The sequence below is a fragment of the Mus caroli genome, unplaced genomic scaffold (assembly GCF_978045245.1).
Source record: "Mus caroli unplaced genomic scaffold, Mus_caroli_1 scaffold_5, whole genome shotgun sequence".
Classification (NCBI taxonomy): Eukaryota; Metazoa; Chordata; class Mammalia; order Rodentia; family Muridae; genus Mus; species Mus caroli.
In genome coordinates this window covers 63,202,577-63,346,755 of record NW_028227260.1, presented here as the reverse complement: position 1 = coordinate 63,346,755, position 144,179 = coordinate 63,202,577, and the positions used below count along the sequence as shown (strand labels likewise).

General features: G+C 40.5%; 1 protein-coding gene across 2 annotated transcripts; it reads left to right on the top strand.

Moving 5' to 3' along the window:
• Positions 1-138,686: 138,686 nt before the first annotated feature.
• On the top strand, positions 138,687-139,539 carry LOC115030103 (cysteine-rich perinuclear theca protein 1-like). Of its 2 annotated transcripts, none has more exons than XM_029473555.1 (2): positions 138,687-139,000; positions 139,172-139,539. In XM_029473555.1, the coding sequence occupies exons 1-2, from the start codon at positions 138,719-138,721 to the stop codon at positions 139,412-139,414; spliced, it is 525 nt and encodes a 174-aa protein (XP_029329415.1). In that variant the 5' UTR covers positions 138,687-138,718; the 3' UTR covers positions 139,415-139,539. The 2 variants fall into 2 exon arrangements, with proteins under 2 accessions (XP_029329415.1, XP_029329414.1); XM_029473554.1 differs by having other exon boundaries at positions 139,163-139,539.
• Positions 139,540-144,179: the final 4,640 nt, after the last annotated feature.

The window sequence follows — 144,179 nt, the reverse complement described above, 5'->3', positions numbered from 1 at the left end:
TGCCTGAGGACCCATTATTCTGTTTCTGCCTCTCCAGCTGGGGTCACAGGTGTGCACACCACACACTACTTTTTGCATGGGGCCTGGGGAGCCTAATTCTAGTTCCCATACTTGTGTATAAGTGCTTCAGTGACTGAGCCATCTCCTCAACCCTCAATGCATTTTCCAAGCCACCTCTGGAGCTGCTAATGCTTTTACTTCAAAGAACAGGTTGCTTAAACTTGCAGGAAAACTAAATGCCTAACCATGGACACTAAAGAAAACGTTTCATGATCCATATTTTTAATTAAAAAATATTAGCAGATATATTTGTTCAATACAGGGCAACATCTACTTCTTTAAATTTGACTGAGGGAATGATGTTTGTGGTGAATACTTGCTGAATAATATCAATGTGTTGGTTGTGCAATTGCAAAATTAAAAACAATCTTCAGAACTTGCAGTTCTCAAAATGTGACCTTGGGGTCACTGGAATCGTTTTGGAAAATGTACAAGTTCACCCTATTTTCATAAGAATGCTGCATTTTTGTGGGTTTTGCTAAGCTGAGCATACACTGATGCTGTAGTGTCGGTGGTGGTAAAACCATGGGGCCTTACCTAGAGTCCAGATGGAGAACCAAAAGGCATTAGTAAGCAACTAGGCAATGTCTCATCTTGTAAAAAGGTTGAGATAATTTATGATGTAATTGAAGTACTTTTTAAAAATCACAAAATGTACGTTTGTCGGGCATGGTGGTGCACGCCTTTAATCCCAACCAACACTCAGGAGGCAGAGGCAGGAGGATTTCTGAGTTTGAGGCCAGCCTGGTCTACAAGGTGAGCTCCAGGACAGCCAGGGCTATACAGAGAAATCCTGTCTCGAAAAACCGAAAACAAAACAAAACAAAACAAATCACAGCTTTTTTTTTTTTTTTTTTTTTTTTGCCTTGGCCTACAAGGGGGCTCCTTCAGAGTACTTCAGAATGCCATTTTGTATACAGATTATACAGATGCCCCCCCATCCACCCACCTGAGAGGATTGCTGTTCTTGTTGCTATGGAACCATTCTCTTTTCTCCATTAGACATTCCACAGACTTTATCGTTCAGTGCTCCTCCTTCATCTGTGCTCAAGGTTGGCAAATAGTCCCAGAACCTGCACTACAACAGCATTCTTGCAGAAAAGATGCCATCTCCTTCAGCCACTCTTCAGATGATATTAACACCAACTTACATTTCCAGGGCACTTGCAGGCTCCATAGTGAGAGACTTCATCTAGGGACATAGGTGATGAAAGGAAAAAAGTCACCCTTCAATGCCAAACAAAAAACTGCTAAATTCCACTAGTAATTGTCACTTCTGCACAGTCACATCTTTGCTCTTCCTCTTCTAAAGGCTATAAATGGCTTTGGTCTATTTCTTCTCAGGGTCAAGAGCTAAGTGTCCTTCAAACACAGTACACAGCTCAAATCCCACCCATACTGCAGCCTCCCCACTGAACCTAGGGGTTGTTTCCTTCTCTTTCACGTCCCCTCAGAGAACCTATGTCCTGGCTCTTCCTCATTTCCATCATCCTCAGTTACAGTTCTAATGTACCTTCTCCTGCACACCCATCTTTTGCCTCTAATACCATAGTTGCACATAAAGTAGCCTCCCTAGGAGCAGTCTTTCTTTCTATACTACAGGTTTCATTATTATACTGCCAAAGGCAGGTTTCTAAAATGTAGAGCACTACTCTGATTAAAAGCTTCTTTGTAGAAAACTGCAAACTTAGTAGCACAATCAACTACAGCAACTCCGTGAACTCAACAGATCAGAATTGTGGGCCAGGAAGAGATGGAAGAGTAATATGTTTAGAAACGTAGATTCCCAACAAGATTTGGTTTCCTGAAAATCTGTAATTTGAAAAGCTTCACAGATCAGCCAAGGATGGCAAGTATGTTTCACCTCATGAATCAATTCAACTTGGCTGCAAGTAGCCATTTGGAGTACTGTGGCATGCTGTGTTGAGGATTGTAAGTCCCATCTAGGCTAAGTGGGAAAGAACATCATGTCTGATTAACAGTTGCTGCCAAGGGCAAGGTAGTAACTAAGAGTGGTGATTGTGCCAGACATTCACCACATCTACCCTAGAGAAAGAACAACACCTTTGTGCACTGTTCCATTTGTCATCTGGACTCACCCCCGACTCACTCCCAGCCCTGAAGTCCCTAGAAAACTCTGAGTCATCCACCAAGTTCAATCCAGTGTCTTCTAGTCTGGGAAGCTTTGGCTGACTTTCCACATCATTCCTTCTCTTCTGGCTTCTCATAACAATTTGTTCATAAGCAGAACGTACTACATTTGCCATTTCAAACCTCTTTTTTTAATAAGGGTAGTAGGAATAAATAAAAAAATTTTGAGACGGGTGTTTCTCTGTAATCCAGACTAGTTTTCTGCTTATAATTCTGTCTCAGCCTTGTAGGTGCTCAAGTTACAGGTGTGTCCCACCATGCCTGGCCAATAAACACATTTAAAAATAGTAACTTATATTACAAATCTTTGTGTATTACTGTCCTATGTAATACTGGTGTAGCAAAGTCAAATGTATTCTGCTCTTATTTTATACTAAGCCCTTAACTCAGTGTCTGGTATCCTCGACCCCCATGTATGGGTATCAGTGGAAGAGGACCCAAAGAGACTGTCATTATGTCAAAAACATCTTTCCTATAGAAGTAGGGAATCAGGTCCATGGGTGTAAGTAGCCACTTGTGAATGAAGGAACACACATTATCAGGAAAATTATTGTCTGAAATAGATGCAATGGCCTATTCTTTCCCCTGTAACACATTCTGCTTTAGCTTTAGTGTCTACCCACTATTGTTAACCACCACTTGTTGTCTATACTTCATAATTTGGCACCCATTTGTCTCAGGAATGTGAGTCTTGCCTCCACTCCTAGACTACTCTTTTTAAAAAGAATATGCTTTTCTCTGTGTGTATGTGCACACACTAGGCTTCATACAAATGCTCTAACACTCTTGTGGAAGTCAGAGAACAACTTTGCAGGAATGGGTTCTCTTCTTCCACTGTGTAGGTTCTAGGGATTGAATGTAAGTCATCATGCTTGGTGGTAGGTACCTTTACCCTCTGAAACATTTTGCCAGCCCCCTAGAGCACCCTTAAAGAACCAGCAATAAAATCTTAAAGTACCGCAAGCATGTAGCACAGGTCTAGTCTCCCAAAATATACTCATTATACAGAATGAAAAACAGGCTATGAATTTGAAGGAGAATATTAATGGTAAAAAGGGACAAATGGGGAAGGGGAAATGATGTCATTATATTATAATCTTAAAAAATAAAAGAAATAAAGGCCATCCAGAGACTCCACCAAATGAGGATCTATCCCATATACTGTCACCAAACCTGGACACTATTGTGGATGCTGGGAAGTGCTTGCTGACAGGAGTCTGATATAGCTGTCTCCTGAGAGGCTCTGCCAATGCCTGACAAATACAGAGGCAAATGCTTGCAGCCAATCATTGAACTGAGCATGAGGTCCCCAATGGAGGAGTTGGAGAAGGAACTGAAGGAGCTGAGGGGGTTTGCAGCCCCATAGGAGGAACAACAGCATCAACCAGCCAGACACCCCCACCCCCACCCCCACCCCAGTACTCCCGGGGACTGGATCACCAACCAAAGAGTACACATTGAGGGACCCATGGCGCTGGCCACATATGTGGCAGAGAATTGTTGGACATCAGTGGGAGGAGCGGCCCTTGGGCCTGAGGGTGTTTGATGCCTCAGTGTAGGGGAATGTCAGGGCATTAAGACAGGAGTGGTGTGTGCATGGGGGAGCACCCTCATAGAGGCAGGGGAAGGGGGATGGGATAGGGAGTTTTGAAGGGGAGACCTGGAAAGGGGAAAACAATTGAAATGTAAATAAAGAAAATATCAAATAAAAAATTAAAAAAATAACTTTAAATGGTGTTATTTATAGTATAACAGACCAAGTGGTTATGAAATACTTGCTTCAGGAAGGCATGAGCATGGATGCTTGAATCTCAGAAGCGGGAATAAAATAGTCAGAAGAGGCAGTTGGAGGGAGGGAACTGGATGGGAGAGGGGATGGGGAGGCATGAGGGAGGTTCAGGATTTAGTGTGGGGAGGGACAGGAAGGATGACCCGATGGCCATCGAGTGAATGGAAATCTGCAAATGACAGGGGTGAAGAGGTAGGGGGCATCTCCAGGAAGAGACAGAGATCTGGGATAAGGAAGGTACTCAAGAATCAATGGGGTGACCTTAGCTGTGACTCACAGCATTGGGGATATGGAACCTGAAGAGACCAATTCCTGTAGCTAGGCAGGAACCCCAGTGGAGCAATAGGGACACTAGCCCACCCACAAAACTTTCAACCCAGAATTTATCCTGTCTACAAGAATACAGTGGAGCAATAGGGACACTAGCCCACCCACAAAACTTTCAATCCAGAATTTATCCTGTCTACAAGAATACAGGGCTAAGGGGTCAAACAGAGACTGAAGGAACAGCCAAACAATAACCAGTCTAACTCGAGGCCCATGCCATGGGCAAGCACCAATCCATGACACTATTAATAATACTCTGTTATACTTGCAAGACAGGAGTCTAGCATGACTGTCCTCTAAGAGGCTCTACCCAGCAGCTGACTCAGACAGATACAGACACCCAGAGCCAAACAGTGGATGGAGCTTGGGGACTCTCATGGAAGGAGGAGGAAGGATTGTGTCCCCTAAGGGGATAAGAACTCCATAGGAAGACAAACAGAATCAACTAACCTGGACCCTGGGGACTCTCAGAGACTGAACTGTCAACCAAAGAACATACATGAGCTGGACCTAGGTCTCCCTGTACATATTATTTTGTCTACTGTGTAGCACTCTTCTGAAATCTGGGACTGTAGGACTAAATAAAAACAAGATCCTAATTCTCTAATTCCTGGCATTCCAACTAGGGGGAGATGAATTATAATCAAACAAAGTTATACTGTGCCAGTGAGTGCAATGGAAAAGAACATATGCAATCAAGGAAGGCCATCTTATAAAGTAATATTTTATTAAAGACATAAAAGAAGTAAGAGATCCAGCAGTGTACATGTTGGAGGGACAGTAATTCCAGGATGGTAAACAAAAAGTAAGAAGTCCTGTGAAAGTTTGTGTTAGAAGTGGCCAGAGGCTGCTTGGCCTGGGCAGAATAAGAGCACAATCTAACAGGAGGCAGAGGCAGTGGGGACATAGAAGACCTGTGTAGGACATCATAAGACTGGATTTTATTCAGGGTGAGTCAGAGGACCACTGCAAGGCTGCTCACAGGAAGTGATATGGCATAACTTGTATTTTGAAAGCAATACTAGGTCCTGTCTTGAGACTACTGTGTAAAAAGGGAAAGCAGGAATTAACAAGAAAACCAGTTAGAATGCTATGTTAAAAGCATGCTAGCTGTCTGGGTATGGTGCCACATGCCTTTAATCCCACCACTTGGGAGGCAGAGTCAGGTAGATCTTTGTGGGTTCAAATCCAGCCTGGTCTACAGAGTGAGTTCTGCTACAATAAGGGCTATGTAGAGAGACCTTGTCTCAAACAAACAAACAAACAAACAAACAAAAACAGGGCGGGGGATAGTTGATTGAAAAAACACAGATATCTATACATGAATTAATGATAGACTCCAACAATGATGACAAGATTACAGATAGAAGAAAGTTCAAGTACTGTGATGTTGAGCAGGACCAAGTGTGTGAAGTTATCTTTCATAGACCGACAAAGACTCCAGCTGGTTCTAAAAGGTGAAGAGGGAAGATCTATATTGAAGATAAAATGAGGGTACTAGAACCCAGGAGAGAAGATCCAGTTACAACCCAAATTCATACCCTACACCTAATTGTCCTAACTCTCTGCCACGTGCCCTTCCTGCTATAATTCAGATGCCTGCTGCTCAAAGACATCGGTTAGATTTTCCCATCACTTTTCAAGGACTATTTCCACATCAGAAAGCCTGGTCTGAATGGGCTAAGTTTTGTTTATCTTTGTTATGATATACAAATAGGATATGAGTCCTATTTTGTTAGGCTCAAAATCATGTTTTCTCTACTACTCCTTTATCCTTTGTCTCCTTAGTATTTCTTGCTCCATCATGCCTGTCACACTCTCCAGACATAAGCACTATGCTGGTAAGTAGTGGCATTTTGGTTACTGCCCTTTCCACAGTACCTCCAAGGCTGCTCCTCAGATGTTATTCACCCAGTAAACATTGGATGAACTGAGTGGTGCCAATACTATTGAGAACACAAGTTCCAGTTTCGTTCTGTCACTTGCAGCATGTAGCTTCTCATTCATGGTCCTACGTGGGTACAGAGAAAAGAAATGGGAAAGTGACAAAACATATCCCCAAAATTATACCCAGCCCTTGGTCAAATTTCAGTCAAACATCATATATAGCTTCCAGAGAGGCTTGAAAATACTCTTGAGCTACATAGCCTTGTATCTAGCTTAAAATACTCTTTAGTGCAAAAGAGGAGAAATAATATTGAACAATCAAATAGGCTATAGTTCAGAAAGTAAATAATTTTGATATCTGTGAACATTTTATAAGCCTAATTGTTCTATTATCTAACCCTTAATATACTAAAAAATTTCAGAGAGAGATTCTTTCTTCAGAAAAATATCAATCTCAGTAACATTATATGCTGCAATTTATGCTATGATTTTAGTAATTGGGGAATTTGTAAGTTTCCCATTCTATATTACCTGGTCCAAATAACATGGCATCTTTAAAAACCTGATTTGTTGTCTAGCAAATAGTAAAGTTCTAAGTTTCATCTTCAGTAAGAGATAGAAAGGTACCCTATAAATTGTTGCAATGTGCCATGCAACCTAGAAGCATTATTAAAACATCAGTGAACCTAATTCTAAGCATGCTGTCATTGGAACAGCCCCAAACTATTCTTTTCAGCTGACTCTCCCCCAGAAAACAGGGCTTGAATTTGCTATTTCTGGATACCAGCTTTTCTCTTTATTGACCCTTACAAACTTCCATCCTAGCTACTGAAGAAAATGTATCCTACTCTTGGGGACTCCAGTTACTCAGGAAATAATTCCAAAATTACCAAAAGGAACCTCATTAATTAAAAGTGTAGGGATACTCTGTGGAAGTATCACCTGTCAATAAAAATCTGATGACCAATAGAGTGAAGCAGTATTAGAAGGTGGGACATCTGGCAGAGAGTATCTCTGAGATACAGTCAGAGATAGGAAGGATTTGCCAGTTGGAGGAAGTTGGGCATATGAAAGTAAGGAGAGATAACCAGCCACGTGGCAGAGATAGAATAGTATAAATGGATTAATTAAGTTACGAGCTAGTTCGAAACGTACCTAGCTTAAGGTCTAGGCATTTGTTGATAAATAGTAAGCCTGCAAGTCATTATTCAGGAACTAGGGCACAGTTGGAAAGGCCAAGTGGTTACATCAAAGCTTTTCTGCACAAGAAAGTAAACAATCAAATGAAGAGAGACAGAATCTTTACTAGCTACACATATGACAGGAGGCATATCTAGAATATTGTGATGGCTATTCTTGGTTGTCACCTTGACTACATCTGAAATTAACTAAAACCCATGTGACTGGATACACCTGTGAGTGTTTTTTTCTTAATTAAATCATTTGCGCTACAACAACCCACTTTTAATCCAGATCTCAAAGTCAGAAATCCACCTTTAATCTGAGCCCTACTTTCTACTAGCAGACTATATAAAGGACATGGAAGAAGGAAGCTTGTTCTTTTTGCTTGCTTGCCCTCACCCTTGCTGATAAGTTTATTCCTTCATTGGTATTAGAGTCCACTTCTTTGGGATTCTGACATAAACTGAAGACCAGCTGAGATATCCAGATGTGAGGACTGAACAACTAACTACTGGTTTCTTAGATCTTCAATTGTTTGACTAGCTGAGCCACAGCCTGTAAGCAACTGAGAGAGAGAGAGAGAGAGAGAGAGAGAGAGAGAGTGTTCATTCAATCAGTTTTAGTTCTGTTCCTTTAAGGAATCCTAATATAAGTATACAAAAAATAAAAACCAACAAGAAATAAAAAAAAACCAATCAATACAGATGGCCAATAAAAATATATAAAAGGTTGACCTCACTAGCCATAAAAATTAAATAAATTAAATCAATAAAAATTAAAACAATATTGACATTTAATGTCACGCCAGTCAGAATAGCAATCATTAGGAAAATAACAAGAAATGCTGACAAGTGGTAGATATATGGGAACCTTTATACACTGATGATAGGAATAAAAGCTATCCACTATGAAAATCAGTATAGTGCTTCTTCAAAGCACTAATAATAGATCTACTGTATGACCATGCTATACCACTCCTGCATACTTATCCAAAGGCTCCATGTCAACATGTCACAGAGATATCTGCACATCAATGCTTATCAAAGCACTGTTCACAATAGCTAAGTTGTAAATCCAGCATAGTTACCCAATAACAGAAGAACTGATGGAGAAAATGTGGTAGATAAACAACGGAATTTCTCAGAAACAACGATTGATGCTTACAGAAAAAAATGGATGCACCTGTAAGCAATCAGAGCAAGCAAATTAAGTCAGTCTCAGGATGAAAAGTATTGTGTATTTTCTCTCATTTTTGGTCCATACATTTTCTTTAGATATATAAAATCATGTATGTTTTTATGGCAAAGTAAGTGGGAACAAAATTGTCTAGCAGAACAAAGGATGCCAATGAGAAAGGAGAACATGAAGAAAGATGAGGGTAGAGAGTATTGGGGAATATGCTCAGTCTACAGTGTGTACTGGTGTGTACATACCCTTATGTAACACAATTCCATGTACAACAAATACAGTGAAAATGTTTTCAAATTGTTCTATTCTGGAAGTTCCTAAAAACCTATTAACTTTTTCATTTATAACATCCATTTTAAAAACGTACACAAAATCTGTTCTTGTGTACCTCATAATGTGGAGAATCAACATCCTATTTTCAGGTATCTATGGTCTGAGTCAATGCCACATAACAGGTATATTTTGTAGTCATTTAACTTAGGTTCAAATTCCAGCTCCACCATTAAGAGATTGTGAGCTTTTGGTGAAGTGACTTTGTCTCTCTGATCTTCCATTTCCAAATCCATAAGGACAATAATATTTTCTACTGGCATGGAGTTTATATACAAGATAAAACTAATGAAGGAACAAATTAATGAATGCATTTGGAGACAGATTGCTAGGCAGCATACTTGGTGTACAGCAGATGCTAGGACCCCTCCTCTGAGATTAAGGTCCTATGCTAGATGTCATGGCACATGATGTAATTCCAACACTTGGGAAGCAGAAACTAGAGCATAATGAGTTAGAGCCTAGCCTTAGTCTGGGGCTGCATAACAAGACCCTGTGTAAAATATACATCCACATCTACATCACTAGATATAGTGATCCTGTAATAATGCCCTAAAGTTTCACTCACATGGTAACCTGAAAGCTATTAATATGACTATGCTTGTATTCAAATACATGTTATTCTCAAATAGCAAGATCACTGGGCTGCAAGGGAAATGATCCAGGTCACATCACCTATTTTTCCATCCATCTACCTATCCATCCATCCATCCAACTAAACAAGAAATATCTGTAAACAGCCATTATGTGCCAAGTTCTGTGTGTTAGGTGTTGGTTTAGTTCTTGATCTTAAGGAACCAGGAATCTCATGGAAAAGACAAACAAATGGTTATAATATGGGTAGTAACAGCTATATTAACAGAGAAGACATAGGTGTCATGGAAATTTGGAAGAAAAGGGAACTTAACCCAATTTGGTTTAAGAGAAAGGTCAAGGGAACACTTCACTGAGGCACTGTTAGAACTGGAGCTAAAAGAAGTTGGACTTTGCCACATGGAGTTCAGAATGGAGTAGAGAGGTCAAAGGGAAGAGCCTGCGCACATCTCTGAAGCAATACAACAATCTCCAAAGACTAGACATTGTTCAGTTATTAAAGACGGTAAAATGCAAGGAAAAAGAAGGAAGACACATGCTAGAGAGCTGAGCTGAACAGAGCATATGGAGCTGTGTATGTCAGCTTCAAGTGCCTGTCATTGAGCCTAAGGAGCAGTTATGAGTTTTAAACTGGAGCATGCCACATTTGGCTTTATACATTGGAAAAACCACTGAGATTATAAAGTAGAAGATGCACTGGAAGTCTGGGGCTACCATGAGAATGATGGTGGAGATAAGTGACTGAGAATGAAGAAGGGATGAGAATCATCCACAATTGATAGTTAACAATCAGTAGAGAGGAGTGAAGCACGCTGTCCAGGTTTTTCTCTGTTAGCTGACTAACTAGGGGCACGTGCCCATCACTTTGCTTCGTTGATCCTCGGTTTTTGCATGTCAGAAGACTACAAGAACATTTGTCATGATTCCTACCGTGCTAGGAAGACTCAAGGGGAAAAAATGGCTATGAATACTCTTTCCAAGGGGTTATGAAACAAGGATCACCCAAGGGTTTAAGCTCATTGCAAAGAAACTTAAGAAGGATTAGCACAAGTCCAGGGTGCAAGTGGAAAATATGCCCCTGATACTCTCTGCTTCCTGCCACCCAGATGGCATTTCTGACCTCAACATCTTGTTTCCCTATATCTACCAGACAACTTTGCTTCCAGTTGGTTGTCAATATCTCTGGGACCAGACTTTAGAGTCTCTCCACTTTCATATCAAGTTATACTGCTTATGCTGTGACTTTCCCCTTGCCTCAGAAGGGGAAAATCCTACATGACAACAGAAAGGAAGAGTTACTGTGTCTGGGGAGAGATGGTGTGGTGGTTAGAAATGACCCCCACAGGCTCATTTTTTAATGCCTGGACTACTTGTGATATTTTTGTTTTGTTTTGTTTAATGCCTTGAAGTTTCAAAAGCCTATGTCAGGCCCAGTCTCTCTCTGTCTCTCTTGTCTGTCTCTGTCTCTGTCTCTCTCTCTCTCTCCCTCTTTCTCTCCCTCTCTCTCTCTCTGCCTGTGACTTGCAGATCAGGGTGTAAGCTCTAAGCTACAGCACCTTGCTAGCCTGTTTGTCTGCCTGCCTGCTGCCATGCTCCCCACCATGACAGTCATGGACTCCTTCTCTGCAACTCTAAGCAAGCCCCCAGTTAAATGCTTTCTTTTAAGTGTTGGCTTGGTCATGGTGACTTTTTATAATAGTAGAAAAGTAGCTAAGACAGATGTAATATAAACCATCATTCCTTCATTTCTGTTAGCACAATCATCAAGTCACCTATCTTCTTCTTACATCACAGATGTGAACAACAGATTTCAGGAACTCCACTGTAAATGGAAGAAGTTAAGATGCAAAGAAGTAATAACTGATTCGCCTAAATGCACAGTGCATATTAGTAGCAGATTTAGAACTAAACACAGGTCTTCTGTCCCCACCCCCTGCCTACCAGCTAAGGGAACATGCTTCTTCATTAGAAGATACCTCTTCCCGTTGGAAGCTGGTCAATGAAAGAAATGCAACCAGCTGCAAGCAAGGATCCACCCAGCAGCAGCTGGTTCTATGAATTCCTCTCCCCCACCCCACCCCCACCCCAACCCCAGAGGCTCAATTCTAGGCCTGAAAAAAAAAACCCGCAAACATCAGCCAGGCTGTGGGGGTGCAGTACAGAATCTGGTCCCCTCCCCCTCCTCTTCCCTTCTAGATCCCCAGAGCTTGAGCCTTGGAAAAGACACACGTTTCAGGGAGGAGGCCTCCCCGTGACAGCTGCAAGCAGGTTATTCCAGAGGACGTTGAGATGGCAGGAATATTTTCCAGTTGAAATCAGCCCAATTCCCTTTGCGTTTGAGTCTCAGGAACATTCATGATGAAAATCTAGACAGCATGACATTGTATGAACTCTGAAAGGCGGGCTGATGCTACTTTGCCTGATGTTGTCTTTGGCTCACACTGAAGACATAGTCAGAGTTCTGGAAAGGTTTGGCTAAAGCAGCTTCAGCCAAGGACCCTATGCCATCCATATTTTAAAGGTTGTAGTGCTGACCCAGCCTCAGAGAAAATGATTGCCTTTTTGTACTTTTGTCCCAGGAAGATCTGGAGCTGTGGGTATTACCACTTGGGGTAGCACAAGAGGAAGTTATTAGCTGCATCTTTGTTCTAGCTACCTAAGGTAAGAGAAAAGGATGACAAAAGAAAACCCAAGAAGCTGAGGATAAGTGGTGACTCATTCTTTCCCAGAGTGCCACTGGTATCAACCATAACCAAGGGATTTCCCACCAAGTTTAGAGCTGGGGGACAGCATCATATTAAAGGAGCAACTCTGGTCTAAACTGAAATATGGTCTCCTGATTTTCTCCTTCCATACTCCAGCCTGGGCCCTCTCTGAAATATGAGATTCTCAGTATGCTCATAAAGTAGCTGCCCTTGGGAATGGAGAGTTGGAGATTGTCAGTAGTTAGAAGCACATCAATTTGCAGTTCTCACATGGATGGGGGGATAGCTCACAACTGCCTATAACTCCAGCTTCAGAGACTCTGACACCCTTTTCTGGCCTCTGCATGCTCCTGCGCTTGTGTGTGTGTGCAGGCACACAGTCCAAATGTTTCCTTAAAAAATTAAATGACCAGGCTTATACTAGCTGCATAAGTGACAGCAATGGACTATTGCCCAGAAACTAGTAGAAGCAAGCTATGCCACTCACTGGATATCTGAAAATTTCCTTCCCCTATACTGGTCTTCACTTTTCTCACATTAATCTACAAGGATAATAAACTCTTCCTATTTCATAAAGCATATCAGCTGCTTTATTTATTTATTGCTGTGATAAAACACCATAACTAACCGGGTGTGGTGGCGCATACCTTTAATCCCAGCACTCGGGAGGCAGAGGCAGGCGGATTTCTGAGTTCGAGGCCAGCCTGGTGTACAAAGTGAGTTTCAGAACAGCCAGGGCTATATACAGAGAAACCCTGTCTCAAAAAAACCAAACCAAACCAAACCAAAACAAAACAAAAAAATAAACACCATAACTATAAGCAACTTGTAGAAGGTTTCCTTGGGCTCACAGTTTTAGAGTCAGTCACCATCACTGCAGGAATGTGCTGCAGAGGAGCACTAGGTATGATGGCAGAACAGATGACAGCTTACATCTCTGATCACAACCAGCAAGCAGAGAGCATGTACTGAAAGTGACTATTGAAACCCTAAAACCCAGCCACAGTGCCATACTTCCTCTTGCAAGGCCACACCTCCTAAACTTACTCAAACGCTGTCACCAACTGAGAAGCAAATGAGATAGTGGGTACAAGTTGTAAACTACAGGACCCTTTAACTTTTTTTGTAGATTTTATTATTTAATTTAAATTATTTTATTTATTTACATTCCAGTCATTCCCCCCCCCCACCACAGTTCCTCATCCCATTCCTCCTCCCCTTTGCCTCTGAGAGGGTGCTCTCTTCCCCACCAGGCCTCCCCCTTTCCTGGGGCCTCAAGTCTCTCTGGGATTAAGTGCACCTTCTCCAACTGAGGCCAGATTAGGTAGAGCTCTGCTATATACTTGCCAGCAGCCTTAGACCAGCCCATGTATGGTCCTGGTTGGTGGCTCAGTCCCTGGGAGCTCCCTGGGGTCTGGATTAGTTGATCTTCTGCTCTCCCTTTCAGCTTCTTCAATCCTTCCCCTAACTCAAACATAGGGGTCCCCAACTTCAGTCCGATGGTTGGTGTAAGCATCTGCATCTGTCTCAGTCAGCTGCTGGTAGGGCCTCGCTGAGGACAGCCACTCCAGACTCCTGTCTGTAAGTACATCACAGCATAGTAGTGTCAGGCCTTGGTGTAGGGCCCTTTCTTATGGCTAGGGTCTTAGGAGCAGATTAGGTGATACAGTTGACATGGAGGACATTTGCCAGGAGTCTCCCTAGAGCTGGGGCTTTGTGAGAGGAGAGGAAGGAAGAGCCAAGATCTGTGTAAACTGTGGATCCTAGGACAGAAGAAATGCAGATATTGAAGAATACCACAGGGCCTTCCCTAGGACTTCTCTGAGAGGAGTCCCCATTGAGCTTTGCCATGTCCCGGGGCCAGAATTGCTCCAGTTCCCAAATCATCACTAATGGCTGAAATCCCAGAGGAAATGCTAGGTTGTTAAGCTAAGTCACCTCTTCTGTTATAAAACACAGGTGTACTTTCAGCATGGGAAGAAGGGTGGGCTTGTCACTTGCACCCTAATTTAAGGGTTTCTTCTTTGTGTTTTGCTCCCTGCAAGACTATCCCACCAGGAATCACTGCACTGTCCTACTACAGTAGCCTACTAAATTGCAAACGGTGACACAACTTAGGTCCAGAACCTTCAGCAGCATCCCATTCCCAACAGGAACAAAAGCTTCACCCTGGTGTTCAGAATTCTGAACCATCTTGCTCTAGCCTGCTTCCAGCTGTGCCTTAAATGAATGCCATCTGTGTTTTGGCTAAACATCTCTGTTCCAGAAGCCACAGAGAAAACATGCATTACATGAAGAACACACTGCACTAGGAGTCCAGAGAACTGGTTCCAGTCCCAACTCTTAAATTAATACTCTCTTTGTTCTATCTATCTATCTATCTATCTATCTATCTATCTATCTATCTATCTATCTATCTATCTATCTATAACTCCAGATTTTATTCTCCTCCCAGTCCTCCAACTGTTCCACATCCCCTACCTCCTCCCCGCCCCCTGTCTCCACGAGGATGTCCCCACCCCCCACCCCCTACCAGATCTCTAAACTCCCTAGGGCCTCCAGTCTCTTGAGGGTTAGGTGCATCTTCTCTGACTAAACCCAGTTCCAGCAGTCCTCTGCTGTATATGTGTTGGGGGCCTCATATCAACTGGTGTAGGCTGCCTGGTTGGTGATACAGTGTCTGAGAGATATCGGGGGTCCAGGTTAATTGAGACTGCAGTCCATCCTACAAGGTTGCCCTTCTCCTCAGGTTCTTTCAGCCTTCTCCTAATTCAACCACAGAGGTCAGCTGCTTCTGTCCATTGGTTGGGTGCAAATATCTGCATCTGACTCTTTCAGCTGCTTGTTGGGTCTTTTGGAGGGCAGCCATGATTAAGACTCTTTTTGTGAGTGCTCCATAGCCTCAGTAATAGTGTCAGGCCTTGGGACCTCCCCTTGATCTGGATCCCACTTTGGGCCTGTTACTGGACATTCTTTTCCTCGGGGTCCTCTCCATTTCCATTTCTGCAGTTCTTTCAGACAAAAATAATTATGGATCAGAGTTTTGACTGTGGGATGGCAATCCCATCCCTCACTTGATGCCCTGTCTTTCTTCTGGAGGTGGGCTCTACAAATTCCCTCTCTCCAATGTAGGGCATTTAATCTAAGGTCCCTCTCTTTGAGTCCTGAGAGTCTCTCACCTCCCAGGTCTCTGGTACATTCTGGAGGGTCCCCCTAACCTACCTCCCGAGGTTGCATGTCCCCAATCTTTCTGCTGGCCCTCAGGGATTTCAGTCCTTTTCTCTCACCCAATACCAGATCATGTTCCTCTCTTCACCCCCCATTCCCATTCTCTCCAAGGTCCCTCCCTCTCCACTTGTGATTGTTTCTTCTCTCTCCCAAGTGGGACTGAGACATCCTCCCTTGGGCCCTTCAGCTTGTTGACCTTTTTTGAGTTCTAAGAGCTATATCTTGGGTATTCAGTACTTTGTTGTTGTTGTTGTTGTTGGCTAATATCCACTTATTAGAGAGTATATACCATGCATATCCTTGATGATTTTATCTAAGACATGTATTCATTTCACATAATCTCTACAATGGTGTGATTGCTTTTAAAGTATATCAAATCTATTTGCAAGTAAATTGAAGTATAGATATTTTAAATCTGTGTTTGTACATGTGAGTAAAAGACAATGTTGAATATAAGCCCTCCTTCCAATTCTTTCCATATCCCTCTCACTCCTTGTCAATTTTACAGCTTCTTTATGATTCATAATAGTTGCATGCACAAGCTTATAAATACTGGAACACAGTCTAGCCCCTCTTTATATTACCACCCATGCTTGCTTGCTTTCTTTTATGCTTTCCAAAGTGGGAGAAACATTACTTAAGTTATAGCCAGCATCTATAGAATCATCCAGAATCACAGATAAGTGAAAATTTCTCCAATTTTAATGCTATGCAATCTAAAGTCACATGCTAATTATTCTGCTTTTGTCTTTTCCTTCACATTCATGTTTCTTACAGTCTTTTTACCCTACCTTACACCCTACCACCATACACACACACACACACACACACACACACACACACACGTCTAAGTCCCCTCTATTTAAGAAATCATCACACTCTAACATTAGGAATGCTTTCCACTGGAAGATTAGACCTCAACCCCCTGGCCTAGTGCGCTTTCCTTCATGCTGCTATCTGTAATAATGGCTGTGCCTAGCCTTCGGTTCTTTATAAGAGTCACCTTGTGATTACTCTGTCAGCCATAAAGAACAGTGTGCCTTACCTAACTTACCTACTGATAGTGAGTGCATAAGTTCCTGAGGCTGTCCATTTGTCTTCCAGGCTTTGACAGAAATTTTATAGGTGATGATAGGTGAAGGATTTACTGGATGATAGATCCAGTAAAACATCATCTTATCATTATCGACACTTCCACAACCATCCCTGAAATATATATCTAGAACACCACTTGGAATATGTTCTCTACCCATTATCACATATAATCAGAGACTCAAATCTGGAAGGTCTTTAGATGATTCCCATCCAATGATTCCTTTTGCCTGGAAGGCTTCTCAAAGGCCCTGACTCCCCCTCACACACACACCCCACACACAATGCCTGGTTTGCTGCATCTAGGATGATACCTGAAAATTGACATTTCTGAATTTCCAGGTAATATTGCTGATGATCTGAACATCATATTTCAGGATTCGCCCACCTCGTCTGATCATACCACTCTGTAAATGAAGAAAATAAAGCCTAGCAAGAAGAGAGACTTATCAAAGATGACCCTAGGAGTCAGTGACCAAGCTGTGGCTCCTGAGTCCTAAGCCATATAGCACTTTCTTCCCCATCACAGGTAAAACTGATCCCCTCCTTTCTTCCTTCCCAAGAGTACAGTGAAGATGAATTAAATGTTGCCTGGAAAAGCCCTTTGGGACTTGCACAGTTAAGATGTTCATGACCAGGTGGAGTGTTATTGCTCTGCAGAGACATCTGATCCCAATTAGGGCTCTCCCCCTCACTGCCTGGTCTCATGTTTAGATGATCCTCTTCGCCCCCACCCTCTCTCCCAGCTGTGTATGCAACAAAGAGCCACCCTTCTTGGCCCAGAGCCAGCCGTGGTGGTCACTGTTACTAGCTGTGCCTTCCTTGACGCTGTATGCTGATGGGAAGGCTGAGTATCGCCAAGGGGGGTTGATGAGGTGCCTAGTGTGCTTCAAGCAGAGCTCCAGATGGGACTAAGACTCAGGTGCCACCTCTGACCTGTACATACCCCCAACCCAGAGAATCTTGTTGGAAACAGAAGATGCCCTGTATGCACTTGTCTTACTTATCATGCACCAGATCACATTGTGCAAGATGTTTATGTAGTAGCCACACTGTAGATTACACAGGGTTTATCAACCTGTGAATGATGGGAAGAATGTGTTGTTTCTGTGCTTCAGGTGGTCTGAGAAAAGTCTTTTGGCACATTTAAGGGGACTTCAGGAACAAAAGGGGAAGGTGATGATGGCACTGGCAACAAAAACCTCAAAGTAGCCCACGAAGCACACTATACTATCTTCTTTGTTATAGAAAATGCATGTTGACCCTTGGACTTTAGAATTCTTAGTGTCCCAAATAACGGAATAAAAGGGACTTTGGGAGATCAAATTGCATTTCTTAATGTCCTGGGTATCTAGAAGTGGCTCAACTATTGTCTCTGAGGTAACTGTATCTATACTGCTTTCCCCTTACTAGATAAGAGAAATCTTTCATTTCTAAAAGCAGTTGCTTTGCTTTCGAAAATATTTTTAAAAATTCAGCGGCAGAATGAACCAGATTCCCCACATATGATATGTGAAAATTGAGGAGCAGATTAGAGAAAAGGCATATTCCACAAATTACTCAGAGAGAGCCTGATAGGAAAGTAATGTGCTGACTCACTAGCTGTAGTAGAGCTCTGTCCTCCCACTATGACATAGCAATTGAAGTCCTGAAACCATACAGATCAAGAATGATTTTCTGAGAGGGAAAGAAGAAGGCAAAAATTGGGCCCACTGACACTCCCTCACGGAGGGGAGGGAGGGGTCAAGAGACAAAACATGATCAGCCATAAGTCAACCCATGAGACACACACAAGGTCCTCTCTGTCCCATAGGGTTTCTGGGCTGAGGGACATTTTTAGGGATGGTATACCCACTTTTAACCCATGTTCGTGCAAGCAATGCCAACTGAACTTGTTGTGTCAGCAAGTTCGTCTTAGGTGGAAACAATTCTTTGAACTTTTATTGAGGTCCTATCTAGAGTACATGTATGGAATTTGTTTCTTTCCTCTCCAGGAAAAGTGAACACTGCACAAGAATGTGAGAGTTTACATGTCAACATTGTACAAAGTAGATAAAGTTGGTGTTAACCATAATAATAGCAATTATCATCTACATAGAGTTTTTTACTTCACAAAGAGTGTTTGCATACCTGTCATCATCCCTAACAGCACATACTAGTAGGACTTTGTCAGTTCCACTAATACAAATTATTTAAGTTGAAGCATGCCAGAATTTAATATTATCCCATCTAGCTCTTCTCATTATATAGAAAAAAACTCTGACCCATACATGTGGATGACTTCATCTATAGTATGTAATGAACCAATGGCCTAACTTGTTGCAATATACCACGCTTGGTGATAGAATGCCAATCCAGGGTTGGGGAGGTAGAAATCCGGCCTCAGTAGGGCCACAGGCCTCTCCGGTCAGAAAAGCACCGGGGTAGCTAGGGCGCAGGGTCAGCTGACACTCGCCAACTACCCACAACACCTGCCACAGGATCTTAAGACTTCTGGTGAGTGGAACACAGCTTCTGCTCCAATCCAATTGCGCGCGGGACCTAAGACTGCATTAGTTAGGGAAGCAGAAAACCGGCCAGAGTAGGACCATAGGCCTCTTCCGGCCGGACCAGCACCGGGATAGCTAGAGCGCAGGGTCGGCTGACACCCGCCAGCTACCCACGACCCCCGCCACAGGATTTTGAGACTGCTGGTGAGTGGAACACAGCTTCTGCTCCAATCTTTAAACAGTGACAACAACAACAACTAACCCCAGAGATTACCAGATGGCGAAAGGTAAACGTAATAATCTTACTAACAGAAACCAAGACCACTCACCATCATCAGAACCCAGCACTCCCACTTCGCCCAGTCCAGGGCACCCCAACACACCGGAAAAGCTAGACACGGATCTAAAAGCATATCTCATGATGATGGTAGAGGACTTCAAGAAGGACTTTAATAACACACTTAAAGAAATACAAAGGAACACTGGTAAACAGGTAGAAGACAGTAAAGAGGGAGCACAAAAATCCCTTAAAGAATTGCAGGAGAACACTGCTAAAGAGTTACAAATCCTTAAAGAAAAACAGGATAACATAATCAAACGGGTAGAAGTCCTTACAGAAAAACAGGAAAACACATCCAAACAGATGATGGAATTGAACAAAACCATACTAGACCTAAAAAGGGAAGTAGACACAATAAAGAAAACCCAAAATGAGGCAACACTGGAGATAGAAACCCTAGGAAAGAAATCTGGAACCATAGATACGAGCATCAGCAACAGAATACAAGAGATGGAAGAGAGAATCTCAGGTGCAGAAGATTCCATAGAGAACATCGGCACAACAATCAAGGAAAATGTAAAATGCAAAAAGACCCTAACTCAAAACATACAAGAAATACAGGACACAATGAGAAGACCAAACCTACGGATAATAGGAGTGGATGAGAATGAAGATTTTCAACTCAAAGGACCAGCAAACATCTTCAACAAAATTATAGAAGAAAACTTCCCAAATCTAAAGAAAGAGATGCCCATGAACATACAAGAAGCCTACAGAACTCCAAATAGACTGGACCAGAAAAGAAATACCTCCCGACACATAATAATCAGAACAACAAATGCTCTAAATAAAGACAGAATACGAAAAGCAGTAAGAGAAAAAGGCCAAGTAACATATAAAGGCAAGCCTATCAGAATTACACCTGATTTCTCACCAGAGACTATGAAAGCCAGAAGATCCTGGACGGATGTTATACAGACGCTAAAAGAACACAAACTCCAGCCCAGGCTACTATACCCAGCCAAATTCTCAATTAACATAGATGGAGAAACCAAAGTATTCCACGACAAAACCAAATTCACACATTATCTCTCCACGAATCCAGCCCTTCAAAGGATAATAACAGAAAAAAACCAATACAAGGACAGGAACCACACCCTAGAAACAACAAGAAGGTAATCCCTCAACAAACCTAAAAGAAGACAGCCACAAGAACAGAATGCCAACTTTAACAACAAAAATAACAGGAAACAACAATTACTTTTCCTTAATATCTCTTAATATCAATGGACTCAACTCCCCGATAAAAAGACATAGACTAACAAACTGGCTACACAAACAAGACCCAACATTTTGCTGCTTACAGGAAACTCATCTCAGAGAAAAAGATAGACACTACCTCAGAATGAAAGGCTGGAAAACAATTTTCCAAGCAAATGGTATGAAGAAACAAGCTGGAGTAGCCATTCTAATATCTGATAAGATTGACTTCCAACCCAAAGTCATTAAAAAAGACAGGGAGGGACACTTCATACACATCAAAGGTAAAATCCTCCAAGAGGAACTATCAATCCTGAATATCTATGCTCCAAATACAAAGGCAGCCACATTCATTAAAGAAACTTTAGTAAATCTCAAAGCACACATTGCACCTCATACAATAATAGTGGGAGACTTCAACACACCACTTTCACCAATGGACAGATCATGGAAACAGAAACTAAACAGGGACACAGAGAAACTAAGAGAAATTATGAATCAAATGGATCTGGCAGATATCTACAGAACATTCTATCCTAAAACAAAAGGATATACCTTCTTTTCAGCACCTCATGGTACCTTCTCCAAAATTGACCACATAATTGGTCACAAAACAGGCCTCAACAGATACAAAAATATTGAAATTGTCCCATGCATCCTATCAGATCACCATGGACTAAGGCTGATCTTCAATAACAAAATAAATAATAGAAAGCCAACCTTCACGTGGAAACTGAACAACACTCTTCTCAATGATACCTTGGTCAAGGAAGGAATAAAGAAAGAAATTAAGGACTTTTTAGAGTTCAATGAAAATGAAGCCACAACATACCCAAACTTATGGGACGCAATGAAAGCATTTCTAAGAGGAAAACTCATAGCTCTGAGTGCCTCCAAAAGGAAACTAGAGAGAGCACACATTAGCAGCTTGACAACATACCTAAAAGCACTAGAACAAAAGGAAGCAAATTCACCCAAGAGGAGTAGACGGCAGGAAATAATCAAACTCAGGGGTGAAATCAACCAAGTGGAAACAAGAAGAACTATTCAAAGAATCAACCAATCAAGGAGCTGGTTCTTTGAGAAAATCAACAAGATAGATAAACCCTTAGCCAGACACACTAGAGGGCACAGGGAAAGCATCCTAATTAACAAAATCAGAAATGAAAAAGGAGACATAACAACAGATCCTGAAGACATCCAAAACACCATCAGATCCTTCTACCAAAGGCTATACTCAACAAAACTGGAGAACCTGGATGAAATGGAGAAGTTCCTAGACAGATACCAGGTACCAAAGTTGAATTGAGATCAGGTTAATGATCTAAACAGCCCTATATCCCCCAAAGAAATAGAAGCAGTCATTAATAGTCTCCCAACTAAAAAAAGCCCAGGACCAGATGGGTTTAGTGCAGAGTTCTATCAGACCTTCAAAGAAGATCTAATCCCAGTTCTTCACAAACTATTCCACAAAATAGAAACAGAAGGTACTCTACCCAACTCATTCTATGAAGCCACAATTACTCTGATACCTAAACCACAAAAAGACCCAACAAAGATAGAAAACTTCAGACCAATATCCCTTATGAATATTGATGCAAAAATCCTCAATAAAGTTCTTGCTAACCGAATCCAAGAACACATCAAAACAATCATCCATCCTGACCAAGTAGGTTTCATCCCAGGGATGCAGGGATGGTTCAATATACGGAAATCCATCAACGTAATCCAGTATATAAACAAACTCAAAGACAAAAAACACATGGTCATCTCGTTAGATGCGGAAAAAGCATTTGACAAGATCCAACACCCATTCATGATAAAAGTCTTGGAAAGATCAGGAATTCAAGGCCCATACCTAAACATGATAAAAGCAATCTACAGCAAACCAGTAGCCAACATCAAAGTAAATGGTGAGAAGCTTGAAGCAATCCCTCTAAAATCAGGGACTAGACAAGGCTGTCCACTTTCTCCATACCTATTCAACATTGTACTTGAAGTCCTAGCCAGAGCAATTCGACAACAAAAGGAGATCAAAGGGATACAAATTGGAAAAGATGAAGTCAAAATATCACTTTTTGCAGATGATATGATAGTATATATAAGTGACCCTAAAAATTCCACCAGAGAACTCCTAAGCCTGATAAACAGCTTCAGTGAAGTAGCTGGATATAAAATTAACTCAAACAAATCAATGGCCTTTCTCTACACAAAGAATAAACAGGCTGAGAAAGAAATTAGGGAAACAACACCCTTCTCAATAGTCACAAATAATATAAAATATCTTGGCATGACTCTAACTAAGGAAGTGAAAGATCTGTATAATAAAAACTTCAAGTCTCTGAAGAAAGAAATTATATAAGATCTCAGAAGATAAAAAGACCTCCCATGCTCATGGATTGGCAGGATCAACATTGTAAAAATGAATATCTTGCCAAAAGCAATCTACAGATTCAATGCAATCCCCATCAAAATTCCAAATCAATTCTTCAACGAATTAGAAAGTGCAATCTGCAAATTCATCTGGAATAACAAAAAACCTAGGATAGCAAAAACTCTTCTCAAGGATAAAAGAACCTCTGGTGGAATCTCCATGCCAGACCTAAAGCTTTACTACAGAGCAATTCTGATAAAAACTGCATGGTACTGGTATAGTGACAGACAAATAGACCAATGGAATAGAATTGAAGACCCAGAAATGAACACACACACCTAAGGTCACTTGATCTTCGACAAGGGAGCTAAAACCATCCAGTGGAAGAAAGACAGCATTTTCAACAAATGGTGCTGGCACAACTGGTTGTTAACATGTAGAAGAATGCGAATCGATCCATTCCTATCTCCTTGTACTAAGGTCAAGTCTAAGTGGATCAAGGAACTACACATAAAACCAGAGACACTGAAACTTATAGTGGAGAAAGTGGGGAAAAGCCTTGAAGATATGGGCACAGGGGAAAAATTCCTGAATAGAACAGTAATGGCTTGTGCTGTAAGATCGAGAATTGACAAGTGGGACCTCATGAAACTGCAAAGCTTCTGCAAGGCTAAAGACACCATCAATAAGACAAAAAAACCACCAACAGATTGGGAAAGGATCTTCACCTATCCTAAATCAGATAAGGGACTAATATCCAATATATATAAAGAACTCAAGAAGGTGGACTCCAGAAAGTCAAATAACCCCATTAAATAATGGGGCTCAGAACTGAACAAAGAATTCTCACCTGAGGAATACCGAATGGCAGAGAAGCACCTGAAAAAATGTTCAACATCCTTAATCATCAGGGAAATGCAAATCAAAACAACCCTGAGATTCCACCTCACACCAGTCAGAATGGCTAAGATCAAAAATTCATGTGACAGCAGATGCTGGCGAGGATGTGGAGAAAGAGGAACACTCCTCCATTGTTGGTGGGATTGCAAGCTTGTACAACCACTCTGGAAATCAGTCTGGTGGTTCCTCAGAAAATTGGACATAGTACTACCGGAGGATCCAGCAATACCTCTCCTGGGCATATATTCAGAAGATGTCCCAACCGGTAAGAAGGACACATGCTCCACTATGTTCATAGCAGCCCTATTTATAATAGCCAGAAGCTGGAAAGAACCCAGATGTCCCTCAACAGAGGAATGGATACAGAAATTATGGTACATTTACACAATGGAGTACTACTCAGCTATTAAAAAGAATGAATTTATGAAATTCCTAGCCAAATGGATGGACCTGGATGGCATCTTCTTGGGTGAAGTAACACTATCACAAAAGAACTCACACAATATGTATTCACTGATAAGTGGATATTAGCCCTAAACTTAGGATACCCAAGATATAAGATACAATTTACTAAACGCATGAAACTCAAGAAGAATGAAGACCAAAGTGTGGACACTGTGCCCCTTCTTAGAATTGGGAACAAAACACCCAGGGAAGGAGTTACAGAGACAAAGTTCGCAGCTGTGATGAAAGGATGGACCATTTAGAGACTGCTGTATCCAGGGATCCTTCCCATAAGCAGCTTCTAAACGCTGACACCATTGCATACACTAGCAAGATTTTGCTGAAAGGATCCAAATTTAGCTGTCTCTTGTGAGATGATGCCGGGGCCTAGCAAACACAGGAGTGGATGTTCACAGTCAGCTATTGGATGTATCACAGGGCTCCCTATGCAGAAGCTAGAGAAAGTACCCAAGGAGCTAAAGGGATCTGCAACCCTATTGTCGGAACAACATGATGTACTAACCAGAACCCCGGAGCTCTTGTCTCTAGCTGCATATGTATCGAAAGATGGCCTAGTCGGCCATCATTGGAAAGAGAGGCCCATTGGACTTGCAAACTTTATATGCCCCAATATAGGGGAATGCCAAGGCCAAAAGAATGTGAATGGGTGGGTAGGGAAGTGGGGGGCGCTATGGGGGACTTTTGGGATAGCATTGAAAATGTAACTGAGCAAAATATGTAATAAAAATATTAAAAATTAAAAAAAAACTCAGCCATAATCAGGGCCTTCATTCCTCCCAAGCCAACTCAACTCGCTCTCCCAGATCACCAGTCTCTACAATTCACACATGGCCTGGGTCTCCAAAAAAAAAAAAAAAAAGAATGCCAATCCAGCAGTGGGAGGGAGGGGATTGCAAAACTGTTTCTTCTTGGAAGATGAATCCAGTCTCCACTGTTTCCCAGCTCCTTGGGAATCTAGGGCCGGAGAAGTTTCCCACACCCCTCTCCCCTCTCCATGTAGTACTGCATTTATCTCATCAGCTCCAATGGCTTCAAATGCCATCTCTTTGCCAAAGGCTCCCAAATTATACTTCCAGCCACAGCATTTCTCAAGTTCCAAACTAATATATCGAATTACCCTATTTAACAAGTCCACTCAGTTGTCAAATGGCATTCTCGAACTCATCATATCAAAAGCTAAACTCCAGTCTTCTCTCTCTTTCAAATCCCTACAGGGAAGAGACAGCAACTGCTTGGAGACCACTTGAACCAATCCAAAAAGTAGAAGAATCTGGTAAATGCAGTGATGAGTGAGAGGTCTCCTGTACCATACAAGTCCATTTCTTTTTACAAAGGGAAGAAGGTGGCCTTTAGCTATCTCCTTTCCCTTTTGCCCCACCAGAGCACTCTGGGAGAGTACAAAAATCAACTAGTCTCTAAAGCAGCATGAAATTAAAAGCAAATGCAAAAGTGGTTTGTGGGATGTTTTGCTCCTTTTAACGTGACTATGAGGGTATTGAAAACAAGATGTAAATCAATCTAGAGATTATCTCTATGAATAGAAGGTGGCAAGCTAGGAATGGAAGCAAGAGATGAGAGTCGGCATGAAGAGGCAACAAGGAAGAAAGAGGAAAAGTAGAAATACATACTCCCCATGAGCCCATTCATCTAGAGATTTAGGCCCAAGGAAATCTCTGAAACATTCAACTGGGATCTGGGGAGGCAAATGGACCTCCCTCTTCACTCAAAACTCCAGACTCTCCCCCTCCATAATAACCACCTGTGAACTCTCTGGCCCACATTGCAATTGTAAAAGATCCAAAGCTTCAGAGCTTCCCTGGGCACAGTATACCCAACTCAACAAGGCAGTATGGTTGCACAGAAAGTATTGCCCTTGTGGTCAAAAGAACTAGGTTCCAGACTCAAATTGCCTCAAACATTCTATGAAAGCTACCCCTAAAAAGATTTGCAGACAACTACAGAACGCTGAGAGTGGGAGAAATAGTCTTCCCTAGGAAAGAGCACACCCTTTGGTTATCCAACACCAAATGGTCAGCCCTGAAAACTTACAAATAAGTAACATCATACAGACTGAGCAGGTTACATTTAGGAGTGTGTGTGTGTGTATACACATACACACATGTATATTCCTAAATATGCATGTGTATGTGTTAAAATGAATAGAGGGGGGCTGTGAATTTGAAGCAGAGCATGGGGAGAATATATAAGAGGGTTCAGGGGAGAGGGAGAAATGATGTAATTATGTTAGAATCTCAAAAGCTAAAAGAAAAATAAGAGGACTTTGGGGTGTCTGTTTCCAAAGCAATCAAAAGCTCTCAGAGTCTCAGTGCTTCTTATAGGCTCCATCACTTTGGTTAACTGCATGCCACTCCAGCAAGTGCACACAAAGATGGGGCTTCTGTGCCTATATCCCCTCAATGTGGCCCAGGAATAGAGAGACCTACCTGCTAGCTCCTATGCCTTTGGGCATAAGAAAATTAAAAACTAAGATACAGAGAAGAAATGTAATCATACGGGATCTAAAGGGGACAAATAGATGTGTCAAGACTACAAAGCAACCTACTGGAATGAGCTCTAGAGTTATAGTTAGGAGTCCTACTAGGACTCCGTCTTTGGATAACCAGTTGTGTAGTCATGGGCAGGTCCTGTTTAGGATATTTCTAATTACAGAAATAAATGAACTGATTTGTACACAAGTCTATTGTCCCCTACTGATGAACCTCTAGGAAAAGTGCTTCTCAGTTGCCCTCCATCCTCTGAACTTGTACTCTTGATGTGATAATGAGTCTTGGAATCAGATGAAGATAAAAATGGAAGTCTCAAGCTGGGCGTGGTGGCGCATGCCTTTAATCCCAGCACTCAAGAGGCAGAGGCAGGCAGATTTCTGAGTTCGAGGCCAGCCTGGTCTACAAAGTGAGTTCCAGGACAGACAGGGCTATACAGAGAAACCCTGCTTGAAAAACCAAAAAAAGGAAATCTCAGACACCTTAAAAATAAATGTAATGTGAACACTTGGCTAGCAAGGGCAGGGGGGTAATGAGTTTGAATACAGTCTGGACTACAAAGGGTGTTCAAAGCCATTCTATGATATATAATGGGACCCTATCTACACACACACACACACACACACACACACACACACACACACACACACTGCTGGAAGCCCTTAGTGCTTCCCCATAGCAGGAGAAAATCAACCTTCCCAGCAGTCTGTGCAGAGGCCAAGTAACTAAGAGGCTCCTGAAGAGACAATTTAGAAGAAGGCATAAGAGGGTGCTGGGTGTGGCCAGACACAGTGACCAGCAAAACTCCTGGAATGCTGCTTCACAGTAGGTGTGGCCTAGTATTGTCAAACAAAGCAAGAGAAGGCCTGGCTTGGTTTTGGTTTTGGCCTGACTTTAGAGGGGGACAGTAAGTGCTCACAAACAGCTGGCTATGAAAACACACACATGCACGCACTGGCGCGCGCGCGCGCGCGCGCGCGCGCGCGCGCACACACACACACACACACACACACACACACACACGCTTATGCACGTATATATTCCCTCTGGAAAATCATGGCCTTTAGCACATTCCCCAGGATGACATCAACCAGGGCACAGGGCCAAAAATGTGACTTTCACATTTCTGCAGCAACAGACGATTTCCTCTCCCCACTTGGCTTTTTTCTTATATGTATAAATAAAGGAGCCAGTCAATCGTTCAAAAACTATGAACATCTTAAGCACTTCCAGGCTTTGCAAGTAGTAATTATTAATAGAAGCAAGTGACCATGCCTCTTAGAAATGTTATTTCGCATAGCTCGTTTCTGGTTCCTTAAAGGAGATTTATATATGAGGCCATGCTGAACTGAAATAATAAGAGTTGACACAATGACCACACCAAAATGGATTTTTCCCCACTTGATTTATATCACCAAGCTTGCACATGAATGTTCCATTTGGTCTGCCCAAAGACTCTTAAGTCTGAGGACAGGAGACTGGAGGTCACCCAGCCCATGCTGAGTGAGAATCTACCAGGGCAAAAAGCGGAGAACGGAAACATCAGGGAAGGCCAACTGTGTAAATGGCTTGCTGTCCTTCAGACTTACCCAGAGGTCACTGCAAGTTCTAGAAACTAAGGGAAACTTACTGTGCACTTCGCTCTCTCAACTTCTGTCCCCTTATTCTTACCTCCCATGGCTCATCTGGCTTTCTTTCTGGGATGCAACGTTTCTTTAAACTACGGAAATGGCATTGTTGTCTTCCTCCACTACCTGAACTCCTCTCTTCTTTCCATCAATTTCCACCAACAAGGATCCACCACCTTTGCCAATATAAGTGAGATGCACAAATTGCCCAGACACAACAACTCTAATTTATGTCTAAGACCTTTCATTGTGAGTTATAGCTGGGGCTGTAAAGGGAACTGAGGCCCAACATGGTTCTCTCTAGTCAAATTTGGAGGGGAGAGGTTCTGATTAAATTACAACTATATAGTCCTCTTGTTTATCATCTTGATTATCAATGTGGCATAATCTAGCATCCCTAAGAGAAAAGCCTCTGGGAAGGTCTGTGTGGACATTTCAAAGAAGGATTAATTAAGAAGATCCTTCCCAGAGTGGACAGCCCCTTGGTGGGTGGCCCAAATATATGAAGAGGTCCCAAGAAAAAGGCAGGGCTGCTTACCTGCTAGGGTGACCCTTCTTCCTGTTACTGCTGCTACTGCCACCAACTTCAGCAGGAATCCTCCACATTGTGACTGCCCAGACATCTAGTTTCATGAACTGAGCAACTACTAGGCTCTCAGCCTTTCCAGTGTGCAGATGGCCACCATTGTTGGACTATCCAGCCCCCATCATTTGCAAGCTATTCTAATGAATTTGCTTTATACACACTTTTTATCTATTCTTCCACCAGAGTACTCTGAGATTTTATATATATATATATATATATATATATATATATATATATATATATATATCCTTCCATGCTACTCAAAGGCTCTCACCCTCTAGATTTAGTTATCTAGCTAACAAAGGACTTCCCTATTCCAGAAGATAGCAATAGATATGCTGAAATAGTAGTCTCTGTCTAGTGTTACCAGAGTGCATTTTAACTTAGGAACAGGTGGGGTTTCAGTTGAGCATCAAACAGCAAGAAATGCCAACTAACAGTCTTACTGAGGAGTAATATTAAGTGAAGATACAATTAAGCTAGGTCTAGTTCTCCAAGTTCTCTGGCTTCAGGGAGCAGATTAACAGACCAGTTTTCAGCTGGCATGGCTGAATCTGTAACCTTCCTACTTGGGAGGATGAGGCGGGAAGGTTGCCCCAAGTCCAAGGCTAACCTGAGCCACATAATGAATGAATACCAGGCTGGCTTAGACTACAATATGATATCTTGTCTCAGATAGATAGATAGATAGATAGATAGATAGATAGATAGATAGATAGAGATGGAGAGATAGAGAGATAGAGAGATGCATGGGTGGATAGACAGATGGATGAACAGACAGTCAGATAAGTTAGGCTTTCCAAATTAATAAGGCCCCTAAAAACACTGGAAGTCCTTGGGTTCTCTTAGCACACCAGCTCTAATTTGTACTGCCTTTGATGGGAGCCCAACAAGATAACCTCTAGAGAGATAGATTTGGAAAAATGCAACTGTGGTATGATTAAAAATTAATTTGAAAATGGATGTGAAGAATTAGAATCAGCTCAATCAATCCCTACTATTACAAATATGATCTGGGTGTGTCCCTCTAAAGTTCACTGCTAGAAGATTGGTTCCAAGTGTGATAGTATTGAGGTTGTGAAACTGGTTAAAGACCTTTCAGTCTAATATAAAGGTCATTAAAGAACTTTCAGTCTAATGTAAGGTAATTAAGTCATGGGTGCATGTTTTCCACAACAAAGGGAAGGGAGACCCTTGGTCCTATAGAGGCTTGATGCCCCAGATAGGGGGATGCTAGAGCAGTGAGGCAGGAGTGGGTGAGTGTGTGGAGGAGCACCCTCATAGAGGCAAAGGGGAGGAGGGATGGGATGGGGGTTACAGAGGGAAAACATGGAAGGGACAACATTTGAAATGTAAATAAATAAAATAACCAATAAATTAAAAAGGAGAGATTAATGCTGGTCCTTTGACCAGTTATATGCATAGCTAGGTCCAGTCCTATTTCTTTGTCATGTTGTGACATCGTTACATCAAAGCCTGGACAGAAGAAGCCACCTAATCTTGACCTTTCAGCCTCCAAAACTATGAACTAAACAAATATCTTTTCTTTATAAGGTACCAAGTCTCAAGTATTTTATTATAGCAACAAACTGGAGTGATAAAATTCATTAACACAAATTATACCATATAATTGAACATCAAGTACATAGTCCAACAGAACTTGAAATAAATTCCATAGATGTATATACTGCCCTTCTTAGCACCCAGTTTCCTAATCTATAAAATTGGACTGATAATGACGCCAAATTAGTAAATTTATTAATAAAGTAAATGAAATGAGATTCTGTACATATAAACTAGTCAGTGTAGTGCTTGAAATGAGGTAAACATTCCACCAATAGTAACAATTGATATTAGTATTAAAATTCATAATTTATAAAGCATAAGTCATATTTGCACATGTTAAATATCACAGATCCCAGATATCATGAATTGTTATTGATGGTGCCTGTATCTGAATAGGAATCATCACAAATAACAGTGCTTGCCCCCAGAACACTAATTCATAACACTAGTAGTAATAAAAGTTAATAAAGCAGAGCAAGGTAGTTACTGTACTTCGGGTCTCCTAGTCATTTTACAGCAATATCACCTTCCATTCATGATGAAAATGACAAGTTCTTAAATAAGAGAAGTAGGTTGTGAAAGAAGTAATAGCATAGGTTGTAAGGAAGGCGTAAAGGACTTCAGTACGTCTAGGTTCAGTCAAGTTGAGGTGTTGTTTTGGGATACTTGCTGTTAGTTTTCATTTGGGTGATTTTTTTTTTTTTTGGTTTTGTTAGTTTTGTTAAACTCTCCTGCATCATTAATTTATTTTGCTTTAATAAACAATTTTAACTGTATACAAAAAACCTTGGTTTCTCAAGGCCTATTGTCTTTCCTATTCTTGCCTAAATTCTGTTCTTTAGCAATGAGAAAATCATCAAATTATTGGTCTAAAGTTGTCTTATTTTATTGCTGTGAAGAGACCCCATGACAACAGGAACACTCATAAAGAAAAACATTTCCCAGGACCCCGCCTAGTGTATTCTGCACAGGCCCCAGATATCCGGCCACTTTCCTGGCCAGAGGAAAGGGGTCCGCCCGGCGTGGGAGCGCTTTGCCTGAGCATCAGCAGCAGACATCTTGGTTCCAGGATTCCTCTGAAAGTATTCTGCACAGGTGAGAGTGTAGAATACAGAAGCTAACAGCTTCTGGGACAGGCCAAAGCAACTCAGCTTTGGGACAGGTCCTGTTTTGGCCAGGAGGGAGGTCCTAAGGCCAGATATCTGTGCACCTTTCCTGTAAGAGGAGAGCTTGCCTGCAGAGAGTGCTCTGACCACTGAAACTCAGAGGAGAGAGCTAGTCTCCCAGGTCTGCTGATAGAGGCTAACAGAATCACCTGAGAAACAAGATCTAACCAGAGACAACTATAACATCTAGCTCCAGAGATTACCAGATGGTGAAAGGCAAACGTAAGAATCCTACTAACAGAAATCAAGACCACTCACCATCATCAGAACGCAGCACTCCCACCCCACCTAGTCCTGGGCACCCCAACACAACCGAAAAGCTAGAGCCGTATTTAAAAGCATATCTCATGATGATGGTAGAGTACATCAAGAAGGACTTTAATAACTCACTTAAAGAAATACAGGAGAACACTGCTAAAGAGTTACAAGTCCTTAAAGAAAAACAGGAAAACACAACCAAACAGGTAGAAGTCCTTAAAGAAAAACAGGAAAACACATCCAAACAGGTGATGGAAATAAACAAAACCATACTAGACCTAAAAAGGGAAGTAGACACAATAAAGAAAACCCAAAGTGAGGCATTGCTGGAGATAGAAACCCTAGGAAAGAAATCTGGAACCTTAGATGCGAGCATCAGCAACAGAATACAAGAGATGGAAGAGAGAATCTCAGGTGCAGAAGATTCCATAGAGAACATCGGCACAACAATCAAAGAAAATACAAAGCGCAAAAGGATCCTAACTCAAAACATCCAGGAAATACAGGACACAATGAGAAGACCAAACGTATGGATAATAGGAGTTGATGAGAATGAACTATGAAATAATGAAATAAAGGGCCAGCAAACATCTTCAACAAAATTATAGAAGAAAACTTCCCAAACCTAAAGAAAGACATGCCCATGATCATACAAGAAGCCTCCAGAACTCCAAATAGACTGGACCGGAAAAGAAATTCCTCCCAACTCATAATAATCAGAACAACAAATGCACTAAATAAAGATAGAATATTAAAAGCAGTAAGGGAGAAAGGTCAAGTAACATATAAAGGCAAGCCTATCATAATTACACCAGACTTTTCACCAGAGACTATGAAAGCCAGAAGAGCCTGGACAGATGTTATACAGACACTAAGAGAACACAAATGCCAGCCCAGGCTACTATACCCAGCCAAACTCTCAATTACCATAGATGGAGAAACCAAAGTATTCCACGACAAAACCAAATTCACACATTATCTTTCCACGAATCCAGCCCTTCAAAGGATAATAACAGAAAAAAAAAAAAAAAAAAACAAATACAAGGATGGAAATCACGCCCTAGAAAAAGCAAGAAAGTAATCCCTCAACAAACCAAAAAGAAGACTGCCACAAGAACAGAATGCCAACTCTAACAACAAAAATAAAAGGAAGCAACAATTACTTTTCCTTAATATCTCTTAATATCAATGGACTCAATTCCCCAATAAAAAGACATAGACTAACAGACTGGCTACACAAACAGGACCCAACATTCTGCTGCTTACGGGAAACCCATCTCAGGGAAAAAGATTGAATTTATGAAATTCCTAGGCAAATGGTTGGACCTGGAGGGCATCATCCTGAGTGAGGTAACCCAATCACAAAAGAACTCACACAATATGTACTCACTGATAAGTGGATATTAGCCCAGAAACTTAGTATACCCGAGATATAAGATACAATTTACAAAACACATGAAACTGAAGAAGAACGAAGACCAAAGTGTGGACACTTTGCCCCTTCTTAGAATTGGGAACAAAACACCCATGGAAGGAGTTACAGAGACAAAGTTTGGACCTGAGACAAAACGATGGACCGTCTAGAGACTGCCATATCCAGGGATCCATCCCATAATCTGCATCCAAAAGATGACTCCATTGCATACACTAGCAAGATTTTGCTGAAAGGACCCTGATATAGCTGTCTCTTGTGAGACTAGGCCGGGGCCTAGCAAACACAGAAGTGGATGCTCACAGTCAGCTATTGGATGGATCACAGGGCTCCCAATGGAGGAGCTAGAGAAAGTACCCAAGGAGCTAAAGGGATCTGCAACCCTATAGGTGGAACAACATTATGAACTAACCAGTACCCTGGAGCTCTTGACTCTAGCTGCATATGTATCAAAAGATGGCCTATTCGGCCATCACTGGAAAGAGAGACCCATTGGACTTGTAAACTTTATATGCAGGGGAACGCCAGGGCCAAAAAGTGGGAGTGGGTGGGTAGGGGAGTGGGATGGAGGGTATGGGGGACTTTTGGGATAGCATTGGAAATGTAGTTGAGGAAAATACCTAATAAAATATTTTTAAAGAAAGAAAGAAATGATAACAGGTAAAATTGTAGGACTATGACTTTTGGGACAAGACAAGATGTTTAAGAAGTAGTACTACATTTTCAATGAAACAGATTTTCGTTTAATTCCCCCAAAGTAAAAATTATGATTTTGTGTATCCAAAAGGCTCAAGAAGTACCCACTGAGTAACTCATTATATTTTAGTGTTGATAGGGTGTTAGCACCATTGCAGAAGAGTAGCTTTCTACCATCATCTCCCTGCAGAAGCACTGATCTTTTCCTATGGTGATAGGCATTCTGCATGCCAAACAAACAGAATATTGTATTACACCTCTAACCAGAAACATTATTTGACAACTTACAGGAAAGACTCTTTACATAAAAGTCTGAGAGTTGAGAGGAGAGGTTCTAATACACTACTGGAAAATGTCAAAATTAATGTGCCAAAGAGAAAAATGTGAGAATCAATGCATCAAACAGGAATATGTCATTGTCAATGAACCAAAAGAGAAAATATCAGAATGAATGTGCCAAACAGGAAAATGTCAGCATCATTTGTGCCAAACAGAAAAGTGTCAGCATCAATGTACCCAACAGGAAAGTGTCACAATAAATGCACTAAACAGGAAAGTGTCCTAATGAATTCATGCAACAGGAATTATCAGAATGAATGCACCAGACAGGAAAGCATCAGAATTCATGAGCCCAACAGGAAAGTGTCAGAATGCATGCTCCCAACAGGAAAATGTCAGAATGTATGGTCCCAACAAGAAAGTGTCAGAATGCATGTGCCCAAGAGGAAAGTGTCAGAATGCATGCTCCCAACAGGAAAATGTCAGAATGTATGGTCCCAACAAGAAAGTGTCAGAATGCATGTGCCCAAGAGGAAAGTGTCAGAATGCATGCACCCAACAGTAAAATGTTAGCATCAATGTGCCCAAGAGGAAAGTGTCAGAATGCACGCACCTAACAGTAAAATGTTAGCATCAATGTGCCCAAGAGGAAAGTGTCAGAATGCATGTGCCCAACAGGAAAATGTCAGAATGCATGGGCCCAACAGGAAAGTGTCAACATCAATATGCCCAAGAGGAAAGTGTCAGAATGAATGCACCCAATAGGAAAGTGTCAGAATGAATGCACTGAACAGTAAAATATCCGAATGAATACACCCAACAGTAAAATGTTAGCATCAATGCGCCCAACAGGAAAGTGTCAGAATGAATGCACCAAACAGGAAGATGTCAGCATGAATGCATGGAACAGGAAAATGTCAATGAATGTGCTGAATAGGGAAATGTCAGCATCAATTCATGGAACAGGAATATGTCAGAATGAATGTGCCGAACAGTATAATGTCAGAATGAGTGCACTGAACAGGAATGTATCATCAATGCACCAAACAGGAAAATGTATCACTGTGCTGAACAAGCTGAGTCAGAGTAAGAATAGTTTTACTTTACTCATACCACCCTGAGCTCAAGGCAGCACTACTCAGTGCCAATCCAGACCCCTCAGATCACAATTCCACCTCTAAGGAAAGTAAACATACTGTAAGTGATAGGTTGACTTACCCAGCCGTATGGGATTCTTCACAGCATATTTTCACTACCACCACCACCACCACCACCACACACACACACTTAGCTCAGTTTTTAGAAAATGACAACCTCATAGAAGAAACAGAGTCACAGCAATCACTGCTCTGAACTCAGCCATGAGCCACATATTCTACTAATTTTGAGAGGCCTCCATCAAGACTTCACAGAATGATTCAGCTATGCACCCCTCCCCATCAGATGAGCCATAGGTAATCCAATTTCCATTGTTGTGTCTCATTCCAGCCCTGTAGCCAATTTTCCATACATCTCCTCAAATAGGAGCCTCTGGAAATGGTTTGCAAGCAAGTTCCAGAAATCAGCCAAATTCTAGTAAGACTGACAGCACCTGTACCTTTCACAGCAACTCCCTAGAGAAAGCAAATGAGGCTGGCTCAGCACTTTTTACAGTTTGGGGGATGGATAGAGATCATCCAATCTTAAGAATTGCGTGGAGAACAGGAAATACAAGAAACTGTGAATCAGGTATATATCTATGACACCTCTGAATTCCTAGTCAGTCTCATTGGCAAGTGTTCTTTTTCAAAGTCAGTCAGTGAGAACTAGAAATGATGGATGGTTGTTCAAATATGAAGAAGGCAACAAAACAGCTTAAGAAACACAAAAAAATTAGGAGCTATGATATCAGCAATTGGACATGATAATAATCCAAAAAACAACTACAAATAAATGGAGTTCTACAAACTGCCTGATGAAAAACTTAATGATTGGTTTGGATAACTTGGTAAACTAGAAGATAAGGCAGAAAAGAAAAACTGAACAAAATCAGAAAATTATACTTAAACAGAATGAGACTCCCAATAAAGAAATAAAATATGTTTAAAAATGAAAACAAAGTCATCTTAAAACTGAAATTCTAGATCTGAGGAAAACAATGGAAGAAATAAAGTTCAAATGTGAGTGCATTCACATACTCAAGAAAAAAATCATTTATAATTACCCACATAGGGAAGAAAAACAAGTAATGTCAACAAAGAAGGGAATGATGAGACACATTCAACTGGTGACATATACAAATTCAATGCAAAAAGTATTTGCTGGGATTCCTTATAATCAAATTCTCAAAACTAAAAACAGTACTTTTAAAGCATGAAAAGATCCATACAATGAGACCTTTGTAAGAACAAAAGTACAGGAACTTTGATGGGAATTGTGTTAAACCTACAGATTCCTTTAGGTGGGATAGTCATTTTTACTAGGTTGAATATACCAACTCATGATAATAGGAGATCTTTCCATATTGTGAAATCTTCTTCAATTTCTTTCTTCAAAAACTTGGAAGTTTTTGTCAGACAAGTCTTCCACTTGCTTAGTTAGAGTTATCACACGGTATTTTTTTTGTTTTTGTTTTTGGTTTGGTTTGGTTTTTGGATTTTTTAAATTTTTAATATTTTTTATTACATATTTTCCTCAATTACATTTCCAATGCTATCCCAAAAGTCCCCCATACCCCCCCAACTTCCCTACCCACCCATTCCCATTCTTTTGGCCCTGGCATTCCCCTATATTGGGGCATATAAAGTTTGCCAGTCCAATGGGCCTCTCTTTCCAGTGATGGCCGACTAGGCCATCTTTCGATACATAGGCAGCTAGAGACAAGAGTTCCGGGATACTGGTTAGTTCATCATGTTGTTCCAACTATAGGGTTGCAGATCCCTTTAGCTCCTTGGGTACTTTCTCTAGCTTCTCCATTGGGAGCCCTGTGATACATCCAATAGCTACATCCAATAGCTGACTGTGAGCATCCACTTCTGTGTTTGCTAGGCCCCGGCCTAGTCTCACAAGAGACAGCTATATTTGGGCCCTTTCAGCAAAATCTTGCTAGTGTATGCAATGGTGTCAGCGTTTGGAAGCTGATTATGGGATGGATCCCTGGATATGGCAGTCTCTAGATGGTCCTTCCTTTCATCACAGCTCGAAACTTTGTCTCTGTAACTCCTTCCATGGGTGTTTTGTTCCCAATTCTAAGAAGGGGCATATTGTCCACACTTTGGTCTTCATTCTTCTTGAGTTTCATGCGTTTAGCAAATTGTATCTTAAATCTTGGGTATCCAAAGTTTTGGACTAATATCCACTTATCAGTGAATACATATTGTGTGAGTTCCTTTGTGATTGTGTTACCTCACTCAAGATGATGCCCTCCAGGTCCATCCATTTGGCTAGGAATTTCATAAATTCATTCTTTTTAATAGCTGAGTAGTACTCCATTGTGTAAATGTACCATAATTTCTGTATCCATTCCTCTGTTGAGGGGCATCTGGGTTCTTTCCAGCTTCTGGCTATTATAAATAAGGCTGCTATGAACATAGTGGAGCATGTGTCCTTCTTACCGGTTGGGACATCTTCTGGATATATGCCCAGGAGAGGTATTGCTGGATCCTCAGATAGTACTATGTCCAATTTTCTGAGGAACTGCCAGACTGATTTCCAGAATGGTTGTACAAGCTTGCAATCCCACCAACAATGGAGGAGTGTTCCTCTTTCTCCACATCCTCGCCAGCATCTGCTGTCACCTGAATTTTTCATCTTAGCCATTCTGACTGGTGTGAGGTGGAATCTCAGGGTTGTTTTGATTTGCATTTCCCTGATGGTTAAGGATGTTGAACATTTTTTCAGGTGCTTCTCTGCCATTCGGTATTCCTCAGGTGAGAATTCTTTGTTCAATTCTGAGCCCCATTTTTTTAATGGGGTTATTTGATTTTCTGGAGTCCATCTTCTTGAGTTCTTTATATATACTGGATATTAGTCCCTTATATGATTTAGGATAGGTAAAGATCCTTTCCCAATCTGTTGTTTTTTTTTTTTTTTTGTCTTATTGATGGTGTCTTTTGCCTTGCAGAAGCTTTGCAGTTTCATGAGGTCCCACTTGTCAATTCTCGATCTTACAGTACAAGCCATTGCTGTTCTATTCAAGAATTTTTCCCCTGTGCCCTTTTCTTCTAGGCTTTTCCCCACTTTCTCTTCTATAAGTTTCAGTGTCTCTGGTTTTATGTGAAGTTCCTTGATCCACTTAGACTTGACCTTAGTACAAGGAGATAGGAATGGATCGATTCGCATTCTTCTACATGTTAACAACCAGTTGTGCCAGCACCATTTGTTGAAAATGCTGTCTTTCTTCCACTGGATGGTTTTAGCTCCCTTGTCGAAGATCAAGTGACCATAGGTGCATCACACGGTATTTTTATATTGTTCCAAGCTATTGTGAAAAGTGTTGATTTCCTAGTTTCTCTCTCAGACCATTTGTCATTTGTGTATAGTAGGGCTACTAGTTTCTTTTAGTTAATTTTGTATCCAGACCCTTTGCTGGAAGTGCTTATCAGCTGTAGGAATTCCAAGGTAGAGTCTTTGGGGTCACTTATGTATACTATCATATCATCTGCAAATAAATATACTTTGACTGCTTCCTTTCCAATCTGTATCCCCTTGATCTCTTTCATCTCTAGCTAAGACTTTATTGAATAGATAGGGAGAAAGTGGATAGCCTTGCCTTGTTTCTTAGTTTAGAGTAATTGCTTTAAGTTTTGCTCCATCTTATTAAATGTTCCTTCTAGACTTGCTGTAAATTGCCTTTGTTATGTTTCAGTATGTCTCTTGTATCTTTAATCTCTTCAAGACTTTTATCGTGAAGGGGTGTTAGGTTTTATCGAAGGCCTTTTCTGCATCTAATGAGATGATCATGTGGGTATTTTTTTTTCAATTAGATTACATTTACTATTTTTTGTATGATGAACCATCCCTTCATATCTGAAATACTTGATCAAGGTGGATTTTCTTTTTGATATGCTCTTGGATTTGTTTTGCAGGTATTTTACTCAGTATTTTTGCATCTATGTTCATGAATGAAATTGGTCTGTAATTCTATTTCCTTTTTGAGTTTTTAAAATTTGTGTATTTACAGCCTAAATGCTGCCTCCTCCCAGTCCCTCCTGACAAGGTTCTTCCCCTCATCCCCCCTTTCCTTCACCTCTGAGAGGGTACCCTTCCTCAGGATCTCCCCACCTTTGTACATCAAGTCTCTGTAGCATTATACACATCCTGTCCCACTGAAACCAGACAAGGCAGACTTCTGCTGCATATGTGCTAGCGGTCTCAGACCAGCTCTTGTATACTCATTGGTTGGTTAGCTCAGTCTCTGGGAGTTGCCGGGGGTCCAGGTTAGGTAACACTGTTGGTCTTCATGTGGGGTTGCCATTGCTTTCAATTCCTTAAATCTTACCTCTAACACTTCCATCGGGGTCTCTGAGCTTTGTCCAATGTTTGGATATGGGTATCTGCATCTATTTTAGTCAGCTGATGGGTAGAGCCTCTCAGAGGACAGCTATGCGAGACTCCAGTCTGTAAGCACATTTTAGCATCATGAATAGTGTCAGGGATAGGTGCCCCAGTACCACCACTATGGGAAGGGTCTCAAGTTGGGTCAGTCACTGATCAGCCAATCTTTCAGTCTCTGCTCAATCTTTCTTCCTGCATTTCTTTTAAACAGGACCAATTTTGGGTTAAAAATTTCATAGGTGAGTTGGTATCCCTATCCCTCCACTGGGAGTCCTGTCTAGCTACAAGAAGTGGTCATTCAGGTTCCTTATCCCCACTGTTGGGCATTTTAGCTAAGTTCACCTACATTGACTCCTGGGAGCCTCTCCCATTCCAGGTCTCTGGGACTTCCTTGAGATTCACCCCAAACCCAACTCCCAGCAGCTTCATATTTCTGTTCATTCTCCTGGCCTTCTGAGCCTCTCTTTTGTCTCTCAACATACCCAATCCTGCCCCCAATTCCCCTCTCCCTCCATTTTTCCACCCAGGTCCCTTATTACCTCTGCCTCCCATCATTATTTTCCCCTTCTAGTGAAATTCGAGCATCCTCACTTGAGCCTTCCTTCTTATTTACCTTCTGTGGAGTGTACCATGGATATTCTGTACTTTCTGGGTAGTATCCACTTATCAGTGAGTACATACCATGAATGCCCTTTTGGGTCTGAGTTACCTCACTTAAAGTATTACTTGGCCATTTGAGGTTCCTCTGTTGAGAATTCTGTTTAGCTCTGTACCTCATTTGTTAAATTGGGCTACTTGGAGTTTTCGACTCTACTTTGAGTTCTTTACATGTATTGGATAGTAGCCCTTTGTTAGACGAAGGGGTGGCAAAGATCTTTTCCCAATCAGTAGGCTGTTGTTTTGTCCTATTGACAGTGTCAATACAGAAGTGTTTTAGTTAGTGCCTTACAGAAGCTTTTTAGTTTCATGAGATCCTATTTATCAATTGTTTATCTTAGAACCTAAGCCAATAGTGTTCTATTCTGGAAATTTTCTCCTGTGCCAATGCATTCAAGGTTATTTCCCATGTTCTTTTCTTTGAGATTTGGTATATCCAGTTTTATATCGATGTCCTGATCCACTTGGACTTAAGCTTTGTGCATGGTGATGAATACAGATCTATTTGCATTCTTCTGCATGCACACAGCCAGTGAGACTAGAAGCATTTCTTGAAGATGCTTTCATTTTTCCATTGTATAGTTTTGGCTTCATTGTCAAAAGTCAAGTGTCCATAAGTATGTAGGTTTATTTCTAGGACTTCAATTTTATTCCTATCCATTTCTGTACCAAAACCATGCATATTTTATCACTATTGCTCAGGTATATGGTTTGAGGTCAGGAATGGACATGCCTCAGAAAGTTTTTTTTTGTTTTTTTTTTTTTTTGTAGGATTGTTTTCTGTTTTCCCATATGAAGTTGAAAATTGCTATTTCTTATTTTTTAATTTTTTATTAGATATTTTCTTCATTTATATTTCAAATGCTATACCAAAAGTCCCCTATACCCTCCTCCCACCCTGCTCCCCTACCAACTCACTTCCACTTATTGGCCCTGGCATTCCCCTGTACTGGGGCATATAAAGTTTGCAAGACCAAGGGGCCTCTCTTCCCAATGATGGCCAACTAGGCCATCTTCTGCTAATATGCAGCTTAGAGATACAAGCTCTGGGGGTACTGGTTAGTTCATATTGTTGTTCCACCTATAGGGATGCAGACCCCTTCAGCTCCTTGGGTACTTTCTCTAGCTCCTCCATTGGGGGCCCTGTGTTCCATACTATAGATGACTGTGAGCATCCACTTCTGTATTTGCCAAGCACTGGCATGGCCACACAAGAGACAGCTATATCAGGGTCCTTTGAGCAAAATCTTGCTGGCATATGCAATAGTGTCTGCATTTGGAGGCTGATTATGGGATGGACCTCCGGGTAGGGCAGACTCTGGATGGTCCATCCTTTCCTCTCAGCTCCAAACTTTGTCTTTGAAAGTCTTTCCATGGGTATTAAGTTCCCTATTATAAGAAGAAATTAAGTTCCCTATTATAAGAAGAAATTCCCTATTATAAGAACACAATGGTCTTCCTTCTTCTTGATTTTCCTGTGTTTTGCAAATTGTATCTTGGGTATTCTAAGTTTCTGGGCTAATATCCTCTTATCAGTGAGTGCATATCAAGTGACTTCTTTTGTGGTTGGTTTACATCACTCAGGATGATATTCTCCAAATACATCCATTTGCCCAAGAATTTCATAAATTCATCGTTTTTAATAGCTGAGTAGTACTCTGTTGTGTAAATGTACCACAGTTTTTGTATCCATTACTCTGTTGAGTGACATCTGGGTTCTTTCCAGATTCTGGCTATTATAAATAGGGCTGCTATGAACATAGTGGAGCATGTGTCTTTATTACTAGTTAAAACATCTTCTGGGTATGCGCCCAGGAGAGGTATTGCTGGATCTGCCAGTAGTACTATGTCCAGTTTTCTGAGGAAGCGCCATACAGATTTCCAGAGTGGTTGTAGAAGCTTGCAATCCCACCAGCAATGGAGGAATGTTCCTCTTTCTCCACATCTTCGCCAGCATCTGCTGTCACCTGAATTTTTGATCTTAGCCATTCTGACTGGTGTGAGGTAGAAACTCAGGGTTGTTTGATTTGCATTTCCCTGATGATTAAGGATGTTGAACATTTTTTCAAGTGCTTCGCAGACCTTCAGTATTCCTCAGTTGAGAATTCTTTGTTTACTTCTGTACCACATTTTCTAATGGGGTTATTTGAATTTTGGGAGTTCAGCTTCTTGAGCTCTTTATATATACTGGATATTAGTCCCCTATCAGATTTAACATTGGTAAAAATTCTTTCCCAATCTTTTGGTGGCCTTTTTGTCTTATTGACAGTATCTTTTGCCCTACAGAAGCTTTGCAATTTTATGAGGTCCCATTTGTCAATTCTTGATCTTACAGCACAAGCCATTGCTGTTCTGTTTAAGAATTTTTCCCCGTACCAATAACTTCGAGGGTTTTCCCCACTTTCTCCTCTATAAATTGCAGTGTCTCTGATTTTATGTGGAGTTCTTTGATCCACTTAGACTGGAGCTTCGTACAAGGAGATAACAATGGATCAATTTGCATTCTTCAACATGATAACTGCCAGTTGTGCCAGAACCATTTGTTGAAAATCCTGTCTTTTTTCCACTGGATGATATTACCTCCCTTGTCAAAGATCAAGTAACCATAGGTATGTGGGTTCATTTCTGTGTATTCAGTTCTATTCCATTGGTCTACCTGTCTGCTGCTGTATCAGTACCATGGAGTTTTTATCACAATTGCTCTGTAGTACAGCTTGAGGTCAGGCATGGTGATTCCACCAGAGGTTCTTTTATTGTTGAGAATAGTTTTTGCTATCCTAGTTTTTCTGTTATTCCAAATGAATTTGCAAATTGCCCTTTCTATCTCAGTGAAGAATTGAGTTGGGATTTTGATGGTGATTGCATTGAATCTGTAGATTGCTTTTGGCAATATAGCCATTTTTACTATATTAATCCTGACAATCCATGAGCATGGGAGATCTGTCCACCTTCTGACATCTTCTTCAATTTCTTTCTTCAGAGACTTGAAGTTCTTGTCATATAGATCATCACTTCCTTAGTTAGAGTCACACCAAGGTATTTTATATTATTTGTGACTATTCTGAAGGGTGTTATTTCCCTAATTTCTTTCTCAGCCTGTTTGTCCTTTGTGTAGAGAAAGGCCATTGATTTATTTGAGTTAATTTTATATCCAGCTACCACACTAAAGATGTTTATCAGGTTTAGGAGTTCTCTGGTGGAATTTTTAGGGTCACTTATATATACTATCATATCATCTGCAAACAGTGATATTTTGACTTCTTCCTTTCAAAATTGTATCCCCTTGATCTCCTTTTGTTGTCGAATTGCTCTGGCTAGGACTTCAAGTACTATATTGAATAGGTAGGGAGAATGTGGACACCCTTGTCTAGTCCCTGATTTTAGTGGGATCACTTCCAGCTTCTTTCCACTTAATTTGATGTTGGCTATTGGTTTGCTGTAGATTGCTTTTGTTATGTTTAGGTATGGGCCTTGAATATCTGATCTTTCAATGATTTTTATCATGAAGGGGTGTTGGATTTTGACAAATGTTTTCTCAACATCTAAGGAGATGATCATGTGATTTTTGTATTTGAGATTGTTTATATAATGAATTACGTTGATGGATTTCCATATATTAAACCATCCCTGCATCCCTGGGATGAAGCCTACTTGGTCATGATGGATGATCATTTTGATGTGTTCTTGGATTCGGTTAGCAAGAATTTTATTGAGTACTTTTGCATCAATATTCGTAAGGGAAATTGGTCTGAAGTTCTCTTTCTTTGTTGGATCTTTCTGTGGTTTAGGTATCAGAGTAATTGTGGCTTCATAGAATGAATTGGGTAGGTTACCTTCTGTTTCTATTTTGTGAAATAGTTTGAGGAGAGTTGGAATTAGGTCTTCTTTGAAGGTCTGATAGAACTCTGCACAAAACTCATCTGGTCCTGGGCTTTTTTTTTTTTTTTTTTTTTTTTTGGTTGGGAGACTATTAATGACTGCTTCTATTTCTTTAGGGAAAATGGGACTGTTTAGATCATTAATCTGATCCTGATTTAACTTTTGTACCTGGTATCTGTCTAGGAAGTTGTCCACTTCATCCAGGTTTTCCAGTTTTGTTGTGTACAGCCTTTAGTAATAGGATCTGATGGTGTTTTGGATTTCCTCAGGATCTGTTGTTATGTCTCCCCTTTCATTTCTGATTTTGATAATTAGGATACTGTCCCTGTGACCTCTAGTTAATCTGGCTAAGGGTTTATCTATGTTGTTGATTTTCTTATAGAACCAGCTCTTGGTTTGGTTGATTCTTCGAATAGTTCTTTTTGTTTCCACTTGGTTGATTTCAGCCCTGCTTTTGACTATTTCTTTATTTATTCATTGACCAAGGTATCATTGAGTAGAGTGTTGTTCAGTTTCCATGTGAACGTTGAATTTCTATTATTTATGCTGTTATTGAAGATCAGCCTTAGTCCATGGTGATCTGATAGGATGCATGGGACAATTTCAATATTTTTGTATGTGTTGAGGCCTATTTTTTGACAATTATATGGTCAATTTTGAAGAAGGTGCCATGAGGTGCTGTGAAAAAGGTATATTCTTTTGTTTTAGGATAAAATGTTCTGTAGATATCTGTTAAATCCATTTGTTTCATAACTTCTGTTAGTGTCCATGTGTCTCTGTTTAGTTTCTGTGTCTAGGATATGTCCATTGGTGAGAGTGGGGTATTGAAGTCTCCCACTATCATTGTGTGGAGTGCAATGTGTGCTTTGAGCTTTACTAAAGTTTCTTTAATGAATGTGGCTGCCCTTGCATTTTGAGCATGTGTTCAGAATTGAGGGTTCATCTTGGGAAAATTTACCTTTGATGAGTATGAAATGCTCGTCCTTGTCTTTTTTGATAACCTTGGGTTGGAAGTCAATTTTATTCGATATTAGAATGGATACTCCAGCTTGTTTCTTTGGACCATTTGCTTGGAAAATTGTTTTCCAGCCTTTTACTCTGAGGTAGTGTCTATCTTTTTCCCTGAGGTTGGTTTCCTGTAAGCAGCAAAATGTTGGGTTCTGTTTGTGTAGCCAGTCTATTAGTCTATGTCTTTTTATTGGGGAATTGAATCCATTGCTGTTAGGAGAAGTCAAAGAAAAGTAATTGTTGTTTCCTGTCATTTTTGTTGTGAAAGTTGGGATTCTGTTCTTGTGGCTGTCTTCTCTTAGGTTTGTTGAAGGATTACTTTCTTGCTTTTTCTACAGTGTAATTTCCTTCCTTGTGTTGGTATTTTCCCTTTATGATCCTTTGAAAGACTGGATTCATGGTAAGATATTGTGTGAATTTTGTTTGTCATGAAATACTTTGGTTTCTCCATCTGTGGTAATTCAGAGTTTTGCTGGGTATAATAGCCTGTGCTGTGGGAAGCCATTCCAGACTCCCTGGCCAGCCAGAGAGAAATCTATTCCAGGCAGTAAACAAGCCCATATTTGGTGGATGGCCCGCCCTTAATCCCTGATTGGCTGAGCAAGCCTGCCTGGTGAGGTGATGTGAGCTTTGGTGATTGGTGGGGGCGTGGTTGTGGCTGGAGTGGAAAAAAAACACTTGTAACCAGAGAGGCTGGGGGATTTGAAGAGAGAAGCTGCCTGAGTAAATTCCTTTAAGAGGAACCAGTGGTTGTGTTTTTCTTGCTGGCCGAGTTGGACGCAACAAGTGGTGCCGAAGAAACCCGGGACCCGATTCCCCCACCGAAGAGGTTCAGAACTTTCTGCAGTCAGGGTCTGTCAACAGGATGAGTACGGTAAGTAACTCACCATCCAGGGGTTGGGATAAGGCTCTCAGTAAAGAGACAATAAGGCTCTTGGTAAAGAGACAATTAGGCTCTAGGTAAAGAGACAATTAGGCTCTCTGTAAAGAGACAATTAGGCTCTCGGTAAAGAGACAATTAGGCTCTCGGTAAAGAGACAATAAGGCTCTCAGTAAGAGACAATAAGGCTCTCCGGCTCTGGAGACGAGAAAGTGAAAGTAAGAGGGTAGTGAAAGTAAAAGGGTAATAGGGACAGTCTAAGGATTACTTTCTTTTTCTAGCCATTTGGGTAAATTTTCTTACTGCCTTTTGGTTTAATGACTGGCCAAAAGGATGGCTGATTCAGGAGTCAGAACAAATATTACCAGGCCTGGGCTATGCAAAGAGCCCAGACATAAGTACCAGGATGCTCCCTTGGAAAGATAAGGAAGGGCATGATGGGATGTTTCAACCATATGTGCTTGAGCTGCCCATTACCTTATGGGGTAGGGATTTGTTGAAAATAGTGTCCTGTTTAGGAACAAGGATCACCCCTACTGCCGTTTGGCCTCAATTCCTTGCATACTTTAAATGGTTTTCAGAAATTGTTAGGCGATATCAATTGGATTCGGCCCTATTTGAAGATCCCAAATGTTAAATTAAAACCTCTGTTTCAAATTTTAGGAGACTCAGAGTTAAGTTCCAAAAGGGAATTAACACCTGAGGCTAGAAAGGCCCTTACCCTAGTGGAAGAAGAATTGATTAAAGCCCAGCTTCAGCGTTGTAGAGAAGGGTTACCCATCATTTTGATAATATTACCTACTGAGATGCAACCCACAGGATTATTGTGGCAAGAAGGCCCATTGTTATGGATCCATTCCAAAATATCTGCTGGGAGGACATTAGATCATTACCCTACAACAGTGGCTTCTTTAGCCTTGTTGGAAATTCATTGTTTACAATATTTTGGTATAAAACCCAGCTCTATTGTAATCCCTTATGATGGGTATCAGCAAAAGGTCCTAACAGCAAATATTGATGAGTTGGCTATTTTAGCCTGTATTAATGAGGGCCCATTTGATAATCGTTATCCCAAACATCCGTTAATGACCTTTTTTAAGGAACATCCAGTCATTTTCTCTCAAGTGGTGAGGAAAACACCCATTAAGGATGCAGTTAACGTGTTTACTGATGGATCAAAAACCGGATGTGGAGTATATATGGTAGAGGGGAAAGATCCTGTGGTCAGGCAGTATTATCCCTGTACTCCGCAGATGGTGGAATTACAAATAGTTATTGAGGTCATTAAAGATTGAGATTTTCCTTTTAATCTAATTTCAGATTCACAATATGTAGTTAATTTAGTTTTATCCCTAGAAGTGGCAGGCCAAATAAAAGCTCGTATTACCATCCAAGCCTTAGCCTTACTATTATAGAAGTTGCTGTGGGAAAGACGCCAACCATTACATATTGGACATGTCCGTGCCCATAGTGGGCTTCCAGGACCCTTAAGTAGGGGAAATGATATTGTGGATAATTGTACTCGTATGGAGTTCATATTTTTAGCATCCCCTATGGAGTTAGCCTAACAATTTCATTCTAAATTTCATGTTAATGCTAAAACTCTGCAGAGAAAATTTGGAATCTCTAGAGCACAAGCTCGGGATATAGTCACTACCTGTGGACGTTGCCTTGAGTTTCAACACCCACCTTCTTATGAAGTAAATCCTAGAGGATTGCTCCCTCTACAGGTGTGGCAAATGGATGTGACACATTTTTCAGAATTTGGCAAATTGAAATACGTTCATGTATCCATCGACATATGTTCAGGAATAGTTTATGCATCTCCCACGGCAGGGGAAAAAGCCTCCCATGTTATACAGCATTGTTTGGAGGCCTGGGCAGCTTGGGGTAAACCCCAACAACTTAAAACAGATAATGGCCCTGCATATATTGCCAAAACCCTGGTGTCTTTTTGTCAACAGATGGAAGTACAAGTTAAACACGGCCTGCCATATAATCCTCAAGGCCAAGGAATCATTGAACAAGCACATAGAATCTTAAAAGAATTATTAATAAAACAAAAAGGGGGAATAGGCTATGGCCATACCCCAAAGATAAGACTCTCCTTAGCTCTTTTTACCTTAAATTTTTTACAATTGGATAAGGAAGGTCGCTCTGCTGCTGAACGACATGCTAATACCAGCCCCAGTAAACTGGGGTATGCTAAATGGAAGGATGTGCTTACAGGATCATGGAATGGTCCGGATCCCGTGTTGGCCTGGGTGAGAGGGTCTGTTTGCATGTTTCCACGGAATTGCGCAGAGCCAGTGTGGGTTCTGGAGTGGCTAGTGAGACGCTGTCAAAATGAAGAAGCTGATCTTGCTGGTGATGAGCTTGTGTCTGCCCCTGATGGGTGCGGAACCCAGATGGGGGATACTGTCAGTGTTTAAATTGGACTGCAAATTTGATGGCAAGAAGAATGAGCTTCGCTTGGCGATTGTCACTGTGAATTCTACCTGAGTGGATCCTGGCTTGGCATTGGGAAAGAATGGGCTGGGATAGGTGCCCTCGCTGTGGCCCTTGTTTTGGCATGCATGTTGTGTGTATGGTGTATGTGTCGGTTGTGGAATGCCCAGGTCCGCACTGCCGCCATGGTGGTGCAAGCTTTTGCCACAGTGGAAGCTGGGCATTCACCTCAGATTTGGCTTGCTGCCATGAAGAATGAACAATGAAGCCATCGCTCCGTAGAGTTGTAAGGCTAAGCATTGCACAGAGGTTAGTCTGGAAGCTGTTTGACAATCTCTGGGAGGTATGTCTGATTGCATGAGGGTTGAGTGTCCTAGTGTCCTTCCCCCAGGAAAAACGACATGGGAGCAGGTCAGGGTTGCTCTGGGTAAAAACCTGTGAGCCTAAGAGTCAATTCTGTACATGGCCCCTATTTCTGCACCCTGGGGATCAGACCTCTATCTTCACCCACGGAGCTTGCTTCAAAAGAATATAAAAGGGGGAATTGTGGGAAGCCATTCCGGACTCCCTGGCCAGCCTGACGGAAATCTATTCCAGGCAGTAAACAAGCCCATATTTGGTGGATGGCCCACCCTTAATTCCTGATTGGCTGAGCAAGCCTGCCTGGTGAGGTGATGTGACCTGTGGTGATTGGTGGGGGCGTGGTTGTGGCTGCAGTGGAAAAAAACACTTGTAACCAGAGAGGCTGGGGGATTTGAAGAGAGAAGCTGCCTGAGGAAACTGCTTTAAGAAGAACCGGTAGTTGCGTTTTTCTTGCTGGCCAAGTTGGACGCAACACTGTGCCAGCATTTGTGTTCTCTTCGTGTCTGTATAACATCTGTCCAGGATCTTCTGGCTTTCATAGTCTCTGGTGAGAAGTCTGGAGTAATTCTAATAGGCCTGCCTTTATATGTTACTTGACCTTTTCCCTTACTGCTTTTAATATTCTGTCTTTATTTAGTGCATAATTTAGTGTTCTGATTATTATGTGTCTAGAGGAATTTCTTTTCTGGTCCAGTCTATTTGGAGTTCTGTAGGCTTCTTGTATGTTCATGGGCATCTCTTTCTTCAGGTTTGGGAAGTTTTCTTCTATTATTTTGTTGAAGATATTTGCTGGACCTTTAACTTGAAAATCTTCATTCTTATCTACTCCTATTATCCATAGGTTTGGTCTTCTCACTGTGTCCTGGATTTCCTGGATGTTTTGAGTTAGGATCTTTTTGCATTTTGCATTTTCTTTGATTGTTGTGCCCATGTTCTCTATAGAATCTTCTGCACCTGAGATTCTCTCTTCCATCTCTTGTATTCTGTTGCTGTTGCTCACATCAATGGTTCCTGATTTATTTCCTAGGGTTTCTATCTCCAGAGTTGTCTACCTTTGAGGTTTCTTCATTGTTTCTATTTCCATTTTTAGATCTTGTATTGTTTTGTTCAATTCCATCCCCCATTTGGTTGTGTTTTCCTGTAATTCTTTAAGGGATTTTAGTGTTTCTTCTTTAAGGACTTCTACCTGTTTAGCAGTCTTTGCCTATAGGTCTTTAAGGACCTGTTTAGCAGTGTTCTCCTGTAATTCCTTGAGGGATTTTTGTGTTTCCTCTTTAAGGGCTTCTACTTGTTTAGCCGTGTTCTGTATTTCTTGAAGTGAGTTATTAATGCCCTTCTTAAAATCTTCTACTACCATCATGAGATATGAGCTTAAATCCACATCTTGCTTTTCGGGTGTGTTGGGGTATCCAGGACTCGCTGTGGTGGGTGTATTGGGTTCTGATGATGCCCAGTGTTCTTGGTTTCTGTTAGTAAGATTCTTACATTTGCCTTTCACCATCTGGTAATCTCTGGTGTTAATGTTCAAGCTGTCTCTGGCTGGAGCTTGATCCTCCTGTGATTCTGTCAGCCACTGTCAGCACTCCTGGGAGTCCAATTCTCACCTGAGTCCTAGTGGTCAGAGCACTCTCTGCAGGCAAGCTCTACTCTTTCAGGACAGATGTCCAGAAGTCTGGAGCTCTAATCCACCTCCTGAGTCCTAGGGTCAGAGCCCTCCCTGTAGGCCAACTCTCCTCTGGCAAGGAAGGTGCCCAGGGGTCTGGGTCTCTGCTCTGCCTCCTGGCTGAGGATGAAGGCCCAACGGGACCCTGTCCAAGAAGCTCTATTGCTTCTGTTGCCCACGTGCTCTCAGCGTCATGGAGAGTCCTCTGGGACCCTAGACACCATGGGCCAGGTTCACGCAGAAGGTGGTGGGGCTGGCCCTGACCTGAACAGATCCCAGCCTCTAGTCGGGTGGGGTTCCTTTATCCCTGTTCCTGTTGGCACAAGACCCTCCTCTATTCTTTGGAGCTGATGTTGTGTTTCACTCACTTGTTTTCCCGAGGTGATCCCAAGGTTCTGAGGCATGGAGAGTACTCTGGAGCCCTTAGTGGCCTCCGCTGGGTTCAGGCAGAAGATGGCAGGTGTGGCCCTAACCAGAACGGATGAAAATTGCTCTTTCAAGGTCTATAAAAATATGTTGCAATTTTTATGGGAATTGCATTGAATCTATAGATTGCTCTTGGTAAGATGGCTATTTTTCACTATGTTAATCCTACCTATATATGATCATGGGAGATCTTTCCATCTTCTGAGGTCCTCTTCAATTTCTTTCTTCAGGGACTTGAAGTTCTTATCATACAGATCTTTCACTTCATTAGTTAGAGTCACACAAAGGTATTTTATATTATTTGTGACTATTGTGAAGGGTGTTGTTTCCCTAATTTCATTCTCATTCCATTTATCATTTGTATAAAGAAAGGCTACTGATTTCTTCGAATTAATTTTATATCCAGCCATTTTCCTGAAGCTATTTATGAGCTGGAGTTCTTTGGTAAAATTTTGGGGGTTGCTTATGTATACTATCATATCATCTGTGAATAGTGATACTTTGACTTCCTTTCTGATTTGTATTCCCTTAATCTCCTTTTGTTGTCTTATTGCTCTAGCTAGAACTTCAAGCACTATAGATAGGGAGAGAGTGGGCAGCCTTGTCTTTTCCCTGATTCTAGTGGGATTTCTTCAAGTTTCTCTCCATTTACTTTGATGTTGGTTATTCGTTTGGTGTATATTATTTTTATTATATTTAGGTATGTGCCTTGAATCTGTAATTTCTCTCCAATACTTTTAACATGAAAGGGTATTGGATTTTCTTGAAGGCTTTTTCAGCATCTAATGAGATTATTATGTGTTTTATTCTTTCAGTTTCCTTATATTTTGGATTATGTTAATAGATTTTCATATATTGAGTAATCTGTGCATCAAGGGATGAAGACTACTTGGTCATGGTGAATGATGCTTTTGGTTTGTTCTTGTATTTGGTTTGCCAGTATTTTATTGAGTATTTTTCCATCAATGTTCATAAGCAAAATTGGTCTGAAGTTCTCTTTCTTTGTTGTGTCTTTATCTGGTTTAGATATCAGAGTGACTATAGCCTCATAAAATGAACAAGGTAGTGTTCCTTCTGTTTCTATTTTGTGGAATAGTTTGAGGGGTATTGGTAGTAGCTCTTCTTGGAAAGTCTGGTAGAATTCTGCCCTAAAATCATCTGGCCCTGGGCTTGTTTTTGTTGGGAGGTTTTTAATGATTGCTTCTAATTCCTTAGGGGTGTTGGGAATGTTTAGATAGTTTACCTGATTTTGATTTAACTTTGGCATATGGTATCTGTCTACAAAACCATCCGTTCCATTTGGATATTCCAATTTTGTTGGGTATACATTTTTGAAGTAATACCTAATGATTGTTTGAATTTCCTCAGTTTCTGTTGTTATGTCTTCTGTTTCTTTTCTAACTTTGTTCATTTGAATACATTCTCTCTGATTTTTAGTTAGTTGACTGAAGCTTTGTCTATCTATCTTGTTGATTTTCTCAAGAATAAGCTCCTGGTTTTCACTATTATTTGTGGGGTTCAATGTGTGTTTTGAGCTTTAGTGAACTTTCTTTCAGTAATGTGGATTTCCTTGCATTTGGGACATAGATTGAGACCATCTTGGTGTATTTTTGCCTTTATGAGTATGAAGTGTTCTTCCCCCATCTCTTTTGATTTCTTTTGGTTGAAACTGTATTTTATTAGATATTAAAACAGTGACTCCAGCTATTTTCTTGTGTGTCTTTCTTTGGAAAGTCTTTTCCCGGGCCTTTACTCTGAGGTAGTCCCTATCTTTGTTGCAGAGGTGTGTTTCTTATATGCAGCAGAGTACTGAATCCTGTCCATGCATCCAGTCTGTTAGCCTGTGTCATTCTATTGGTGAATTGAGTCCATTGATATTGAGAGATATTAAAGACCAATGATTATTAGTACCTGTTGTTTTGTTGTTGGAGGTGGTACTGTGCATGTGGTTCTCTTCCTTTGGGTTTGCTATGAGATGATTAATTTCTTGTGTTTTCTTGGATGTAGTTACCCTTCTTGTGTTGGAGTTTTCCTTTTAGTATCCTCTGTAGGAATGGATTAGTAGAAAGATATTGTTTAAATTTGGTTTTGTCCTGGAATACCTTGGTTTCTCCATCTATGGTGATTACAAGTTTTGCTGGGTATAGTAGTCTGGACTGGCATTGGTGGTCTCTTAGGGTCTGCAAGACATCTGTCCAGAATCTTCTGGCTGTTAGAGTCTCTGTTGAGAAGTCAGGTATAATTCTGATAGGCCTGCCTATATATGTTACTTAGCCTTTTACTCTTGCAGCTTGTAATATTCTTTTTTGTTCTCTACATTTAATGTTTTGATTATTACATGGCAGGAGGATCTTCTTTTCTGGTACAATCTATTTGGTGTTCTGTAGACTTCTTGTACATTTATAGCCTTCTCTTTCTTTAGGTTAAATTTTTTTTTCTTCTGTAATTTTGATGAAGATGTTTTCTGGGCCTCTGAATTAGGAATCTTCACCCTCTTCTACTCCTACTATTCTTAGGTTTTTGTCTTTTCATTGTATCCCAAATTTACTGGGTATTTTTAATTAGAAACTTTTGACATTTGATGTTTTCTTTGACCAATGTACCAATTTCTTCTATGGTATCTTCTATGCCTAAGATTCTCTCTTCCATATCTTGAATTCTGTTGGTGATGTTTGTATCTGCAGTTCCTGTTCTCTTTCTTAGGTTTTTTATTTCCAGGGTTGTCTCCTTTTGTAATTTTTTTATTGTTTCTATTTCCATTTTTAGGTCTTGGACCATTTTGTTCATTTGTTCAACCTGTTTGATTGTATTTTCCTGTGTTTCTTTAAGGGATTTATTTGTTTCTTAAAAGGGCTCCTACCTGTTTAACTGTTTTCCTGTATTTTTTAAGGGAATTATTTATATCCTCTTTAAAGGCCTCTGTTATTTTCATGAGTTAGGATTTAAGGTCACAGTGTTGCTCTTCTGGTGTGTTAGGATATCCAGGACTTAGTGTAGTAGGAGAGCTGGGTTCTGATGGTACCATATTTCACTGGCTTCTGTTGATTATGTTTTTGTGATTGCCTTTTCCCTCTGGTTGTCTCTGTTGTTGGCTGGCCTGGGTGTCCTGGGTTGGAGGAGGTCTCCTTGGAGGCAGGCAGATATGTGGGCTGTGTGGACAATGTACTAATCTAAGAGTGCAGATGGAGGTACAGACCAGAGGGGAGATGGAGCTCTAATAGGGTGGGGCAGTGCCCACCTCTGCTGGGCTCTGTGAGGTCCCAGCAGGCATGGTTCTCACTTGTGTCCCTGGTTAAAGCAGGCCTCTGGGAGACAGGCAGGACTGGGGGTGGTGGGGAGGCAGTGTACAGCTTCTTGAATGAAGGTAGTGGTGTGAAGGGGAATTTGTCCTTGTTGAGTCTTAATGTAATCCCCATCAAAATTCCAACACAATACTTTACAGACTGTCTTAGTCAGGGTTTCTATTCCTGCACAAACATCATGACCAAGAAGCAAGTTGGGGAGGAAAGGCTTTATTTGGCTTACACTTCCATACTGCTGTTCATCACCAAAGGAAGTCAGGACTGGAACTCAAGCAGGTCAGGAAGCAGGAGCTGATGCAGAGGCCATGGAGGGATGTTCTTTATTGGCGTGCTTCCTCTGGCTTGCTCAGCCTACTCTCTAATAGAACCCAAGACTACCAGCCCAGAGATGGTCCCACCCACAAGGGGCCTTTCCCCCTTGATCACTAATTGAGAAAATGCCTTACAGTTGGATCTCATGGAGGAATTTCCTCAACTGAAGCTCCTTTCTCTGTGATAACTCCAGCTGTGTCAAGTTGACACAAAACTAGCCAGTACACATCTTGAAAGGACAATTCTCAAAGTCATATGGAAACACACACACACACAATCATGAAGGATGAAAGAATTACCATCTCTGATTTATATATATATATATATATGTATATATATATATATATATATATATATATATATATATATTACGTATTTTCCTCAATTATATTTCCAATGCTATCCCAAAAGTCCCCCATACCCCGCCCCACTCCCCTACCCACCCATTCCCACTTTTTGGCCCTGGCGTTCCCCTCTACTGGGGCATATGAAGTTTGCCTGTCCAATGTGCCTCTCTTTCCAGTGATGGCCTACTAGGCCATCTTTTGATACATATGCAGCTAGAGTCAAGAGCTCCGGGACCATCCCTGATTTCAAGTTGTACTACAGCACTATAGTAAAAACATGACATGATATTGGAATTAAAAAGAAAAGACATGATAATCAATGGAATTAAATTGAAGAGCCAGACATAAATCAACACATCTTTGTATACCTGATTATTTTTATAAAGAAGCCAGAAGTATCTAGTAGAAAAAGAAAGCATCTTCAACAAATGATACTGATAAAACTAGATATCTAGATATGGCAGAATGCAAATAGATCCATATTTATCACCTTGCACAGAACTCAAGGCCAAGTCGATGAGAGACCTCAAAATAAAGCCAAATGCATTGAACCTGAGAAAAGAAAAAGCAGGAAACAGCCTTAAATACATTGGTACTGGAGACAACTTTCTGAACAGAACACCAATTGCACAGGCACTAAGACTGACAATAAATGGGACTTCCAGAAAGTGAAGAAGCTTCCATAAGTCAAAGGACACTATCAATTGGACAAAGTGACAACCTACAAAATGGGACAAGTTTTTTTTATCAACTCCACATTCAATAGAGGACTAATATTCATATATATATCAAAACAACCCAATTTGAAGGTGGGGTACAGATCTAAACAGAGAATTCTCAATAAAGGAAACTCAAATGGCTGAGAAATACTTAAAGAAATGTTCAATATCCTTAGCCATCAGGCAGGGAGATGCAAATCAAAACTACTTTGAGAATCTATTTACACCTGTCAGAAAGGCTAACACCAATAACACAAGTGACAGCTCATGCTAGCAAGGATATGGAGTAAGAGGAACACGCCTCCATTGCTGGTGGGAGTGAAAACTTGTACAGCCACTGTGGAAATCAATATGGCTATTCCTTAGAAAGCTAGTAACCAATCTACTTCAAGATCCAGCTATACCACTTCTGGACATAAACCCAAAGGATGCTCTATCCTACCATGAGGACACTTACTAAGCTATATTCATTGTGACTTTAATCATAATATTCAGAAGCTGGAAACAACCTAATTGTCCCTCAACAGGAGAATGGATAAGAAAACGTTCATTTACACAATGTAGTTGTTTTGTTGTTGTTTGTTTGTTTGTTTTTTGGGTTTTGGTTTTGGTTTTTGGTTTCTTGTTAATGGCATCATGAAATTTGCCGGCAAATGGATAGTACTGGAGGAAAAGAAAGTCAACCAGAGTAAGGTAACTCAGTGAAGACAGATATGGTATATATTCACTTATAAGTGGCTATTAGCTCCTTAGGTAAATGATAATCAAGATATAATCTATAGACCCGAAGAGGTTAGGTAAAGGGGATGGCTGTGAAGCTTCCATAAGTCAAAGGACACTATCAATTGGACAAAGTGACAACCTACAAAATGGGACAAGTTTTTTTTTTATCAACTCCACATTCAATAGAGGACTAATATTCATATATATATCAATTGATTATCCTGTGAAGAGGAGATATAGTCGATTTTCCAGGTAGACTGCAGACCTGGGGGGTGGAAGCAGGATGGATTAGGTGGAGGGATGATGTGAGAGAGTGCAGGGAGAGATGCCTAGAATTGGGGAGGGGGACAGCTGGAGGGCATTGTCAAAACTTAGTGCAGTGGAAACTTCCTGGAATCTATGAGGGTAATCCTAGTGAGGACTCCTAGTAATGGAGTATACAGAGTCTGAACTGGCCATCTTGCGTAGCCAGGCAAGGCTTCTAGTGGTAAGACTAGGTTGCATTCGATTGAGTTGAGGGAGTCCCATGGAGATCCCTAAACAACCCATATTGATGCTAGGACAGAGTGTTACTCCTTACAAACTAACAAATCTACCTCAAGATCTTTGGCAATGAATCTCCATTGTCAAAGACAACATCTGCATAGCTCATTGAACTTAAAGATGTTAACCTGGTGTCTGAATGGAGCCTTCACCCCCATGTTCTAGTCTCTTTGATGTGAGAAGGCACTCTGCAAGCTATAGAAAGATAAACCTGGACACAAACTTAGACACCAAACATTCAACCTACAATCTGTCCTACCTGCAGGATATGCTAGGGCAAGGATGGTGCAGAATTTGTGTTTGTGGCCAGCCAATGTTTTACTTAATTTGAGACCCATGCCATGAGTAGAATCCCATTCCCTACATTGCCTGGATGTCCAGGAACCAAAACTGGATAGCCCAGAGACCTAAGGTAGAATCAAACACAACTGGCAAAAAAAAATTAGTGAAATGATTCCTAATGATATTCTACTATACTCATAGATTGGTGCCTTGTTAAATTGTCATAAGAGAATCTTCCTCTAGCAACCAAAAGCCAAAAATGGAAGTTGGTTCAGAGATCCAAAGCCAGTAATTTTTCAGAGAGAGAGAGAGAGAGAGAGAGAGAGAGAGTAAATTGGAGGTCTCTGTTAGTTCCCTCCTCTGGAAGCACAAGGAATCCAGAGGAAGAAAAGGAGGAAAGATTATAGAAATCAGAGAGGATGGAGGACACCAGAAAAGCACAGCCCACTGAATTAACTAAGTAGGGGTCATATAGGCTCATAGAGAGTATGGCAGCAAACACAGGGTTTGCAAGGGCCTGCACCAGGTACTGTGTATGTTATGGCTGTTAGCTTGGTGTTTTTGTAGGATTCCTAACAGTAGAAGCAGGAATGTCTCTGACTCTTTTCCTCCTATTGGGTTGCCTTTCCCAGCCTCAGTGTGAGATTTTCTGCCTTGTCTCATGTTTTGTTTTGTTGTATTTGGTTGTTGTTTCTTGGAGGCCAAAAAATACATAGTGAGTGAAAATATTTTAAGGGGTCTAATACACTGCAAATAAGAGAATGAATTCAACTTTAAAATTGCAAAGGATCAGAAAAAGGCATGCCATTCAAATGACAACCAAACCACAACAGATATAACTACTATGCTTACATCAGAAAAAAACAATACAGTAAAAACTTGTTATGAGAGACAGAGGTTATTACATAATAATAAAGAAGGTAATTGTTCAGGAATATCCAATAACTATGATTACATCTGCACCCAACATCAGTATGCCTAAATAAAATAAGCACATTTTAATAGATTTGATGGAAGAGATCAACTTCAGTATAACAGTAGGAAAAAGCTTCAAAATTCCATTTTGGGAAATTGGTAGACCACTTAGACACAGAATTGAGGGAACAATAAAGTTGAACACTTTAGATCAATGGACCTAACAGACAACTCTGTTAACATTTGTTCCAATAGTAACATAGTATACATTCTTTTCATCTCACACATACAGAGAGAGAGAGAGAGAGAGACAGAGACAGAGAGAGACCATTCTCAAGGTAGAATATATGTTAGAGCATAAAACAACTCTCATCAAGTTCAAGAAGTTTGAAATCATACCATGGCCATAGTGGTATGAAGCAAGAAAATCAGTAAAAGAAGTAAAACTAAAACATTCACACATCTGTGCATATTACACAACATGGTACTAGAAAAATGGTAAGTCAAAGGAAAAATTAAAAGGAAAAAAATTTTAAAACAGTCTTAAACCAAATAAAGTCCAGTGTACCAAAACTTATAAGATATAGAAAAAGTGATGGCTTAGAGCAACAAATGCCTACATTTAAGAAAATTAAGAACCAAATGGCAATCTAACTTTACATCCTGGGGATCTAGAAAGAAAAGAAAACAACAAATTAAGCTGCTGTGGTGATTTGAATATGCTTGGCCTATGGGAAGTGGCATTCTATGGAGGTGTGGCCTTGTTGTGGGAGGTGTAGCCTTGTTTGAGGAAGTATGTCAGTGTGGGAGTGGGGCTTTGAAGCCTCTCACATATGTTCAATCTGGCCAGTGTGATTCAGACCCTCTTCTTGGCTACCTGTGGAAAAGTGTCTCCTTTTGGATGCCTGTGGATCAAGATGTAGAACTCTCAGCTACTTCCCCAGCACCATGTCTGCCTGCATGCTGTCATGCTTCTGCCATGATGATAACAAATTGAACCTCTGAAACTGTAAGTCAGCTCCAAATTAAATGTTTGCCTTTATAAGAGTCGCTTTAGTTGTGGTATTTCTTCACAGCAGTGAAACCCTAAGACAATCCCCAAGCCAGCAGAAATAAAGGGCATAAAAGAACACGAGTGCAGAGAAAAATAAATATTGTTTTTATATAGAGAAAAATAGATAAACATTAGCTAGAAAGAGAAGAGAGGATATGTAAATAAGTAAAATCAGAAATGATGAGAAGATATTTCAGCTTCTACATGTATCACAAGATATCCTTCTACAAAGGATTACAAGAGATACTAGGAACAATTCCATACCAAGAACTGGGGAAGCTAGAAGAAATAGAGAAATTCCTGGAAATAGACAAACAACCAAAACTGAATCATAAAGAAATGGAAATTCTGAAGAGACCAAAGAACTAAAGAAATTCAATCAGAAATCCAAAACCTCCCTACAAAGTAAAACCCAAGAAAAATAGATTCACTAGCAAATTCTACCAAACATCTAAAGAAAAATTAGTACCAACTGTTTTCACACATACCCCCCTCCAAAAATCAAAGATAGATAAACATGTCCAATCTCTTCTTAGAAGGCCAGAATTGCTGTGTTATCAAAACCAGGCAAGGGCATTACAAGAACAACATGGACCAATATCTTTCATGAACATAGACACAAAATCCATCAACAAAACACTAGCAAACAGAATTAAATTGCACATCAAATATACACAAAACACTACTGTGTGATAGGCAAAACATGGGACTCATTTTAGGGATGCTATTTCATTGTTAAGCTACATTGATACCATTGCATTGTGCATATTGAACAACAACTAACTGGCAGGCATAGTTAAAATGTGCATATTATAATTTGGCAAGTGAAACTTATTGACAACATAAAGTATAGCTTTGGAGTAAATTTAATTGAAGGAATACTCTTATGTTGTGTCTTTGGGGAACCAACTTCAAAGCAACATTTGCCATACCAATCCCATCAGTGCCAGGAATTAACTAAACTGAAGGGAGTAATGGCAAGCAAAATCATGAGCTATAAGAAAGAATTTTCAGGAATAATTTTGTGATCTCCTCCCTCAGTGGAATAGCCAACACTCTTGGATGATAACAGATCTGGCTAACAAACCAATTGAGGTTATCAGAGGAATAAATATAATATCAGAGTGTTGGCCTCGAAATCCAACCACCATGAGAGACCCAAATCATCAACCACATTACTTCTGCACTTTAGAAAATATAGTTTTGATATGGGTCAAAGAGAGTCTGTTCATGGGAAGATAAGATTTCTATGCAAAGAGCAGCAAGATTCAGAGCTCTGACTCCATTAGGACATGATTCAGTTAGATTCTTAGTTTCTTCCTGCCCATAGGACTGAAGCAATAAAACTGGCCTAGAGTTACGTGGCAAGAACCTACACCTTTGAAAAAAACAAATAAAAAAGAGGCCTGAGGTAGCCAGTGCTTAGTTTCTTTTCTATTTCTGTTACAAAACACCATGACCAGGGCAACTAATTGAACGAAGAGTTTATTTTGTGCTTATACTTTCAGAGGGTTATAGTTGGTGACCATCATGGTAGGGAACAAGGCAGCAGGCAGGCATGGCACTTGGAGCTGTAGCTGAGAGCTTCCATCTTATGCATAAGCAGGAGGCAGAGAAAGGAGAGACAGAGATAGAAAGAGAAAAACAGAGAGATAGAGACAAAGAAGCAGAGACAGGCAGAGAGATAGAAATAGAGACATATGGAGAAAGACAGAGGGAGAGAGAGAATTAACTGGGAATGCATGGACTTTTGAAATTTCAAAGCCCACCCAACCTCATGACACATCTTCTCCACCAAGGCCACACCTCCTAATCCTTCTAAAATAGTTCCACCAACTGGAGTCCAGGTACTCAAACATATTAAGTGATGGGAGCTATTTCCATTTAATCCACCATAGGCAGTTTAAATGAAAAGGTTATCTATTGGTACTTTAGTACAAACCTCACCATACAGACAATGCTTAAATATACAGTGAAACAAAAACTAGAACATTGTGCATAGCAGTAGTTTTCAACCTTTCTAATGCTGCATCCTTTTAATACTGTTTCTCATGTTGTGGTGACCCCCAGCCATAAAATTATTTTGTTGCTACTTCATAACTGCAATGTTACTACTGTTATGAATGGTAATATAAATATCTGCTATGCAGGGTATCTAATATGTGATCACTGAAGGGGGTCACAAATCACAGGTTGAGAACTGCTGGCCTGCATTGATGCTGATGCCAGTCAACATACCTCTTGACCTTCTTACCGTCTACATCGGTGGTTTGCAATTTGGGCTTTCAATGCCAACATAATTACCTTCCCCTGGTAATTTCAAAAACAAAAGTCTCCAGACATCTTTAGACCTACTGAATCACAAGCTCTGAAAGTGTTGCCCAGAAACCTTTGTTTTAACACAAACCTTCCAGGTGATTTTGATGGGCACTCAAGTTTTGAATGTACTGGCCCAGGTAAACAGTGTTTTTAAGTTCAAATATGGCCAACTCCTATTCAACTGAATAGAACAATACATCATGATTTATAGAGTCAAAACATTAGCTGTAAAGTGTGCACTTGTCTGGGGTGCTCTCTCTGTGCATACTGCTCAGGGTCCTATAACATGTGCTACAAAATCAGGATAGTCAAAGTCCTGAACTATATGATTCTTTCAGGAGCATGCAACCCTGATAGAAGATACTAGTCACCCAGAGACAAGTGAGACATTGTCACTAATAGAGATCTCCAGAAGCTCTCAATGTAAAGGTATATACACCATACATTTTAGATGGAAATATACCCACCTTCAATCACACTGATATGCCCTGGATATAGGTACACTCCTGAAATTTATATGTTGGGACCTAATACTCAATAGGGTAGCATTAAGAAATAGGACCACTGGGAAGAGATAAAGATAAAAGGTCTCCAACTCAGTGAATGGGATTAGTGGTCCTGTAGAAAAGGCTCAAGCTAGATACCCTGACCTCATTTCTGCCATGAGAGAGGACAGAAACAAAACAATATCTTTAAAACACAGGGTGGACTCCCACCAGACACTGAAACTATAGGCACCTTGATCTTCCCATGCTTCAGAATTATAAACAATACATTTCTTGTTTATAAGCTACCCAATATAAGGGGTTACTTTTATAGCTGCCTGTCTTAGTCAGGGTTTCTGTTCCTGCACAAACATCATGACCAAGAAGCAAGTTGGGGAGGAAAGGGTTTATTCAGCTTACACTTTCCACATTGCTGTTCATCACCAAAGGAAGTCAGGACTAGAACTCAAGCAGGTCAGGAAGCAGGAGCTGATGCAGAGGCCATGGAGGAATGTTACTTACTGGTTTGCTTCCCTTGGCTTGCTCAGCTTGCTTTCTTATGGAATCCAAGACTACCAGCCCAGGGATGGCACCACCTACAATGGGCCCTCTAACTGTTGATCACTAATTGAGAAAATGCCTTACAGCTGAATCTCATGGAGGCATTTCCTCAAGGGAGGCTCCTTTCTCTGTGATAACTCCAGCTTGTGTCAAATTGACACGCAAAACCAGCCAGTACACTGCCCAAACAAAGACACATACCCATACCAAACAAGTGAATTCATCATTCAGGAGGAGCTGAACAAAAGGGAGCATCATATATATTTTGATTAGGATCTCACATAAAAGCAACTCATTTGCTAACCAATAAAATAAAGACCAAAAGCTCAAGAGAAGCTGCTAAAGGAAAAGTCAGTAAGTCAGAAGATTTTTCAAATTTGTGCCTCCATTAAAAGATCACAACCTGTTTGGAAGAAAAGAGAGTCGACTATGATCATTAAGCCTCTGTGCTTCCTTGCAGATAAATAGAACAATTGATACAGTTTACTGAGTAGTACCTATGTCAGAAAAACAGTCTTTGTCACCTGGTACTATCACACTCAGTATAAGCAAGTACGATGATCTCAACGAAAACACACTTGCTTATGGTGACACAGCTAGTATATAATAGCTAGCTGAGCCAGTCTTACAATAAATTCAATTTTATTCCAAAGCCAGGCCATAGCAAGTGGGCTTCTTAGAAATGCAAAGCCTTTCCGTATCTTCCTATCATCACACTATACCACATACTGTTTTCTTTCAGTATATATTTGACAAATTACCATACCTACAGAAAATAAATGGAGTTCTGCCTAGGGAAGAGAGACCTTGAAAAGGTAAGATCTCAGATCTTACCCTCTATCAGATGCAGGGTTTGTATAGATCTTTTCCCAATCTGTTGATTGCCGTTTTGTCCTATTGACAGTGTCCTTTTTCTTACAGAAGCTTTGCAATTTTATAAGGTCCCATTTGTCTATTTTTGATCTTAGAGCATAAGCCATTGGTGTTCTGTTCAGGAATTTTTCCCCCATGCCCATGTGTTCAAGGCTCCTTCCCACTTTCTCTTCTATTAGTTTCAGTGCATCTGGTTTTATGTGGAGGTCCTTGATCCACTTGGACTTCAGCTATGTACAAGAAGATAAGAACAGATCGATCCTTTTTTGTGAGTGCTCCATAGCCTCAGTAATAGTGTCAGACCTTGGGACCTCCCCATTGAGCTGGATCCCATTTTGGGCCTGTCGCTGGACCTTCTTTTCCTTAGGCTCCTCTCTATTTCCATCCCTGTAATTCTTTCAGAAACAATTATGGGCCAGAGATGTGACTGTGGGATGGCAACCCCATCCCTCACTTAATGTCCTGTCTTCCTGCTGCAAGTGGGCTCTATGAGTTCCCTCTCCCTCCTGTCTGGCATTTCATCAAAGTTCCCTCCCTGTGAATCCTGGGAGTCTCTCACCTCCCAGATCTCTGGTGCACTCTGGGGGGGGGGGTCCCCCAGCCTCCTATTTCCTGAGGTTACCTGTTTACATTCTTTCTGCAGGCCCTCAGGGCTTTGGTCCTTTTCCTCCCTCCCTGCCCACTTGTGATTGCTTTCTTCTCTCTCCCAAGTGGAACTCAGGCATCCTCACTTGGTCACTCCAGTTTGTTTAGCCATTTGAATTCTGTGGACTTTATCTTGTGTATTCTGGTATTTTTTTTGGGGGGGGACTAATATCCACTTATTAGTGAGTACATACCATGCATGTCCTTTTGGGTCTGGGTTACCTCACTCAGGATGATATTTTCTAGTTCCATCCATTTGCCAGCAAAAATCGGGATGCCCTTGTTCTTAATAGCTGAGTAGTATTCTATTGTATAAATGAACCACATTTTCTGTATCCATTCTTCTGTCGTGGGACATGGCTGCCCTCCGAAACACCCAACTAGCAGCTGAAATTGTCAGATGCAGATATTTGCACCCAATCAATGGACAGAAGCAGCTGACCCCCTTGGGGAAGGCCAAAAGAATTTGAGGAGAAGGGAGATCATATAGGAGGACTAGCAAGACCAAGTTTGCAAGACCAAGGGGCCTCTCTTCCCAGTGATGGCCGACTAGGCTATCTTCTGCTACATATGCAGCTAGAGACACGAGCTCTGGGGGTACTAGTTACTTCATATTGTTATTCCACCTATAGGGTTGCAGACTCCTTCTGATCCTTGGATGCTTTCTCTAGCTTCTCCATTGGGGGCCCTGTGCTCCATCTTATAGATGACTTTGAGCATCCACTTCTGTATTTGCCAGGCACTGGCATAGCCCCATACAAGACAGCTATACCAGGGTCCCTTCATCAAAATCTTGCTGGCATATGCAATAGTGTCTGGGTTTGGTGGCTGATCATGGGATGGATGCCCAGGTGGGGTAGTCTCTGGATAGTACATTTACACAATGGAGTACTACTCAGCTATTAAAAACAATGAATTTATGAAATTCTTGGACAAATGGATGTATCTGGAGGGTATCATCCTTAGTGAGGTAACCCAATTACAAAAGAAGTCATTAGATATGCACTCACTGATAAGTGGATATTAGCCCAGAAACATAGAATACTTAAGACACAATTTGCAAAACACAAGAAAATCAAGAAGAGTAAAGACCAATGGTGGATACTTCGTTCCTCCTTAGAGTAGGGAACAAAATACCCATGAAAGGAGTAACAGAGAGAAAGTTTGGAACTAAGAATTCATGAAGTTCTTAGGTAAATGGATGGAACTAGAAAATATCATCCTGAGTGAGGTAACCCAATATTCACAAAAGAACACACATAATATGCACTCACTTATAAGTGGATATTAGCCCAAAAGCTCGGAATACCCAAAATACAATTCACAAACCACATGAAGCTCAACAAGAAAGAAGACCTAAGTGTGGATGCTTTGGTCCTTTTTAGAAGAGGGAACAAAATACTCCCAGGAGCAAATAATGCAGAGACAAAGTGCAGAGTAGACTGAAGGAAAGGCCATCCAGAGACTGCCCCACCTTGGGATCCATCCCATATACAGTCACTGAACCTACACACTATTGTAGATACCAAGAAGTGCTTGCTGACAGAACCCTGATATAGCTGTCTCCTGAGAGGCTCTGCCAGAGCCTGACAAATACAGAGGCAGATGCTCTCAGCCAACCATTGTACTGAGCACAAGGTCCCCAATGGAGGAGTTAGAGAAAGGACTGAAGGAGCTGAAGGGTTTTGCAACTCCGTAGGAAGAACAACAATATCAACCAACCAGACACCCCAGAGCTCCCAGGTACTAAAGTACCAACCAAAGAGTACACATAAAGAGACCCATGGCTCCATCTGCATATGTAGCAGAGGATGGCCTTTTCGGGTATCAATGGGAGAAGAGACCCTTGGTCCTGTGAAGGTTTGATGCCCCAGTGTAGGGTAATGCCAGGGCAGAGAGGAGGGAGTGTGTGGATGGGTGGGTAGGGGAGCACCCTGACAGAGACGGAAGAGGAGGGATGGGATAGGAGATTTGCAGAGGGGAGACCTGGAAATGGGTTAAAATTTGAAATATAAATAAAGAAAATATCCAATAAAAAGAAAAACAGAAAAGGTAAGATCTCCACTCAGAAGCAAAAACCTGTTGAAGATACCCCCCGAGATGAGTTTATCAACTCCAGTGGTCCCTTCTTGCTTATGATGCTGTTTTAAGCCCTACCAAAGAACTCCATGAGTGTGTTTGTGTGCTTGGAAGTAAGGGGATAAGATCTGACAAGAGCCATCTCATTGTCAGCAATCCCTTGTCAAGGAAAAAGGGAGACCTTTTATCACACACTCCCCAGCTTTGGTCTTCTCCTCATAATTTCATTATCTATTTTCCTCTGCACCAAGAATGGCAGTTACAAAACATGCATTTCTGGAGAATGCAAATAAAATTTCCTGCAACGAGTACTTGGTGGCATTTCTTCCCATTTTTTTCTGACAGTGAGGCACCTTTAACTCACACACAAAACCCCAAACTCTCCAAATTTCATCTAGCTCTCTTTTCACTACTGAGAATTATACTCAGGTGCCTCACACAAACTAGGCAAGTATTCGACCACTGAGCTACATCCTAAGATCAGTTTCCTTTCGTTTGTTTGTCTTATGAACAGAATCTCACTAGCTGCTGAGGCTGGATTTGAATGTTTGATCCTTTTGCCTCCATCTCTAGAACCCCAGGGATTATAACCATGTCCTCTAACTTCATTACTCTCATTGCCCAAGGTGGTAAAGTTAAAACAACTCTAAATAATTTTTAGTAATTTTCCCCGAAAGAATATAAGAAATCTGACACTTCATCTTCACCCATCCTTTCCCTAATTCAGCGGAGGGTGACTCCATAGGAAGACCAGCAGTCTCAACTAACCCTGAGACAGGGCCATCAATCAGGCAGCATATAGGAGCTGGTCTGAGGCCCCCTACACATATACAGCAGAGGACTGCCTGGACTGGCCTCAGTGGAACAAGACACACCATATCCTCTAGAGAAGGGGAAGGTTGGGTCTGGGGCAAAGGAGGAGGAATGGAATGAGGAACTGCAGGAGGAAGAACAACAGCTGGATTGTAAATAAATACAACTACTACTACAACAATAACAATAATAATATATCTGACACTATAGATATATATGAACCTTCCTTTATAGGAAAAAATAAAACCCCTCCATTGTACCTCCACAGTCCAAAGGAAGAAACAAGGTTTTTTTTTTTTTTTTCTCAAGAAAGATATATAGGACTTGGGAGAGGCTGGGGGAGGAGGGGAGTAAAGGAAAGAGGGAAAGGGATGGAATTATATTTAACTTTAAAACATGAAACAAGAATGACATATAGAAAGTCCTTAACAATGTATTTGGTTCCAATTCTTAGGTTAGAAACAGGACGGTGTTTTCTACAAAGATCTAATTTGGTTTTACTTGTAAGCCTTCTGCTTCAAAAATGGATAGATAAAAGGAGACCTGCTTGACTAGAGAATGCAGATGCTACAGTTTTGCTGCCATGAAATGCTCATTAAACAGAATTTGATGTTCCCAGTCTCTAGCTTGAAAAGTAAACAAACTGCATGCATTAGATTTTTACTTTGCTCTTTTAAAGCAAAACCAAGTTGCCTTTCACTAATACTGATTTTTTTATTGATTTTTATTCTGTGCCGGTTTTTTCCATGTTAACAGCCTTTGATAAAAGTTTCCTTATGCTTCCGGTCTGTCTGGGCCAGCACCCTGAGCAGACCTTGGGCACAAACTCTGCAGCCAGCCCCACAACACCCAGAGGCAGCTCCACTCCCAGGCACTCCAATGCACCCAGGATCAGAGGATCAGAGGTGAGGAGGACACAACATCTATTCCCAACACAGGGAGTAACTAGGACAGGCCGGACCCAAGCACATAGGAACTCTGCCAGACCAGTGGCATGGGTTCCTTCTGATCTGTCTGAGCCAGCGCTCTGAGCAAACCTTAGGTGCAAACTCCTCACCCAGCCCAACACCCAGATGCAGCTCCACTCCCAGCATCAGAGGGTCACTGGATCCCAGAAGCTTGGTCACAACAGGATCTCAAGGTCCCAAAGCAGTTTGACTCCCAGGAGCTTGGACACACCCAGGATCTCAGGATGCCAGAATCATAGTATCACAGAGATAGCTTGACTTGGAGGAGTTCTGACACAACCAGGATCAAAAGAAGGACAAGCTCCAGTCAGATATAGCCAGGGAAGGTAGCACTATCGATAACCAGATGGCAGAAGGCCAGCATAAGAACATAAGCAACAGAAACCAAGGTTACTTGGTATCATCAGAACCCAATTCTCCCACCAGAACAAGTCCTGGATATCCCAACACACTGGAAAAGCAAGATTCAGATCTAAAATCACTTCTCATGATGATGATAGAGGACATTAAGGACATAAATAACTCCCTTAAAGAAATACAGGAGAACACAGGTAAACAGCTAGAAGCCCTTAAAGAGGAAACACAAAAATCCCTTCAAGAGTTACAGGAAAACACAATCAAACAGGTGAAGGAAAGGAACAAAACCATCCAGGATCTAAAAACGGAACTAGAAACAATAAAGAACTCACAAAGGGAGACAACCCTGGAGTTAGAAAACTTAGGAAAGAGATCAGGAGTCATAGATGTAAGCATCACCAATAGAATACAAGAGATGGAAGATAGAATCTCAGGTGCAGAAGATACCATAGAAAAAATTGACACAATAGTGAAAGAAAACAGAAAAAGGCAAAAAGCTTCTAACCCAAAACATCCAGGACCCAATGAGAAGACCAGACCTAAGGATAATAGGTATAGAAGAGAGTGAAGATTCCCAACTTAAAGGGCCAGTAAATATCTTCAACAAAATTTTAGAAGAAAACTTCCCTAACATAAAGAAAGAGATGCCCATGAACATACAAGAAGCCTACAGAACTCCAAGTAGACTGGACCAGAAAAGAAATTTCTCCTGTCACATAATAATCAAAACACCAAATGCACTAAACAAAGAATTTTAAAAGCAGTAAGGGGAAAAGGTCAAGTAACATAAAGGCAGACCTATCAGAATTACATCAGACTTCTCACCAGAGACTATGAAAGCTATGTCAGCCCAGGCTACTATGCCCAGCAAAACTCTCAATCACCATAGACAGAGAAACCAAGATATTCCATAATAAATCTAATTTTATACAATAGCTTTCCACAAATACAGTCCTACAAAGGATAATAGATGGAAAACACCAACACAAGGAGTGAAACTACACCTTAGAAGAAGCAAGAAAGTAATCTTTCAACAAACCCACACAAACGCAATTCTACCTCTAACAAGAAAATTAACAGGAAGTAACAATAACTTTTCCTTAATATCTCTTAATATGAAATATAGGGGAATGCCAGGGCCAAAAGAATGGGAATGGGTGGGTAGGGAAGTGGGGGGGGCATGGGGGACTTTTGGGATAGCATTGGAAATGTAATTGAGGAAAATATGTAATAAAAAATATTAAAAAAAGAAAAATAAAATCATAACATTTACAGGAAAAAAAAGAAAATTAATATTACCAACATATCCTAATCGATTAAAATTCAAGAATATGAGGAATTAGAAATTTGTCAGCTGTCATCCTGTGGTCTTTCTAATTTGATAATGGGAGAAGTAGGTCCAATATTGTACAGTCCATATACACTTTCTGCTTGTTTGTACGTGACAGGGTCTTGCTGTGTGCCACATAATGATCTTGAAATCCTGCTTCTCCTATCTCAGCCTCTCTATTAGTAGGGTTGTTTCTTTGATGTTTTTACACTATACTATGGTTTTAAGAACAGCTTATATATTTCAAAATTATTTATACAGCCAAAAGAAATGTAGACAATTAATTTGGGAGTTGGCTTGTAAGAGAACAGCAGAGTGAGACTGAATGTTTTGCTTGATATTGATAATTATTGTATCAATTTTGAAGAAGAGGACTTTATAAGTTGCTCTTATTCTGAGATGAATGCTTTTCAAAATCATCACAGCCAATGAACCAGAATCTTACCCTCACCTAATGTCTATGCCACCCTCCAAGGAGAACCATTGTTCATTGAAACACCATTTCTTAAATGAATGTAACCTGTTCCCTGCAGGCTGAAAATGATAACAATCACTCAAGTCAAATAGCTTTGACTATAGCAGGAAATCTGTATTCAAAAATTGTGCCTACAATTCATTCCTGTCAACTCTTAGCTACTATGGAGATAAAATCCTTTGGTGATGTGGAGGGACATTCAAATACAGCCTTTTTACAATGAACTCTAATGTCCAAAAACTATTCTTATTTTGTGTTTGCACCACAATAAGAGCCAAGATTTTAAGCTCTACTAAAAAAAAAAAAAAAAAAAAAAAAAAACAAGACAAACAAAAAGACTATTTATGTTCATTAAAAAAACTAATAGTGATATATTATTTTAAAATAACATACAGTAGGCCAGGCAGTGGTGGCACACGCCTGTAATCTCAGCACTTGGGAGGCAGAGGCAGGCAGATTTCTGAGTTTGAGGCCAGCCTGGTCTACAGAGTGAGTTCCAGGACAGCCAGGACTGCACAGAGAAACCCTGTTTAGAAAAACCAAAATAAATAAATAAATAAAATAACATACAATTAATATATTTGGAGTTATTTAAAATTTATATTGAGAAAAACGTATGTATTTTCAGTATTGCTGTAGACAAACATCTACATAAGACTGTTCAATTGATTGTTGTTTTATACCAAGCAACTTATATAATACTTATTTTTTATTGTTACAATACTTTGTGAATTTTAGAGAATATGATAAAAACTGAAAGGTATTACAGGTTTCGAAGGAGGGGGGACTCTCCAGGAGGAGTTGGAAAATCTCCTACAAAAGGGAAAGAAGAATGTGATATAACTCGATTTACTCAAATATGTTTTTAAATGCTAAAAATTCAGATAAATTGAAATATGCATCTTTTCTCATCATAATGCAAAACAAAAACCGTTTGCTTACCTCTCCTTTCAGTGGACCATGGCCCACACATGAGTTTACTTCCAATCTGTCATAAGCATGGACAAAGTAAGAAAAATGCAGAGGAAAAAATAAGAAAGCATCTTTTTTTTATTCAGTTGAGAGAACATTGGAGACAGCATTATATGGTAGAAAGAACATGGCTGAAGAATGTAGAGAGAATATCTTGTGTGTTGTATGGATGCACCACCTATAAATTAAAAGTCTGTGCCCTATAGGAAAGGGTAGAATAGAAGGTGGAACATCCAGAAGGCATAAATAATTCTGGGATAGAGCTAGGTGATTCTCCTGGGGAAGATGTGGCTAGACAGAAGCATGGTACCTAAGCACAGATAACTGGCCACGTAGCAGAATATAGATTAAAATAAAAGGGTTATAAGTTATGATTTTTTCAGAGATGACCCTAGCTATGTGGCAAAGGTATTTGTAAATATATTTTGAGTCTGTGTCATATTTCTGGAAGCATGGGGCTGGAAGAACCAGAACCTAACTTCTACAGAAGGGTCAGTGATGTGCTTTCTAGTTTTCAGTTCTGCCACTAGCTGCAGTGTCTAGTATATGATAATTCATGCTGACATTCCAAAAGAGGAAAAGTCTCTATCAATAATAAAAGCACCTGTCTCCAAAAAAGTTGAAAATGCCTCAGTCATCAAAGCACTTGCCTTGCAAGCAAAAGGACCTGAATTCAATCCCAAGAACACACATAAAAATTCCAGGCATCCTTGCCTTAGAGTATTACTCAGTCTTAAAGAAGACATAAATATATATATATATTTTTTGGTTTTTCGAGACAGGATTTCTCTGTATAGCCCTGGCTGTCCTGGAACTCACTTTGTAGACCAGGCTGGCCTCGAACTCAGAAATCCGCCTGCCTCTGCCTCCCGAGTGCTGGGATTAAAGGCGTGCGCAACCACGCCCGGCAAGACATAAATATTGATACACACAAGTAATGTGATGTGTAACCTCTTCCTTTCATGTTTGAAAGCCTTGTCTCCAATGTTATGGTATTAAAATATGGAAGATAATTTGGCCAATATGGGGATGATTAAACCATGAATGTTTAGGGGAGGTGATTAAATAATTTGAACAAATCCGTCATAGAATTAATGTTCTGATGAAAGAGGCCTGCAATTCCAGTTGTAAAGATGTTGCCTAGAATGTGTGAAGCCCCAGGTTCAATTCCCTAGTACCAAAAGTGAGGGAGGGTGGAAAGAGGGGAGGGACTGACTTGAGGAATTTATTTATTCCTTTCACCCATGTGTTGACACAGTAGGAAGATGTCACCCAAGAAGCAGTGATTCCCTCTCATGAGAAACTGAATTTGTTGCTACTTTGATCTTAGACATCCTGGCCTTCAGAACCACGAGAAATACATTTCTACTTGTAAATCACCTAGTCTAAGATATTTTAATATAATAGTCTAAGACAGGTCTCAAAAATATTGTTGATAAGAGCCATCACAAAAGATCACTTGCCATATGACTCTACTTATGTATACAATTTGTGAAGTAATATCATGGAAAAGAAACACCTATCCTTTTAATTCTATGAGACAACTTCAGCCAGTGGCTAGAAACCCTCAAAGCAAAAGACTACAGCAAAGTCGTAGGAAGACTATTCTAACCCTTAGCTATTCAGCTTTGCCTTTAGCTATTTGGATAAAGTCAGCTAAGCAAACTGGATGCCATTATGGGGCATTTGTAAAGCCATTTCCTTCTTTTCCCCAGTGATTTGCATAGTCCTTCCTTCCTTTTATATGTGATACCTCTAAAGATCTTCAGATTCTCTTCCCTATTTTTATAGACTTGAAGACAATCCGAATACTTACAGTCTTTTCCCCCTAGAATATGCCCTCCCATTGATATTAGAGCAATCTTCTTGAAACAAAAGCCAGATCTCTCCTCCCCTCCTCACAACCTGAGCATTAGTTCTTTACTGCCTACAGACTGATGTGCAAGCACACCTGACCCACATGATCAAAGTGCTCAGGAGCCTGGCTGCTGCCTGCGCTTCCAGCCATATTGGACACTTTGCTCTCCCTTACACAACTACTGTCAGTCTCACAGCACTTGAAAGGTTGCTCAGCAATGCCTTAGGTATGTCGGCAGTCAGGATTTTCTTCTCTATTCACTCACCTGAAATGCTTTTTCATTTTACTTAGCACTCCAACCTCTAATCAATACAGTAAACCTTTGTTCACCTGACAGTACTGAGGTTCCACACTGCCTCCCTTACTGAGCTCTACTCTTCACATCTATCACTACCATTTAAGTTTAATTGGGTGTGCTGAGCACTTTTCTACTATCAAAACTTCAACTTCACTCTTACATGGTGATCGCTAGTGAACTCTTAAAAACAAACAAACAAACAAACAAAAAACCTTTCCAACTGACCTCTTTTAAGTCCTGCCAGAAGTCAATTAGAGGGAGATCTGTAAACAGTGTCTTCTTTTCATTCATTTTTGTAACCTATCTTTATTTTATGTACATTGCTGTTCTGCCTGCACATATGTCTGTGAGGGTGTTAGATCCCATGGAACTGGAATTGCAGACAGTGTGAGCTACCATATAGGTGCTGGGAATTGAACCAGGGTCCTTCAGAAGAGCAGCCAGTGCTCTTAACCACTAAGCCATCTCTCCAGCCCGTCTTCCTGTTAGTTTTACTATTTCCCACTGGTACCCAGTAGCGTCTTTCCACACTCACACCATCAGCCTCACTGAGCCTCCTGAAAGCAGCAGCTAGGGTGTGCTCCCTTGACAAGCAGAATGTGGGTTTCCTCACCACTTAGGCTGTGCTCCCTGGGCTATCCCACTATCACAGAGTCATCCCCTTTCATTCCTTAATTAGAATACCCTTTCTCAGATCTCGAAGTACCCATTATGCCTATGCCATATCTCTAAACTTCAAAGTGAAAATACCCACAGATCTTCAGCCCAACTCCTGCTGTTAGAACACCCAAGTCATTCTGCTTAGCTGACTTTGTCTCCTCCTTTACCAATTCCCTCTTGTTTGAGATATATGGGTTTTTTTTCCCTATTTTCCTAATCGGGTCCTACAATTATCAGAGCACTATGTCTGTCCTTGTACTACCACAAGTATAACATCCTTGTATGACCAAATATATCTCTCCTGTCTACAAACACTATGTAATTGTGATATACTTGCTGAATGAATGCATGCATAAGACAATAAAAGGGATTCTGTAACTAGACTTTCTGGAACAATCCTATAATAGGAAATAATATTCTGGTAAAAAGTACATAAAGCAAGATTAACCAAAAATGAAAAGATATCTATACATTTTAATTCATATTTTTCTATCAAATGTAATACAACCTATATTCAAGTCCATCTGTTACAACTTTACTTTGAAAACAAACCAGACAAATAAGCAGAGAATAGAAAATATGAATCATCTCTTAAAGTGCAAAGCAATATTTATGTAGCATACTATATACATCATGGCAGCCAACAAAAAATAAAAGTCTACTGTGTGTCTGGCACTCTGTCTTGCATGAAGGAAATAGACAATTGTATAAGTCATAATGTTTTATAAAGTTTATAATATGGCTGTAGAGAGAATAGAAAGGGGACCAGTTCTGAGAGTCAGTAGATAAGGTTCTGGCCAAAATATTTCTCTTCTGTAGACCTCAGTATCTTCACTGTTGGGGGATGGTTTTGTATACTGTGTATTCGGATGCTGATTACTGTGCCCAGAGATCTGGTTGCAGTCCGGACGTTGGGATTGTCAAGCATCTCCTGTCTCAGTGATGTGTAAAAATTGTTTTCCACCACCTCTGATTGGTTAATAAAGAGCTGATCAGCCAATTATCTTGGCAAAAGAAGTTAAGGCAGGACTTCTGTGCATGGAGGAAAAAAGAGAGGCGCTCAGGTGGGAGAGGAGAGTCACCATGAGGACACTGAGCCAGAGCAGCCGAGCAAACCTAAGATGGCAAGTAATGGGGCATGTGGCTAGTAAGTAGGCAGCCACAGAGGATTAGACTAGGTGAATATCTGCCCAGCTGTAGTGCTTAGAGTTTATTAATAAAAAGTCTCCATGTCATTTATTTGGGAGATAAAAGGGGCAATATAAAAGCGATAATTACTTTTATATTTCATCGGTAACATAAATAACATTAGAGGGAATGGACTAACAGCACCAAATGACATTAGTAGTTCAAATCCACTGTAGCTTGGGGTCTTAAGGAGAAGATAGTATAACCACTAACACATGCTTTTTGGACAGCACCAGATAGAAGTTGGAAACTCAAAACCTAATGGGTATTGGATAAATGAATGGGGAGATGCCCTGATTCTCCCAGATGGGTATATAAAGTGAATGTCTCATCTTCCCATGAAGATGGTGCCCTATTTAATACCCAAAAAGTTCTCAGTTCCCTTTCCTCCCCATGGAGCACATCACAGAGCACAACTGAAGAATTGGGTGAAGCACAACTCATTATGAGCTACTTGCCAGATCATTTAATGGAAACATCTTAGTCCCTCTGTTTACCACTCCTTTACTACTTCATATGTTGCATGGGTCAGCATTTGCTGGCTGTTTTCTAATGCAAAGGATGGAGTGAGACGTACACAGAAAAATCACCAGTTAATAAGCTTTATTTCAGTCAGTAACTATTCACTGATCACCTATCACGCAAATAAGTATACATAACAGCCACCATTGTGAAGGTCATAAAATTCATTTTAGGTGATTAATCCTTCCCCAAACAATAACCAATCATATGAATAACATTTGTAAGTAATAATAAGTCCTATGAAGAAATTTAACACTAAGATAATAACATAAAATCTGCATTAAGAAACTTGTGGTCAGGAAAGGATTCTTTGAAGAGATAATAGTTGCCATGAGACCCAAAAATTGGTAGTGTACAGCCTGGATACAAATAGGAACTTGATTAATCCAGGTAGAGAAAAATTATGCAAAATCTTTGTAGTAGGAAGTAGGTTGGTGGTTTGAGAGAGGCCACTGTGGCTAGTGCACAGTGGGGAGAGTGGTAGAAGATGAAGCTAGAGAGATTCACTGGGGTGTGATTGCATCACAGCTTTTTGAATTTCATTTCAAGAAAGGTGGAAAGCCACTGAGAAGATTGAAAGAAGAAAGTGACACTACTTCCCTTACAGTTTTAACATATAACTGCGGATACCATGTGGAAAAGGAACAATAAGTCGGGTGCAACTGGATCTCTAAATGCTTAGAGATCCATATATATGTAGTGTACACAGGACTAAGATGGTCAAGAAAAGGAAAAAAAGATGTTTTGGATGAGAATGTTGGCAAGAGAGGTGGAAAATGTTAATTAATTCAGGCTGTTATATACATACAATTCAGAAAATGTAATGAGTGATTGGACATGAGGTTTAAGGGAAGGTGAGGGAGTCAAGGATGACTCCAAAATTCTGGTTCAAGAAACTTAAGCATAGATTTCTCCCAAGGCAGCCAGTCAGATCAAGAGAAAAGACAAGAATGAACTATATTCTCAATAAGTAGCCACAATTTGGGATGTGTGTGTGTGTGTGTGTGTGTGTGTGTGTGTGTGTGTGTGTGTGTACATGTATATAAAGGCCAGAGGTCAACCAGTCAACCTTAAATGTCATTCTTCAGGCACCATCAACCTTGTTCTTTTTTTAAAACAGGGTCTTCACTTGGCCTGAAATTCATCAATTAGTTTAGACTAATTTAGTTTGAGTGGCTGGCCAGGGAGCCCTGTGGAATCTGTGTGTCTCTGCTTGCCCAGCTCTGGAATGACAGGGGTGTGGAACCATGTTTCTCTCTGCTTCTCAAATGGAACTCATGTCCTCATGCTTCCATAATAAATACTTTATCAACTGGACTATCTCTCTAGCCTCAGTATTCTTTTTAAAGGAAAAATCTCATTATTTAACCTAGGCTAGCCTCAAACTTCTGATCCTCCCACCTCAGTCTCCTGGGTGCTGGGATTGCAGGTGTGTACCACCATGCCAAACTTTGCAATGTGCTTTGTTGGTTCATTTTGGGCTCCCACACACTCTCTTAGCTTCCTTTGAATTTGTAACTGCTCCATTAGTGGCTTTTCCATTGCCAATTGTTCATGGTGTTTCTCTCAGTATCATTTCTATCTATCAGTTTCTATCAGTATCAGTCACATGATTATAATAACCCAAGTTACCTCAGCTCTTGTATACTCACACCTGCATAATGCAAAACATCAGACTCCTGAAAACTTCCAAGTATTTCTGGGAGTCCTTGGGATGTCTCACATGTGTTTGCCACAAGTGCTCACAAAGTTGAGATATTCAGTTCCATAATTAGGGTCATTTTAACCTTGTTGGCTCTGAAATGCTTATTTTAAAGCTGCAATGTGGAAATAAATGTTTAATGTATGCAAACACAAATCATGGTTAGTTTTAATATTCATAAAAGTTGTATTACATTTGAAAACAATTTGTGGGTTATATTTTCTCACTTCACAAGAATTCCCAAGTATGCATGATGATTTCTCAGGAATCATAGCCAATTGCAAATTAAAGAACTTAGTTATAGCCAAATAATTTCAAAAGCAACATTTTTAAAGATCATTTCTAATTTTTACAAGAAGAGAATTTTACTTCATGTGCACTGTGGGTGCATTTTATTACATTTGATATGATAATGGGTGAGGCCTGGAAAGCCTGGTTTCTAAATGTCTCCCACAAGCAGCACCCACTACTCTTATAGCACTTTTCTGGCAGCAATGTCCCACGCCGATGTTACGAGTGCCACCTCTAGGCCAGCTGTTTGCAGGTACCCCGAAACTGTAAAACTCTTTATGTTCCAAGGTATACTTGGATTCCCAAGAATTCACAAACCACCAAAATCACAGTCAGTGGCACACTAGTATGGAGAGTCTCTTCTTGTTTCTCTGAAACACACTACTGACATTTTTAATATCCCTCGGGCTACTTGCCTCCTCTGTGTATACTCTGCAGTCCAAGGGACTAGCAGCTTTTCCTAACCCAGGAAGCCAGCAAAAAGCTACTTTTCTCATTATCCTTCACTTAACACAAACAAACAAACAAACAAACAAACAAACAAACAAAATTATCCCACAATGGCCTAGCCCACCAGTTTAAGAAAAGTTGAGACCTGCCTGAAAAACAGTCTAGGTTCAAGATGGCTACCACTATAAGTCTTTCAAAATATAAATGACAAAATTCCTTTCAATTGACACCAGCCTTACTTGTATTTCCAATGCTTCTGGAGCCACTGGGTTTCTAAAGAAATGCCAAATACCTATGATGTAATGTGAGTCATTGCTATTCTACACGAGTGGTCTAGTTTCCTTTTTGTTGCTGTTATACAACACTCAGACCAAACGCTACATAGGAAAGTGCCTTGGGGTTTTACTGCTGTGAACAGACACTGTGACCAAGGAAACTCTTTTTTTTTTTTTTTTTTTTGTAAGATTTATTTATTTACTATATGTATTAGTCAGGGTTCTCTAGAGTCACAGAACTTATGGATAGTCTCTATATAGTAAAGGAATTTATTGATGACTTACAGTTGGCAGTCCAATTCCCAACAGTGGTTCAGTAGTAGCTGTGAATGGAAGTCCAAGGATCTAGCAGTTACTCAGTCCCACACAGCAAGCAGGTGAAGGAGCGAGAGCGAGACTCCCTTCTTCCAATGTCCTTATATGGTCTCCAGCAGAAGGTGTAGCCCAGATTAAAGGTGTGTTCCACCACACCTTTAATCCCAGATGACCTTGAACTCGGAGATCTCCCTGTCTTAATCTTCTGGAATCCATAGCCACTATGCCTCAAGATCTCCATACCAAGATCCAGATCAGAAACTTCTATCTCCCAGCCTCCAGATAAGGGTCGCTGGTGAGTCTTCCAATTCTGGATTGTAGTTCATTCCAAATATAGTCAAGTTGACAACCAGGAATAGCAACTATACTATATATGTAAGTGCACTGTAGCTGTCTTCAGACACACCAGAAGAAGGCGTCAGATCTCATTACAGATGGTTGTGAGCCACCATGTAGTTGATGGGATTTGAACTCAGGACCTCTGGAAGAGCAGTCAGTGCTCTTAATCACTGAGCCATCTCTCTAGCCCCCCCCCCAGGCAACTCTAATAAGGACATTTAATTGTGGCTGGTTTACAGGTTCAGAGGCTTACTCCATTATCATTAAGGCAGGAGCATGGCAGCATTCAGGCAGGCATGATGTAGGAAGAGTTGCGAGTTCCCCATCTTGTTCTGAAGGCAAACAGGAGAAGATTGGCTTCCAGGCAGCTAGGATGAGGGTCTTAAAGCCCACACCCAAGGTGACACAAACTTCCTCCAACACGTCCAAATCTATTCCAACAATGCCACACCTCCAAATAGTGCCACTCCCTGAGCCAAGCATATTCAAACCATCACAGAAAGAAATGGCTTATATTTCCAGGTAACATTTCACCATTGAGGAAAATCAGTGCAGAAAACTCAAGGCAGGAACCTGAGGGAGTCAGGGAGGAACATTGTTTGCTAGCTTGCTCATAGGCTCAAGCTTAGCTAGCTTTCTTGTAGAGCCCAGAACTACCTGCCTAGAGATAGTATCTTTAACAGTGTGCTAGGCCTGTCTACATCAATTAATAATAAACATAATCTCACACACACATGCTCACAGGCAAATATAATCAAGGCGATTTCTCAATCAAGGTTGTACTAATGTGGCAATTAAAGCCTAGTTGGGCAGAAAGTAAAACGACTATGGTTTGGAATCCACTTTGCAGATGCATTGTTCCTAATGTTAAGAAAGTGAATAGAAAGCATGTTTGGAATCGGGAGATGCCTTAGACAGTAAAACACTTGCTACATGTATTATATATAATATATTATAATGTATATTGTAATATATGATGTATATTATATATAATACATGTAACAAATGTTTTACTGAGGCTCTGTTCCTTTAGAGAACGCTGACTATATATATATTTTAAACTGACTTACAGAATGTGGTCTGACTAGTTCAACAACGGACTGTCTTATAACAAATGGCCAAGAGTTCATTGTTTATTCCAGGTGGCTGAAAATCTCAGCAGTCCAAATCTAGAGTTAATATTTTGGAATGTTCTTGGAAAGCAGCTGGTCTTTACTCTAGTTAGAATCTTAAAGACATTGCATTTAACACCAGCCACAATGGGATAGACAAACTTGCTAGCAAGAGTGAAGGCACTAAGGCAAAAAGCTGTTTCCTTCTTCTATATCCTATAAGTGGGCAACCACCAAAAGGCCTGGTCCAGATTTAAGGTGGCTCTTCCTGGCTCTTTCTGATTCATATCATCTGATTGAGAATATCCCTCACAGCAGTGCACTGAAGCTTGGGTTTTAGTTGATTTCAGAGGCAGACAAACTGACAACCAAGATTAGCCACTACACTCTGTAAGCATGAGGACCTGGGTCTAGATTTCCAGAATTCATACACACAAAAAAAAGACAGATGAGGCAGCACATGCCTGTAATTTCAGCACTGGGGAAGTACAGATAAAAGAACTCCTAGGCTGAGCTATCTAGCTAGTGTAGCTAAAACAGTGAGTACTGGTTTCTATAAAAGACCTTAAAAATAAGGTGAGGAAAACATCATGCATTTGACCTCTAGCTTCCATATACATGTACATGTATGAATATGCATGTGCATATACACATACACACAGAGGTACACACACACAAAGTATGTTTGTTATCCATTATGATTTAACAAAGAATATATATATATATATATATCAGTCATAGTAACCTTGTGAGATAGGAAAGGGTCTTGACTTACAGACCTAGAGTTCTGGCCAGATCTGGTACAGGTAGCTTTTGAGAAGAAATCAACCTTATAAACACAATATGTGGGAAAATTTCAATTTGTAACATGATGAAGAAAAAATTACAGGGTATAAGAATGGAAGCAGGAAGGAAAGATAGGAAGTCTGCCTATGATTAGGAACAAAGACTCTAAACATTCAAATTGATGAACACATACTTTTCAATCTTGGAAAAGATTGGAAAATGAAGGGAAGATCTGCTTTCCTTTGTTGCTCCCTGATCACCTTTGTCCACAAAAATATTACTTCCATATTGCAGTTGTAATCTCATGGGCTCCTCTTTCCCGTGGGTAACTAAAGTCATGTTCCCTACCCTCTCCCACGCCTGGTGCTGAAATGAGTTGTGTAAGCAACATTTGGAGCCAGTCAGGAGAAAAGGAATTCTTGATCTCATCAAGACCCAGGAGATCAAAGCCCACCCCCCCCCCAACGCACAAACATGTCAATAGATTGCTTAGAACAACCACGTGTACCGAATTTATGTAAATGTTACTGATTAAGACCAAAGCAAAAACATTTGCTAGATCCAAACAAACTTTGAAAATCATATCCATCACAGACTGTCTATCATAGCAATGCAGTTTAAAACCTCCTTACCCAGAAATCAGTATTCTGGAACGTTCCTTCAGAAGCTAAAACTGGAAATGTTCATAAAAATCTTTATATAATCTTAGGTCTTAAGACCTGTTTTTCCAACAAATTAATGATGGTCACTTGTGCGTATGTTGAATGTCTACACCACAACTAGGATGATTGAGGCCTTTTATACTCTTATTAGAAAATATTGTATTAATTTCTGAATATAAGATTTATAAGACAAGTTCTTGCTTATTTAATATATTATCTCTGTTAAATGGGAAAAATCAAGTAGGACACTTTTAGGCAAATATAACTGTTAATTCTCTGAAATACCAACTCAACACAGTAAACTTCATGTTTCCTTTTATAAAATTGACAGCACAGCCAAATTTTTCCAAAATATAATTTCATACACCATTCACACACTCACACACACACATACACACACAAACACACACACACATTTCTTCTTCTTCTTCTTCTTCTTCTTCTTCTTCTTCTTCTTCTTCTTCTTCTTCTTCATTAAGTTTCTATTGCTGTGACAAAGGCAACCTAGGATGGAAATGGCTTATTTGAATTACATATTCTGCCTCACAGTCCAGTGTTGTTATGGTGAGATGGGAGACGGAAACAAAAGAATCTCCAAAAATTCATGGTCCAGCTAGCCCGGTGTATGAGTAGGCTTTGAGCAAACAACAAAAGAGAGACCCTGTCTCAAACAAAATGGAAGATAAGGACCAACACCACAAGTTGTCTTCTGTCCCCCACACATGTCATATACACCTGCATTCAGAAACATATACCTTCACACACATCATACAAACTCATACCATACACACATATAAGCATATGCACAAATAAACTAATCTTCTAGAAAACAGCAAATTTTTGTTATTGTTATAGTATCTACAACCATTTCTTTATTAGCTTCTCATCCTTTATCTGAGTTTCATTACAAACATCTATGGTAGTACACAGCTACAACTATGTATCATCAAGCAGGAACAAGCTATCTTATATTCATAGAGGCATAATACAACACTGGTCTAAATCTATGTCTATGATTTAGCAGAGGACACAATTCTAAGGGTGTTGGTTGTGTTTTGCTAATTATATCTTGGGTATTCTGAACTTCTGGGCTAATATCCACTTATCAGTGAGTGCATATCTGTGGAGAGCCGTGCTGTGAGCAATCGCCATTATAAGATGGCGCTGGCTTCTGCTGTGCCTAACTAGTAAACAAGCCTTGTACTCAGGTACGCGAGTGAACTCATGCCTAGTCACTGCCCATATCAGGGCGTAGTAATGAGGTGATGGGCGAGCAACAAATCAGGAGCTGACATGCCACATCAGGTGCTGAAAAGCCACGCTGAGGGCTATATAAGCAGCACCATTTTCCGGGGTCGGGGTCTTCCGTCTTGAAAAAGCAATAAAGCTTTTTGCTGCAGAAGAATCCGGTTGTCCGAGTGTGTTCTTGCCAGCGAGAACGATAACTCGGGACAAGTGGCACCGAGGAACCCGGGAACTTTATACCATCACACCAACGCAAGGAAGATCCCCCGTTCACGGGGCAGAATCAGAACTGCAGGACACTAAGGCTCTGTAAGGTATGTACAGTCTTGAAATTTCTCCAGAGTTAGACGCCCTTTTGATTGTTTTCACAGCGATTGTTCCTTCCCTTTCGGTTTTGTTTTGCTTCCACCGCTGGAACTGCTGACTGGTTCTCAGTGGCAGTCAGGCCTGGACAGCGACCAGTATGGGAATCTCCCACTCTGTAGTAATGGCCTTACGGTCAGTCTTGAAGCAGTGTGGCCTGAAAATCGCCACTAAGACTATAGAGGGATTTGTCAGGGAGATAGACCGTGTGGCACCATGGTATGCTTGCTCAGGGTCATTAACTGTCATCTCATGGGACAAACTGAAAGGAGATCTAGTTAGGGAACAGCAGAACGGCAAACTTAAAGCAGGGACCATGCCTTTATGGAAACTGGTGAGATCGTGCTTAACAGACGAGGATTGTCAGCAAATGGTTGAAGGGGGGCAGAAAGTTTTGGACGAAATTCAAGACAGTCTATCAGAAACAGAGTGGGGAGAGAGGTTAAGAGTTGAGAGGAAACAAGGTGCACTGAAGAATAAAGGCCTTTCCACGGGCCTTGAGCCCGAGGAAATGAAATATAAGGGAAAAAATGCCCTGGGAGAGCTTAGAAAAAGGGATGGAAAGGGAGAGAAGAAGAAAGATCGAGCTGGGGAGGCACATAAGGAAAGGAGCCTCTACCCACCATTAGACGAGTTCAAGGCACTAGCTGTCAGTAGCTCAGAATTGGATAAGGAACTTAGCTCCTCTGAGGAAACAGACTTAGAGGAAGAAGCGGCATGCTATGAGGGAGAAAGATACCAGCCAGATGAATGACGAGCTAATCAGTCACAGAATAGCATAGAGAAAGCAAAAGCAGCTAGAGACAAATGTCAAATCGATGCACGGTCTCCGGGCCCTCAACCTCTGGGTCCTAGTGCACCTCTGCCCTATGTGCAGAGGTATCATTCACCTTCACCCTATGTGCAGAGGTATCATTCAGACTCATTCATTCCAAAAGAGGAACAGAGAAAACTGCAGCAAGCGTTTCCAGTCTTTGAAGGCGCCGATGGAGGACGCGTTCACGCTCCGGTGGAGTATATACAGATTAAAGAACTTGCGGAGTCAGTCCGTAACTATGGAGTTAATGCCAATATTACTATAGCACAAGTCAAAAGGCTTGCTACTCTGGCAATGACCGCCGGCAATTGGATGACTGTAGTAAAAGCTGCAGCTCCTAACATGGAAATGTATCTAGAATGGAAAGCTTTGTGGCAAGACTCCTGGCAAGCACAGGGAAGGGCCAATGCCAATGTTGAAGGGGACCAAGGAACATGGACTTTTGAGTTGCTTACAGGTCAGGGACAACACACTAATAACCAGACAAATTACCATTGGGGAGCATATGCTCAGATCTCAGCTGCTGCCGTTAAGGCATGGAAGGCACTCTCTAGGAAGGGAGAGGCAAGTGGACATTTGACAAAGATTACTCAGGGCGCCCAGGAGTCATTCTCAGACTTTGTGGCTAGAATGACAGAAGTGGCAGGGAGAATTTTTGAGGACCCAGAGACAGCTATGCCTTTAATTGAACAGTTGATCTATGAACAGGCTATGCAGGAATGCAGGGCAGCTATTACACCTAGAAAGAGCAAGGGATTGCAGGGCTGGTTGAAGGTTTGCCGTGAGCTTGGAGGGCCGCTCACTAATGCCGGTTTAGCAGCTGCCATTCTACAAGGGCAAAAACTCCCTGACACGGCTGAGCTCAAACTCTGCTATAATTGTGGCAAACCGGGACACTTAAAAAAGGACTGGAGAGCCCTTGTCAAAAGGAGAGCACCAGGACTGTGTACTAAGTGTGGGAAAGGATATCATTGGGCCAGAGATTGTCATCCAGTCAAGGACATTCGAGGCAGGCCCCTGCAGCCAGGATTACCTCAAGAAGTAGATAATGAGGCTATTCCAAAAAAGCAGTACAGGGCCCCCAGGTCTCAGGGCCCGAAAACATATGAAACCCCGACAGGCAAAAGGTGGACCCCACAGTCCGCAGGGCAACAGAAGGATCAGCTGGACTGGACCTCCGTACAACCACCCGATTCATGATGATGCCCCAAATGGGGGTGCAGCCCATTCCTACTGACTACAAAGGACCTTTGCCATCTGGAAGTGTCGGCCTAATACTGGGCCGGGCCTCCCTTACCTTACAAGGTCTTATTGTTCACCCTGGTGTTGTAAATCAAGATTATGAAGGGGAACTTCAAGTTCTCTGTTCCTGTCCTCAGGGTGTCTTTTCTATTTCACAAGGGGATAGAATAGCTCAGTCAATAATTTTGCCAAGCCTACATGGCTGTTTTCCTTCCTCTGGTGTCCTTCGAGCTACCAGAGGGATTGGTTCTACTGGAAATGATTCTGCTTACTTAGTAATGCCTCTTGACTCCAGGCCATTCTTAGAATTAGTTATAGAAGGGAAACAATTTAAAGGGATTTTAGACACAGGAGTAGATAAAAGTATCCTCTCTTCCCAATGGTGGCCAAAAGCCTGGCCCGTTACTCAGTCATCACGTTCTTTGCAAGGTTTAAGTTATCAGTCCTGTCCCACTATTAGTTCCCATTCTTGGAGCTGGATAGCGCCTGAAGGTCAAATGGGATGATTCACTCCCTATGTCTTACCACTCCCAGTAAATCTCTGGGGGAGAGACATTTTACAGGCACTAGGAATGACCTTGACTAATGGATACTCACCACAAGCTGTTCAAATGATGAAGAAAATGGGCTATAAAGAAGGAAGGGGATTAGGGAAAGGAGAGCAGGGTAGACTGGAACCTATCCCCTAAGAAGGTTATAATGGGAGACAAGGTTTGGGTTTTTCCTAGGGGCCGTTGAGGGCTCCATGCCCATACCATGGCTAACAGAGGAAGTTGTATGGGTTCCTCAATGGCCTCTCTCCTCTGAAAAATTAGAAGCAGCCACAAAACTGATTTCTGAACAGATACGCTTGGGTCATTTAGAGCCCTCTACCTCACCCTGGAATACACCTATTTTCGTAATTAAGAAAAAATCTGGCAAATGGCGCTTATTACATGATCTTAGAGCAATCAATGCACAAATGTGCCTGTTTGGGCCAGTTCAGCGAGGGCTACCATTGCTTTCTGCCTTACCCAAAAATTGGGAAATTATAATTATAGATGTTAAAGATTGTTTCTTCTCTATACCTTTATGCCCTCAAGACAGGCAAAGATTTGCATTTACCATCCCAGCCATTAATCATTTAGAACTTGATCAAAGATACCAATGGAAGGTCCTCCCTCAGGGGATGGCAAATAACCCCACCATGTGTCAACTGTATGTACAATTGGCACTTAAGTCAGTTAGAGAGCATTATCATTACTTTTGATAATTTATATGGATGACATTTTGATTTGCCATAAAAATTCGCAGTTATTGCAGGACGCATACCCTATATTAATAAAAACGTTAGGGCAATGGGGATCGCAAGTGGCCACCAAAAAGGTGCAAGTTGCTCGAATGGGAGCCTTCCTAGGGTCACTCATTTATCCTGACAAAATTGTTCCTCAAAAATTAGAGATTCGCAAAGATCAACTACATACCTTGAATGATTTCCAAAAATTGCTAGGAGATATTAATTGGCTAAGACCATTTTTGAAAATTCCCTCAGCGGAATTAAAGCCCTTATTTGATATATTAGAGGGAGATACCCACATCTCCTCCCACAGAGTACTTACCCCAGCTGCATGTCAAGCTTTACAAACGATAGAAACGGCCTTACAAGATGCTCAATTACAACGCATTGACGAGTCAGAGTCATTTGAATTGTGCATATTAAAAACTGCACAGTTACCAACAGCAGTCTTGTGGCAAAATGGACCCTTACTGTGGGTCCATCCTAATGCTTCCCCTGCAAAAATCATTGAGTGCTATCCTAATACAGTTGCTCAACTCGCACTTCGGGGGATAAAAGCAGCCATTACTCATTTTGGGAAAGAACCTCATATGCTAATTGTACCTTATACTTCTGCTCAAGTTCAAACCCTGGCAGCAACAACTAACGATTGGGCAGTCTTGGTTCCCTCCTATTAGGACAATTTGATAATCATTATCCAAAACATCCAATTTTACAGTTCACCTTAAGCCAAGCCATAGTTTTTCTAGTAATAACAGCCAAACACCCACTTCCGGATGGGATAGTAGTGTATACAGATGGATCCAAATCTGGCATAGGTGCATATGTAGTAAATGGCCAAGTAACATCTAAACAATATAATGAGACATCACCCCAGGTTGTAGAGTGTTTGGTAGTTCTAGAGGTCCTTGAAACTTTTCCGAGACCGCTCAATATTGTATCTGATTCCTTATATGTGGCTAGTGCAGTTAATACGCTTGAAGTTGCTGGCTTAATTAGACCCTCTAGCAAGCTTGCTCACATTTTTCAGCAAATTCAGTCAGCCCTGTTACATAGAAGACATCTTGTTTATATTACTCATGTTAGGGCTCATTCTGGCCTTCCTGGCCCCATGTCTCATGGAAATGGCTTGGCAGACAAAGCCACTACAATCGTGGCTGCTGCTCTGTCCTCGCAGGCAGAGGCTGCAAGAGAATTTCATAAACGCTTCCACGTGACGGCTGAAACATTACGGCGCCGTTTCACTTTAACCAGGAAGGAAGCTCGTGACTTTGTCACCCAATGTCAAAACTGTTGTCAATTTCTGCCTACTCCTCATGTAGGGGTAAACCCCCGAGGCATCAGGCCATTACAGGTCTGGCAAATGGATGTCACTCATATTTCCTCCTTTGGAAGAAATCAATATTTACATGTTTCCATTGACACCTGCTCTGGTGTTATGTTTGCTACACCTTTAACAGGTGAGAAAGCCTCTCATGTTATACAGCACTGTTTAGAAGCGTGGAGTGCTTGGGGCAAGCCCACAATTCTTAAAACTGATAATGGGCCAGCATATACCTCTACTAAATTTCAGCAATTTTGTCATCAAATGGATGTCACTCACCTGACTGGCCTTCCTTATAATCCTCAAGGACAAGGCATTGTGGAACATGCCCATCGTATACTCAAGTCTTATTTTATAAAACAAAAGTGGGGAGTTGATGAGACTCTGCCCTCAGTGCCAAGAGTAGCTGTGTCTATGGCACTCTTTACACTTAATTTTTTGAATCTTGACAAGCAAGGTTGCTCTGCAGCTGATCGACATAGCTCAGACCCTGATAGACCAAAAGAAATGGTCAAATGCAAGGATGTCTTAACTGGTCTGTGGAAAGGCCTGGATCCTATTTTGATAAGATCCAGGGGAGCTGTCTGTGTTTTTCCACAGAGTGAAGACAACCCATTTTGGCTGCCGGAACGACTCACCCGCAAGATATTAATCAAGGATGGTGTGGAAGATGCTGACCTCCCGAGGACTGCTCCTGATCCTGACAATGGTGAACTGGTCTCAGGTTCCTAGTATGAGGGGCGAACAGAGATGGGCCATTCTCTCGACTTTCCCTAAACCAATGCCAGTTCGCCATGATGCTATAGTTTTTCCAAAATTTTTTACTACTAATAAAACATTAGATTTACCATATCTACCCTATGATCCTACCCGAGCACCATTAGGAGAAAATCACTCTTTATTAGAACAGGGTTCTTTATGTTTTCAAATTAATGGACCAGGAAAATGTATTAACCTCACAGCTCGAGCTTTGGGGATGTTTAATGAGTACTGAGGAGGTTGGGTGAGCACAACCCAAGATACTTCCAACACAGATATAACCTTTACAAATTGGACCTTCTGGCAGGAGGCAATTTGGGTTAATGGTACATTTCTACCACCTAACTTTTCAGACAAAGAATGTCCCCACCAACCAAAAATAGCCCCTCTTTGTACCTTGGAAGATGAATGGCTGATCCTGCCTTGGTCTGATTGTCAATCCTCCATCACTTGTTGGGCAGATCAGAGTAAAACCTTTTCCTTTTCTCCCAACATGATGGCTGACCCAGAGAAGGAATTTGTTATGAAAACGGGACTTTTCATACAGGACTTTAGAATGCATCCCTTTCACAAGTGGGTGCTTTGTGGAGTCAATGGTAGTTGTACAGAGCTCAATCCTTTGATCTTTATCCAGGGAGGAGCAGTTGGAAAGGCTTCTTTTACTGGCATCTCAAGATTTGCTCAGTATTGGGGAATACATGCTGCCTCCCTGGACTTTTATGGATATACTAATACCAGTGTAGAGATCACTGGGTTCAATAAAACTTTGGTAAACCAGATTAATTATCCATCTTCCCCAGTCTGTGTTTACCCCCCTTTCTTGTTTATTCTTTCAAATGATTCATTTGAAGTCTGTTCCAATGATTCTTGTTGGATTTCTCAATGTTGGGATGTAACAAAGGACACCCGTGCCATGGTGGCACGGATCCCACGTTGGATCCCTGTTCCTGTTGAAACACCCTCCACCTTATCCCTGTTTCCACAAAAAAAGAGATTTTGGCATTACTGCTGCCGTAATCATAGCAATTTCAGTCAGTGCAGCTGCTGCTACAGCTGCAGGGTATGCTATGGTTAGTACGGTTCAATCAGGCACAAAATTAAATCAGCTTTCAGTCCATCTGACTGATGCCATCAATGTCCAAACTTCTGCTAGTACCAAGTTAAAGGGAGAGCTGATGATTTTGAATCAGCGCCTTGACCTGGCAGAGGAACAGATAGGCGTCCTATACCAGATGGCCTAATTGGGTTGTGAAAGAAAATTGGGTGCTCTGTGTATTACCAGTGTCCAATATGAAAATTTTACTCATGCAGCTAATCTGTCTAGACAGCTTTCCTTGTATCTTGCAGGAAATTGGTCCGAGGGATTCGATGAGACTCTTGAGGCCCTGAGGGTGGCAGTTTTAAAGATCAACTCAAAGTGAGTGGACCTGTCATTGACAGAGAGCCTCTCCTCCTGGATTTCATCTGCATTTTCTTATTTTAAGGAATGGGTGGAGGTAGGTTTATTTGGTACTGCCATCTGCTGTGGACTTGTGTTCATGTTCTGGTTGGTTTACAAGCTCAGAGCCCAACAAACATATGACAAGGTCGTGATAGCTCAAGCACTTGCTGCCATAGAGCAAGGGGCCTGCCCTGAAATTTGGCTATCTATGCTCAAGAATTAGTTGACATTGGTGGCTGGCCTCTTTTGTAGAGTTCGCCCTAGGTCATTTAGTAGTTACTGTCACATAGCGCTGCGGTATCCAGGGACAGGCAACTTTCCTCATGCACAGATCAACCTAAGACACGGGGCCCGGTGGCGATAGGGTTACCCTATGACAGGAAAGGCTGTGACATTAGAGGAACGACCTAAGACAGGAGCCACAGTGGATAGACATAATTACACAGACCTAATCCAGCCTCATTTTAATAAAACAAAAAGGAGGAGATGTGGAGAGCCATGCCGCGAGCAATCGCCATTATAAGATGGCGCTGGCTTCCTCTGTGCCTAACTAGTAAACAAGCCTTGTACGCAGGTGCGAGAGTGAACTCACGCCTAGTCACTGCCCATCTCGGGGCGTACTAATGAGGTAATGGGCGAGCAACAAATCAGGAGCTGACATGCCACATCAGGTGCTGAAACGCCATGCTGAGGGCTATATAAGCAGCACCATTTTCCAGGTTCGGGGTCTTCCCTCTTGAAGAAGCAATAAAGCTTTTTGCTGCAGAAGAATCCGGTTGTCCGAGTGTGTTCTTGCCGGCGATAACGATAGCTCGGGACACATATCATGTGTGTTTTTTTGTGATTGGGTTACCTCACTCAGGATGACATCCTCCAGATCCACCCATTTGCCTAAGAATTTCATAAATTCATTGTTTTTAATAGCTGCATAGAACTTCATTGTGTAAATGTACCACGTTTTCTGTATCCATTCCTCTGTTGAGGGACATTTGGGTCCTTTCCAGATTCTGGCTATTATAAATAAGGCTGCTATAAACATAATGAGGATGTGTCCTTATTACAAGTTGGAGCATCTTCTGGGTATATGCCCAGGAGAAGAATTGCTGTATCTTCTGGTAGTACTATGTCCAATTTTCTGAGGAACCATCAAACTGATTTCCAGAGTGGTTGTACCAGCTTTCAATCCCACCAGCAATGGAGGAGTTTTCCTCTTTCTCGCCAGCATCTCATGTCACCTGAGTTTTTGATCTTAGCCATTCTGACTGGGTAAGGTGGAATCTCAGGGTTGTTTTGATTTGCATTTCCCTGATGATTAAGGATGTTGAACATTTTTTTGGTACTTCTCAGCCATTTGGTATTCCCCAGTTGAGAATTCTTTGTTTAACTCTGTACACCATTTTTTTTTAAATAGGCTTATTTAGTTTTCTGGAGTCTAGCTTCTTGAATACTTTTATATATTGAATATTAGCCCTCTATATTTTCCCAATCTGTTGGTTGCCGTTTTGTCTTATTTTGTGTTTGCCTTACAGAAGCTTTGCAATTTTATGAGGTCCCCTTTGTCTGTCTATTCTTGATCTTCCAGCACAAGCCATTGGTATTCTGTTCAGGAATTTTGCCCTTGTGTCCATATACTAAAGGCTCTTCTCCACTTTTTTCCTCTATAAGTTTCAGGGTGTCTGATTTTATGTGGACTTCCTTGATACACTTAGACTTGAGCTTTGTACAAGGAGGAAGGAATGAATCAATTCGAATTCTTCTACATGCTAACTGCCAGTTGAGCCAACACCATTTGTTAAAAATGCTTCTTTCCACTGAATGGTTTTACCTCCTTTGTAAAAGAACAAGTAACCATAGGGCTGTATGTTCATTTCTGGGTCTTCAATTCTATTCTAATGATCTACCTGTCTGTCACTGTACCAGTACCATGCAGTTTTTAATCACAATTGCTCTGTAGTACAGCTTTAGGTCAGGCATGGTGATTCCACCAGAGATTCTTTTATTGTTGAGCATAGTTTTCGATATCTAGGCTTATTGTTATTCCAGATAAATTTGCAAATTGCCCTTTCTAACTCTGAAGAATTGAGTTGGAATTTTGATGTGGATTGCATTGAATCTGTAGATTGCTTTCAGCATTGTACTGAAAAGTTTTGTGTCAACTTGACACAGCTGGAGTTATCACAGAGAAAGGAGCTTCAGTTGAGGAAATGCCTCTATGAGATCTAACTATAAGGCATTTTCTCAATTAGTGATCAAGGAGGAAAGGCCCCTTGTGGGTGGAACCATCTCTGGGCTGGTAGTCTTGGTTCTATAAGAGAGCAGGCTGAGCAAGCCAGGGGAAGCAAGCCAGTAAAGAACATCCCTCCATGGCCTCTGCATCAGCTCCTGCTTTCTGACCTGTTAGAGTTCCAGTCCTGACTTCCTTGGTCATGGACAGCAGTATGGAAGTGTAAGCCGAATAAACCCTTTCTTCCCCAACTTGCTTCTTGGTCATGATGTTTGTGCAGGAATAGAAACCCTGACTAAGACAAATTGGTACCAGCATAGTGGGGTATTCCTGTGACAACCTGACCATGTTTTGGGGAGGACCATGGAAGGACTTTGGAACTTTGAGCTTAAAGATCCATTTGTTGTTAAGAGCTCTATGAGATGTTGTGTAGGAGCTTAGAAGATAATGTTGAGAACAGTGCAGAAGATGGAGGTCTGGCTTGTGAAATTTCAGAGGGAAAATTAAAGACTCTTTTCAGGGCCATTGCTGTTTTGATTGTGAAGATTCTGTAGTTCTGGTTAGCTGGGGCTGAAGAATCAGCTGTGATTAACAAGATACCAGAACTACTAAAGCAAAAACTTGGCATTACTGGGATTATTGATGCTGGTTAGCTGGAGCTAAGAAATTAGGAGTGATTAAGAAGAGACCAGCATCATTGAGGTGACATCTTCTGGGAAGTGTTTTGTGAAAGCACAAAGAGGCTGTGTTCCAAAAATAGCCAAGGTTGTACTCCTGCTGCAGTGGGACTTGGTAATGTGTAAGGGTCACCCAGGTGGTACTGGTTTTGAAGGCATGAAGGGGTCACGCAGAGCAGCTGAGGCTCAGCACTGTGAGAGGCCATGGAAGGCCATTGGTGAAGGTGCAGCCTCAGTTGCAATTGACGGCCCAGGAATGAAGGGGTCATGCAATGTTTTGGAGATGCCAGTACCATGAGATGACCACCATGAGCAGCAGCAGCAGTGGAGTACAGGCATCTGGAGCCTAGAGGACTAAGCATGTGCTACAAAGAGCATGGCTGGAGAAGTGACCCACGCCCTTGGAGGAGCAAAGAAGATCGTGAGTTGGATCTCAGACATTGGATGGTAGGAGATTGATTTTTGCTTTTGATTGTGACTGTGCCCTGATATTTTCCCTCTTGAGGGAAGAAACTATTTTAGTGGAGCCCACAGTTAAGAGACTTTTAATTGTAAAAAGACTGGATTTTAAAAGAGATGGATATTTTAAAGAGATTGAATTTTTAAGAATATGTAAAGACTGTGGGACGTTTAAAGTTATTTAGACCTTGGAGATGAATAAGAATGTAAGGGTTGAGGCTTACTAGTGATGTGTTTGTGTGTCAAGTTGACAAGGGGTCAATTGTACTGGCTAGTTTTGTGTCAACTTGACACAGCTGGAGTTATCACAGAGAAAGGAGCTTCAGTTGAGGAAATGCCTCTATGAGATCGAACTGTAAGGCATTTTCTCAATTAGTGATCAAGGAGGAAAGGCCCCTTGTGGGTGGAACCATCTCTGGGCTGATAGTCTTGGTTCTATAAGAGAGCAGGCTGAGCAAGCCAGGGGAGGCAAGCCAGTAAAGAACATCCCTCCATGGCCTCTGCATCAGCTCCTGCTTCCTGACCTGTTAGAGTTCCAGTCCTGACTTCCTTGGTCATGGACAGCAGTATGGAAGTGTAAGCCGAATAAACCCTTTCTTCCCCAACTTGCTTCTTGGTCATGATGTTTGTGCAGGAATAGAAACCCTGACTAAGACAGGCATGATAGCCATTTTGACTATATTAATCCTGCCAATCCATGAGCATGGGAGATCTTTCCAATTTCTGAGATCTTCTTCAATTTCTTTCTTCAGAGACTTGAAGTTCTTATCATACAGATCTTTTACTTCCTTGGTTAGAGTCACACCAAGGTATTTTATATTATTTGTGACTATTGTGAAGGGTGTTATTTCCCCAATTTCCTTCTCAGCCTGTTTATCCTTTGTGTAGAGAAAGGCCACTGATTTATTTGAGTTAATTTTATATCCAGTACTTCACTGAAGCTGTTTATCAGGTTTATGAGTTCTACAGTGGAATTTTTGGGGTCACTTATATATACTATCATATCATCTGCAAACAGTGATATTTTGACTTCTTCTGATCTTATTTCTATCCCTTTGATTTCCTTTTGTTGTCAAATTGCTCTGGCTAGGACTTCAAGTACAATATTGAATAGGTAGAGAGTGGGCAACCTTTTCTAGTCCCTGATTTTAGTGGGATTGCTTCAAGTTTCTCTCCATTTAGTTTGATGTTGGCTACTGGTTTGCTGTACATTGCTTTTATTATGTTTATGTTTGGGCCTTGAATTCCTGATTGTTCCAAGACCTCTATCATGAATGGGTGTTGGATTTTGTTAAATGCTTTCTCAGCATCTAATGAGATGATCACGTAGTTTTTTCTTTGAGTTTGTTTATATAGTGGATTATGTTGATAGATTTCTGTATAATGAACCATCCCTGCATCCCTGGTATGAAGCCTACTTGATCATAATGGATGATCGCTTTGATGTGTTCTTGGATTCGGTTTGCGAGGATTTTATTGAGTATTTTTTGCATCAATATTCATAAGGGAAATTGGTCTGAAGTTCTCTTTCTTTGTTGTGTCTTTGTGTGGTTTATATATCAGAGTAATTGTGGCTTCATAGAACAAACTGGGTAGAGTACGTTCTGTTTCTATTTTGTGGAATAATATTAGGAGTATTGAAATTAGGTCTTCTTTGAAGGTCTGATAGAACTCTGCAATAAACCCATCCTGTCCTGGGATTTTTCTGTTTCTATTTCTTTAGGTGATATGGGACTGTTTAGATCATTAGTCTGATCCTGATACAATTTTGGTACCTGATATCTATCTAGAAAATTGTCCATTTCATCCAGGTTTTCCAGTTTTGTTGAGTTTAGGCTTTTGTAGTAGGATCTGATGATTTTTTTGGATATCCTCAGTTTCTGTTCTTATGTCTCCCTTTTCATTTCTGATTTTGTTAAATAGGATAAGGTCTCTGTGTCTTCTAGCTAGTCTGGCTAAGGGTTTATCTATTTTGTTGATTTTCTCAAAGAATTATCAGCTCCTGGTTTGGTTGATTCTTTGTATAGTTCTTTTTGTTTCTACTTGGTTGATTTCAGCTCTGATTTTGATTCTTTCCTGCAGTCTACTCCTCTTGGGTGAATTTGCTTCATTTTGTTCTAGACCTTTTGGGTGTTCTGTCAAGCTGCTAGTGTATGCTCTCTCCAGTTTCTTTTTGGAGGCACTCACAGCTATGAGTTTTCTTCTTAGGACTGCTTTCATTGTTTCCCATAAGTTTGGGTATGTTGTGGCTTCATTTTCATTAAACTCTAAAAAGTCTTTTATTTCTTTCTTTATTTCTTACTTGACCAAGTTATCATTGAGTAGAGTGTTCTTCAGCTTCCACATGTATGTGGGCTTTCTATTAATTATGTTTTTATTGAAGATCAACCTTAGATTTGGTGATCTGAAAGGATGCATGGGATTATTTCTGTATTCTTGTATCTGTTGAAGTCTGTTTTGTGACCGATTATATGGTCAGTTTTGAAGAAGGTACTGAGAAGGGTGCTGAGAAGAAGGTATATCCTTTTGTTTTAGGATAAAATGTTCTATAGATATCTGTTAAACCCATTTGTTTCATAACTTCTGTTAGTTTCAATGTGTCTCTGTTCAGTTTCTGTTTCCATGATCTGTCTGAAGTCTTCCACTATTATTGTGTGAGGTGTAATGTGTGCTTTGAGTTTTACTAAAGTTTCTTTAATAAATGTAGATGTCCTTGCCTTTGGAGCATATGTGTTCAGAATTGAGAGTTCATCTTGGGAAAATTTAGCTTTGATGAGTATGAAGTGTCCCTACTTGCCTTTTTTGATAACTTTAGGTTGAAAGTAGATTTTATTCCATATTAGAATGGCTACTCCAGCTTGTTTCTTCAGACCATTTGCTTGGAAAATTATTTTCCAGCCTTTTACTCTCAGGAAGTCTGTCTTTGTACTGAGGTGTGTTTCCTGTATGCAGCAAGATGTTGGGTTCTGTTTACCTAGCCAGACTGTTAGACTATGTCTTTTTATTGGGTAATTAAGTCCATTGATAGTAAGACATATTAAAGAGAAGTAATTGTTGCTTCCAGTTATTTTTGTTGTCAGAGTTGGGATTCTGTTCATATGGCTATCTTCTTTTAGGTTTGTTGAAAGATTACTTTCTTGCCATTTCTAAAGCATGCTTTCCCTCCTTGTGTTGGAGTTTTCTCTTTATTATCCTTTGAAGGGCTGGATTCATGAAAAGATATTGTGTGAGTTTGGTTTTATCATGGAACACTTTGGTTTCTCCATCTATGGTAATTGAGAGTTTTGCTGGGTATAGTAGCCTAGGCTGGCATTTTTGTTCTCTCGGGGTCTGTATGACATCTGTCCAAGATCTTCTGGCTTTCTTAGTCTCTGGTGAGAATTCTGGTGTAATTCTGATAGGTCTGTCTTTATATGTTTCTTGGCCTTTTTTCCTTACTGCTTTTAATATTCTTTCTTCACTTAGTGCATTTGGTGTTTTGATTATTATGTGATGAGAGGAATTTCTTTTCTGGTCCAGTCTATTTGGAGTTTTGTAGGCTTCTTGTATGTTCGTGAGCATCTCTTTCTTTAGGTTAGGGAAGTTTTCTTCTATAGTTTTGTTGAAGATATTTTCTGGCCCTTTAAGTTGAAAATCTTCATTCTCATCTACTCCTATTTTCCTCAGGTTTGGTCTTCTCATTGTGTCCTGGATTTCCTGGATGTTTTGAGTTTGGATTTTTTGCATTTAGCATTTTCTTTGATTGTTGTGTTCATGTTTTCTTTTTTTTTTTTTCTTTTTTCTTTTCTTTTTTTTTTTTTTTGTTTTTTGTTTTTTGTTTTTTGTTTTTTGTTTTTTGAGACAGGGTTTCTTCTGTATAGCCCTGGGTGTCCTGGAACTCACTCTGTACACCAGGCTGGCCTCAAACTCAGAAATCTGCCTGCCTCTGCCTCCCGAGTGCTGGGATTAAAGGCATGTGCCACCATGTGTCCATGTTTTCTATGGAATCTTCTGCACCTAAGATTCTCTCTTCCATCTTTTGTATTCTGTTGCTATGACTCCTGATTTCTTTCCTAGGTTTTCTCCCTTTGTGTTTTTTTTTTTTATTGTTTCTACTTTCATTTTTAGATCATGTATGGTTTTGTTCAATTCTTCTACCTGTTTAGATGTTTTCCTATAATTCTTTTAGGGATTTTTGTGTTTCTTCTTTAAGGGCTTCTAGCTGTTTATCTGTGTTCTCCTTTATTTCTTTAAGGGAGTTATTTATGTCTCTCTTAATGTCCTCCATCATCATCATGAAGAGAGTCTTTAGATACATATCTTGCTTTTCTGATGTGATGGTGTATCCAGGACTTGCTATGGTGGGAGAGTTGGGTTCTGATGATGCCAAGTAACCTTATTTTCTGTTGTTTCTGTTCTTATGCTTGCCTCCCACCATCTGATTCTCTCACATGCTCCCTGCACTCCATATATCTAGTTGGAGCCTGTACTTCCAGTAATCCCTGTTGAGTCAGAACTCCTCAGAGTCCAGCTTTCTCTGTGATCCTGTGATTCATGGATCCTGTGATACTGAGATTCTGGGTATGTCAGAGTTCTTGGCAGTCAAGCTTCCTCTGAGACCCTGAGATCCTGGTGTGTCCAGGCGTGTTAGAGCGCCTGGAAATCTTACCTCCTCTAGGGGGGTGAGGTATGTCCATTGAGTTTGAAACCAAGCTAGACCAGTGCTGACTATAAGGAACCTGAGTCACTGGTCAGATGGGGTCTTGTGTATCACCCAGGCACTACCTGTGGTGTTGGAACAGATGCTGTGTTCTACTCACCAGTGATCCTAAGATCCTGGGTGTGCTAGGGCGACTGGGGAGTCGAGAGTCCTCTGGGGTTCATGGAACTATCCACCGAGTTTGCCCCCAAGGTGGCCCTGTGCTGGCACCCCATTAACTCTTCTTTGAAAGTCTGGTAGAGTTCTGTATTAAGACTACTGGTCTGGCCCTAGTTTTATTTGTTTGTTTGTTTGTTTTTTGGTGATTGGTAGGTTGGTTGGGTTGTTGTTGTTTTGTTTTGTTTTGTTTTTGTTTTATTAGGAGACTTGTAGTGACTGCTTCTATTTCACTATGGATGAGAGACCTGTTTAAAGTAGTTATCTGATCTTGATTTAACTTTGGTAAGTGGTATGCATTGTGAAAATTATACATTTCTTTAAGATTTTCCAAATTGTTTGAGTACAGATTTTTAAAGTATGTTTTTACGATTCTCTGGATTTTCTTTGTGTTTCCTGTTATGTCCTCTTTTTAATTTTTAATTTTGTTAAATTGAGGATTCTCTATGTGTCTTTTAGTTAGTTTGGATAAGAGTATCAATCTTACTGCTTTTCTCAAAGAAGCAACTTTATGCTTCTTTGATGGTATCTATTATTCTGTATGTTTGTTTGTTTCAATTTATTTATTTCATTTGAGTTTATTTCTTGCCCTCTGTTACTTTTAGGTGTAATTTCTTTTCTTTCTTTCTTTCTTTCTTTCTTTCTTTCTTTCTTTCTTTCTTTCTTTCTTTTTGTTTTAGACCTTTAAGCATGCTCTTAAGTTACTAATAAGAGCTCTCTCCATTTTTTAATGTAGGCATTTAGTGCTATGAACTTGTATCTTAGAATCACCTTGTATATCACAAGTTTGGGTATGTTGTGTATTCATTGTAATTGAATTCTAGAACGTCTTTAGTTTCTATTTTAATTGTTGTCTTGACCCACTTTTCATTCCACAGTGAGTTGTTCAGTCTCCATTAATTTGTAAGCTTTCTGTTGTTTCTGTTGTTATTTTCCAGCTTTAATCTGTGGTGGTCAGATGGAGTGATTGTTTGTATATACTTGGCCAAGGGAATGGCACTATTAGGAGGTATGCCTTGTTGAAGTAGATGTGACCTTGTTAGAGTAAGTGTGTCACTGTGGGCATGGGGTTAAGACCCTCACCCTAGCTGCCTGGAAGTCAGTATTCAGCTAGCAGTGTTCAGATGAAGATGTAGAACTCTCAGCTCCTCCTGCACCATGCCTGCCTGGATGCTGCCATGTTCCTGCCTTTGTGATAATGGACTGAACTTCTGAACCTGTAAGCCAGCCCCAACTAAATATTGTCCTTATAAGAGTTGCCTTGGCAATAGTGTCTGTTCACCGCAGTAACATTCTAACTAGGACAGATGGGATTCAAGATGTTTTTCAATTTTCTTTCATCTGTAGAGATTTGCTTTGTGGCAGAATATGTGGTCAATTTTGGAGAAAGTTCCATGAGGTGCTAAAATGGAGGCATGTTTTTATGTTTGGGTGGGATGTTCTGTAAATATCTGTTAAGTCCATTTGATTTATAATATCAGTTAACTCCAGCAATTTTTCTGTTTTGTTTTTTGCCTGATCAACCTATCTTTTGGCTACAGTAGGGTATTGAAGTTTCCCACTATCAGTGTGTGAGAGCCAATATGTGATTTAAGCCCAATAGTATTTCTTTTATGAACTTGGGTGCTCTTGCATTTGGTGCATAGATGTTAAAAATTGTAATGTCTTCTCGATGGATTATTCCTTTTATGAGTATGTAGTTTCCTTCTTTATCTCTTATGATTAGTTTTTTTTGAACTCTGTTTTATCTGATATTAAAATATCTACACCAACTTGCTTCTAAGGTCCATTTTCTTAGAAGCTACTTTCCCAACATTTACCCTGAGGTGATGTCTATCCTTACGTGAGGATGTATTTCTTGGATTGCCCCAGAAGGAGGGATCTTGTTTTTGCATCCATTCTCTTTGTCTGTTGTCTTTTTTATTGGGAAATTGAGACCAGTGAAGTTGAGAGATTCCAATAAGCAGTGCTTGTTGATAATTGCTATTTTATTGTTTTTGCTGCTGCTGTTGCTGTTATTGTTGTTCTTGTTGTTGTGGTGGTGTGTGTGTGTGTGTGTGTGTTTCTTCTTTTGATTTGGTGGTACTGGACTATTTATTTATTTCTTGGGTTTTCATGGGTGTGGTTAACTTACTTTATTTGGATTTTTTTCTTCTACTACCTTTTGTAAGGCTGGATTTGTAGACAGATATTGTTTAAATTTTTTCATGGAATATCTTAGTTTCTACATCTATTATGATTGAAAGTCTTGCTGGGTATAGTAGTCTGGACTGACATTTATGGTCTCTTAAAGTCTGCAGCACATCTGTCCAGGTGCTTCTGGCTTTTAAAATTTCCATTGAGATCTCAGGCATAATCCTAATAGTTCTGCCTTTATATGTCACTTGATTTTTTACCCTTGCACCTTTTAATATTCTTTCCCTCTTCTGTATGGTTATTGTTTTATTATAGTATAATGGGAAATTCTTTTCTTGTCTAATATTAATGTTCTGTATACTTCTTGTACCTGGATAGGCATGTCCTTCTTTAGGTTAGCAAAGCTTTCTTATGTAATTTTATTGAAAATATTTTCTGTGCCTTTGACCTGGGTTTCTTATTCTTCTGTTATTCCTAGATTTGTTTTTTTTTTTTGTTTTGTTTTTGTTTGTTTGTTTGTTTTTCTGTGGTGTCCAAGGCTTCATGGATATTTTGGGCCAGGAGCTCTTTAGATTTATCACTTTCCTTGACTGGTGTATCCATTTCTCTTATCATGTACTTAATGCCTGGGAGTTTTTCTTTTATCTCTTGTATTGTGCTGGTGAAGCTTACCTCTGTGTTTTCTGTCCCTCTTTTTACATTTTTCATTTCCAGATTTTCCCCAGTTTACATTTTCTTTATTTATTCTATTTCAACTTTCAGGTCTTGAACAGTTTTATTCATTTCCTTCTACTATTTGTGTTTTCGTCGATTTCTTTCAGGTATTTATTCATTTTTAAGGATCGCGATCACGTTCATAAAGGCTGTTTTAAAGAATTTTTCTTGTGCTTCATTTATGTTGTAATGCTCAGGACCTGCTGTGGAGGAGTTGTTGGGTTTTAGTGGAGACATACTGTCCTAGCTGTTATTGATTGTGTTTTTTTTACACTGGCGTCTAAGCGCCTGGCTTTGGGATGATTGTAATTCTAGGTGTTGATATTTGGTCTTGTCTTTGTTGGGTGTTTTGTTCCTCAGTTTCTTTTGACCTCTCTGGTTCTTAGGAGTGTATGATGGTGTGTGTTGCCTGGTAGAAAACTTTTATGGGATCCTGAGTAGGTGTGGCCACTGTGGTTTCAAAGCAAAATGTGTTTCCAGGTATTGGGAACTGACACTCAGTAATGGGGATAAGCTAGGAGATGGGCTGAGGGAATCTATAAGGGATGGGGGGGAAGCATATTGTTCCACAAGGATCTGCTTAGTCACCTGGAAATGGGGAAAGAGTGTGAGGAGGCACCACAGCAGGTGGTCTTCTACAGAACAAGGGATGAGGCTGGGGTATTAGACTTGGAGTAATGAAGGGGTGAAGAGCTGCAGTCAAATTACTTGCTTCCCTGGCTAGAATGACCTGTGGGTTTCTAGGGAGTGCCTGCTGGAATTTAGGGCTGGGATAACGTAATAAATCAGGTAGGAAAATTAGATGAGGAATATCTGTATGATCCACTGAAGATGAGGCCAGGGAGAAAGGGAAGCCACAGCAGGTCATCTGTTTCAGAGCTGGAGATGAGACTCAGGGGGTAGATTTAGAGGAATAGAAGAAAATGTGGACATCTATAGTTAGCCTACATGTTTATCTGTCAGGAGGTAATAATAAATTTTTAAATTAGAAATTTATTTTCTTTCACAGCATTTCCCTTAACCAGCATAGTTCTAACTACTCATTCTCATCATGAACATCAGGTAAGAAGTACTAAAGTAAAAACAGAGGAAACTATCTATCTACAACTAACACACACACACACACACACACACACACACACACACACACCAAAAATCAAAACAAAACAAAACAAACTATAGGATTCACATAGATATGACAAAATTGTGGCAAGAAAACTTGGTCTAACTCATACTTTGCCATATTGTCATGTATGGATGGTGAGAGCTCCAAGAAAAGGAGATGCCAAGTTAGGCTTCAAAGCTTCAGACTGAAATCAAAACAAACAGCACCATTCAAACAGAAGCAGGCTGGGTTCATTTTCTCTCTAACTGGGCTGTCATGGCTCATCTACTATATGCCAAGTGCTGGAGTCTACTCTGGTTTATGGAAAGGAAAAAATGTGGCTCCTGTTTATCAGGAGCCTAGAGAAGGAAAGAAGTTGAGGTGCAAAAGGACAATGAGAGTGTCACCACATCTTCACTAACTACTGTCCCCTTTTTTTACTAGAAGAGCTTCACTTTTGTTTGGAATAGCAATACATGCCAGACTCAAGAGATGAATCATCATTACTTTAAGCTATTCAAGTACTCTCATTTCCCTTTGCCAAATCTTTTTCTTAGATTCCCTTGCAAGTACAAGTGGTCATAAGATGAAGTTCTGTCCAAAGAAACATATAAGTGGAAATCTTTTGGAATGCTTCTATGGAAGATTTTATGGGGATTTCTCCAGCTTGATGAGAAAAACTTGCACTTTGGCCATTTTTCACATAAATGTGTGGGTGCCATGCCTGCAGTTGTAGCAGCTAACTTGCAACCATGAGGCCATAAAAATGAAAACAAAAAGCCATATATTTCAAATGGAGCAAAAGAATAGAAATAATTTAGATTTTTCCATTAGACATTTCTAGAGTTCTTGATGAGTAAACAAAGTAGTCCTTATTTTTTAAATATTTCTGAGCTTTCTGTTACTTAAAAATAATAGTTGTTTTGTGTACTGGCTAATATAAGCATTAAAGAAGTTTAAAAGGTTACAGGAAAATACCTTAAGTATTGTATAACAACAATTTATATAAAACAGTAAGGATGAATTACTAGAAACATACAACTTACAAAAACTGACTCTAGAAGCAATAGAAACTCTGACAAGTGACTGAATTTGTAATAAAAATTAAACTCAACTAAAACTCTCAACAATGAAAAGCTCACAACCAAATACATTCACTGGTGACTTCTACAAATTACTTAAGAAAAAGAAAAACTAATTCTTTTCAAATTCCTTCAAAATTAATGAAAGAGGGATAGAATTTTTTTTAATTATATGAATCCATAATTTCCCTGATACCAAATATTCCTTATGAATGTAGATGCAAAATCCTCAAGAATATAATGAAGAAAGTCACATGATTATCAACATTTATGTAAAAAATAAAAAATAAGACCATTGACAAAATCCAAAGCCCTTTCCTGACAAAAGCACTAAAAGTATAAGAATAAAAGATAAGCTCCCTGAAGGGGTTAGCAGCCCCATAGGAAGAACAACAATATGAATTAACCAGTACCCCCACAGCTCCCAGGGTACCACCAACCAAAGAGTACATATGGTGGGACTCATAGCTCCAGATGCATATGTAGCAAAGGATGGCCTAGTTGGTCATCAATGGGAGGAGAGGCTTTTGGTCCTGTGAAGGCTCAATGCTCCAGTGTAGTGGAATGCCAGGGCCAGGAAGTGGGTATGTATGGGTTGATGAGCAGGGGGAGGAGGAGATAAGGAGTTTTTAGAGGGGAAAGCAGGAAAGGAGACAACATTTGAAATGTAAATAAAATAAATATCTAATTTTAAAAAACTGTAAGCAAGCCTCCAATTAAAGCTACCTTTAATAAGAAAAAAAAAAAGGTAAGCTCCCAAACATGTTCAAGGTCACATATAAAGAACACACAATTCACATCATACCAAATGCTTTCCTAACATGGTAAACAAGACAAGAATCTCTGTTTCCACACTGCTTCTCACACTGCATTGACAGTTCTACCCAAAGCAATTATGTAAGAATTATAGAAGCCGGGCGTGGTGGTACACACCTTTAATCCCAGTATTTGGGAGGCAGTGGCAGGCGGATTTCTGAGTTTGAGGCCAGCCTAGTCTACAAAAGTGAGTTCCAGGACAGCCAGGGCTATGCAGAGAAAACCTGTCTCGAAAAACCAAAAAAAAAAAAAAAATTATACAAAACTGGAGCACATATATTGAAATAAGCAACACTTTGCAGACTGCCATAGTCATGCAGAGAATATATATATATTTCATGCAAAAAGTAGTTTAGTGTGTTGGGGTGCCCAGGACTGGGTGAGGTGGAAGTGCTGTGTTCTGATGATGGTGAGTGGTCTTGGTTTCTGTTAGTAAGATTCTTACGTTTGTTTGCCTTTCGCCATCTGGTAATCTCTGGAGTTAGTTGTTGTAGTTGTCTCTGGTTAGAGCTTGTTCCTCTCCTGATTCTGTTAGCCGATGTCAGCAAACCTAGGAGGCTAGCTCTCTCCTGAGTTTCAGTGGTCAGAGCACTCTCTGCAGTCAAGCTCTCCTCTTATAGGGAAGGTGCACAGATATCTGGTGTTCACACCTGCCTCCTGGCAGAAGATGAAGGTCTGAAACAGGGCCTGCCCGGAAGCTGTGTTGCTTTGGCCTGTCCCAGAAGCTGTTAGCTTCTGTAGTCCACGCTCTCGCCTGCGCAGACTAGTCTCTGAGGGATCCAGGAGCCAAGATGGCTCCCCCAGGTGCTACAGCAAAGCCCTCCCGGGTGGGGCGGACAGCTCTTCTCTGGCAGGGAAGGTGCCAGGATGTCTGGAGCCTGAAACAGGGTCTGCCTCAGAAGCTGTGTGGCTTGTACCTGTCCCAGAAGCCGCTGGCCAACTGGCAATTATCATGTAGAAGAATGCGGATTGATCCATTCCTATCTCCTTGTACTAAGGTCAAATCTAAGTGGATCAAGGGGGAGCATGTGGGGGACTTTTGGGATAGCATTGGAAATGTAAATGAAATAAATACCTAATTTAAAAAATAGAAGAAAAAAATTACAAAGCTTATGTAAGGCAAAAGACACCATCAATAAGACAAAAAGGCCACCAACAGATTGGGAAAGGATCTTTGCCAATCCTAAATCAGATAAGGGACTAATATCCAATATATATGAAGAACTCAAGAAGGTGGACTCCAAAAAAATCAAATAACCCCATTAAAAATGGGGTGCAGAGCTTAACAAAAAATTCTCACCTGAGGAATACCGAATGGCTGAGAAGCACATGAAAAAATGTTCATCATCATTAATCATCAGGGAAATGCAAATCAAAACAACCCTGAGATTCCACCGAACACCAGTCAGAATGGCTAAGATCAAAAATTCAGGTGACAGCAGATGCTGGATGCTGGTGAGGATGTGGAGAAAGAGGAACACTCCTCCATTGTTGGTGGGATTGCAATCTTGTAAAACCACTCTGGAAATCAGTCTGGCGGTTCCTCAGAAAACTGAACATAGTACTACCAGAGGATCCTGCAATATCTCTCCTGGGCATATATCCAGAAGATGTCCCAACCGGTACGAAGGACACATGGTCCACCATGTTCATAGCAGCCTTATTTATAATAGCCAGAATCTGGAAAGAACCCAGATGCCACTCAACAGAGGAATGGATACAAAATATGTGGTACATTTACACAATGGAGTACTACTCAGCTATTATGAAATTCCTAGGCAAATGGATGGACCTGGAGGGCATCATCCTGAGTGAGGTAACCCAATCACAAAAGAACTCACATGATATGTACTCACTGATAAGTGGATATTAGCCCAGAAACTTAGTATGCCCGAGATATAAGATACAATTTGCAAAACACATGAAACTGAAGAAGACCGAAGACCAACGTGGGGACACTTTGCCCCTTCTTAGAATTGGGTAACAAAACACCCATGGAAGGAGTTACAGAGACAAAGTTTGGAGCTGAGACAAAAGGATGGACAATCTAGAGACTGCAATATCCACGGATCCATCCCATAATCAGCCTCCAAATGATGATACCATTGCATACACTAGCAAGATTTTGCTGAAAGAACATTGAGTCTTCCACTAGAAGCCTTTGGATGAAGACATAGAACTCTCAGCTCCTCCTGCATCATGCCTGCCTGGATGCTGCCATGCTCCCACCTTGATGATAATGGACTGAACCTATGAACCTGTAAGCCAGCACCAATTAAATGTTGTTTATATAAGACATGCCTTGGTCATGGTGTCTGTTCACAGCAGTAAAACCCTAACTAAGACAGAAGTTGGTACCAGGGACTGGGGTATTGCTGTGATAGGCCTGACCATGCTTTTATTTGAAAGAATGTGGATTTGGGGACTTTGGATTTGGAAAGCAGTGGAATGCTTTAAATGAGGCTTAATGGGTCATCCTAGTAGGAATATGGAAGACTTTGTTGCTGGGAGTAATTTGAACTGTGTTGACCTGGCCCAAGAGATTTCAAAGGAGAATAATTTCAGAATGTGGCATAAAGACTGTTTTTGTGGTATTTTGGTGAAGAATGTGGCTACTTTTTGCCCTTGTCTGAAAAGTCTGTCTGAGACTTAAGGTGAAGAGACTCAGATTATTTGCATTGTCAAAGGAAGTTTCAAAAAAGCCCAGCAGAGACTTTGTTCTCTGGTTAAGTCTTATGAAGAGAAGCTTGAACAAGCATAGCAAGCTTAGAAAGGAAAAATATGAATTATATGGTTCGAGTATTAAAGGAGTACCAGAAGCCGGGCGTGGTGGCGCACGCCTTTAATCCCAGCACTCGGGAGGCAGAGGCAGGTGGATTTCCGAGTTCGAGGCCAGCCTGGTCTACAAAGTGAGTTCCAGGACAGCCAGGGCTACACAGAGAAACCCTGTCTCGAAAAACCAAAAAAAAAAAAAAAAAAAAAAAAAAAAGAGTACCAGGAAGTGAAATGGAGCAAAGTCTTGTGTTCTAGGAGATAACAGATTAAGGGAGTGGGACCTTGGGGCAAGATCCTACCCAGCTAAATTTAGATCCAGGCATGGTGGTACACACCTTTAATTCCAGGAGACAGGCATGCTGATCTCTGCATTAAAGGTCAATCTGCAGAGCAAGATCCAGGATAGCCAAGCTCAGGCAGTGAAAGATTTAGAAAACATAAAGCCAGTGATAATGTAATAGTACAAGGGGGTCATATTCTGGTTCCTGCAAGCAGCAGAACTCAGCAGCTTCAGCCATGTGGCTCTGGCTCTAGAGTTAAGAATGGAAAGAACTACTGGGACAATTGAAGGTGGTTAGCTGGAGCTAAGAAATTAGCAGTGATTAAGAAGAGACCAGCATCACTAAGGTGAAATCTTCTGGGAAGTGTTTTCTCGGAGCACAAAAAAGCTGTGTTCCAGAGATAGCCAATGTTGTACCTCATGCTGCAGCTGGATTTGGCAATATGTAAGAGTCACCCAGGTGATACTTGTTTTGAAGGCATGAGGGTGTCATGAAGAACAGCTGAGGTTTGTTACTGTGAGAGGTCATGGAAGGCCATTGGAGAAAGTGTAGCCTCAGTTGTAGTTGATGGCCCAGGATTGAAGGGGTCATGCAAAGGATTTGAGGCTTGGCACCATGAAGAGAGCCTATGAGAGACTATTGGTGAAGCCTATTTGGAGTAGAACACCCCAGTGTATGGGAGATGTCAGTACCATGAGATGATCACCAAGACCAGCAGCTGTAATGGAGTGGATCAACCTGAGCTTAGAGTGCTACAGAGGGAAGAGCTGGAGAAATGATGCCAGCCCTTAGGAGGAGCCCAAAAGATCAAGTGGAATCACAGACATTGAAACAAGAAGCTTTAATATTGAAATTGCCTTGGAGACTCAAAGATGTTAAAGATGCCAGAGCCATGGGATACATGCTGAGGAAAGCTGCTAACAGGGAGTGGAACCAGCCCAGGAGAAAGCAGTTTGTTGCAGTCAACATAGATGAAAAAGGAGTGGAGATCTGAAGACCGCTTTGACATCAGCCATGGAGATGCAGAGTTTGGAGTTTGCCCAGATGGTTTCCTGCCTTGCTTTGGGGATTACAATTAATTAGTTGGATGAATCTCAGAAGAGATCTTGAACTTTGGACTTTTAACATTGTTGAGACTGCTACAGACTATGAAGACTTTGAAAGTTGGACTAAATGCATTTTGCATTATGCTATGTTTAAGTGGCCCCCATAGACTCATGTTTTTGAACAAGTCTATGGGGACCAGGGAGTGGAATGTGATGGTTTGTATATCCTTGGACCAGGGAGTGGCACCATTTGAAGGTGTGGCCTTGTTGGAATAGGTGTGACCTGGTTGGAATGGGTGTGTCACTGTGGGTGTGGGCATAAGATCATCACCCTAGATGCCTGGAAGTCAGTCTTCCACTAGCAGCCTTTGGATGAAGACATCCAACTCTCAGCTCCTCCTGCACCATGCCTGCCTGGATGCTGCCATGCTCCCACCTTGATGATAATGGATTGAACCTATGAACCTGTAAGCCAGCACCAATTAAATGTTGTTTGTATAAGAAAAAAAAAACATTGATATAGCTGTCTCTTCTGAGACTATGCCGGGGCCTAGCAAACACATAAGTGGATGCTCACAGTCAGCTATTGGATGGATCACAGGGCCCCCAATGGAGGAGCTAGAGAAAGTACCCAAGGAACTAAAGGGATCTGCAACCCTGTAGGTGCAACAACATTATGAACTAACCAGTACCCCGGAGCTCTTGACTCTAGCTGCATATGTATTAAAAGATGGCCTAATCAGCCGTCACTGGAAAGAGAGGCCCATTGGACATGCAAACTTTATATGCCCCAGTAAAGGGGAACGCCAGGGCCAAAAAGTGGGAGTGGGTGGGTGCGGGAGTGGGTGGGGGAGTGTGTAGGGGACTTTTGAGATAGCATTGGAAATGTAAATAAAATAAATACCTAATTACAAAAATTCTGAAGAAAAAAAGAAAGGGCAATCTGTAAATTCATCTGGAATAACAAAATCCTAGGATAGCAAAAACTCTCCTCAAGGATAAAAGAACCTCTGGTGGAATCACCATGCCTGACCCAAAGCTGTTCTACAGAGCAATTGTGATAAAAACTGCATGATGCTGATATAGGGACAGACAAGTAGACCAATGGAATAGAACTGAAGACCCAGAAATGAACCCACACATCTATGGTCACTTGATCTTTAACAAGGGAGCTAAAGCCATCCAGTGGAAAAAGACAGCATTTTCAACAAATGGTGCTGGCAAAACTGGCGGTTAGCATGTAGAAGAATGCAAATTGATCCATTCCTATCTCCTTGTACTAAGGTCAAATCTATGTGGATCAAGGAACTCCACATAAAACCAGAGAAACTGAAACTTATAGAGGAGAAAGTAGGGAAAAGCCTCGAAGATATGGATACAGGGGAAAAATTCCTGAATAGAACAGCAATGGCTTGTGCTGTAAGATCAAGAATCTACAAATGGGACCTCATAAAATTGCAAAGCTTCTGTAAGGCAAAAGACACCATCAATAAGACAAAAAGGCCACCAACAGATTGGGAAAGGATCTTTACCTATCCTAAATCAGATAGGGGAATAATATCCAATATATATATAGAGAGAACTCAAGAAGGTGGACTCCAGAAAATCAAATGACCCCATTAAAAAATGGGGCTCAGAGCTAAACAAAGAATTCTCACCTGAGGAATACTGAATGGCTGAGAAGCACCTGAAAAAATGTTCAGCATCCTTAATCATCAGGGAAATGCAAATCAAAACAACCCTGAGATTCCACCGAACACCAGCCAGAATGACTAAGATCAAAAATTCAGGTGACAGCAGATGCTGGCGAGGACGTGGAGAAAGAGGAACACTCCTCCATTGTTGGTGGGATTGCAAGCTTGTACAACCACTCTGGAAATCAGTCTGGCAGTTCCTCAGAAAATTGGACATAGTACTACCGGAGGATCCTGCAATGCCTCTCCTGGGCATATATCCAGAAGATGTCCCAACTGGTAAGAAGGACACATGCTCAACTATGTTCATAGCAGCCTTATTTGTAATAGCCAGAAGCTGGAAAGAACCCAGATGCCCCTCAACAGAGGAATGGATACAGAAAATGTGGTACATTTACACAATGGAGTACTACTCAGCTATTAAAAAGAATGAATTTATGAAATTCCTAGGCAAATGGATGGACCTGGAGGGCATCATCCTGAGTGAGGTAACCCAATCACAAAAGAACTCACATGATATGTACTCACTGATAAGTGGATATTAGCCCAGAAACTTAGTATACCCGAGATACAAGATACAATTTGCAAAACACATGAAACTCAAGAAGAACGAAGACGTAACTGTGGACACTTTGCTCCTCTTAGAATTGGGAACAAAACACCCATGGAAGGAGTTACAGAGACAAAATTTGGAGCTGAGACGAAAGGATGGACCATCTAGAGACTGCCATACCTGGGGATCCATCCCATAATAAGCCTCCAATCGCTGACAGCATTGCACAGTAGCAAGATTTTGCTGAAAGGACCCAGATATAGGTGCCTCTTGTGAGACTATGCCCAGGCCTAGCAAACACAGAAGTGGATGCTCACAGTCAGCTATTGGATGGATCACAGGGCCCCCAATGGAGGAGCTAGAGAAAGTACCCAAGGAGCTAAAGGAGTCTGCAACCCTATAGGTAGTACAACAATATGAACTAACCAGTCCCCCTCCTGGAGCTCGTTTCTCTCGCTGCATATGTATCAGAAGATGACCTAGTCGGCTGTCAGTTGAAAGAGAGGCCCATTGGTCGTGCAAACTTTATATGCCTCAGTACAGGGGAACGCCAGGTCCAAGAAGTGGGAGTGGGGTGGGAGGGGACTAGGGGGGAGGATATGGAGGGCTTTTGGTGTAACATTGGAAATGTAAATGAAGAAAATACCTAATTAAAAAAATAATAATAAAAACAAACAAACAACAACAACAACAACAAAAAGAGTCACCCAAAACCCCCAAGCTAAACAACTGCAGCTTGTAATCAGAGAACCTAGCACAGATGCAAGGTTGTGATTATCAGTTTAGTCTGTGAGCCCTTATGAGATCTGCTTATTTGATCTGTGGGTCATGTTCTCCTAATGTCCTTGACCCTCTAATATAATGTAAAACAAAAATTTAAATGTTATGCCAAAGTTAACAAAATTAAATGAAATCTTCTTCCCCCCTTCTGTGTGGTTCCTTGAGCTCTGCCTAATGTTTGGCTGTGGGTCTCTGTATCTGTTCCCCATCAGCTGCTGGAGGAAATCTCTCTGATGACAATTGGGCTAGGCAACAATCTATGACATAGCAGAATGTCATTAGGAATCATTTCACTAACTTTGTTGGGTTTTGTCAGTTGTCTTTGCTTCTATCCTAGGTGTCAGGCTGTCCATCTTCTGGTTCCTGGCCATCCAGATAGTGCCAAGAATAGCCCACAGTCTCTGAGTCACCAGTGCCCTAGTGCATCTTGCAGGCACTGCAAAATTTGTAGGCCAGGTTGGTGTGCAAGTCCCACAACTGAGAGCCTAGCCTGGTTACAGAAGATGACTGGTTCAAACTCTATATCCTCCATTTCTATAAGTCATAGCTAGGTTCACCCTCAGATTCTAGGAAGTTTCCACTGTACTAAGTTTACACATTACTCATAGCTGACTTCTTAATGGAGACTCTTAAAGTAAGAAGGGCCTGAACAGATATTCTACAACAATGGTTCTCAACCATTGTTGTAATACTCTGTTTGGCAAACCACTATTTCCAAAAATATTTACATCATGATTCCTAACAGTAGCAAAATTATAGTTAGGATGGAAGCCACAATAGAATTAGGATTATAATTTAAAGTGGATGTCAAGGCACTTCCATATAGAATAAAATTTTATAAAAAATGTAATAATGATTTTTTTATGAAATAATATCTGGGAATTATTTAAATATTCAATCAATTAAAAAGTACAAAGGAGAAAATGAAAATATCTTATGGAAAACTCCATTGTCTAGAAATGACTACCATTAATAGTTGAGAAATATTCCGTGAATACATTTCATATATATAAATAAACATAAAAATGAAGAGTCCGCTATATAAAATGCCAGATATGGTAGCTTGAAAGAGTAGGCTATACTTGGCACATACCCAAAGATGCTTCACCATATAACAAGGACAATTGCTCCACTATGTCTATAGCATCTTTATTCATAATAGCCAGAAACTGGAAGAAACCCAGATGTCCCTCAATGAAAGTATGGATAAAGACAATGTAGTACTTGCCAGGCACTGGCAGCGCCTTTCAGGAGTACATGCTTACAGCCATCCATTGGACAAAGCACAGGGTCCACAATAAAGGAGCTAGAGAAAATACCCAAGGAGCTGAAGGGGTTTGCAGCCCCATAAGAGGAACAACAATATGTACTAACCAGTACCCTCAGAGCTCCCTGGGATTAAACCACCAGTCAAAGAAAACATATGGTGGGGCTCATGACTCTAGCTACATGTGTAGCAGAGAATTGCCTAGTCGGTCATCAATGAGAGGAGAGGTCCTTGATCCTTGAAGGTCCCAGTATAGGGGATTGCCAGGGCCAGGAAGTGGGAGTGGGTGGGTTGGGGAGCAGGGGAGAGGGGAGAGAGGGATTTTGGAGGGGAAACTAGGAATGGAGATATCATTTGAAATGTAAAGACAATATCTAATTTAAAAAAAGAAATGTAAGCCCAAGAAGAAGAAGAAGAAGAAGAAGAAGAAAGGAAGAAAAGGAAGAAGAAAAGGAAGAAGAAAAGGAAATAAAGGAAGAAAAGGAAGGAAGAAGGAAGAAGAAAGAAAAGGAAGAAGAAAGAAACTGTGGTACATTCACACAATGGAATACTATTCAGTTATTAAAAACAAGGGCTTCATGAATTTTGTAGGCAAATGGTTTGAACTAGAAAATATCCTGTGTGAGATAATCCAGACCTAAAAGGACATGTATGATGTACATTCTGATAAGTAGATATTACACAGGATATACCACATAAACCCAAAAATGATATCTCTCACCAGTCAGGTCCCTGGTTCTAGAGGGTACCCTGACCTCCTACCTCCCGAGGTTGCCTGTTTCCATTCTTTCTGATGGCCCTCAGGTCTTCACTCATGTTTCCCCACCCCACCCCCAACAAAATTTTTGACCCAAAATTGTTCCTGTCTAAACAAAATGCAGGAACAAAGATCGATCAGAGACTGAAGGAGTGGCTAACCAGGGCTGGCCCATTTTGAGACCCATGCTGTAGGTAAGCCCTCACACTGTTAATGATGCTATGTTGTGCTTACAACTTGAGTATAACATACCAGCCCTATTAGAGAGGCTCTACCAACAAGCTGACTGAGGTGCATCCACAGACAAACATTGGATAGAGGTCAGGGACTCTTGTGGAAGAGTTAGGGAAAGGACTGAAGGTCCTCAAGGAGATGGCAACCCCACATGAAGACCAACAGTGTCAACTAACCTAGACCCCTGGGAGCTCCCAGAGACTGAGATGCTAACCAAAGATCATACAGGGACTGGTTCAAGGCCCCAGCAACATATGTAGCAAAGGGCTGCCATGTCTGGCCACAGTAGGAGAGGATATGCCTAATCCAGCAGAGACTTGTTACACTAGGATTGGGGTGGGGTATGTGGGGCTACCACCTCAGAGACAAAGAGGAGGGGGTGGCTGGAGGAGAAAGTCTGTGAAGTAGGACCTGGAAGGGGGAATCTGCATTTGAATGTAGATAGATAGATAGATAGATAGATAGATAGATAGATAGATAGATAGATAGATAGATAGATAGATAGGTAGATAGGTAGATAGGTAGATAGGTAGATAGGTAGATAAATTTTGTTTGCATACCTAAATGAACAAATAAAGAGATACAACAGGTTGATTTTTTTAATATAGTCTATGTGGGAGTGAGGTAGGGACATGTTTATAATTCAAGTGGAGCTATTTCATACAGAGTCATACTTTTTCCTCAGGAGCCATAGATTATATATAAAAAATCCCAGTACCAGGCAAGGGAAACTGCCTTTCGTTGTTGTTCAGAGAATTCTGAGACCCCACACAAAACAAAATAGGCTATTTCTTTTGCCCTCCATTGCCTCACAGAACTTGAAGGTAAAACCCCATTGCTAATGATACCATGAATTTTTGACACTGTACTTGGAAAAGTTATATTTGTACTGATCTAGAAGGATCCTCTCTGAGGGTTAGTTCTCACAGTATCAGAAAGCAATATGCACGATGAAAAGCATGTGCTTGAGAGGAGGAACACAGCCTTTTTACTGTAAAGTCAGTCAATTGTGTATGGCTGGAGAAGTCATATACCCTATAGGAGAACCCAGGTTTCCACATGCTGACTACCAGTTGAATAAGCACCATTTGTTGAAAATGCTGTCTTTTTTTCCAATGGGTGGTCTTAGCTGCTTTTGCAAAGATCAAGTGACCATAGGTGTGGGGTTTTATTTCTGGGTCTGCAATTCTATTCCATTGATCTACCTGACTGTCATTGTACCAATGCCATGTAGTTTTGTTATTAGGTATTTTCTTCATTTACATTTCAAATGCTATCCAAAAAGTCCCCCATACCCTCCCCTCCCACACTCCCCTACCCAGCCACTGCCACTTCTTGACCCTGGCGTTCACCTGTACTGTGGCATATAAAGTTTGCAAGACCAAGGAGTCTCTCTTCCCAATGATGGCCGACTAGGCCATCTTCTGCTACATATGCAGCTAGAGACACAAGCTCCAGGAATACTGGTTAGTTCATATTGATGTTCCACCTATAGGGCTGCAGACCCCTTCAGATCCTAGGGAAATTTCTCCAGCTCCTCCATTGGGGGCCCTGTGATCCATCCAATAGCTGACTGTGAGCATCCACTTCTGTGTTTGCCAGGCACCAGCATAGCCTCACAAGAGACAGCTATATCAGGGTCCTTTCAGCAAGATCTTGCTGGTGTATGCAATGTTGTCAGCTTTTGGAGGCTGATTATAGGATGGATCCCCTGGTGTGGCAGTCTCTACATGGTCCATTCTTTCGTCACAGCTCCAAACTTTGTCTCTGTAACTCCTTCCATGGGTGTTTTGTTCCCAATTCTAAGAAGCGGCAAAGTGTCCACACTTTGGTCTTCCTTCTTCTTGAGTTTCGTGTGTTTTGCAGCTTGTATCTTGGGTATTGTAAGTTTCTGGGCTAATATCCACTTATCAGTGAGTACATATCATGTGAGTTCTTTTGTGATTGGGTTACCTGACTCAGGATGATACCCTCCAGGTCCATCCAATTTGCCTAGGAATTTCATAAATTCATTGTTTTTAATAGCTGAGTAGTACTCCATTGTGTAAATGTACCACATTTTCTGTATCCATTCCTCTGTTGAGGGGTATCTGGGTTCTTTCCAGCTTCTGGCTATTACAAGTAAGGCTGCTATGAACATAGTTGAGCATGTGTCCTTCTTACCAGTTGGGACATCTTCTGGATATATGCCCAGGAGAGGCATTGCAGGATCCTCTGGTAGTACTATGTCCAATTTTCTGAGGAACTGCCAGACTGATTTCCAGAGTGGTTATACAAGCTTGCAATCCCACAAACAATGGAGGAGTGTTCCTCTTTCTCCACATCCTTGCCAGCATCTGCTGTCACCTGAATTTTTGATCTTACCCATTCTGACTGGTGTGAGGTGGAATCTCAGGGTTGTTTTGATTTGCATTTCTGTGATAATTAAGGATGCTGAACATTTTTTCAGGTGCTTCTCAGCCATTCGGTATTCCTCAGGTGAGAATTCTTTGTTTAGCTCTGAGCCCCATTTTTTAATGAGGTTATTTGATTTTCTGGAGTCCACTTTCTTGAGTTCTTCATATATATTGGATATTAGTCCCCTATCTGATTTAGGATAGGTAAAGATCCTTTCCCAATCTGTTGGTGGCCTTTTTGTCTTATTGATGGTTTCTTTTGCCTTATAGAAGCTTTGCAATTTTATGAGGTCCCATTTGTCAATTCTCAATCTTGCAGCACAAGCCATTGCTTTTCTATTCAGGAATTTTTCCCCTGTGCCCATAGGATAGCAAAAATGCTTCTCAAGGATAAAAGAACCTCTGGTGGAATCACCATGCCTGACCTAAAGCTGTACTACAGAGCAATTGTGATAAAAACTGCATGGTACTGGTATAGTGACAGACAAATAGACCAATGGAATAGAATTGAAGACCCAGAAATGAACCCACACACCTATGGTCACTTGATCTTTGACAAGGGAGCTAAAACCATCCAGTGGGAAAAAGACAGCATTTTCAACAAATGGTGCTGGCACAACTGGTGGTTATCATATAGAACAATGCAAATTGATCCATTCCTATCTTCTTGTACTAAAGTCAAATCTAAGTGGATCAAGGAACTCCACATAAAACCAGAGACAGTGAAACTTATAGAGGAGAAAGTGGGGAAAAGCCTTGAAGATATGGGCACAGGGGGAAAATTCCTGAATAGGACAGCCATGTAATTTTTATCACTATTCCTCTGTAGTACAGCTTGAGCTCAGGCATGGTGATTTCCCTCAGAAGTTTTTTTATTGTTGAGAAAATTTTTTGCTATCTTGGGATTTTTGTTATTTCAAATGTATTTGCAATTTGTTCTTACTAACTCTATGAAGAATTGAGTTTGAATTTGGAAGGGGATTGCATTGAATCTGTAAATTGCTTTTGGCAAGATGGCCATTTTTACTTTATTAATCATGCCAATTCATGAGCATGAGAGATCTTTCCATCTTATGAGGTCTTCGTTGATTTCTTTCTTCAGAGACTTGAAGCTCTTGTTGTACAGATCTTTCACTTGCTTTAGTCACACCAAGATATTTTATATTATTTGTGACTATTGTGAAGGGTGTCATTTCCCTAATTTTTTTCTCAGCCTATTTATCTTTTGAGTAGAGGAAAGCTACTGATTTTTTGAGTAGTCATATTCAGCTATTTCACTGGAGTTGTTTATCAGGTGTAGGAGTTCTCTAGTGGCATTTTTGGGGTCACTTATATATACTATCATATCATCTTCAAATAGTGATATTTTGACTTCTTCCTTTTCAATTTGTATCCCTTTTACCTCCTTTCGTTGTCTAATTGCTGTGACTAGGACTTCGAGTACTATCTTGAATAGGTAGGGAGAGAGTGGGGATCCCGCCTTGTCTTGTGCCTGATTTTCATGGGATTGCTTCACATTTCTCTCTATTTAGTTTGGTGTTAGTTACTGATTTGCTGTAGATTGTTTTTATTATGTTTAGGTATGGGCCTTGAATTCCTGATCTTTCCAGGACTTTTATCATGAAGGGGTATTAAATTTTGTCAAATGCTTCTCAGCATCTAATGAGATGATCATGTGGTTTTTCTTTTTTTTTTTTTTCTTTGAGTCTCTGTTTTTATAGTGGATTTTGTTGGTGGGGTTCTGTAAATTGAATGGTCCCTGAATCCCTGGGATGAAGACTACTTGATCATGATGGATGATTGTTTTGATGTGCTCTTGGATTTGGTTTGTGAGAATTTTATTGAGTATTTTTGCATTAATAAGGGAAATTGGTCTGAAGTTCTTATCTCAATTCCAAGTGGTTCAAGGACCTCCACATAAAACCAGATACACTGAAACTAATGGAAGAGAAAGTGGAGAAGATGATCAAACACGTGTTCCAACATATAACAAGGACACATGCTCCACTATGTTCATAGCAGCCTTATTTATGATAGCCAGAAGCTGAAAAGAACACAGATGTCCATCAACAGAGGAATGGATACAGAAAATGTTGTAATTTACACAATGGAGTACTACTCAGCTATTAAAAACAATGACTTCATGAAATTGTTAGGCACATGGATTGAACTAGAAAATATCACCCTAAGTGTGGTAACCTAGTCACAAAAGGACACACATGGGATGCCCATGCTGATAAGTGGTTATTAGCCCAAAAGTTCAGAATACATGAAATTCAATTCACAAACCACACAAAGCACAAGAAGAAGGAAGACCAAAGTGTGGATGTTTTGGTCCTTCTTAGAAGATGGAACAAAATACTCATGGAAAGAAATATGGAGACAATGTGTGGAGCAGAGACGGAGGGAAAGGCCATTCAGAGACTGCTCCATCTGAGGATTCATACCATATACAGTCACCAAACCAGACACTATTGCAGATGCCAAGAAGTGCACGCTGGCAAGAGTCTGATATAGCTGTCTCCTGAGAGGCTTTGCAAATACAGAGACTGACAAATACAGAGTTGGATGCTCACAGTCAACCATTGGACTGAGCACGGTGTCCGTGATGGTAGAGATGGACAAGGGACTGAAGGAGATGACGGGGTTTGTAGTCCCATAAGTGGAGCAACAGTGTCAGTCAACCAGAACCCCTCCCCCAGAGCTCCCAGACACTAAACCACCAACAAAAGGGTATATATACATGGAGGGACCCATGGCTCAGGCTGCATTTGTACCAGGGGATGGCCATGTCAGGGACCAATGGGTGGAGAGGCCCTTGGTTTTGTAAAGGCTCTATTCTCCAGTTTAGGGGAATGCCAATGTGGAGATGCAGGAGTGGGTGAGTGGTTGGGGAATGCTCTCATAGAAGCAGGAGGGATGGAATAGGGTTTTTCCGGGTGGAAACCGGGAAAGGGGATAACATTTGAAATGTAAATAAAGAATATATCCAATAAAAAAATAAAGAAAAAAAGGCATAATAGGAGAACCCACTCATGACATTAATATTTTCTCATTGTGTTTTCAATACTTAGCTTTATAAACAAAAATATACATAGCTCTCAGCCCTCATCAAAGTTTATTTTGCATCAGTCAGAGGCTATTACAGAGATTCATAACTGATCAAAATGCAAACAATAAATTACTTGGAGTTCCCAACCTTAGTACTTTTACTACATAACCCCTACACTTAAGGCTCAGGGAATGTGACAGGAAAAGGAATAGAAATATTTTTAGAGTCAGAAGACTAGGGAATCTGGTGTGAGATTGTTTCCTAGACAGTACAGGGAAGCTGCAAACATGAAATCTTATCAATGTAGTTGCCTAAATAAGATCAGCATACTGATCACACTGGTTGACACACCAATGTGGATGTAGGCTTAGGAGGTCTCACCATGAGATGAAGAGCTAGTCTATCAGTGGATGTTGGGAGATGTAGAATCAGTTCTATAAGATTCCTGGATATGTTACCCAATCCCAAGTTGTCAACCCTAAACACATGTATGTATGAGCAACACTAAATATAATTAATACACATTTGTATATTCAAGAATACATGGGGAGACATAGGTAGGTTTAAAGAGTGGAGAGGAAGAGGTGGGAATTCTGTAAATACAGTGTATGTGTATGTGAAATTGTCAAACAAATTAACATGCTCAGCTATGGAGTGCTTATCTAACATATATGATAGCCTATGTTCAACAACAAGCAACAAAAGCTGTAAGCTTCTTTTGCTTGGGTATAATAAAGAACAACAACAACAACAACAACAACAAATCAACAACCAAAGGAGTTGGTTTAGTTGAAATAAATATCTCTGAGAACCTCCCTCAAAAATAGCAAAAAGTGGTTTAGAAACCCTGTACATTGGACGTTTGTCTTTTAAAAATAACTAATTAGTTTCATTCTAAAGACACTTTTAATTCCCCTGAATTTTCCCAAGAAGAGGAAGATGAGCATGCAAAGAGAAAGAGCTTCCTTCTTCCATGTTCTTTATACAGGATCCTAGCAGAAGCTGTGGCCCAGACTAAAAGTTCATGTTCCCACTTCAAAAGGTCCAGATTAAAGTTTGGTATTCCCATTTCAATGTTTAATTAAGAAAGAACCTGTAAGAAAGGTTTTAATTTCATAATTAAACAAGTTGATGAACAAGAATAGAAATAATAATCAACAAAATAATAATAATAATAATAATAATAAAAGTCTTCTTGGTATATTCCATTATTTTCAAGTCATTGTCCCACAAGAGGCTAAGAATATTCTGTATTACTTCTAGGTAGGGTTTAGCTCATTAGAGGATAGAATTGTTAGAGCTATAGTAACCTAAAATTATCTTTAAAGAACCATAGACCATATTTGTTTCATTATGCATAATAGATGTATTTCCAGTAAATAGTCCTGGTAAAGAATAAACAATTGAGTACATCAAAAACCATCATTTCAAATAATATATAGCATTTTCCCAAAGTAAATACCATTTATAAATTAAAACTGATAAAGATTCTCTGTGACAAAAGCAATAAGATGACTAATTTGTAATGAATTCTAATGTGTGTAGATGCCAAAAGCCTAAGAGTTTAAATGGGCAGTTTGTACTTTTTGTCAACTTGAGTTGAATGATTCTAATTCTGAGCAATGTGCTGAACTTGATCATCATTTACTAGTAAAATTCTTAAGAGAAATAAACTTTATATTGCTCAAGATTCTTTTGGGGGCAATACTTTAATTAAATAATACTACAGAAATTGATTTACAGACTAGAAATACCACAATTTTTTTTAAGATTTATTTATTTATTATATGTAAGTACACTGTAGCTGTCTTCAGACACTCCAGAAGAGGGCGCCAGATCTCGTTACAGATGGTTGTGAGCCACCATGTGGTTGCTGGGAATTGATCTCTGGACCTTCGGAAGAGCAGTCGGGTGCTCTTACCCACTGAGCCATCTCACCAGCCCCACAATTTTTTAAAAAGCAAAGACAATGAGAATTGTCTATGCATATTATATTTGGCATTGGAATAAAATTCTCTTAAGTAGGTGGTTCTGAGATAATTATCTGGAGTTCCATATAGCTCTGAAAAATAAATTCATTACCAGTTTCATCTAATGCTGTATTTTTGAAATATTTTCATATTCCAATAGAGAATTGTTAAGAGAGTATAGAAATTCATTTTAAGATTAGCACATTTTAAATTTTATAAAGAGTTTTATAAAGGCACGATTGAATTGACAGGCCTTAAATTTGACACCAAGAAGAAAACATAATGAGAGTTTTCCAGTATTGGTTTAGTTTTGATTATATGTATTTGATCAAAGTTGATTGGGTTTTGGTATATGATATGGTCTATAACATTTAGTGATTATGTTTGGGTCAACTAGGATGTACTATTTGTCTTTCGAAAATATACCTATGATTAACATCTTAGCATAGTTTTCCCTGAAAAAAGTGTGTTTATAAAGATATAGTTTCCTATCAACATTCTTGTAAGATTATTTTTAAATTATCTTCCTTTGATCAGAAGTCTATTAGAAACAAACAGTGCTATTCTTTGGCTTTCCATGTCATATTGTACACAGTTATTGTACATCTCATTCTGCTTATAATATATATATTCTTGGATTTGTGATTGAAAGTATTATGCATCTAAGTTAAGAGTGGTTATCTCTAGCAAACAGAAGCTATTTTCCTAGCTATGATTATGCTTAATGGTTCATAAATGTCTCCATAATAATGTTCTTGTTTACTCATCCTTCTTGTTTATTATCATCTCTACTAGTTATTCTTTAAAGTTTCTTTTTTTTTAAATATTTTTATTAGGTATTTTCCTCATTTACATTTCCAATGCTATTCCAAAAGTCCCCCATACCCTCCCCCCCACTCCCCTACCCACCCACTCCCACTTTTTGGCCCTGACGTTCCCCTGTACTGGGGCATATAAAGTTTGCATGTTCAATGGGACTCTCTTTCCAGTGAAGTCCGACTAGGCAATCTTTTGATACATATGCAGCTAGAGTCAAGAGCTCTGGGGTACTGGTTAGTTCATAATGTTGTTCCACCTATAAGATTGCAGATCCCTTTAGCTTCCTTGGGTACTTTTTCTAGCTCCTCCATTGGGAGCCCTGTGATCCATCCAAGAGCTGACTGTGAGCATTCACTTCTGTGTTTGCTAGGTCCCAACATGGTCTCACAAGGGACAGCTATATCAGGGTTCGTTCAGCAAAATCTTGCTAGTGTATGCAATGGTGTCATCATTTGGAGGCTGATTATGGGATGGATCCCTGGATATGGCAATCTCTAGATGGTCCATCATTTTGTCTCAGCTCCAAACTTTGTCTCTGTAACTCCTTCCATGGGCGTTTTGTTCCCAATTCTAAGAAGGGGCAAAGTGTCCACGCGTTGGTCTTCGGTCTTCTTCAGTTTCATGTGTTTTGCAAATTGTATCTTATATCTCGGGTATACTAAGTTTCTGGGCTAATTAATATCCACTTATCAGTGAGTACATATCATGTGAGTTCTGTTGTGATTAGGTTACCTCACTCAGAATGATACCCTCCAGGTCCATCCAATTTGCCTAGGAATTTCATAATAGCTGAGTAGTACTCCATTGTGTAAATGTACCACATTTTTTTGTATCCATTACACTGTTGAGGGGCATCTGGGTTCTTTCCAGCTTCTGGCTATTATAAATAAGGCTGCTATGAACATAGTGGAGCATGTGTCCTTCTTACCAGTTGGAACATCTTCTGGATATATGCCTAGGAGAGGTATTGCGGGACCCTCCGGTAGTACTATGTCCAATTTTCTGAGGAACCGCCAGACTGATTTCCAGAGTGGTTGTACAAGCTTGCAATCCCACCAACAATGGAGGAGTGTTCCTCTTTCTCCACATCCTCGCCAGAATCTGCTGTCAACTGAATTTTTGATCTCAGCCATTCTGACTGGTGTGAGGTGGAATCTCAGGGTTATTTTGATTTGCATAACCCTGATGATTAAGCATGATGAACATTTTTTCATGTGCTTCTCAGCCATTCGGTATTCCTCAGGTGAGAATTCTTTGTTAAGCTCTGCACCCCATTTTTAATGGGGTTATTTGATTTTTTGCTGTCTACCTTCTTGAGTTCTTTATATATATTGGATATTAGTCCTTTATTTGATTTAGGATTGGCAAAGATCGTTTCCCAATCTGTTGGTGGCCTTTTTGTCTTATTGATGGTGTCTTTTGCTGTACATAAGCTTTGTAATTTTGTTCTTTTATTTTTTATTAGGTATTTATTTCATTTACATTTCCAATGCTATCCCAAAAGTCCCCCACATGCTCCCCCACCCACTATCCTACCCACCAACTCCCACTTTTTGCCCCTGGCGTTACCCTGTACTGAGGCAGATAAAGTTTGCATGACCAATGGGTCTCTCTTTCCACTGATGGCCTATTAGGCCATCTTCTGATACATATACAGCTAGAGACCCGAACTCCGGAGGGTACTGGGTATTTCATATTGTTGTTCCATCTATGGGGTTGCAGATCCCTTTAGCTCCTTGGTTACTTTCTCTAGCTCCTCCATTGGGGGCCCTGTGATCCATCCAATAGCTGACTATGGGCATGCACTTCTGTGTTTGCTAGGTCCCAGCATAGTCTCACAAGAGACAGCTATATCAGGGTCCTTTCAGCAAATTCTTGCTAGGATATGCAATGGTGTCAGCGTTTGGAAGCTGATTATGGGAATATCCCTGGATATGTCAGTCCCTAGGTGGTCCATCCTTTCGCCTCAGCTCGAAACTGTGTCTCTGTAGCTCCTTCCATGGGTGTTTTGTTCCCAATTATAAGAAAGGGTAAAGGGTCCACACTTTGGTCTTCCTTCTTCTTGACTTACATGTGTTTAGCACATCGTATCTTATATCTTGGGTATTCTAAGTTTCTGGGATAATGTCCACTTATCAGTGAGTACATATTGTGTGACTTCTTTGTGATTGGGTTACCTCATTCAGGATGATGCCCTCCAGGTCCACACTTTTGCCTAGGAATTTCATAAATTCATTCATTTTAATAACTGAGTAGTACTCCATTTTGTAAATGTACCACATTTTCTGTATCCATTCCTCTGTTGAGGGCATCTGGGTTCTTTCCAGCTTCTGGCTATTATAAATAAGGCTGCTATGAACATAGTGAAGCATGTGCCCTTCTTACTGGTTGGAACATCTTCTGAATATATGCCTAGGAGAGGAATTGCAGGATCCTCCGGTAGTACTATGCCCAATTTTCTGAGGAACGACCAGACTGATTTCCAGAGTGGTTGTACAAGCTTGCAATCCCACCAACAATGGAGGAGTGTTCCTCTTTCTTCACATCCTCGCCAGCATATGCTGTCACCTAAATTTTTGATCTTAGCCATTCTGACTGGTGTGAGGTGAAATCTCAGGGTTGTTTTGATTTGCATTTCCCTGATGATTAAGGATGTTGAACATTTTTTCAGGTGTTTCTCTGTCATTCGGTATTCATCAGGTGAGAATTCTTTGTTCAGTTCTGAGCCCCATTTTTTAATGGGGTTATTTGATATTCTGGAGTCCACCTTCTGAGTTCTTTATATATATTGGCTATTAGTCCCCTATCTGATTTAGGATAGGTGAAGATCCTTTCCCAAACTGTTGGTGGTCTTTTTCTCTTATTGTCAGTGTCTTTGGCCTTGCAGAAGCTTTGCAACTTTATGAGGTCCCATTTATCGATTCTCGATCTTACAGCACAAGCCATTGCTGTTCTATTCAGAAATTTTTCCCCTGTACCCGTATCTTGGAGGCTTTCACTACTTTCTCCTCTATAAGTTTCAGTGTCTCTGGTTTTATGTGAAGTTCCTTGATCCACTTAGATTTGACCTTATTCCAAGGAGATAGGAATGGATCAATTTGAATTCTTCTACATGTTAGCACCAGTTGTGCCAGCACCATTTGTTGAAAATGCTGTCATTTTTCCACTGGATGGTTTTAGCACCCTTGTCAAAGATCAAGTGACCATAGGTGTGTGGGTTCATTTCTGGGTCTTCAATTCTATTCCATTGTTCTACTTGTCTGTCACTATACCAGTACCATGCAGTTTTTATCACAATTGCTCTGTACTACAGCTTTAGGTCAGGCATGGTGATTCCAGCAGAGGTTCTTTTATCCTTGAGAAGAGTTTTTGCTATCCTAGGTTTTTTGTTATTCCAGATGAATTTCTAAATTGCCCTTTCTAACTTGGTGAAGAATTGAGTTGGAATTTTGATGGGGATTGCATTGAATCTATAGATTGCTTTTGGCAATATAGCCATTTTTACGATGTTGATCCCGCCAATCCATGAGCATGGGAGATCTTTCCATCTTCTGAGATCTTCTTTAATTTCTCTCTTCAGAAATTTGAAGTTCTTATCATACAGGTATTTCACTTCCTTAGTTAGAGTCATGACAAGGGTTTTATGTTATTTTTGACTATTGAGATGGGTGTTCTTTCCCTAATTTCTCCCTCAGCCTTCTTATCCTTTGTGTACATAAAGACCATTGACTTGTTTGAGTTAATTTTATATCGAGCTACTACTTCACTGAAGCAGTTTATCAGGTTTAGGAGTTCTCTGGTGGAATTTTTAGGGTCACTTATATATACTATCATATCATCTCCAAAAAGTGATATTTTGACTTCTTCCTTTCCGATTTGTATCCCCTTGATCTCCTTTTCTTGTCGAATTGCTCTGGCTAGGATTTCAAGTACAATGTTTAATATGTAGGGAGAAAGTGGGCAGCCTTGTCTAGTCCCTGATTTTAGTGGGATTGCTTCCAGTTTCTCACCATTTACTTTGATGTTGGCTACTGGTTTGCTGTAGATTGCTTTTATCATGTTTAGGTATGGGCCTTGAATTCCTGACCTTTCCAAGTCTTTTATCATGAATGGGTGTTGGATTTTGTCAAATGCTTTTTCAGCATCTAAGGAGATGATCATGTGGTTTTGGTCTTTGAGTTTGTTTATATAATGTATTACATTGATGGATTTCCATATATTTAACCATCCCTGCATCCCTGGAATAAAACCTACTTGGTCAGGATGGATGATTGTTTTGATGTGTTCTTGGATTCACGTTGTGAGAATTTTATTGAGTACTTTTTGCATCGATATTCATAAGGGAAATTGGTCTGATGTTCTCTATCTTTGTTGGATCTTTCTGTGGTTTAGGTACCAGAGGAATTGTGGCTTCATAGAATGAGTTGAGTAGAGTACCTTCTACTTCTATGTTGTGGAATAGTTTTTGAAGTACTGGAATTAGATCTTCTTTGAAAGTCTGACAGAACTCTGCACTAAACCCACCTGGTCCTGGGTTTTTTTGGTTGGTAGACTATTAATGACTGCTTCTATTTCTTTAGGGGATATGGGACTGTTGAGATCGTTAACTTGATCCTGATTTAACTTTGATACTTGGTATGTGTCTAGAAATTTGTGAATTTCATCCAGGTTTTCCAGTTTTGTTGAGTATAGCAGTTTATAGAAGGATCTGATGGTGTTTTGGATTTCTTCAGGATCTGTTGTTATGTCTCCCTTTTCATTTCTGATTTTGTTAATTAGGATGCTGTCCCTGTGCCCTCTAGTGAGTCTGGCTAAGGGTTTATCTATAATGTTGATTTTCTCAAAGAACCAGCTCCTCATTTGGTTGATTCTTTGAATAGTTCTTCTTGTTTCCACCTGTTTGAAATCGCCCCTGAATTTGATTATTTCCTGCCATCTACTCCTCTTGGGTGAATTTGCTTCCTTTTTTTCTAGAGATTTTAGGTGTGTTGTCAAGCTGCTAGTTTGTGCTCTCTCTAGTTTCTTTTTGGAGGTACTCAGAGCTATGTGTTTCCCTCTTAGAAATGCTTTCATTGTGTCCCATAGTTTTGGGTATGTTGTGGCTTCATTTTCATTAAACTCTAAAAAGTCTCTAATTTCTTTCTGTATTCCTTCCTTGACCAAGATATCATTGAGAAGTGTGTTGTTCATTTTCCACGTGAATGTTGGCTTTCCATTATTTATGTTGTTATTGAAGATCAGCCTTAGTCCATGGTGGTCTGATAGGATGCATGGGACAATTTCAGTATTTTTGTATCTGTTGAGGCCTGTTTTGTGACCAATTATATGGTCAGTTTTGGAGAAGGTACCATGAGGTGCTGAGAAGAAGGTATATCCTTTTGTTTTAGAATAAAATGTTCTGTAGATATCTGTTAAGTCCATTTGTTTCATAACTTCTGTTAGTTTCATTGTGTTCGTGTTTAGTTTCTGTTTCCATGATCTGTCCATTGATGAAAGTGGTGTGTTGAAGTCTCCCAATATTATTGTGTGAGGTGCAATGTGTGCTTTGAACTTTACTAAAGTGTCTTTAATGAATGTGGCTGCCCTTGCATTTGGAGCATAGACATTCAGAATTGAGAGTTCCTCTTGAAGGATTTTACCTTTGATGAATATGAAGTGTCCCTCCTTGTCTTTTTTGATAACTTTGGGTTGGAAGTCGATTTTATTCGATATTAGAATGGCTACTCCAACTTGTTTCTTCAGACCATTTGCTTGGAAAATTGTTTTCCAGCCTTTCACTCTGAGGGAGTGTCTGTCTTTTTCCCTGAGATGGGATTCCTGTAAGCAGCAAAATGTTGGGTCCTGTTTGTGTAGCCAGTCTATTAGTCTATGTCTTTTTATTGGGGAATTGAGTTCATTGATATTAAGAGATATTAAGGAAAAGTAATTGTTGCTTCCTATTATTTTTGTTGTTAGAGTTGGCATTCTGTTCTTTTGGCTGTCTTCTTTTAGGTTTGTTGAAGAATTACTTTCTTGATTTTTCTAGGGCATGATTTCTGTCCTTGTATTGGTTTTTCTGTTATTATCCTTTGAAGGACTGGATTCGTGGAAAGATAATGTGTGAATTTGGTTTTGTCGTGGAATACTTTGGTTTCTCCATCTATGGTAATTGAGAGTTTGGTGGGTATAGTAGCCTGGGCTGGCATTTGTGTTCTCTTAGTGTCTGTATAACATCTGTCCAGGATCTTCTGGCTTTCATAGTCTCTGGTTGAAAGTCTGGTGTAATTCTAATAGGTCTGCCTTTATATGTTAGTTGACCTTTTTCCCTTACTGCTTTTAATATTCTATCTTTATTTAGTGCATTTGTTATTCTGATTATTATGTGTCTGGAGGAATTTCTTTTTTGGTCCAGTCTATTTGGAGTTCTATAGGCTTCTTGTATGTTCATGGGCATGTCTTTCTTTAGGTTTGAGACGTTTTCTTCTATAATTTTGTTGAAGATATTTCCTGGCCCTTTAAGTTGAAAATCTTCATTCTCATCTACTCCTACTATCCATAGGTTTGGTTTTCTCATTGTGTCCTGGATTTCCTGGATGTTTTGAGTTAGGATCTTTTTACATTTTGTATTTTCTTTGATTGTTGTGCAGATGTTCTCTATGGAATTTTCTGCACCTGAGATTCTCTCTTCCATCTCTTGTATTCTGTTGCTGATACTCACATCTATGGTTCCAGATTTCTTTCCTAGGGTTTCTAACTCCAGCATTGCCTCACTTTGAGTTTTCTTTATCGTGTCTACTTCTCTTTTTAGGTCTTGGATGATTTTATTCAATTCCATCACCTGTTTGGTAGTGTTTTCCTGCAATTCTTTACGGGATTTTTGTGCTTCCTCTTTAAGGTCTTCTACCTTTTTAGCAGTATCCTCCTGTATTTCTTTAAGTGAGTTATTAAAGTCCTTCTTGATGTCCTCTACCATCATCACGAGACATTCTTTTAAATCGGGGTCTATCTTTTCAGGTGTGTTGGGGTGGCCAGGACTGGGTGGGGTGGGAGTGCTGCGTTCTGTTGTTGGTGAGTGGTCTTGGTTTCTGTTAGTAAGATTCTTACGTTTGCTTTTCACCATCTGGTAATCTCTGGAGTTAATTGCTATAGTTGTCTCTGGTTAGAGCTTGTCCCTCAGGTGATTATGTTAGCCTTTATCAGCAGACCTGGGAGACTAGCTCTCTCCTAAGTTTCAGTGGTCAGAGTACTCTCTGCAGGCAAGCTCTCCTCTTGCAGGTAAGGTGCCCAGATATCTGGTGTTTGAACCTGCCTCCTGGCAGAAGTTGTGTTCCACTCACCAGAGGTCCTAAGATTCCGTGGAGAGTCCTCTGGGGACCTTAGGAGTGTCCGCAGATTCCATGCCCTAGTTGCCCCGGTGCTGGTGCTGGTGCTGGTGCTGGTGCTGACTGGAAGGGACTTGTGCCCCTGGTCAGGCCGGGTTTTCTGCTTCCCTAATTAATGGTGTCTCAGGACCTGAGACATTGGATTGGAGCAGCAGTTGTGTTCCACTCACCAGAGGTCCTAAGATCCTGTTGAGTGTCCTGTGGGGACCTTGGGGGTGTCTGCAGACTCCACACCCAAGGTGTTTCGGTGCTGGCGCCGACCAGAAGGGCTTAATTTTATTTTTAATTTATTTTTTACACTCCATATTCCATTCCCCACCTCCCCCATCTAGCCTCCAATTGTTTCACATCCTATGCCTCCTCCCTATCCCACCCTGTCTCCACGTGGATGCCTGCACCCCCAACTCTTCCTGACCTCTAAACTCCCTAGGGCCTCCAGTCTCTTGAGGGTTAGGTGCATCATCTCTGAATGAACACAGACCAGGAAGTCCTCTACTGTATGTATGTTGGGGGCTTCATATCAGCTGGTATATGGTGTGTGTTTGGTGGGCCAGTGTTTGAGAGATCTTGGGTGTCCAGATTAATTGAGATTGCTTCTTCTCCTACAGGATCACACTTCTCAGCTTCTTTCAGTCTTCATTGTTTTTAATAAGTGACTAGTATTCATTCCTCTGTTGAGGGACATCTGGGTTCTTTCCAGCTTCTAGCTATTATAAATAAGGCTGCTATGAACATAGTGGAGTATGTGTCCTTCTTACCAGTTGGAACATCTTCTGGATATATGCCCAGGAGAGGTATTGTGGGACCCTCCGGTAGTACTATGTCCAATTTTCTGAGGAACCGCCAAACTGATTTCCAGAGTGGTTGTACAAGCTTGCAATTCCACCAACAATGGAGGAGTGTTCCTCTTTCTCCACATCCTCGCCAGCATATGCTGTCACCTGAATTTTTGATCTTAGCCATTCTGACTGGTGTGAGGTGGTATCTCAGGGTTGTTTTGATTTGCATTTCCCTGATGATTAAGGATGTTGAACATTTTTTTCAGGTGTTTCTCAGCCATTTGATATTCCTCAGTTGAGAATTTTTGTTTAGCTCTATATTCTATTTTTAATAGGGTTATTTGATTTTCTAGAGTCGAGCTTCCTGAGTTCTCTGTATATACTGTATATTAGTCTCCTTTCAGATTTAGGATTGGTAAAGATATTTCGTTCCTTCTTAGAATGGGGAACAAAATACCCATGGAAGGAGTTACAGAGACAATGTTCGGAGCTGAGACGGAAGGAAGGACCATCCAGAGACTGTCCCACCCAGGGATCCATCCCATAAAAAACCACCAAACCCAGACACTATTGCATATACCAGCAAGACTTTGCTGACCGGACTCTGATATACCTATCTCTTGTGAGGCTATGCCAGTGCTTGACAAATACAGAAGTGGATGCTCACAGTCATCTGTTGGATGAAACACAGGGTCCCAAATAAAGGAGCTAGAGAAAGTACCCAAGGAGTTAAAGGGGTCTGAAACCCTATAGGAGGAACAACAATATGAACTAATCAGTACTCCCCCACCCCCAGAGCTTGTCTCTAGCTGAATATGTAGCAGAGGATGGTCTAGTTGACCATCAATGGAATGAGAGGCCCTTGGTCTTGTGAAGATTATATACCCCAGTACAGGGGAATGCCAGGGCCAGGAAGAGGGAGTGGGTGGGTTGGGGAGCAGGGCAGGGGGAGGATATAGGGGACATTCGGGAGAGCATTTGAAAAGTAAATGAGCCAGAGCACCTGGGGGAGCCATCTTGGTTCCCAGATATCTCCGAGACTAGTCTGCACAGGTGAGAGTGTGGACTACAGAAGATAACAGCTTCTGGGACAGGCTGAGGCAACACAGCTTCTGAGACAGACCCTGTTTTGGGAACCAGACATCCAGGCACCTTCCCTGCCAGAGGAGAGGTGTCCGCCCCGCCTGGTAGGGCTTTGCTGGAGCACCTGGGGGAGCCATCTCTGACCTGGGATCTCTCAGAGACTAGTCTGTGTAGGTGAGAGTGCTGACTACAGAAGCTAACAGCTTCTGGGACAGGCCCTGTTTCAGGACTTCATCTTCTGTCAGGAGGCAGGTCTGAATGCCAGATAACTGTGCACCTTCCCTGCAAGAGGAGAGCTTGCCTGCAGAGAGCGCTCTGGCCACTAAAACTCAGGAGAGAGCTAGTCTCCCAGGTCTGGTGATAGAGGCTAACAGAATCACAAGAGGAACAAGCTCTAACCAGAGACAACTATAACAACTAACTCCAGAGATTACCAGATGGCGAAAGGCAAACATAAGAATCTTACTAACAGAAACCAAGACCACTCACATCATCAGAACCCAGCACTCCCACCTCAGCCAGTCCTGGGCACCCCAACACACACGAAAAGCTAGACCTGGATTTAAAAGCATATCTCAAGATGATGGTAGAGGACATCAAGAAGGACTTTAATAACTCACTTAAAGAAATACCAAAGAACACTGCTAAAGAGTTATAAGTCCTTAAAGAAAACCAGGAAAACACAAACAAACAGGTGATGGAATTGAACAAAACCATACTAGACCTAAAAAGGGAAGTAGACACAATAAAGAAAACCCAAAGTGAGGCAACGCTGGAGAGAGAAACACTAGGAAAGAGATCTGGAACCATAGATGCGAGCATCAGCAACATAATACAAGAGATGGAAGATAGAATCTAACCTGGGTTTTTGCTGTTGTATTTTGTTTAATGCTTTCACTTCAGAAAATATAATTCAATGCTTTTGCATGACATGTTTTGAGTACTATGTAATCAGATAGTGAAATGTATACACAGTTTCTCTCCTTTTTTTATCAGCTAATTCAAATGAAACAGGTAGTATGGAATGAAGTTGTACTTATGGCAGATGGTGCCAATGTCGATTTTCCCTGTACTTTGTGATTGCCTGTTGGTGAAATGGCCAGTGTACTTAACACTGCCAAGAAATGATTGATTTTCCTGGTGAGTGATTTTTCCTCAAAGGGTCCTGCTTGATTGGTTATTACAGAATTAATGTACCACTCAACTCTGGTGTCTTTAGTCTAGGATAAAATCTTCACTTGCCATCATAAAAATAAAATAATAGTGAAACTTCTCAGATACCTGATTAAATTAAAGTGCACTAAGAAAGACACATATTTATGCAAAGATGTAAGTGTATTTTATGCATTCTATATAGCCCACTGAGCTTTGTTCTATAATAAAATATGCTAAAAGTCCTCATTTTTTGGGATAATATATTTATTAACTCTATGAAATTCTTTCTATTAACAATTTGAAAGTATAGTGATTATAAGTTTGGACTAGATCAACATCCCCAGGGCTAGAATGCTATCCTATTAGAAACAAGGCTACCAACATGAATGGCTTTAGTGTACACTGGATAGGAAAATCTCTGAAAAGTAATGGTTTGAATCCTTAGTGGATATGACATGGTGACCTTGCTAATGTGGTGTTCCCTCCATGTCAGTTATGACAGTTGGAACTACTATTCTAGAATCTGAACACTTGGATCCATGTCACAACTTATCATAATGTGCCTTCTAGTCATGGGTAATATTGAACTTCTTTCTCTGAAATGACTGTATGCTATATTTGGTAATAAGTTAACTAAAAGATGATATTTGAGATAGGTTCGGTGTAAGACCAAAATAGCTATTTATACCAAATCTTCCACTAAAGTTTACAAGTTTGAGTTAAATACTTTAGTAGTATTTTTTAGTTTTAAGTACCAAATTTTCGTAAATCTGCATCAAACCTTAAAAGAATATGTATAATTTTTTGAAACTATATGCATATAGTATATTTTGATCATATTCATCTCTCCATTAACTCCTCCTAGATTCCCCACATTCATCTTTCTCCCAATTTCATCTCCCTCCTCCCTCTTCCTCTCTCTGCTCCCTCTTTTTTGCCTTTGCTAATGAATTGAGTCATTTAGTCCTTTCCAAATGCACATGGATGTGAGACCAGCTACTGGGGCCCCACTCCTGAAAAAATAACTCTCACTCTCCTAGTAGCCATGAACATCAAATAATTCAAGGGGTGGGAGTTTGAGAGTCCCTCCCTATGTTTTTAATATTATTTAACAATGACCTGAAAAAATGGAGCAGATAAAAGTTAATATTTATATTGGAGAAGAAAAAGTAAGTCCAAAAGATAAGGACATGTTATAAGATAAATTTCCCTGAGTAACTATATAAATTTGTAGCTGTTTTGTCTGTCCTCTGCATACTCAAACTGATTAGCTGATTGAAACATTTCATAGGTTGGCTCTTCCAAATTCACTAATTCTTGGTTGTGGGTTGATTCCAGGGGGTAGCTAACATTGTGTCTGCATTGTACAGGTGATGCCAGTTGGTGAGCAATTTTCCATGTTTGTTTCTATACATTTTCTTCATGGTTCAAGTTTGTGTGAGTAAAGGCTTTGGAGTTTAGACATAGCTTCTCCCTAGAATTAGATAGACTGAAAAATGCATCTTCCTAGACTGATGTTTACATTAAGGGTAGTAGTAGTAGTAGCTCATGCACCCCCCCTTCCCTTACAGATGAAATTTGTTTAGTAAATCATCCTTTGTTAGGAGAAAACATGGCAAATGAACTCATGCGAGCGTCCCTGGAGGTGTCATACAGGGAAGCAAACTAGTTGTTGTTGAAAGGGAAAGAAAACTGAGTACTTGCCATATTGAGGCAAATTTTCTTAAATATGGTCTTGGGTTCTTTTTTATAAGTGAATTCCTTTAAACAGAAATTTGAATAAATCTTAAAATGAATGTATATTCTTGTTGCTCTAAATCTATTCATAACCTCTCTTTTATCTAGTCCTTGGTCAATAAGAAAAAATACAGCCATTATACTTGATGATTAAGTCATTTCTGGCTATTCACTAAGAATTGACCCTACCACAGCATTCTTGTTATCCTAGCTTAAATAGGTCATGGTCAGTATCACTAGTACTTGACTAGACTAAATGACTTCTGCTACATTGGTTATACTCATACTGTACAAGTTTCTGAATCATACATGCAAACATGTTTCTATATTTTTGTCACTACATATGCCAACAGAAATTTTAATATGTATTAGAATGACTTTTTGTGTGTTATCTCCTTTAGAATTCTCCCTGGCTCCTGAATGTTAGGAGCCAGAGAGAATTTCTTATGGAATTTCTTATGGAATCATCAAATACTATTTCAAGTTGTTATAGTTGGAATGAGAAATGTCACTCATAGGCACAGGTGTTTGAACATTTGGTCTTTTATTGGGAGCAATATTGGGTAGGTTGCACAACCTTGGCAAAGGAAGTATATATCATTGGGCTTAGCCTTTGAAAGTTTATATCTTGCTCTACATCCAGTGTAATTTCCCTTCTAAGTCCCTTTGGTATAAGATGTGAGGTCTCCAGCTCTGGCTCTTTGCTGTCATGCTGTCCCCATGATTATGATTATAAACTCTGTTTAGAACCATAATCTCAAATAAAGTCTTACTTAAATTGCCTTACTCATGGAGTTTTATCACAGTAACAGAAAATTAACGGATAGAGAAGTTGGTACCAGAGAGCAGACTGTTGCTGTGATAAACCTGACTTTGCATGTGAACGAATGGTGGAAAAAATATAGATTTGGATTAGAAAGGCAGTTAAAAACAAAACAAACAAACAAACAAACAAAAAACAGGAAAAGGGCCATAGTAGTAGGAGTCTGGAGGTAGTAGTATTGACAGCAACGTGGACAGTGGAGGCCTATAGGCTAGAGGCTATATCTATAATATTTTGGCATAGAATCTGGCTGTTGTCTTCCCATGCCCTGAGAAATTAACTGAGGCCATTTTTTAAAACAGTGGGTTAATTTCTTTGGTGGAGATGCCAAGACAGCTTACATTTGATCTATTGCTCTGTTACTTCCAATTTTCCTTATTTGAGTATACAAAAAAAAAAAAAAAAAAAAAAGAGCAAGTCGGGAAGAAAGAAATAAAATTTGGAGAGAAAAAGGGGACTATGAAACTTAATGTTACTGCCAAGGTATGTGTTGAAAGAGGGACTGTAATTGTTACAAAGGTTGGTAGCATCACGAAGAGGCCTGATTTGTACTGGATCAATAAAAAAGGTGTACAGAGTTCAAGACAACATCCAGCCTCACCTCCAAATTATGAAAGGGAGCCTAAGGAATTTTATGCTCTTAGAAAGCAATTACTTCAACGTACAAAAGCTGATGGTAATGTGATTGAAGGGAATCTGAGTACATACTAATGTGGCAGCTAAAAAGATTTGGAAGTATAAAAAATACAAGAATGAGAAAGTCATAAGCTCTCCATAGATTCAGAGAGTGGCCGAGACCAGGCAAACGACAACAGAGGAGTCCCTGAAAGAAAGAAATCAAGAAAAACAAGAGGCCCTGGAAATCACTTGAAGCTGTGAAAGTGAAATCTGGGTTGCTGTGGAGATCCTGAGAAGTTGAAAATGCCAGAAGCCTAAGATATCTGTCAAGGAAAACTGCATATAGGAAGTTCAACCAGCCCAAGGGAGAGATGTAGATGTAGGCAGCAAAGCTAGAGCGGTAGATCCTTTTGAAATTAGAGTCTTGACATGAAGCTACAAGCTTTGGAGTTTGACACAGAGGGTTTTAGTATTACTTTGGCCCAGTTTTTCTCCAAATCTCCCCTTTTTTTTAACCCCCCTTTAATGACAATGTGTATTCAGTGGCATTGTATGTTGGAAATACGTATTTTTTGTTTTTTGTTTTTTTAAATTCAGGATCAGAGAGTGAACTGTGGTAGTTTGAATGAGAATTCATAGACGTAGATTTGCGAACACTTTGTTGCCAGTTGGTGGGACATCACTGGAGGCTTTGAGATTGCATAACCTCACCCAACTTCCATATGCTTCCTGCTTGTCATTAAAGGTGAGATTTCTCAGCTCCCTGTTCTAGCTATCTGCTGCCATACTATCCCTGACATTGCGGACTCTAAATTTGTAGGTCAATAAACCTTAAATGAACTCTTTTTTTTTTATAAGTTTCATTGGCCATGGAGTTTTATCATGGCAGCAGCAGCAGCAACAACAACAAACTAAAACATTAGTCTCACTTTGACTCTTATTTCATTCTGACACTCAAAATTAAAAAGTCAAGTTTTTTCTTATTCATACCTAAGTTGCTATGATTTTTTTAAATTTCATAATCTCTCTGGTCAATTAGATAAAATATACTCAAGTTTCCTCAGGTGCATTGATCATTTCTCTGTATACTTCACCCTGGGTAAAGCCACTCAAGTTATTTTACTTTTACGTTTTGTGGTTCTATAATTTCTAATTAATAATATCTCTTTGTTGAATTTTGGGACAAATTTGTAATTATTTGTTAAAATATTTGTGTAACAAGATTTAAACTGTTTATAGTTATCTTCAACCTATGATTAATCTCATATAAGCTTCTGATAATGCTGTATGTATCCAATACACCTCTATGACAAGGAAGTGCAAGATTAAGTCACGACTAAGCTTCTTCTATTTGTTTCTGGATTGGTCTTTTGTTTTTTGTTTTGATATAGACTTTCTCTTATAGATCTGGCTGTCCTGGAACTTTGTAGACAAGGCTGTCCTGCAACTTGCATAGATTTATTTGCTTCTGCCTCCTATGTGCTGGGATTAGAGGTGTGCTCCACTACTGCCCTGGATGTACTATTCAGCTTCTTTGCTTAGAGGATACACAAACCAACAAGGCCACCTTGCTTGTAGTAGGAGAAAACCTTCCTTCTGGGTCTTGAGAAACCCAGGGAGAGATTAGTGTAGAGCAGATTCATGTGGCTTTATTTTGCTTGGTGGGAGCATCAGCTCAGCTCCCACTTCTCAGAGCTGGAATAAAGAAATGAAGGGAGAAAGTGAAGCTACAAATTAATTTTTTCTCCTAGCTGTGATGCCTTCTTGAAGCAGGAGGATGCAGAAGTTCACCTCATATGAACTGTCTGAATAGCTCAACCAAGAAGACTAGATTAAGGCATGATCAGGAAGAAGGTGTTCATCATAACTGGTCCTTCCTTGCTGGCACTCTAATATCAGCTGCATCCTTGATAATGGTAAGAGGTCTGTGTTGTACAAAGAACACAATGTATAGAAGTCTGTTATAGGAACCTGAAATGAGACAATTAACAATAATCTGAGATCAAAACAGCCTCTTCCTGGCCACATGTGTATATTTAGAAATCCAAAAGGGCCATAAATAACAATGAACAGAAATCAATATTTCTGGCATGGGATATTGAACAAACATAGGTTTCCCTCAAAAGAAGATGGAAAAGATCACACTAAAGGTGCTGTATGTTCCCTTGAAATACCTTGCACTGTTAGAAGCAGTAAACTAGAAAGAACAGAGCACAGACTGTCATATACTACAGTTAAACACAAATATATTATACAAGAACAAAAATATAAGGATCTAATTAATTCAAGATATACTATCCAAGGCCACCTGATGGGAAGACAAATGGTGTTAGTGAAAAGGAAAAATAGAATAAAAAATGAAGATCAGAATCTCCTAAAATAAAAAGTAGTATGACAGATTTCAATAATGTAAGCAAATGAACATATAACCTTCAACAGTGGGCAGTTCACTCTACTTCCTGTCAATAAGTGACAGTGCTGGTAGAAAAAAAAAGCCCATCTATTTTAAACTAGGAATTTAAAAATAAGGCAGTCTTAGATGCCAAACTGTAATAGGTAAGGTGATGCCAATATGGAATACATATGTTTTTTGCTGTTTTTGTGAGGCAGGATATAACTTTATAGGACACATTTTTTTTTCTTTTTTTGCTGTTACTACTTGTCGATGATCCTCATATCAATGTACTCAAAATAGTGTACTATTACTTTGAGTAGTGATTAGGTATAATATCTAAAATACAATGAGAAGACTAAGGGAAAGTCAGTGTAAGCAAAAGGACAGAGTAGGGATTAAATGAAGTCGCAAACTTGCACAGAATTTCAGCACAGTCTAACTTAGTATAAGAATAAGGGAGTAAACGTAAAACATTTATCTTCCAGAAGTTTAAGTAAAGCCTCATATTTTCAATGAGACTTTGTAGTTCTAGTATATTGACCACCTAGAAAGTGTATGAAAGTGGCACTTTTTGATGAATAAGGGATATCTGAGATTCTCAGGCAGTCTGATCTGGACTCCCTTCAAGCTCAAAGTGGTCAGAGGTAGGGCATTGTGAGGTTTCAGTCACTCCTTAGCTGCCTTTGGCTAGGGAGAGCTTTGCTGACCAATCAGGGCTGAGGGCTGTGGCCCACCATTGTTCTGACAGGTAGATAAGCAGGATGCTCAGAGCTCTGGGGCCAGTCCCTGTAGAGCTCCGCTATGGCTCAGGTGGCCAATAAAGTCCACTGGTCTAGAGCAGCTACAGCAGTAGCCGCCACCGCCAAAGCCAAAAGATCAAAGCTTAGGAAGACCGTCGCCAAAAGATTCAAGCTTAATAAGAAGCAAAACCCTAGATCTAAGCTTCCCAAGAGATCTTATCACTCCTTAATTTGTTCTTTTATTCGCTCTCGTTCCCGTGGTTGCTGTCATTGTTGCTGTCATTGTTGCTGTCATTGTTACTGTCGTCGTTCTCGTCCTTCTCATAGCAGAAGTACATTTAAGGTGAGATATCCCAAGCTAAGCTCATTCCCTCCCTTCTTTGGTCATTCTTTCCCCTAAAACTTTCTTGGGCCTACAATAAACTTCTCATCTACCTCTGCCCCTTTACATGAATCCCCATCCACATTCTATCTTTTCCCCAAACCAGTGCCCTTATGATTGTAGTTCTTTCAGATTACGAAGAAGGGGGAACAATCACTTCGAAGGAGAATTAGGAGACGAATCAAGCGTGCTACTGAACTTCGATTGATGGAGAGCCAACTGGAGCGGAGCCAACTAAAGCTGATCGAACTGGAACCAAGCGAGATTTCAGTGGCATTGCTCTCTCATGAGAATGCCAATGTGTCTGAGCCACAGGAAGTTCCACCATGCCTTGACAGTGACCCATTTCTGAATGGAGACTTGGCCAGCTTCTAGACCCCAAACAGGTCCAAAGACCCATGAAACATCAGTGAACGGGTCTGGGAGCTGAGCTGTGGTCCTGTCAAGGCCAGTCTTCACCACAAACTAATTTGTATGATGGTGAAAATAAAATCAATCAGATGTGAAAGTATGTGTCACTCTCAGTCTCTGATGGTTTTGAGAGAGAGGGGCGGGGGTAGGGAAGACTGGGAATATGATGAGAAGGAACATCGGTTTCTAGAAGGTTGGGAGTGGTGTGAACTGATCGGCAGACAAAGGAGGGTCAGAACTGAGCTTGCAAAAATGTCCCCCTGAAGCTTTATTTCACAGGGCAACAGGGAAAGCCCAGGGTCTTCCTAAATGTCACTGGCTAGGACTGCTGCGTGGTTTCAGGCTGTTACATCGATATGAACTAAGGTGTAGGTGGCAGTTCCAGTCCTAACTTAGGCAGCACATCAACTTTAGGACCCCTACCTCATTGTGGTGTTTCTTACAGTCCTCATTATGATCTCTTGTACTAAGACCCTCAGAAGGGCCAAAAACTTCACCCCATCAAAAGGCACCAGTGATTTTGACTGGAATCTGCAAGTGCAGCACTGATTTAGCCTACCTCTTCAGAAATTGGAGGAGGAATAGGACAGTGAGAATGGGTCTGCCAACCAGTGCTGGTCATGAAACAGGTAGTAATGTCTACAGCATATTTTTAAATGACTATGCCTTTCCAGACAGCTTTACTGTATATTTGTTAACACTTTTTTAATCCCTTCAGGACATATCGTGAAACCAGTTTTTCAAAGAATAAAGTAGGGCTGGAGAGATGACTCAGTTGATTCCTCACATGCATGGGGGACCTGAGTTTGATCCTCAGAACTCACAATTAAAAAATGAAACCCTAGCCGGGCAGTGGTGGTGCATGCCTTTAACCCCAGCACTTGGGAGGCAGAGGCAGGCAGATTTCTGTGTTCAAGGCCAGCCTGGTCTACAGAGTGAGTTCCAGGGCAGCCAAGGCTACACAGAGAAGCCCTGTCTTGAAACACAAAACAAAACAAAACAAAAAACAAAAACAAAAACAAAACAAAAAGAAAAAAGAAAGAAACCCCATCAGCTTGGCATGGTGGCATAGGCATTTACTCTTAGCACTCAAAGCAGAGACAGGCAGATCACACTATGAGGCTACATGGTGAGACACTGTTTCAAAAAAGAAAGAAACCAGTATGTGATGTTTAAAACTTTTATTTACTGCACCGAGGATGTGGGAAAGTGTGTGTCCTTGACAGTTGTTAGTCAGCTAGCCCGCATACCCTATTGGTATGTCCCAGGCCAGTGAGACACTTTGCTGATACTTTTTTGTTTTGTTTTGTTTTGTTTTGTTTTGTTTTGTTTTGTTTTGTTTTTGTTCTTTTGATTTTAAGATTTTTAAGGTGGGTAGCACCTGAGAATCTACAGAAAAGTTGTCCTTTGCTACACAAACGCACACACACACACACACACACACACATGTGCATATACATCAATCCTTCATGCATCCATCCAGACTCACAAGAATACATGCATATACACAAACATACACACAAAGACAATAAAAATGCTAATATGCATTTTCATGCCTTTACATATGCATACACCTATGTAGTCTTCACTACAAGAATGAGTGTACCCACAACTCACTACAATTTTTTTTTTTAGTTTAGAGTACCCCTTTTGTGTTGCTTTTGTGAAATATTAAACTTTGGATACTTCATAAAGCAGAGGTTTTTATGGCACTGGGTTTGGGAAAAAATAGGTTGAGGTTGCATAACTTTATTTTGTTCCTCTCTTCTAAGGTTCTCCAAATTTTTATTTTTACCTATTCTTTCAGAATTAAATATACATACAGTATATTTTAAACATATTCACAGCTATACCTCCTAACGTTATTGATGTATGACTCCTGATCTCTTTCCTAGGTTTTCAATTTTCAGGTTCATCTTCTTTTATGATTTCTTTTCTGTTTCTATTTCTATTTTTAGATTCTGGATGGTTTTGATCAGTTCCTTTATCTGTTTGGTTGTGTGTTCCTGTAATTCTTTAAGGGATTTTTGTGTTTCCTCTTTAAGGTCTTCTTCCTGTTTACCTTTGTTCTCTTGCATTTCTTTAAGGGAGTTATTTATGTCTTTCTTAAATTCCTCTTTCATCATCATGAGATGTGATTTTAAATCAGAGTCTTGATTTTTTCTTGTGTGTTGTAGTAACCAGGGTTCACTGTGGTAGGAGAACTGGGTTATGATGATGCCAAGTAGCCTTGTTTTTTGTTGCTTATATTCTTGCATTTGCCATCTGGTTATCTCTAGTGTTAGCTGGTTTTGCTGTCTCTGACTGTGGCTTGTCCATCCTGCAAGCTTGTGTATCTGTACTCCTGGGTGACCAGTCCTCTCTGGGAATAATTTATTCATGGAGAGCTGTGGCTCTGGAGTGCAGACAGATACCAGAATGATCCTGTCCCCTGCTGAGCCTCAGTTCCTATGTCCTGAGGGTTCTAATCTGGTTCCTCTGAGCAGCAATGGTGGTCATACCTGCACTCACAGGCTGCTCCACACTCCTGGGAGGATCACTTCCTCCTGGAGCTATTTGGATATGAAGACCTGTGGCAGAAGATCTGCTTCCAGGAGCAGAGGGAAAATAGAAGCTCAAAACAGAATTCTTAAAAGAAGTAACCCAAAAGGTTAATAAACTCATCAATTTTTATTATGTTATGAGGACAAATGATGTCCAACATCATTAGACACCATGAAATGCTAATAAAATGTACTTTGAAGCCACATTTCATCTGTGTAGAATGTCTGTTGTGGTTGTTTGAAATACTTGCCCAGGAAATGGCACTACTGAGTGGTATGACCATGTTGGAAAAGTTGTGGCCTCACTAGAGGAAGCCTGTAACTGTGGCATTTTAGAGAGATTCCTCCTAGCTGCCTGAGGATTTCAGTCTTCTCCTGTATGCCTTTGGAACAATATGTAGAACATTCCTATCTTTCTCCAGTTACATGCCTGCCTGGGCATTGCCATGATTCCTGCCTTGCAGATGGTGAACTGAACCTCTGGACCTGGATGTTTTAAGACACCTGAAGAGCAAGGCTGTGACCCAAATTCCACATCATTAAGATGATAGGAGCCTTTAAAGAGGATTTAAATAATTCCCTTAATGAAATACAGGAAAACACAGGCAAGAAGGTAGACACCTTAATGAGAAAACAAAACCTTTAAAGAAATATAGAAAAAATACAATTGAACAGGAAAAGGAAAAAAAAACAAAACAGTCTAAAACCTAAAAATACAAAAAAAAGAAACAATAAAGAAACAAAAAATGGAGGGAACTGTTGAGATGGGAAACATAGGAAAGAGAACAGGAACTAGTGACACTAGCATCACCAACAGAATAAAAGAGATGGAAGAGAGTTTCTCAGGTGTAGAAGACAGCACAGAAGAAACTGATATACTAGTCAAAGAAAATGCCAAACATAGAAAGTTCCTAAGCCACAATATCCAGGGAATTTGGGACACAATGAAAAGACCAAATCTAAAAATACTAGGACTACAAGAGGGTGAAGATTTTCAGTTCAAAAGCCACAAGACACTATCAACAATATCATGGAAGCAAATTTCGCCAAACTAAAGAAAGAGCCATAAATATACAGAAGACCATAAACAGCAAATGTATTGAAGCAGGAAAGAAAATTCTGCTGCCACATAATAATCAAAACACTAAAAGTACAGAACAAAGAGAGAATATTAAAAGATGTGAGGAAAAGAAGTCAAGTAACAAAAAAGGTAGACTGGTCATTTATACCTGATTTATACCTGATTTCTCAACAGAAACTCTGAAAGCCAGAAGATCCAAACAGATATCTTGCAGGCCCTAAGAGAAAGCAAATGCCAACACAGATGATTATATGTAGCAAAATTCTCAATCACCATAGATAGAGAAAGCAAGGAATTCCATGACAAAAACAATTTAAACAAATGTGTGTGTGTGTGTGTGTGTGTGTGTGTGTGTGTGTGTGTGTGTGTGTGTACAATATGACTTCCAATATCAAAATAGTAGGAACTATTGGTAATTAATCTCTCAACATCGCTGAACTCAATTCTTGGAAAAAAAAACCCACAGACTAACAGACTAGATACTTAAACAGGATCCATCATTCTGCTGCATCCAAGAAACACACCCCAACAATAAATATAGACACTAAGGGCTGGAGAAAAGTTTTCCAAGAAAATGGTACCAAGAAACAATCCAGAGTAGCCATGCTAATATCTAATATAATAGATACACAGTCAAAGGTAGTCACAAGAAATGGGCAAGGACTCAAGGATAAAAGAACCTCTGGCGGAATCACCATGCCGGACCTAAAGCTCTACTACAGAGCAATTGTGATAAAAACTGCATGGTACTGGTATAGTGACAGACAAATAGACCAATGGAATAGAATTGAAGACCCAGAAATGAACCCACACACCTACGGTCACTTGATCTTCGACAAGGGAGCTAAAAACATCCAGTGGAAGAAAGACAGCATTTTCAACAAATGGTGCTGGCACAACTGGCAAAATCTTGCTGGTGTATGCAATGGTGTCAGCGTTTGGAAGCTGATTATGGGATGGATCCCTGCATATGGCAATCACTAGATGGTCCATCCTTTCCTCACAGCTCCAAATTTTGTCTCTGTAACTCCTTCCATGGGTGTTTTGTTCCCAAAACTTTTATCAAACTTTATATGCCCCAATACAGGGGAATGCCAGGGCCAAA

Excerpts from the sequence above, each read along its gene's own strand:
- LOC115030103 (XM_029473554.1), top strand. The coding sequence starts at position 138,719 with ATGGCTCAGGTGGCCAATAAAGTCCACTGGTCTAGAGCAGCTACAGCA. Across the intron at positions 139,001-139,162 it reads ATAGCAGAAGTACATTTAAG|TTCTTTCAGATTACGAAGAA; the intron begins GTGAGATATCCC and ends TTATGATTGTAG.